This window comes from Leptodactylus fuscus, chromosome 5 (genome assembly GCF_031893055.1).
Source record: "Leptodactylus fuscus isolate aLepFus1 chromosome 5, aLepFus1.hap2, whole genome shotgun sequence".
NCBI lineage: Eukaryota > Metazoa > Chordata > Amphibia > Anura > Leptodactylidae > Leptodactylus > Leptodactylus fuscus.
The window spans coordinates 146,930,022-147,051,924 of record NC_134269.1 but is presented as its reverse complement, the minus strand read 5'-3'; the positions used below and the strand labels follow the sequence as shown (position 1 = coordinate 147,051,924).

Below are 121,903 nucleotides of genomic sequence, written 5' to 3'. Positions count from 1 at the left end.
GCTGAACATTTTTGATAGTGGTGATCTATCCACAGGCCGGAAGCAGCCCAGCTCCTATTGAAGTAAATGGGAATGGAGCTACAGTATGGATCTAGTGGATAGGTCATCAGTATCCCAAACTTTATATATATTTTTTTATTTTTTTGAATAGCTTACCAATCCATTCTCTCTTTTCTTGCCAGAGTTCTGCAATGACATGTGAACACAACAGCTAAACAATGGCGAGGACACTGCTGCAGCCAGGCAATTGGTGAAATGGGTTTTGATTTATATTATTCTAAATGTTTCGTAAAAATGTCAAGAAGCGATCGGGTCATTCTGTTCTGTAAATAGGATTCCTAATCCCCCAGGCAAAGCTTTATTATTATTATTGAAAGTGGCGACCACATATTGTTCTTTGTAGCTAAGAAAGTGGAGTCAAGTTTCTTGAGTACAGCATGTAAACTAAATTGCTTGTGATTCTTTGCTTGCCAAGAAGTCATTGGGAGGGGGACGACATAAACCTCGCAGAGTTTGTAACCCCAATCAGAGTCCAAGAAATAAGGGCACCGTCAGGTAACAGCCTAAACCCCAAGGTTGCTCCTAAGCGCTCATATGATATTCCGACAGTGTTAGGGTCAATTTTCACCTGACAAAGGTTGCAAGAACAGTGCGGCTCTTACTGGACACAAAGAAAAAACAAAAAAAAAACATGGCCATTGTTTGTGTGATCAGAGTCTCATCAGCCATCACATGGCTGCATTAAAATCAGTTAATTTCAATTGGGCTATTCAAATGACGGATTTTTTTTTTTTAATTTTTTTAACAGGCCATGAAAAGGTTGGACATGTCCCACATTTGCCCATTTTCACAGATCCCTCAACAGACTATGAGGGATCCATGAAAATGGGTGCAAAACAGTTGTCTGTCATGGTCATCTGAATGGAGCCTTACTATGGGTAACCGGACCACCCCAGTTGATTGATTCATGCCATTCCCCAACCCCCTTTCTTCCAGGCTCTGCACAGAGCAATGTTAGGGAGCCTTCACATGGAGTAAACGCTCGCTCATTTTGGCATGCAAAAAATACATGTGCAAAATGTCATTGAAGTCAATGGGAGTCTTATTTTTACATGTGTATTTTGCCAAAATGAGCGATGGTTTACTCCGTGTGAAGGCTCCCTTACTGCAACTTGTGGAGAAACAGCTACAGAGCGCGCAGCAGTATGCCAAGCCAAGATACAAGGCAGCAAGTGATTTATGCTTTCTGAGCATAAATTAGCCTAATGAAGAAAAATTCAAAAATGGCAGCACGGACCTGCAAAACAAAGGGCGAGAGATGAATAGCTTTTCTAAAGGCCATTCCTAGGTACTTTTAGTTTAATTTTTGTTTTAATGATAGAATCCCTTTGAAAAGGTTATCTGTTTTTTGGATCCATGCAGATAACACAGCTCTTGGTAATATTTACATACTGCAGAGTTGTGCAGCTTCCAAACAGTGCACACTGTAGTGCCGAGTGTAGGTATAACAGCATTATCCTATGGAACTCTATGCAACACTGGATTTTACCCACAGATCAGAACAGGGGGCATTTCTGAATGGAGCAGTGGTTGGGTAGCATGTGCTGCACTCTATTTATTGCAATGAGAGTGCCAGAGATAGAGCGTTGTACCTCAGACATCACTGTTGTTCCTATTGAAATCAATAGATGCCCGACCACCCGTCCATTCTCTTGATGAGTAAGGGTCTCAGCAGTTGGATTCCCACCAATATGCAAGTTATCAAATTTGCTTTCGTGGGAAAACCAATTTAACTAAAGAGAAATGTAGCTTAGCAAGAATTATAGCAGATGATTTAAAGGGTCCATACAAGGATTAAAAAAATGATATATAACACCTTTTTTTCCCCCAGAAACAGCACCACACTTGGAGATGCGTTGCAATACCAGAGACAGCCCATGTTCATTTAAGGAAATGTGTGGGGTTTGCGAATACTGAGCAACCCCCTATAACAGACTAGTCTGACATCTATTACACGCTTCATTTACTGTTTTAGAAGAAGAAATAGATTCCAATGGTCTATATTCCACATAATATTATATACCCAAGGCAATTTTCTGGTCAGCAAATATAACCATAATGAATAAACCTGCGGATGTCAAGACTTTATTTACTGGACATTCATGACATTTCAGAAAAACCTGCTGTAGCTGTAAAAACCAGATGGCGGTCAGTGTTGCTACAGGCATGTAAATGTACAGTACTCCAATATAATAGAAGAGCAAAAGTATTAAAACATTTTTATGACAAAAAAATAAACAATTATCTTAATTCATAAATAGGCGAACTTTATTATAATATTATGAACCCCATTTCATTCTGTAATTGTAACTTTCTGGTACCATCAAACATAGGATAAAAGCAGTGTCTGCATTGCAGCACTCATTTCAGTTTGGCTGAAGTACTTAAGACCTCTGTTCTAGTCCATAGTTCCGATATCCACAAATAGGTGTGTTCAATTCAAGAACAAATAATAATAAATTCCAGTGCCAAGTCCTGTAAAAGATCTCACACAGTGAAGACACGTCATGGTCATAAAAGAGCTATGGGTAAGACATGCAAATAAGCACATAGTATAATGAATCTTATTCCCCTTCAAAGGGTTTTTTTTTTTTATAAATTCTTTGCTTAAATAATCTTAAAGAGGCAAAACAAATCTGTATATAGACACATTAATACAGTAATCTGTTGTTGATCAAAGACCATGTGTAGTGCATAAGACTTTGTATCATTTAGGTCTAAAGTACTGGATATGCCCATTAAAATACATTTCAAGTAAAAAAACAAACAAAAACAAACATTCACAGTTGACCATTTCATGAAATAAAGCAATAAAGCTTTAAACAGCTTAAAAATAAAATTATTAAAAATAAACAGGCAAGGGTTCATACTAAACCTGTCCTTCCAAAGGGGTCAATTTCATACTTTTATACTGTGATAACAGTGTAGTGTAAAACTAGGGGGGCGATACTGCTAGGCCTACAATCCCACCCCTCAAAATCAGGTCTTCTACACCAAAATAAGATGGCCAAGGTCATAGTCTCCTAGCCAATTGTAAAAGTGTCCTGTAAATTATAAAGCTGTGATTGACCAGCAAATTAAAGATAAAAAAAAGTTCTACATTCCAGATGTGACAACAAAAAACAAATATAACCCCGACATTTTGTAAGCCCGAGTTTCTATACTATGAGATGAAGTGGTAGTAAGTAAAAACTAAAGTCCGGCCACTAGGAGTCGCTCTTTATCCACAAGTCTTCAGTAGCTTTCGCTTTATGCACCAAGTAACATGCTGAGTCGGTAAACAAGAAACCCAAACTTAGTGACTTTGTAAACGCAAAAAAAAAAATTAATATTGTAGAACAATACTTTTTAAAATGACAAAACTAAGTTGATGCCAAGTAACGCCATCTGTCCTCAGTTTGTTCTTTGGTTTTTTAGAACATGCGATTTTCATACAACTTGTAGGAGAGCTGAATTTCTAAGCCCTCTACACAACCTCACCATCACTTCCACCTTTTCTACTCACAATCTTACTCTCTGTAGCTGTGCGACTGCCCTCACGGCATACACTACATAGTTCAGCCTCTATTGCATATACCTAACCCTACTTACAGTAAACCACTGTATAGATCAATTCATCTGTCAATAAACCTACTTTTCCCATCATAAGTCACTAGACATCTGAAATGTGGATTTTTACCTCCAACCATTACAGAAAGACTGAGCGTCTTAACATTTTAGCAGCTTAAAAATAACATAGCCAACAGGGCAACAAAGCCTAACTGTTCAACACAGTTGTTCTGCATAGCTGTTCCTCTTCACACTTTCCATAGACCATCACCATCAGTACAACTTTAGCTTTTCTTCTGGGGAAAAAAATAAAAAAAACACCAACAAAACCCCCTCTATAAGCACTATAAAAGCATCAGAGGGCCCCCTCTTATCTGTGCCTCCAAGATCATCACTTGCTACTCTGCCGTCTGGACTGAACCATCTTACAACCTTCATAAATTCTTCTGAATCTTCAGGTGCTGACATGAATCAGCCCAACATTTTGTTGCAAAGAACATTCTTGTAAAATAAAAAGTAGACAAAACCTTAAATAAAATTCCTGATGTCTTAAAACAATATCTTGTCAGACTGAAAGCATGAATAATTTATACGAAATAAAAAAAAAAAAAAAAAAAAAAAAATCTAAAAAGGATTTTGATTTTTGGATTGTCTGCAGCAAACACCACATGTTCAGTGGCAGCTAAAATAGTCCCAGTAATAGTCAATCCATCATATATCCACGTGGCCAGTTTATGACAAGCCAGACAAGTATCTCGGACATGTTCCCTTGCAACCAAGTCTCCTTTGGACAGAGCTGCCAATGTGCAATTTGCTCTGCCATACTGTAGCACACAGGTCCTCTTGGCCATGACCCTAGCCAGGCTTGCGTACTCCACTCAGTGCTTCCTCTAGTTTCTCCTTATAACTTGAGTAACGCCGCTTTAAACTCTGCAACTGTTCATCTTCTTCCTTGTCCAAAATGCGAAGGAAATTCTGCAATTCTGGTATCGTGAAGGCTTCCCACTGCAATAAGGAATATTAAATCCTTAAATGAGCCGTCAAAAAAAAAAAAAAAAAAAACCCATTGCTGGCTGATGTGATTACTATCAAAAGGGAGTCTATGAATGCCTTTAGCTACTTTAATCTGCTCCCATAGTGCTGTAGATGCTGTTAGCAGAATAAAAAACATACCTTTCTTATGTTTCAGAGCCCCAGGGATGCGGAGAAAAAGCACCTTTATTCAAATGAGAATCTTGGAGCACAGGGGGAAATTTTCTTCTATTTCTGAGCACTGCTGAATCATCACTAAACACCCCCACCCTGCCTTTAGCTTGTCCCCCTGGGCAGTGTGATTTGATCCTAACAGTGTCAGTTGATCCTCCCACTGCCCAGGGGAGGATGACAAATGCAGGACGGGGGTATTTAATGACAATGCAGCAATGCTTAGTGCCTTAAGAAACCTCCCACTGTACTCTAAGATCCTCATTTGAATAAAGAATAAATGTGCTTTTTCTATGCATCCTTGGTGCTCTGAAACTTAAGAAAGGAATGGTTTTTATTCTGCTAACAGCATCTACAGCACTATAGGTTTAAAGTAGCTGGGGGAAGGGATTGACTCCCTTTAAGAAATGCAAATATCCTGAAAGACTACTAAAGGGGGGGAAATCCCAAACCTTTTTTTAACTGTGAAAATACAGCAGTTTTTAATGGGCAAACGCTTAGTGGGTGTAGATGCACCCCCAACTCCCATTCATTTCAATGGAAATGGTTGAAGTGCAACACTCATTGAAGTAAATGGGAGTAAGGCTGCATCTGAGTCCACCAATGGTTTGGCTGCTTTTCCCACAGCTCTGGATCGGTGGGAAGTCTCATCAGTCAGACCTCCACCAATCAGCAAGTTATCCACAATCCTATCCTATAGCGCTAAGGCTGCTTTCACATGATCAGTGACTTTCATCAGTGATTGTGTGCCAAAACCAGGAATGGGTTAAAAACCCAGAACAGCTGAAAATTTTTCTATAATACATGATCTTTGTGTTGACACCGCTCCCGATTTTGGCTCACAATCACCGATGAAAATCAGTGACAAAACACTGACCATGTGAAAGAAGCCCAAGATAAATATTATTCATGACACAACCCCTTTAAAGTGAACCTATAATTTGTTATAGGTACAACATTACAAGACCCACAATCTGCATTTCTGAATTACCATTTACTCACCATGACATCGCCAGTTTCATGTTCTCGTAAAACAAAACTTAGGGTTTCAAGATTGGGTCCAGCTACCAGTCGAAGATAGAGCGGGTGCTCTCTGTCAGACAACTTACACATGTACACTGTGAAGGAGAGACATGCAATTTATTATGTCTTATATATTTCAAGGTGTAGGTTTCCCAATTTTTCAGTTGTTTCACTCATGGGGTGGAAAACCCAATAGCATGCAGGTCTATGATCTTACATCACTGCCAAATTTAGGGCTGGTTGCACTATATTCAGATTAATGTACATTAATATGGAACATACTGCCCATTTCTCCAGCCCTAGACAACCTTGTTCAGAATGGCCTTGCTCTTACGGCTACCTGGGCTCCACACCAAAGAGAACTGGGGAAGTTAAGCGTGGGCTACTAGGCTTCATTTTCTTCAGGCTTTATGTACAAGAGACTATGGTTGTTCATACAGAAAATTACTTTTAAAAATGGAGATGATGTAATGCAAGAACAAACATTACAGGAGTCGTGCAACAATGGACATTTATCATCCATCGTCACAAACCTGACAAATGTCTGATCGCTTTAGGCCACATCACTGGGATACCCTTTACTCCTACTTGCTGCATAGTTGCAATGAGGCAGTGGTCAAGCCCACGGGCATCTATTCCATTCAATGTTTATGGGCCTGGCCACGGCAGTTCAATACAGCGCTCAACTGATTCAGTCAGCCACACACATTGAATGGTGAAACACAAGACATCCTTGACCACACAAGTCCTTGTCACTCTGGCTGGGACTGGTGATGGGTGGGGTCATTTATCACCTATACTTTTGATAGATCATAAATGTCCTTTGTGGGATAACCCCTTTAAAAATGATTGCTTGACCCTCATACATGATATAATGAAACAAGATAATTTTACACATGACAATTCTATTACAATACTTTTACTTCACAACAATTGCCCTTCAATGTATAGTATGACAGTGGTGAAAACTTGACATTCCACTTTGTGTACTGCTAGATTGTATATGGTGCAGCATCAGGCATGGCCTGTGTCTCCTGAGGGGCCATGGCTGTGCTTTTTTTATCAGATCACACCTACTTCTACATGGAAGTCTGTTCTCTCTCAAATTGCTTCAATCTGATAAAAAGTGTGATAAGAAATATCTACAGCTACAATAGGTAGGAGTACTGTGCCACTGCTGGTCTGAAATCTAGAGCTAGGAATGCACACGCTGTAATATAGGTCCAAAATCCCTCCAAGACCAATAATAATGCAGTGTAGGGGCTTTTAACAGGGGCAGAAACATAACTCTGTGGTCAAAACCCAATAAAGCAATGCAGTGATAAAACTCGCTCTATGGATGTACAAATGCACTAGGGGAAGGGTCTAACTCGCCAGGAGCAGGACAGATTCCAAAGGTGAACCAGAGTGTTTGAGTGCTTTTCACCAAGTTTCTTGTGTTAGGCAGAATATCTTCTTACCTTGATCTTCCTTCTGACAGCGCTTATAAAGTGCAAACTTGGCAGGATTGTCTGCAACCAAGAATTTTTTCAACAAGGCCTCAATGACTTCTCGAACAGTATTGGTGCTGCTAATGTGTAAAATATTTATGCTTCCCTTGGGCAGGTAAAAGGCAGTGTCATTTCCATTGCCGTTGGCGTGGCTTTGTGCATTTGTTCGTGTCCGTACAGTGATCGGTCGTCTGAGTTCCATCTGTACTTTGATGAAGCCTGTGTATATTCCATTGGAATTCTGCCGAAAGAAACCAACCACATATACAAAGTCATATTACTGACATAAGTATTTTTAGCTCAGTTACCAGTGACTTCCTCCCTAACCCTCCCGAATCTCCATACACACAAAGGTTCAACTTACCCGAGTGTGCAGGTGTTTGAATGGTGAGAGGGAACTGAGTCACTAACCGAGACTTCTAGCAGCAGTTTATTTTCTGATAAAGGACTGGGCATGTTAAAATTCATCATGGCCTATCCTTCTTTCCTCTCCGACATCATATACATACAAGATCCTGACAAAATTAGGTACTGCTGACTTCACTCCTCTGTATATAGTTTTTTTTTTGTAAAGATTTTATGTATAAGTATCTTATACAACAAGATTTTCTTTCTTAGTCCGATCATCCCTCAAAAGGGTTACTAATGCTTAAAACCCTACACATTACCTATAACTAGTTAGTAGTGCCATTACCAGTAATGCACCATTATTACAAAAATCTAAAATCAGAATACAGCTATACAGTGTAACACAGATACGTATATACTTTTCCAATTCTAAAATAAAACAAGGACATATAAAATCCAATAGACTAGAATAGGGTCCACCGAATTTCCAGTAAAAAGGTGCAGAGAAAAGTCCTCAAGGGATATTTCTTTCTACCAATTTTTTTTTTTTTTTTTTTTTAAATGTAGATTGTGAGCCCCATATAGGCTTCACAATGTACATTTTTCTTTCCTATCAGTATGTCCTTTGTAGTATGGGAGGAAATCCACACAAACATGGAAGAACATACAAACTCTTTGCAGATGTTCCTGGCAGGATTCGAACCCAGGACTCCAGCGCTGCAAGACTGCAGTGCTAATCATTGAGCCACTGTGTAGCCCCTCTTTCCACCGATTTTAAGCATAATCTGGAATGGAGAGGCTTGAGCATTCGTATGAACCTATCATCAAGCATACTCAGCCTGCCTCTCCAACAGGATGGGAGCACTGGTCTCCCATTCCTGGGATTGGTGGGGGTCCCAGCAGTCAGATCCCCGCTCATAGTGACGTTCTCTCCGGTCCTATCAATAGGGTATAATTTCACATCTTGGTACATCCCCTTTAATACAATTCAATCACATTATTAACCAGCATTTAAAAGTTAATGAACAGATCTTATATCGGTAAGCCAGTAAGACGAAAATACTGTAAGAGCGGTTAAGAACTAAATCCATATAATCAGTTTAGTGTTAGAAACAGAAGGTTATTTCTATGTGTCATCTATAGTGTATGACACACTATTCTACTTACAAGGGTCATCTTTAACTTGTCGGTGACTGCTGCATTATAAAGCTGGATCTTCTCTTTGGTTTCTTCTTTACTGAGGTACGACAAAGGATCTCTTTCCTTCTCCACATCCTACACAAAAGAAAAAAGCTGAATGAGCAAAGAGGTAAACCCAAGGGCTACTGTCCACATTCACCCAACAGACACCCAGAAATCTTAGAATGGAGAAGTCTGAACTGGAATATGACCTGTCAGTAAGAGACTGAGAAACTCCATGGAACAGATAGAGAATCGGGCTTCTCATGATCATGGCGACCCTGCTGTAACTTGTATAATGTATCTCAGTCACATTTTATACATGTTGTGTAGGGATGTGTTTAGGAAATATATATGTGCAGTCCATGAGCTCCTGGTGGAATCATTTTGGAGGATCTATTTTCAGCTGTGTTGTTCCCCTGTTATCCCTCCTGTTGACACTGACATCTAGGTGTTACCCGCTGATGGACGGTTCTTACACAAACTCACATTGGCCAGTCAGTGACTGACATATCCATTACCAGTAGACACAGAGTGTCTGAAACTTATTCATACATTTCTAGGAGGAATAACAGAAGAGCAACACAAGTTATAAGAAAAGACACTGCAGAAAGGATGTACAATTGGAAATACAAGTATTTACTGAAAAGATATATCAGGCGAGCTTATAAATCCTCCTTTAAACCATGTTTTTACCTTCTTCTAGATCCACTATATACAATATCAGGACTTCCCTTCTAGATCATTAACCTATTGACTTCCTTAGGTGTAGAGACTGAAGTAATGGTGTATGCTGAGCAGAGGTTAGGAATGTGACTTCCCTGCTGTTGCCTCTATTGTCAGCAGCTCATAGACACCATTTATGGTAGACTGTTTTCGCTCAATGACCAAGCAGCAAAGGCACCATGAAGAGATTCTTTATTGTTAGTGCACTTTGGGGGCAGTCACTATAGGAGCATATACAGTTCTCCATGATGCAAATGTGATCTACACCGCCTCATATAGACAGACACACTTCACTGCCCGACTGCCTCTTCTCCGAGAGTCGCTGTGAAATGTTCTGCTTAATAGGATGGAACTGTAAAAATCTGCCTTCAGGGCTGGACAGCTTCCAAAACAACATTTGTTCTGACTCTGCAACTCCTGGAGCAGCCTAGCGATATAAATAAAGCTCAGGCACTTACTCAAGGCCCATATATAGTCTGAGGCTGTGATCTTCTCCGCATTGTGCCCCACACAGCAGTCACTGCATTGGTAGAGTACCAGCTCATGTGAACGGACTGGAAAATATTCTCTCTCCACTTAACCCATCTGTTCTGGAAGTTCTCACAATTCTGTATTCTAAAGTTATAGGCGATACCACCTTTATACATGCACAAGTAACAGCATTCAGTGCTGACCATATACTAAAGATGGCGGACAGCTGTGAAAGGATGATAGAAACCATATTCCGTGGACTGCTGGTTCCTTTATGGGACATGAAAGAGCTTGATAAATGCAGGTATTTGGGGGAAAAAAAGTTGATGTGCCCATTCTCAAAGACTAAATGTGAATGACAAGCAAGTCAGGAGGTGGCCATCTAAAATCTATAGTGATTCAACTGGGGCTGTGGAATCAGTAGGACAAACCACAAACTCCTTCATAAGGCCCTGTTCACATGGCCAAATCTGCCGCTGATTTTGATGCCAATTCTGCCCCAATTCCATGGAAAATTCTGCCTCCATTTTTTTTCAATGAGAGGCAGAGAGCGAAGTAAGATGCTGCAAAAATAAGTGTATTGCAGGATCTTGCCGTGGAATGTGTCCTTAATGTCTTGAACCCAAGTAATGAAAGGATCAGAAAAGATTCTCTAAATTAAAATGCCACCAACTGAATTCCTATCAAAGTAAATATGCAATAGTGTAATAATCGTATACTATAATTAATAGTGATTAATCATTTTACCCTAGGTTCACACTAGCATCACCTTTCCACTGTTCAGGTGACAAGCAGACCGCTAAAACAGTGGCAACGCAGAGTCAATATGGTGCTGAGCACGTCACAGGTCTCTACAGCAGATCATCTGCCTCTCCTTATTGATATTTGGCTAATATTAGAAATATGTGGCAGCTGAGAGCCAACAACCATGTCTTATATACTAAGAAACAGATCAGCAAGTGAAGGCAAGGAATGATGAGCGGGAATAACATAAGGTAGGACCAATGCAAAGGGCTGCAGAGTGCATAAAAGTTATTATTTCTTCTCTCATTACCTCACCCCTACAAACATCTCTTCCAGTCTTGTTCTACCCTACAAGGCTGTGCTGTAAAAATGACTGATATGCCAATATTAAGACAGACAAGCAGTTGTCTGGAGCAAAAACGATCACTTGGATATACATGCCTGAGGCGGTCTCTGCTAGAAGAGGAAACCTATTGTATTCTGACACAAGATGCCCTGACCTATATACACAGATCCAGACACGGCTACATATGTAGTACAAAGACATGCTCCATTATCATGTAGAATACTAGATGCCACACCAAGTCCCATCAGGTTTCTTTGTACTGACCACTTTCTTCAGACATTACATGTAGCAATGGAATTCTGATCCTGTCCAAAGGATAAAACTAGAAATATCGCATCGAACAAATGAGGAAATCAACAAGTCTCTCTTAGTTATATTATGACTGGGTATTACAGGAGAGCCAGTCTACCTTATAAACACAGGTAAAACTAATAGACTGGACAATCTCTTAAACCAGACATCCACCAAAAATGGAAGTAGAGCAAACACAATTCATCAATTCCATCTAGAAATGTAAGGAACGTGGGACCATAGACCTATAGGCTACAGGACTGTGGACGGTGACCATACAACCCGGGTTTCTTTCTTGAGATCTGCTATTACATCAGACCAGAGTGGAACCAAGAAAAAGGATTTAAGCAGAAAGCATCGAGTCACAAGTGTACACATTGTATTCCTCTAGGCTATGCGTCTCATACAAAGTAATGACATCTAAATATGCAAGTATCCTTATTCTCTGCAGTCACCCTCACAAAGATAAAGATTTGCCAAACTCAAAGAAATAGTAGCGCTCGCATGAAAAGCATGACTGTATCACATGCTTACTCATAACACTTCCTCTTTTGTCAATTCATTGGAAAACGTGCGCACCAATCTGGTAGCTTTATCTAGAGCGCACGCTAAAGCTAAACTAATGGGGCCGACACTGCAAAGAAACCGCTCTGCAGATGTAAGGGGAAACGTATGTGACTATTGTATACTGACTTACCAAAACATACAGTTCTGCAGCTAACTGTATTGCCCCTACAAACCAGAAGTAAATTTAAAAAAATATAAAAAATTTGTTTCTACAGCCCTTTAATGCAGAGTCATGAATCTCTTTGAGAATCCCCGTGTGCGGTCTGATCTTGCAGCATTAGGTTTCATCTGCCATTTTTATTATGTCCAGGTTATCAGAGGGGACAGACTACACAATCTGTTATCACACACCGAATCTTATATAAGGAAAAAACAATAAATCCACAAAACTGTGTGCAAAAAGTCAAAGCACCAAACAGTTCAAAGATCAGGCTTTTACACTTAAGTCTACAAAGTTTGTGGAATAATAACCATCATCGGTTAAAAGGTGGCTATCCTGGATGGGAAAGCATGGATACTTTTTAATTCTTCTCAGGAAGTGACATCACATTCATTGGTCAAACGGTGAATGATTTGAATGGGACAAAGCTGTAGAATTGGGATCTAACCATTGAACGTGGTCATGCCATATTTCGAGTCTCTTTATCCACTCATTAGACGCCTTTCTTTTGCTGCAGCTTCTAGTGAGGGGTATACCTCACCCCAGTGCTGCCATGTTCTCCATGCTCCTGATGCTTCTCAAGGGTGAGATTCAAGTAGATAGTGGAGCAAGACCCCCTTCCCTTTATGTACAAGGCCTCCGGGTCTTCCATCAATGGAAGGCAATTTCTCCAAACTAAAAGTCTAGCTCTAATAGGTTGGCTGTCTTCACATAGTTCCACTGAATTGGAATAGAAAAATTTTGGCTCTCAGTATATGGAATTTTTTAATTTTTATTTATTTTATGTACTTTCATGTGAAGGTGGTCAACAAAATAAAAAAAAAAATAGATTATAAATTATTACATGTAAACCTGATTGGGATGGAGCTAACCCCGTATACACATTACCGTATGGTAATGTGATGGTAAGCAGTGAAGAGAAAAGGCCTCGGCTGTTTTCTGTTACCTTTTTAAGGCTGAGACCCCAAGTTGCGGAAACACAGCTTTTTTTGTTGAAGATTCTGTTGCAGTTTTTTGAGCCAAAGCCAGGACTAGATTGAGCAAAAGTTAGAAGTATAGGAGCTTTCTATATATTTCCCATTCCATTTGTAGCCACTCCTGGCTTTGGCTCAAGAAAAAAGAAAATAATGCAACAAAATCTGCAACAAAAAAAAGCTGCGTTTCTGCAACGTGGGGCCTAAGCCAGGTTCACACAGGGTTTTTTGGTCCAACTTTTGTCGCAGAATCTGCATAAAAAACCAGCTAAAAAAACTGCCTCCCATTGATTTCAATGGATTCCTTTTTCCACGAGTGGTTTGTTCCCGCTCGCGGAAAAAATAAGCGACCTGCCCTTTCTTGATGCGGATTTGTGGTGGGAGACTAACTCCCGACAAGGCCTAATCCGGAGCGGTATGCATGACTGGAAGCACTGTACCGGCATCCATTCGCGGCTAGCTGCAGGAGAGGTTTTTGGAGTGGATTTTGCAGGTCAAAATTTGCACCAAAAAAACTCTGTGTGAACCCAGCTTTAGACAGCTGATCAAGAGGGTGCAGCAGACCTTTAGCAGGTGATTACTCTGGGCCAGATTCTCACTTTTTGTATTTGGTCTCTTGAGAAGTGTACTGTATGTTCTATGCGAAATTACAATTGACACCGCACAATGTGATGACATTTATTTCCAGATATGAGAATTACAGCAGTTTGACAGACTTTTCTGGAATGCAGTGACCTGCAACTTATGAAAAGGCACAAGATGTTTTTACCCCTGGAGAGAGGACTTGGTCCCACTGCTCAGATTCACCATAGAACAATGCATTTAACATCAAAACATTCTTTGGGCTTTTCCCTTCAATGAATGTTCAGGAAGCTCTGCAGCTGAACCGCCTTTCCTTCGCCTAGAAAAAAAGCTCAGGAGGGAAATGCTGGCTTTTATGGCACCAATATTTCTCTGAAGGAAACCAAGGTACACAGAAACATCTCCTAGGATTAAAAGAGCCCTCCGCAAGAGAGGATGTTTGGAGGCCTCTACACAGTTGGAATTAACCTGCAAAAATTATTCCCATGGCCTATTGAAATAAATAAATAAAAATTTATATATGTCTATATCTATCTATTTACAGTACCCGCAACATCGCCCGCGGCAGCGTTGTGCGACCCACCTGCAGCGCGGGCCGTCTCTCATTGCCCGGCGTTCCCTTGCCGTCCGCGGCAGCGTCCCCGCGTTGCGTGACCCACCTGCAGCGCTAGCCCGGGCCCCCCCTCATTGTATCAGAGGGACCCACGTTGACAACAACAAAAAGTTGAGTCCAAGTGGTTGGATCCTCACCAGTCAACAATAGGGAATAACTTACAAAGTTGGTACAAACCCTTTAATCTTTCATGTACAAATTTAAGTCGGATCAAGTACGTGAAAACCCCATTGTGGTCTGTCACTAAACTAAAACTATATACTTCATTGTTATTGTTATTAATTTTGCCTTAAAATAAAAGTAGAAGGATCAATTGACAAACCCCAACGTAAACTTAGCATAAGATGGGGCTATTTTACACAGCTTTATTTTTAACATACTGCTTGGATAAACAACCACCACATCCAATGAGGTTGATAAGACGTCCAGAATATTTTATCTCTTTTCTGTTTCACATGCAGCAAAGCATTCACTAGCCGTGGGAACCTGATATCAAACAACAGCTTCCTGTCAGCATCAGAAATCTCATACCCAAGCAGGTTTGTAGTTCCAGTGCTAAACATAAGCCCTCATATGCAACCAACTGGAAATGTAGAGTGAATGTCATCTCTAATAAAAGCAGACTGGGGGCAGTTCAATCCTTATCCCAAACCGTAGCGAACGCACAAAGCCAGACAATGTAGTTCACCTCTATGAACCGCTTCTGGCTGCCTGAGAAATCCAGCTGTTAGAGACGACTTCACACAGCTGCTCAGGTCCATAGAAGTAGTAGTGTGAGCAATGCTAGGATGGACAAATGCAGGCCGAACATCTACACAGATACTATAGGGGCTATATACAGCTGGTCTGGTCATAGGTCTACATCCCTACTAGGACCCAGCGGCCACTCTGCATTCTGATCAGTGCTCGCCCACCATCTTGCATCATTATTTATAGAGCGGAACAAAAAGCTCAAAAAACTACAATGAAAATACCTGTACCTCTTCATGTTCCTGGTTTTGGTTTATAAATACTGATACAAATTAAGAACAAAAAACACTCACAATACTGATGTCTGAATGAGGCTGTGTCTGACACGACAGTGATAGACAGGTGCTGGCAAGTCGCTATTCCTGCACAAATGCAATGTGAAGACAGCATGTTATAGAGCAGAATAATGTATGGGTTATGAGAAAACATTCAGTAGAACGTGTCACTTAACGCTGCTCTTTCTATGCTTAGAAGCAGTGACTGACCTGGAGGGCAGTCCCATCAGGGATTGACAGGTACCTCTATATGCACACACATAGATGGAGGACTGTCAATCACTATTAGGACCACTTATGGACTCAATCACTGGTCCTAAGCAAGGTTGCGTTCACATCGCTAGTGTGTACCTAGACCAAGCGATAAACACCAAAGCAGCAAAGTTGTAATAAAAAAAAATTAAAAAAAAAAAAAAATTGTTAGTCGCTATAATATGTTACAGTCCTGGGCTATAAACCATTTCAGAACTGCCAGAATGCCTGGACTAGCAAATGGAACGGTTAATGCCGGAAACACATATTAAGACTAATGTTCCATACCGCAGAAATAAAAGGGCCCCACAGGCATGTAGCAATAGCTCTTAATAAACCAGACGCATACGCCAGAATGGAAATCTATGCCAGTCAGGGATGGGCATAGATTTCCTGTATAACGCAAAAACTGGCATGACTTATTATAAATAGGATAGCCTGGCTCACCCCTCTCACATTCACGCAAGGTGTTGAGGCACAGAATAAGGGAAGTGTTACATCTTTGGCATAGGGCCCTCTCTTGCGACAAACATGCACCACATCAGACAGTTCTGCCCAAAAATTGGCACAGAGCATAGTAAACTGGCATAGATGTGCTGATTAATTCTCCCCATTGAATTTATGAAGCAAGACGTAAAGTCTCATGAAATGGGGAAGATAGAAGAATCATTTCTACTTCTTTCTTGCTACAGCAACTTCTGCTTTTGATTCAAAAAGTTCACCAAAAACTGCATGTGTGATTCCAGCCTAAATGAAGTTCACAGTAATTCAGTAAGCTACACTGCCATCGGTTAATAAATTGATAGGTTGAAGAAGTTGAGCCATTTGAGAAAGGTCTGTTCTACCTGCATTACAAGTTAGAAAGCTTAGAAAAATCAGGTCTGGTGACAATGGAAGCCATGAAGGGGATATTTCCAGAAGAAACCAAATCCTGGCAACATAAAACAAGACAATGGCAGTAATCTCTAACAAGAGGAATTACAACGATGTACTATGTAAGGCATGCTGCATTGTAACTAGTTCTGCAGCCGATATCCACGACCTTCACTAAAGCTTGTACAAATGTTATCATATAGAAAAGACACCCACATTTTATCTCTGTATCTAGATTCTGCAAACAGATCTTCCGGCCAATAGCTCTGTACAGAAGTAACAGTTCAGAAACCCACAGGTTATAACTTGGCCTCACAGGTCTTTCGGTTCAGCATGGCGCTGGTCAGGTTACAGGGATGAATGAACGTCTACAATGGAGCACACACTATGTAGCAACCCTGTGCAATAAGCTTCTACTAAGCTATTGCCTCATTCTCCAGGATTTCTATAGGTGCTCGCTTACACAACCTATCTTACGTTACAGATGCCGTCATACACCATTTAGTCCTTACTGGCCTACGCAGCCATTCACACTAAGCATACAAGTTCAGTGACACCAGGCAAAGGACAATCTTTCTGGGAAATAAAGTTCCATTCGTGGATGAAAGAAGCTTCATAAGAATGAAATCTCTTATCAGTCTTTCGTATTTCAAGTACAGCTGATGTCTTGGTTGACTAAAATAATTATAAATTGATACCGGGGTGTTCCTATCTCACCATTTATGGCTATAGCCATAGTGTATGCAAGTCCACCTCTGGGACACACATCTATGTCAAGAACAACAGGCCCAGACAGTTCCCAAAAGTGAATGGAGAGGGGCCGAGACTGCGAGTGCAGCCATTTCCAGAACTCCTATACAACTGAAAGTGCAAGCACAGTTTTTCTCCATTGACTTTTGGGAACAGACAATGCCCAAGATTCATATGGGCTCCAGTGCTGAGAGACCCGTCTATCAGGTATTTCTAGCATAGCCTATGGATATAGTAGAATAGTGAGATAGGAATACCACTATATCTATAACCTGATGAATGTTCACTATGAATAAAATCTGCCATCTTTATTACCATGTTGATGTCTTTTTTTTTTCTACAATCCTGACGTATTTAGGAGTATGAGCCTTATGTCAACCTCTGAATATGGGCGCACCCGGTAGCATCATTTGTCAGGATTGCACCCGCTGTTCCTCATGGAGCTTGAGCCCATTATAAAGAGACCTTGGAATGAAAGTCAAGTAGTCCAGGAAACAGAGGAAGAAACCTACGACAAGCCTTGAAACTGCCAATAGATCAAATGTTATGAAAAGGATAGATATTACTTGCTAAAGTTACTTTACACTCAGTTTGAGATCATACATTTCTAAAGCATGACTAATCTGCTCCTTTTATCAATAAGGAACGTGGAGGACAACGTTTTCTTAAGAAGTACATGAAGAAGGCCATTTAACCTCCAATTACGCCTAGCAGAGAACTCTTCAGGCACAGATATTTCTGCTCTGACACAATCTCAGGTGTGCACTTAGTCCTGGCTCTAGATACATAAAAGGAGCTTTCATCTTTAGGTCTTTAGACCAATTTATTTGGTCAATAAAGCGTTTTACGGCCATTTTTCAGGTTCACTCTGCACGCCGGCAGACAGGAAAGCCAGAAGGAAATGTTAATTTTGGGGCTTCAGTTTAGAGATGCAATATAGGTTCATCTGTTATGGGATCACTATAGGTGCCCTCTGATCACTGAAAACATTGGGCACAGAACCAGCAGATGTTTATTTACAGCAAAGCCTATGACCTTCAGTATATTCTCAGATGGGAATGGTGACGACCATCTTCCTTACTATCAATTTAACAGAGTGGTTCCCATATTTGCCACTTGTTACTGCACAATACTTTCTACCCCAAAAATAGACATTTGCTTTACTTTGCCCTGCTTACATTAGTAAAGCGAACCCCTGACCAGGTTTATGCTATCCTAGCTTAGGGCAGAATAGAGCGGTGACCGACACCCTGGTAGTAGTGGTGTGTTAGGTTTGTCGATATGTTGCAATTAAGTCATAGTTTACCAGGTTCATCCTGAGCCCTGTGCTGGGAGCCAGCAGTTCTTATATTATATATATATATATATATATATATATATATATATATATATATATATATATATATATATGAGCAACATGCTGTCTTGCCTTACAGCTTTCTCCCTACTACGGGGTACAGGGACCAAGCAGTCAGTATTGGGCGAGTATGTTGCCTAATAATCACAGAGGGCTCCAGAGTATGTGCTCACTCAGGACTCCTGCTACACCTGATAAACTGGGATTTCAATCTAGCTACAACACACCGCTATAATGAGGGGGGGGGGGGGGGTGTCTGTATAACCTATAATGATCCCCACCCTGGTTGCATTAAAACTTCTTGTGGCCGCACTGTGCTATGAAAGCTTTGTCTACAAGTTTGTTAAGGCAGTCCATTTGCAACTACGGTGCGAGAAAAAGGGGGAAGAAAAAACGAAAAAAAAAAAGTGCAGTGTGCATCGATTTGTTTTTCTTATCTGATGCCAATATTTATTAAAGAGTTTATGTACAGTACAAAGACAGTGATTCATCACGAAGACATGGGTAGGGAAGATATACAAGTGTCAGCCATGAAGAAGGAGCTGGATGTCCATTCAGGACTGCCGATAACATTTAGCGTGCACGTGAACGGATTCTGTTGGCCAGAGAACGGACAGCGAATTATGTGGCAAATCATAAAGATTCACGTCTAATGAAAAGGTGAACACCGTGTTGCAATGGGGGATCGCAGCTCAGCCTAAAACATTTTTTTTAGTAGGGGAATATAAAAGTGTGTTGACAGATGGAAAACGTGAGAGCAGCAAGATAATGACAACATATACACTCACCGGCCACTTTATTAGGTACACCTGTCCAACTGCTCATTAACACTTAATTTCTAATCAGCCAATCACATGGCGGCAACTCAGTGCATTTAGGCATGTAGACATGGTCAAGACAATCTCCTGCAGTTCAAACGGAGCATCAGTATGGGGAAGAAAGGTGATTTGAGTGCCTTTGAACGTGGCATGGTTGTTGGTGCCAGAAGGGCTGGTCTGAGTATTTCAGAAACTGCTGATCTACTGGGATTTTCACGCACAACCATCTCTAGGGTTTACAGAGAATGGTCCGAAAAAGAAAAAACATCCAGTGAGCGGCAGTTCTGTGGGCGGAAATGCGTTGTTGATGCCAGAGGAGAATGGCCAGACTGGTTCGAGCTGATAGAAAGGCAACAGTGACTCAAATAGCCACCCGTTACAACCAAGGTAGCCAGAAGAGCATCTCTGAACGCACAGTACGTCGAACTTTGAGGCAGATGGGCTACAGCAGCAGAAGACCACACCGGGTGCCACTCCTTTCAGCTAAGAACAGGAAACTGAGGCTACAATTTGCACAAGCTCATCGAAATTGGACAATTGAAGATTGGAAAAACGTTGCCTGGTCTGATGAGTCTCGATTTCTGCTGCGACATTCGGATGGTAGGGTCAGAATTTGGCGTCAACAACATGAAAGCATGGATCCATCCTGCCTTGTATCAACGGTTCAGGCTGGTGGTGGTGGTGTCATGGTGTGGGGAATATTTTCTTGGCACTCTTTGGGCCCCTTGGTACCAATTGAGCATCGTTGCAACGCCAAAGCCTACCTGAGTATTGTTGCTGACCATGTCCATCCCTTTATGACCACAATGTACCCAACATCTGATGGCTACTTTCAGCAGGATAATGCGCCATGTCATAAAGCTGGAATCATCTCAGACTGGTTTCTTGAACATGACAATGAGTTCACTGTACTCCAATGGCCTCCACAGTCACCAGATCTCAATCCAATAGAGCATCTTTGGGATGTGGTGGAACGGGAGATTCGCATCATGGATGTGCAGCCGACAAATCTGCGGCAACTGTGTGATGCCATCATGTCAATATGGACCAAAATCTCTGAGGAATGCTTCCAGCACCTTGTTGAATCTGTGCCACGAAGAATTGAGGCAGTTCTGAAGGCAAAAGGGGGTCCAACCCGTTACTAGCATGGTGTACCTAATAAAGTGGCCGGTGAGTGTATATGTGGTTTCTGAAAGTTCATTACAATAAATTCTACAGCCAGAGGAGATAATTTTTTTACTTGCCCTTGAATTATAAATGAATACATTATAAATCAATTAAAACGACTCAAAATGTAAAGAATCCCATCAAATAGTCAGCACAATGCTATACAAAGTGATAAGAAGTGCAGAAGGAAGGACAAAGGTTCAAAAGGTTAAGGGTTAAGCATGGATATCCCATGTTAACATTATTTGCATCCTATAATTAAGATAAATGGAAACTTTAGATAGAATTACTCTTGCTCACATGGCCATCAAAATAGTTAATAAAAAAAAAATAAATGTATGCAATAAAATGAGAAATCCCTTAAACAATACCATAATAAAACATTCTTTTGCTTCCTTGCTTTTTGTATTCAGTCTGACTGCCAAAAGATAATCCCCTCGGTATGTAAATCATCCATAGGTCACAGGACACAATTAGAGTGCTGGTCCCCGCAGCGCTATATTTTAGGAGTTTGTGAGCCCCAGGTATTCTGCCAAACCCCAGCCCTTAATGATTTCTTCCAAGTTCTTTGAATACCTTGCATGCTTGGCATGTCAGATCTGTAAAAGCATCAATCACAAAGAGAGAGAGAGAGAAGGAAAGAAGACAAAGGAGGAGAGAAAAAATAATAAAGAACTCCACCATCTGCACTTTACAGACACTGCATAGTGAAGTTATGCTGCACTTGTTGCTCAGGAATTCACAAGTATTTCTGGCCAAGAACAGACACATACTTCCCCTGGGAAAGCTAGACCAAGCACTCATGTTGTGGGAGAGAATACATTTACACACACACAGCCCTGATCTATCCAGAGCAACCAAAAATACACACACAATAGAAACCCTAGCGTCAACCTGGTACCACAGAAGGAGTAAAGTTAGGCATATATGTTGTGATATAGGAGGTGGAATACGGGTGAGCAAATATTAACATGCCAAACCAAGGCATTTATTAGGGATGTCCTGAACATCTTTGTATTCTAGATCAAAAGGTGGACTGAATTACAGCACAAAGGGAGATCCCATTATACTTTTGATCCATGACATACAGAAGATGGGAGCTACCATATATGATGAGGTGTCAGTCGTATCATCAGTCCGACTGTAGGGAAAAACATCAGGTCTTTGTGCAAAGGACGTTTGTTACCTCAAAACATGTAAAACATACAGGTCATCCTATTCCACTAATTATTGTTTTGTTTCTATTATGAACAAAAATATATACACACACACTTCTAGCTAACCAGTATAGTGTAGCCATGGTATAATAGACCGAAGGTGCCAAATGGACCTGGAAACAGTGCTGCAATGTAAATCATGCCGTCATTGTGTGCATAGGTGAAGTGTTTACCTGGGGCACTAGAGGCGGCTACGCGCTCCTAGAACAAATAGTGACACCTGTTCCATGCCGCAGGTCAGCATATGGCTTGTTACATTGTCACTGGTGCACTCACAACTCATAAGACTTTCTTTCAGAGATATTTAGACATGGAATACTTGAAAACCCCAAACAAAGATTAAAGAGGACCTGCCAGCAAGACAGTTTTAGTTAAAGTGATATTCCATATTAGCAGTTTATTCCCCCCCTTCATCCAAAGGATAGGGGAACCTTTATGAATGAGTGATGGTCCATCTGCTGGGGGCTCCATTCTCGAGGCAGACGTATACTCCCTGTTCTGAACGGAGCATTCATTTCAATGGGACTTCTCAACATGGCCAGACTACTGCACTGTACATTACTGCCATCTTCGGGCACCCCACTGAAAGAGTATGGGTGTGAATATCAGAAGACTTCTCCATCCAGAGCAAAGAGAAAAACTCACCTGTTCTCATGACTGGTGGGTTCCCAGCAGACAGACTCCCTATCCTGTCAATAGGGGATAAGTTGCTAAGGTGCCATAACCCATTTAAGACTTGTAGTCTGCATGAAATAATACTGGAACCCGTTTTCTTAGAAGTTTATTGTGTGGTTATAAATAATACAACAATTGGGTGTTACCATGTTCTGATCTTGTCCATTGTGTGTGTATAGCGCTACAGACTTACGCTCACTTAAAGGGATTGTCTGGCCACTAAACGTAATTTTGCTTGAAGTGGTTACGCTAGTTGTACTGCCAATTGTTTAAAATGATCCCTTCTTGCACTGTCACAGATTTGGGGTTTATTTGTCTGCTGTTCCATCATCAAACTCAACGCCGCTAATATAGTGTCACTGTATGTTGCTGAAAATACTGTGCACACCCAGTGTTGGTAAGGAGAGCACAACCATTGGCCGAGCTGCCCCAACTGCTGTACCCTATGCAAGAACATAACCGTGCATGTCTACATACATTCATGGCAATTCATATAGGGTGTGTGCAGGGGACAGCAGGGGGCTACTGCGCTTTATCAACCTGAATAAGCCTTATGCCTACAGGTTGTTAACAATGGAAAGGATCCATTAAAAAAAGCCATAGGCAAAAGAGTTATTTGGACGGATGTCCAAAACCTTCAGTCGCATCAAATTACGCTGGACAACCCCTTTAAGGGGAATGTGAATCAGCCACAGAATCCGCCTGAAGAAAGGGCAGCTCGCTTCTTTTTTCCGTGAGCGGCAACATGCCCCCTGTGAATGAGCCCGAACAGCACAACACAGTGGTTGATGTTTCATGAGGAATACTCTTTATAGGAGAGCGGGTATGAAATATGTTCAGCATTGATAACAATAGGTTCATACCTGCATTCGGCTTTCCGTTCCTCAGGTTCGCTTGGGGACCTGAGAAACGAAAACCTAATCGGCTTAAAAAGCTATAATTACTATAATGGAGTCTGCCAGCCTTTCCACCTGTGCTTGCAGGACTTTTCTCTCTGCATTTCTAAATCAGAATGGGGAACGGAGTCCCCAAGCATAGATATGAACATACCCCAATAGAGCTGACATTCACACAACACGCTGAATGTAGGTAAATTTGTGCACAGTCAGCAATACCAGGGCAGCCACAGGCAGGAAACATCAGGAGAACACACAACTGCTGAGGTCTAAGCTTTATTGTTATTTCAGAGAAGTGAAAGTAACATACAGGAAATCCAGAGTCCTGGCAGAGCCCACACCGGCCAATGAATCCTTAGTCCAGGACAAGTCCCCCAGCTCTAAAGTCGCCTCATGCCTTCAGGCAGGAAAAGACAAAGCCTAGACCTATCATCCATACACTGAGCATTGCTGGAGGGTTTTCAGGGGCGCTGTTTGTGCCTTAGTTAGGCATTTAGATGCTTTTTTGACTGCTTCATTGAAAGAATGAATGAATGAATAATAAAATAATTTTATGGGTACCTGCAGCCCTGCATAGACAGGAACTACAATTAAAGAGGCTTGCAGGCTATACTAATGGAGGGTGGGCATGATCTCCACTTAAAGGGACTTGGTCACTAGTTTAAGTTGCCCAATATAAATGTGAATCCAATTTCGTCTACGTATAATTTACTGATACTGGTATTCATGGCCTGCCAGCTCCCGCTCTCCCCCCACTCATTTAATATCTTTCTCGCTATAATGTGCATAAAGACATGGGAAGCCCTCATCTCATGACTACTAGGACAGCCGCAGGTGATAAGGTAGGAGTTATACAACCACCTACTGCAAGAACACCAGACAGAGATATATGGAAGGAATCTGGGTCACAATCACTACTACTACTGCTATCCTTTACCCAAGCAAACATAAAACTGGTGAAAAATACTCATTACCAATGATCTAATAGGAACATAGATGCTGAAGTCTGGCTTAGAAACAGCAAGAAAACAAAGATCAATAAACACTAAAATACTAATAGTTATAACGGGTACATATGGCACCAGAGACCTGATGATTATGCAAATGAGCTGCTCAGTGCACTTGGGGCGTGGCCAGGACTCCAGCTGCACCTCTTTTCTTCATAGCTGCACCCCTAAATAAGAATTGGCATGCACACCCCGGTACTATTAAGCTAAACAATTTGTTCTGACATTAAAATGGTTGTTCTTTTTTCTGTGAAGGGTTAAATGTTAGACAAGTAGCAGACTGGCCATCAATATTGGGCACCAAGAATGCAGCGAGGAATCTTATCTGCATATAAAATTACAACCAGATCAGCCCCTTGCTAATATGATGTCTATCCTGGTACTGTCGGCCAAATATATATATAGATGAACTATTTCTATGTATGTTGCATACCATGTAGTAGTCAAGTGACAACTTCTTCTATGGGTCTGGGGTGCAAACCATTGTCTACAACTACACAAGACCACACATGGGGCCAAATGTATAAACACACAAAGTGTACATCGCTCTCCCACAACTGCTTCATCCATTTTGTCCTGAAGGTAAACGATAGCATCAAAAATCGGAGGTCACGCTCAGCCTCTAATGCTTTGCTGGGCTCAAGGCCACATAGCCACAAGCAGAAAAGCCAATATTTCAGGCTCGTCCTTTGATCTGTGGCAGCTAATGGACTAAAATGCTGGGAAGACAGCTTGATCAGGTTGTAAGATTCAGCGTATACTTCCACCTACACAAGGGGGTATAGTAGCTTATGTACACAGCGTCACTATGGAGCCGCTGTACATTGTAAATATTTAATGTATATCAACATATGCTTGTAGAGGGACGACAAGTTTTAGAAAAGCAGCCAGACGTCAGTAGTGTATAACATATCCCACGATAACACAATCAGGAACAACAGACACACATACTTGGTAAGAAGCCGCAGAACAGGTTGGAGCAGCCTTAGTGACGTCCTATAGACAAGTCTGGTACTGCATTCACAAAGGTCATGTATAGAAAAAGGATGATGAGAAATCACACACTTCCCCTGGAACAGAGGGAACATCCTATAACACTCCACAGACTCCAAGTATGTGATGTGAGTCAGCCTGAGATGGGTGTGAGACACAATGACGTGCCACACTGTATCAGATGAGCTCATAAGAAGAGGGACACACCTTCAATGTGGACGCACAATGGCTGACCTTTCCTCATTGCTTCACCAACTAAAGAGCAATTTATCATGTCTGTCATTCCGACCAACCAAGATAACACACACAAACATTCCAGTATGTGTATATACACATGGATCTACAACTACTTACACTACTCTATAGCAACTACTATATACACAAGGATCTACAACTACTAATGTAAAAGATTTCCAGCAATATCAGAAATTGTACCAATCCATTTTAAAGGGCAACATTTCAGGAAGATCAAAAAATCTAATATTGATAAAGCATTCCTAGTTTGTGGGTGTATTAGGGGCTTATATGGATACCACCACCTCATGAAATCATACTGGAACCCGATAAACCAAGAGCTCATCTGACCTGGCACAGATAGGTAAACAGTAAAGAAAAACACACTTATAATATACGTCCATGTCCTTGACTAGTCCTAAGCCTTTAATAACCACAAGGGTAATAACTGTTTACATGCAGACAGCTAAAGACACCTCATACTAAACTTGCCTTTGTGATATTATCAAAGGCTTTGTGCCCATGTGATTTCACAAAGCTGTCAGAAGTGAGGGCACAGAACTCTTCAACCCTGAATATTTCCAAAATACAGGAGACCATGCTTCAGAACAGCTGCCAGGCCTTTAATGGCTTTCAATCCAAGAACATATGGCATGTGGAACGTATCAGGCCGGCTATGTATACACAGTGTAAATGGCACCGTAAACTGATCTGTAAACAATATATATGCATTTAGTATAGAAACAAGCTACGAGATAAAGAATGTTCTTTATAGAAAACGGTCATACAATACAGGAAGAGTAATGGATCAATGGAGGGGCGAACATGGGACCCATGCACACCGATCCTGAGAAGCTGTACTTCGGCCCTCTCGGGCACGCCTATTGAAGTAAATGGGAGCGCGGATGTGTCCTCTTCAGCGCGGGCACACCTACACTCAGGGTGGCAACAGTAAGGCTCAAGTCACAAAGGGCACAAAAGCACTGCCCCATTCTCAGGTTTGTGGGAGGTCTCAGTGGTCAGACCCCACCAGTCATCTATATATCCTGTATCCAAAAGATAGAGGATAAATACCCTTTGTGGCATAACCACAAACCATAACCACAGTTTCCTTTATCTTGTGTGTCAGATGCCTTTACAAAGTTTATCCTGGTGGAGGGATCCAAAATCTTCATACCGCCTAGGGCCCATGGTAGCTATAATCGGCCCCTGGGAGAGATACAACAGCTCAGGTGGCTTACAGCTATCAATTGGGTATGGTCAACTTTACTGCAGCATGGCAATCATTGAAATGAGAACATTTAATGGTGGGTGCGTTGGGTGTCTGCACCACTGATCACATATTAATGACCCATCCCAAGCATAGGTTATCAATACTCAAGTGAAAGCACCCCAGTCCTAAAGACAAGCTAAGCACTACACAGCACATCATGTGGTAGGATCCTAAACGTGCAAAGGATTACTTGGTGATCAATCAAATGCATAAAAGAAGCGGTCGGCCCATGAAAAGGGGCTTTCAACCTACAGACTAACGTTCTGCCAACTGAAAGATCTAATCCATCAAACATCCTCAGGCAAGGAACAATTAAAAGCCGAAAGGACCTGTGTGTAGAAACAGAGCCTCAACAATTAGAACATGAAAGGGGCTGCCAGCAGTGTGTAGAAGAGGCATTAGCTAAAATAATAACCCCTTACCACAAAGCCACTGGAAAAGATAAGTCAGCTGCAGTTTCCCTCTTCTATGGAATGCAGAACCGTAGAATTTGTTATATTATACAAGGCTGTAGACATTGAAAGGGAAGATATTCAGACTTTTTAATGAATTATTGTTGCAGGTTCTGCAGCAGCTGACACAGGATCTCTCTGGCATGCTGGAGTTAACAGCTGTGCACAGAATGGAACAAGGAAAGTGATGATGACCCTGCCAAGTTGCCCCCAAATCCCAGCCCCTTCTTCAAGTGGTGATAAATGCGTCTCTGCTGCTTGTGAGAAAGACAAAGACTACCTGCAATGCACCGGTCAGAAAGCTCAGACCTGTCTATACTGTAAGGTGTGGCTGTGAAGAAGCAAAGTGATCATGCGTGAAGATACTGGCTTCCTCCTACACACTCCCTGCACAGGCAAAGTAACCCCCTGTATGGGAGATATAAGTCAGGAGTTGTCCTCCTGGCTCTTCATGTGGACAAAGCCCAGGACTAGTGTTCTGTATAGCTTCTCCTATTCAGTAGTTACTCTGATCCCAAGTGTGCTGCTCTGATACGATACAGGGTAGTGACCTCTACACTTACGAGATTATGTTCAATGAGGACAGGGATCCATGTGATTTAAGGATTGTAATGATGTAATAAGTAAGCTGAGGGCAAAAACAAAGCCACAGACTGACAGATGACACTATCAAGGTCAAGGGAGGCCATGTCTAGAGGGTTTAATTGGTCAAGGACTATGGCACAGGACAGACTGCTGCTCTATCAAAGCTGTGTCTTGTGATGGGCAAACAGATATACGGCTAATTACATGATCTGTATCAAGTTATTCCTACTGAATGACAGCAAGCAGAGATCTTGATAACTGCGGGTTACTAATACTACAGGTAGACTAGAAAATTGTAGAATGTTTAATTCTTCAGACACGTAGACTCAGCCATTACACTGCCTTTCTACAGCTGCAGTCATATTTGCACTGGAGTACTCTGACACAACATTCACCTAAAAATCGGCAGAGGAAAGAATACTGAGCAGAGAACCTTTTTCCTCTTTCAGTTTTAAAAGGACAGACCCCCTGTTAGACCCCATTACAGTCAACGGGGTCTGTCAGGCTGTGTGTAACTGATATTTCAGTGGTCCGCTTCTCTGTTGTTCTGGTCTTCCTAGAGTAACCAGTATTAGTCCAAACTGTCTGGAAGGAATTTATAAAATAAAATCATCACTGTCAATGTGCACCTGACATGGTAAATAAGCACAACTGATGGCCAAGTAAATGCAAGATCTCCTAGAAGCCACAATGCAAATAAATGAGAATTTCAGATTCCATAATAGTTGACTAGTGGCATGTCAAACTGCAACATAAACATTGCGTAGCGCTGGCCATGGTGTATAGGCGACACATGCAGATCAGCGGTGATGCAGATAATCTAATAAAATGCACCAAAGAGCTTGTGTACATGCATTGCACCTATTTTTCTGTTTTTAGACAATTTAACAGTTTCTGTGCTTTGTCCAACAGGTTGATGAGGCTTGTTGGAAAGGGACAGAGAATAATATGCCACAAGTAATACATTATGCAGTTAGCCTGTTAAGAACATCAGGTGCAGTTTTAGAAGGTCTAGTCTTGCTTTTACACCGACCAATTCTTAGGATTCATTTATATATCCACAGGATAGGTCATCAGTATGTGATTTTTTTGGTGTCCAACACATACCACAGGCGGTAATGAAGTAATAGGAGCAGCGCTGCAGCCCTGTCCATTGCATAGTGGTTCTCCTATTACTTGAGAGGTGCTGCTTGCAGACCCCAACAGATCCCCTACTAATGATTAATACTGTGGATAGGTTATCCGTGTGAAAATTTGATTTGCGCCCGAAAAACCTTTGATAAATCCCCTTACTGGAGCAAAGTGCGTCACCTTAATAATTCAGATGCACTCGTATGTGACAAGGTCTACTCCAGGCAGGAACTGGCGTAGATTACCTAACTCGCACCAGAAAGCTAATAATACATTTGTAGTGCTGAGCAGTCCCTGCCCAAGTTTGCAAAATGTAGCGCAGAATGAGTGATGTTGTGTCTCTGGCACCAAACATGGAAGATTTGCTTTTCCTTCTACAGCAGTTTTTTTTTTTCTTTTGATCATTCTTGCAGAAACCAAACTATGCAGATCTATGGAAATTATTTTTCAGTTTCAGAAGTTTCCACAACAAAACTGCTACATGTGAATACCCGCTAAGGTTTCATACAAGCCAATAGGGCAGGTGGCTTTACAGCAATACACAGTCTTCTACAGCTCTGAACTCCAAAAGTTCCCCTGTATGCCGCCATACTGTCCTCCACTAGATACCTCTTAAGATAAGCAATCCTATCCTATTCCTATCACAGGCATACAGAAGCATAGAAAGGCATATATGGCAGCCCTATAACAACTCCAAGCCATAAGCGGACCATGTGCGTGATGTCTTAAGACTAGGGGAACAGAGGTGTGTAATGGAGGCCATATCTCCTCAGAAGATAGGATGACAGCTTGTGAACTAGCTCAGGGAAGGGGGAGACTTGTCCTGGAGACTTGATCATGACAGAAGACACAGCCACCATACCCGGCACACTGCAGGAGGTGTGGAGGGAGAAGGGGCTGCCCGGGTGACAACCTCCACACTAGTGCGCCCCACACGGGAGCAGGCAGGGGCTCGGTACTCACATGCTGGCCCCGGACTGCCCTCCACGGGCTTTTCTTGAAGGAAGTCTTAGCTGTGAAGTAAAACTCCTCGGAGTCCTCCTCCAAACTGCTATATCCGCTGCTCATGCTGCTACTCCACGTCATCTGCCTGACCCTCGGGTGGATGAAAGCGCCCACGTCCACTACATGCTCAGCCACCCGGCCGGGCTCTTCTCTGCCGGTGACTCCCTCTACTGTGCGGCTCTCACATAGCAAACTAAAGTCCACAGACGCTGGCAGACTGACGGGCGGTGCCCAGGATAGTGGCAGCTGTGCCCGGCCGGGTGAAGCGGTGAAGTCAGTACACGTCCTCCAAGTAATCCCTATCTCCCTGCTGGGGTGACTGATTTCCTGCACTGCTCAATTACACCACACAGGCCACGCCCCCTACAACTTAGTGCCCCGCCCCCGGCCCCGCACACCAGGTGATGCACACCCCTCACACGCTATGCCCGAGATGTATACAACACATGGCGCATACTGAAACACACGGCTATCTTCTGTGTACAGCCCTCATTGTCACACATGTTCTGTTTGCACACACCTCTCATACATACACACTAATGTTCTGTATGTACAGCCCTCACACTGACACTAATGTTCTATATATGCACACCTCACCCTGACAATGTTCTGTATATGCACACCTCACCCTGACAATATTCTGTATAGACACACCTCACACTGACACACTAAATATATACACCCCCTTACACTGACACGAATATTCTGTATATATACACACCTCACACTGACACAAATATTCTGTATATATACACACACCTCACCCTGACACTAATATTTATTTTGCTTACTTATATAATAAGTATGTAACTAATATTGCGCCATCATATTCCACAGCGTTTTACAGACATTGTCAGTCACTATTCTGTATATACACCACTTATCCTGACACACTAAAATTCTGTATATACAGCCCTCCCACTGACTCGCGGATTCTCTGTATATACACCCCTTACACTGGCTGACACACTAGTCTTCAGTATATATACCCCTCGCACTGAGACTCCCTAATATTTTGTATATATACCCCTCACACTAACGCTAATACTCTGTATATACATCCCTCACAGTGATTCTCTGTATATATACCTCTCACACTGACACTAGTCTTCAGTATATATACCCCTCGCACTGAGACTCCCTAATATTTGTATATATACCCCTCACACTAACGCTAATACTCTGTATATACATCCCTCACAGTGATTCTCTGTATATATACCTCTCACACTGACACTAGTCTTCTGTATATATACCTCTCACACTGACACACTAATGTTTCTTATATACCCATCACACTGACATAGTAATATTCGGCATGCACACTTTTCATAGACACACACTGCAGTTACCAGTCCTCTGAACAATCACCAACAGACAGAGTTGTATGTAGGATTTAGCAAAAAGAATGGATATGGAAAATCTTGTATGGTACCACAAAATACCACAAGTATACAGTGAAACCTCTTTGAGGCGACCACCCAAAATTACATAAAAAGGGGTCTTCTAGAGGTTGGTCTTCTCAAAGAAAATGGTTAATATGGAAAACTGTGGAAAATGTGGTCTGGGGTCTGCTCAATTTCAAAGTTGAGTTAACTCTTGCAATATGAGTTACCATGTGAAAATACACCTTTCATTATAACCTGAGCAATGGTGAGGATGTACTGGGAATTGTGGTTTCACAAACAGGATTGGTGTCACCCACATCATGCTGTAGATGAGTGTCTATAGTGCTGATCAGACACTTTTACATCCAGAAACACACAGGTAACATCATCTCAGATTAATCGTTCTTCTGTTTATTCTCTCTATGGCCCAGACTCCATAATGACTACTGACATCCACAACTCATCTAAGTTTGCAACCTTCAGTAGGTGTCTTGAGCGTCTTACTCTTGCATACTTCTACATATTAGGAATCATCTTATAATGGCCCATACACGTGTCTACTAAATATAACAATGCCATACACTATGCTTCCTGTATATAACACTTTCACACAGTGCCCCTAAATATAATACTTTCACCCACAGTGCCCCCCCAAAAAATTAGTACCACACACAGAGCAGTCAGACTCCCACCAATAAGCAATTTATCCTCTATCCTATGGATGTGGCATAACCCCTTTAATTCTAGATTAGAAACATGACTTTACACTGTGACACATATCCTACAAAGCTCTTTTATGTGGATCACTGGAGGTATACTTTTATGTCATGCATGTGTTAGCAATTGGTAAGGGCTGTCCAAGTACTTCTTGAAAAAGTTATGCAGTAAAAAAAAAAAAAAAAAGTTTTAAGCAAATGTAAGCCTATGCAAGGACATGCCAATGATAAGTTCTGTAAAAGTAGGTAATTCTCCTACCAAAACCCCCTCCCCTCCCCCATGGTAGTTAATAATTCAATAAACTATCCAGAAGGTCCTGTAATCTTATCAGAAGCAGCATTGCTCGCACACTCATTAAATGGAGAGGTCAGTAACCGTGTATTTCATCATAGCAGGAGTCATTCTGCTCAAGGTAACTAACACCAACCCAATGAAATCATACTCATTGTTCTCTATTTGGTTTTTCTGCATGTTGTCAACAGCACAGTGTAGAGAATGCCATCCTTCACATTCAACTGGCCATGCAGTTGCACTTTAGACAGCAGTTAGTTGTCCGGCTTTCCCCCACCTCATGGCCCCCTTTCTCCTACAATCATGTAAGCTCAATTTGGCTGGGAATAAATATGTTCTGAATCTGGAGAAGGGAGAAAGCTGCTGTCAGACACCGCTTGATATCCAGCTACCTGAATCTTGCCTCATGCTAAGTTCACATTCGCGTTAGGACGTCCGTTGTAGGACCAGGACAATGGACTATCAGACTGCTAAAATAATGGACACCAACAGAGCTCGATGGGTCCCATTGGCAAGAATTAGGTCCATTGGGTATCTGTTCTGTTTAACTGATAGTACTGGGTAAAAAAGCCAGGTTTGCAGGATTGTTTATCCATCGATTTTAGTGTCAAAAAATATTAAAAGATAACAAAAAGGTAGAACAGAAGTCAAACAATAAGACAAGCACATTTGTTCGTCCGTCGATTTTAAACAGACACTGCAACAGAGTCTCTGAATGGCCATTGGGGACAGTGGAGAGGCCCCATACAGATTAAATGGTTGGTCAGTCCTTCCAAAACAAAAAGGTTCAGCCACCATTACTCTAATGTGTATGATCAGCTTTAGTCCTTGTCCCCAGTGCTATACTGGGATACAATGGGACCACTAGAAGTGATGAATCTGCGAACCAAGCCTCCATCCAAATGGGACAAAAACATGCACCATATCAAAAACTTGTACCAAGGGCAGATTAGAAAAGCTTTGGATGACCCTGTAAAAAACATGGTTCACAACCGACTTGGAATAAACTAATGTCAGCTTGCACCACTCATAACTTTTAAGTGTGACCAAGACATGGAGAATGATAAATTACAATTAGAACCAGAGCTGTGGAGTCAGAGTGGTATTTAGGACCCATATTGGGTGGAATTGGAAAAAAAAAAGTTAAATGAATAAAATTAAAAAACAGCTGCTTGAGGTTACTAGTGACGCAGACAAATAGATGACCCCAGGGCTGTATATGGGAACGAGCAGCGGCACCTGACACAGACCTCATGAAATGTGTATGATCTCTGCACCCAGCACTGTCAAACTGTGACAAGGTTTTTGTTATTATTCTTTCCATCTGGCTTAAACAACATAATATCATTAGGTAAACAAGTAGGTAATCTATGGATGCAATGACCTCATCGCTGGGACCATAACAGGATTAACCAGTTATCTTACAATAGTCAGTGTACTACAGTTGTTGCCTTGCAGTCAGAAACTCATGTAAAGCTGTTTCCAAAACAAGTGCTATTACACAATGATGGGTGTGCGGCCAAGAGACCTGCTCCCGTCCATTTCCTTTTACCAGTCATTATAGTTATAAAAATATACCATCCTTTCTTCTACGTATGGATGGCTTCATTACAGGCATCTAAACCTACCTGACAGTCCTGTTCCCTTTATCCTGTTTACTATTACATGGCATGTTTTTTCTGGAACTTCCTGCGGTGTCCTGAATTATTAGTTGGCGTCCTGTTATAATAAATCCTTGGTGCATCGTGTGATATTCATAATGGCTTAAGGCTCAAAAGTGTTTGAAGTCTTTTCAAGCACAAATAGCATAGATTTGTACAAGATGAACAATACCATATGTACATGGCAACACTGGATGCAATGTTCCTACAAGATTATCCACACTTGTGTGATAAGCTAGGAACACATGGAGACATTGGCTTTGTGACATGTCACATGGGTATAGACTGCTGACTGCATCGCAACTGGAAGTGAATGTGGGTCTGCAGGTTTGGATTTCTTGCAACGGTTGTGTTGCAGGTGGAGAACCGCCATGTTTACACTATTAATTGTGATGCAGGCAGCACAACACTGCCATTTTTGCCTGTGCTATATATTGAGCATCCAAGGTCACCATGTAGCCCTAGCCTTACAGACAGGTAAGGTGAATTTGTTATTATATGCCACTTAAGTTTTTTTACTCAATTGGCTTAAAATGTGTATTCATTTTCCTTATGAATTGAATAATATATCATTCAACCGTTAAAAAAACAGAGCCTAACTGTGTCATATCCGTTTGCAAACAAGGGAGGTGTGCCATGGCTCTAACACAATGAGACACTGTTGCCTTTAACCACTGATCCATGGTACTATAGGGGAGAGGGAGATAATAACAGGTGGGCTGTCAAACTGCTCTGACAGCATTGCATGCAAGTGACAGATATCATTGTGTAGTAAAAAGGTCACTGTACATGTTACACTTTTTTCTCATTTCTGCATTAGAAATAAATAGTACAAATCAGACAGTGGAAACTGTGACAGATAATCCTGCTGGAGGCTGCGCAGTAAGGAATTGTATGTGTGAACAATACAACTTATTTGCTATATAGAATACATCACAACACAGTAAAAATGCTTTATTACTTATTCTTTGTATTAAGAAGCAATTAAAAATACCAAGAAATAAAGTTGCATGAAGTTATTAAGTGCAAATACTGAATCCAATCTCATGCAAATGAAGATTACTCAGGCAACTGCCCTCATTCTCCACCATATAAATGAGAAATACGAGATGGCACCATTTTCCTTTCCACTAGTTTAGATAAATCGGTTCTACTCTGTATTATTTGGATAATTTCAAGTAGCCAAAGTAAAGTGCTGAGAATTAGATCGCTGTTGACCCGTTTCGTTGTTAGCTTTTTTGCCTTGAAGCAATGCAGGTCATGCTAAACACACACACTAGATCTTACATGTATGTCAGAGTATTAAAGGGGCTCTATCATTTGGAAATCATGTTTTACATAGTGATATGCCTGAATAGCCTTTAAAAAGGCTATTCAGGTGCTGCTAGTAGATTTTGAAAAGACACCCCCATTTTTTTTACATAACGGTAAAACCGATATGTAAATGAGCCTCTCTGTGCATCCTGGGCATTCCCCAAGCCATCGTGCACCCCCTGTGTCATACCTTGGCAATGCCCCTTCCTTTGCTTGTGCTCCTGTGATGCCCTCCTCCTCTCTGTAGGTGTAACCGCCTCCATTCTCTGTAGCCTCGATTCCTGTGCTTTGAAATCTTGAGCATGCGCAGTAACGCTCCCTTCTGAGCACCACTGCACATGCCTGAGCACCATTTTCTTGTGGACAATGGAAGAAAGCACAGATTATAATATAGTCCCTGGTGCCTCACAGAGGAAAACCGGCTGTGAAAAACAGATTGTTCAACTTGTTTTTCACAGGTTTTGTTTTTTTTTGTCTTTTTACAACAGTTGCGTTAATATAGCCTAAGACAAAGGCGAGCGTAGGGATAGACTTTGTTTACAGATATGTAATATATATGTATGTGCCTTATAAATGATGGCTGAATAAACTAATCTTTCATAAAGTACAATCCTAACACAGTCAGATCTACAATAACAGCTTACATCAGTGTTGTGCTTACATTTATGCCATAATGAAAGGAAGGAAACCTGTAAAAGATCTGAAAGTCTTCATTGTTCTTAAAAGCACACAGTTTTCAACACCATTGTGAAGTGCCAAGGTCAAAGACAACTGCAGTATCTTTCTTAAAGATTTTGCTTAGTCCCTGTAACTGTCCAAATTACTATAAAAATATGTTTTTTTTTACCATTTTCAACAACTCAAAGGTGCCCTAATATCTAGGTAAACATAAGTGCATACCACTTTCTTGGGCTCTATTCACATATAGTTGTTTTTTTATATCTGGTGTATGAACTCCATGCACCCAGCCTATGTCAAAAGAGAGACCTTTCAGCATATACTGGGTTGCTATGTGTCAGCATACCTAGTCAGTAATATACGGACTAGAATTCTACCTTTGAACGAAATCCAATGGCTAAAATATGCCACCCTATGTCTAAGCAGTAGTACGCGCATATCACATTGACAGGAATAGGGAAAAAAAGCCTCCCATTGATTTCAATGGGGAGCGCACGTATGCTGGCACCCGTTCAAGTCAATGGGAGCTGGTTTTTACACGTTCAGAATGAGCGGAGCGTATACTCTGTTTGAAGGCTCCCTGAAAAAGCCTTTTTAAAGGCTATGCAAATATATGCTTAGATAAAAATCACTAGAGCTAATGGTAGATTCCCTTTAAAAGGAACCTGGCAAAGGAGTAGCTATAGGGGATACAGAGGTAGCAATTAGGCCCCTGGAGCCTGAGGGGGACGAAATGCCCCTCTACAAAATGACAATACCAGTATTGTAAATAGCACATGGTAAGTGAGGGCCGCATTACAAATTTTGCATTGGGGCCCAGGAGCTTCAGTTTTGTTGACCTTAACTGGTTACCTGTAAATCTGCATGTAATGAGTTAACTTGTAAGTGAAGACACGAGTAGCCTGGCATGTGGTTGGCGCAGCACCAGGTCTTCACCCAAAGAGGGGATTCTGGCAATCCATATAATTATTGTTACATGCCTTAAAAAGCATAATAAAACCTATGTATATTTTAGTAGAAAGCAGCTCAAAAGATAAGGCAATGTACAATTTTTTTTTTTAGCACATTTCCCACCTGTCTATCCATGAACTACAAGAAACAAACTGATAAAAACAGCGTGAGTGATATCATCTGAGCAGTAACTTACTTCTGCCTACTACTTACTCGCTGGGGTGTTTCCAGCGCACAGAGGGTGGCAATGCACGTAGTTATTCCCTGCTTTGACCTCAGAGGCACACAAGTGCAAACATGCCCATTGTACTCTGTGCAAAGGTTACCTTCCATAACTGAGATTCCGTGTGTTAAAATCCAGATTAATTTTCTAAACAGTATAAACCATGTGCGCATGTTCTGCCTGGAACTGTAAGGTACACCGCCTCGAAAGTGATATTCATAACCTGTGCCATTTCATTTGTAGGGAGGGGTCGATCCATACTGAACACATTCCGATGTACAGTATATGAACAATGGCATGTTACCAATGCTGAGTAACAGGGTATGTCGATGTCAGATAAAGGGCAATCGCTGGAGTTCGCATAGTACTTTGCTGTACCCGCATAGGGAATAGTACAGTTCAGAGCTTTATTTAGATGCTGATCGGTGTTAAAAATCATACATACTCCATGTACACATGTCCTTTGTAGGCACTTTCACAAGCGTACATGGATAAGCATGATCATTGCAGTTACACAGCCCCATATCCAGCAAGCTGTGAAGCACTGTGTATTTTGACACCTTACTATCACAGCTAGCATTAACTTGACTAATGTGTAATACAGTAGCTCCAGTGGTGGGCACAGACCGCTAAGGACCCCTGTGCAAGAATAATAATATTTCAATACCTCTTTATACAGCACCCCGTTATGTCTCTCTAACAATCCACCAATTATTACCAGTCCTCTATTAGATAGTAGAAAGTTGATGTTCAGATAAAAAGGCCCCTTGACCTATTGGGCCTCTGAGCAGCTCTTTGTGATTGGACCCGTATCGGGTTATGCTGTGATCGGATCATTCCAGGGTATGCTGGGCAAACCAAGATACGATGGAAAAATCCAGAATTGTTTCAGGAGGACTCTTCACTACTCATTTGCTGATGGTCCTTTGGTGGAAGGAACATTAATATATTCTAGCTGTCTACAAGGTCAGATAAGGGCATTCGCTGTCTTGGCATTAATCAATGAATTAATAATCCAAATAAAATACCTTTGCAGTAGATTTCACTATTAAGATTTGCAGACTAAGCCAAGCAGCTCATAAATCTCCTTACACCTCACTAATCCCCGACACTTCTGTTGTGGCACTTTATTCTAATGAGATTTCTAATGGCCTACCAAGTGTTACAGAAAAATGGTCCTTTAGTTGTCTCAGCAATTCTTATGTAGAGGCCCTGATACTAAATCAGTTACACAAGGTTAGACATGTCCAACAACAACAACAGTGCCATCAACTGGTTAATACATATCGGGAAATGTACAAAGACAAAGAGGCCAGGCTGCTCATCCAAAATACACTGCCCAAGAACTCCAGTAACCATGGGGTTAAAGTTGAAATCAAGGTAATAAGAGAATTGCTGGCTCAATAAACACCCCTTTTGAATAATATATTCAATATCATCTATTATAACTTGTACAAAATAAACTAATGTACAGAAACAGAAATATAATGTGTGTGTAGACACAAAGACTAAAATCAAATATATACCACAATACCCAAGATAAAATTGGTACCAAATCAGCCAATTATAATACACCCCAAAAACTCTAATATATAAATACCTACAAATTACACGAGCTGTGAGAAGGCTAAGACTTGCTTGCCGGTGACACTGCCAGTGGGCCCCTGAGCCATGTGGGTCCCCAGCATACCCTGGCATGGCAGGTGCTGTACATCATACTGATACTCATTGTATAACATCTTTACTAGCTAATGTGTTGGTAGAATATAGTAGGGAAATTATTTAAAGGGCTTACACACTTTCTGATGGCATTTCTTTAAGATATGCCATTAATATTAGATCTGTGAGAGTCCAACACCTAGGCGAGAGCCTCGCTTCCTCAGTACCAGTAAGGAGAGGCCATCAATTGTAGAAAGTGGATAACCCCTTTAAGAAACTACCCAGTTCATTTTTCTATACTGTAGACACAACGAGCAGGTGAGATGATATCTAGGTGCGGAATCAGGCCATCAGCATCCTTACTCCATGGGCCTCAACTTCTAAATCCCTACAGGACCACTCATGTTGCAGCAGCTGCGTGGGCCCATATTCCCAGTTGACAGAGCTAAAAAGGCCCCTAGTTTAAAGCAGGATCCAGAGAGCAGGAAACTGACAGGACCCCAGACAGAAACAATCAGAGGCAAGGGGTTTGGCAGCAGGATACTACTGAAAACCCCCCAACATTTTAGAAATTTGCAAACAAGTGTCTGGTAATATTTACATGTAGGTGTACAGTGGACCTTCAAAATGAATTTTACTGGTGAGCCCAAGGCATCCAAGTCTAACACTAACTGTAAGCCGATCCAGGGATAGGAGGATCTCCACTTGTATCAAGGGGGCCCTGCATTAAACAAGATATATAGAAAATATTATGTAGTATCTGTATAATAAAGCTAAGCCTGCTGTATAAAATGATGTTCATAAATGATGCCCATATTCACAGTTATTAGTGTCTATGGTCATTCAATAGTCCCAAACTTAGTGGATCATCAATGCTAGCAATGAAATCCAATCCCGATATGTTAGAAAATAAAAAGAGTTAATAGGCATACATAGTGGTCTCTGTTCAGACACTGGCATGTGCACTGTTCTTAGCACCAGGGTTTGGGGTGGGCATTGTAGACCCACATCAGTTTTTAATGTGCCTGGATTGGATTTCATTGATAGCATTTGCAGCCCCCTATGTGTAGGACATCAAATAACAATATAAACCAAGAATTGTGAAAATGGAGTGTGCGGCTTCCCTTAATGCTTTTACTCTGGGGAGGACAGTTTGGGCCAAGGGTGAGGGGAGTCATGGCCAAGAGTTCCAGTATGAACGGTCTTTTTGGCTTTGAGGTGCTAGGAAGTGGGTCTAAACTCAGATAGCAAGGGACACTATAAACTATGTAGTTAGTGATCAGACTACCAGAATTTTAATGTTGAAGATGTTTGCCAAACCTATATTGTATCCCTGTATGATGTGGATGGAGAAATACAGTTGCTTGAGGTCAGTTTTATACCTGAAGTGCAGGAATGAAATTCTTAATGTGAAAACCATCTTATGATGGAGATGGCAATCCTATGAGTCAATTAACCCCTAATTTGTCTCAATGGACATCATTTGTAGCTATCATGTTTTGTGGCAGACTTCATTTATTTAACTGACACTACATAATATTTGCTACATACATAGTTGAGTTATTATGACCAGCTTCTATTTTTGATGTCAGCAGCATATAGCCAATGAAGAAGGCTTAGGGAGTATATAAGGTTTGTTGATTAAACATTTTACGTCGATTACAATTAAGAAACTATTATTTTAGGATACATCCATTTCCATCATGCTGGTTTACTTTTGTAATGGAAGGAAACGTTCTACATGCACGTTCTACATGCCCCTCGTTCACATCTGCGTTGGTATTCCGTCCGGGGGGATCCGCATGGGGACCATCCCCCCCCAAACGTAATACCAAGCGCAACTGCTGTGCAGTAAAAGAACACTGACCCCATAGACTATAATAGGATCCGTGTGCTTGCTGCCAGATCTCCGCAGGGAACATGAAGAAAGGAAAGTAGTTCACTATCTACTTTCCTGTCCACATGACTCGTGCGGAGATCTGGCGGCAAGCACACGGACCCCATTCTAGTCTATGGGGTCCGTGTGCTTTTACTGCACAGCGCTTGCAATTGCATTTGGTATTCCGTTCGGGGGGTCCCCATGCGGACTTCCCCAGATGGAATACCAACACAGATTTGAACGAGGGGTTATTCTGACTGAAAAGTAAAAAACACGATGGAATAAAGCTTCCATCATGCTTTTCACTAGGCTGAATGCAAATGGACACCAGATGGAGGGTACACAGTCTTCATCAGTCTATTAATGTCCATTGCTCTCATCCTATGAAGGATGAGAGCAATGGACATTGATAATGCTAGTGTGAACCTACCCTAACACTGACACATGCACTTAAAAGTAAAAATACATACATCTACAATGTCCATGGGTGCAAACCAGAGCCAATACAATGTTTATTATTATGTTTTTTAGGACACCATGACATTCTGCAAGCTGGACAGTTGACAGAAAAATAATTGCTGGAAGTGTATACAAATCTGGGGACAGGTCCAAATAGAAATTCTCGCCAAGAGTTTGATTTTTTTTTTCTTGCCTCTTCAAAGATCAGCCAAACTCTACAGGTGTTTCAACAGAAAATAAAATTCAAGTGGCAGAAAGATTTCATTTTGTTATCCTGTGAAGATAATATCTGGCAGGTAAATAAGAATTAGCCAAAGGTTTGGTATCTTTATCTAAGTATGATTTCTTATAATTTCTAAATTACTAATTGTAATGAATATTGGAAGCCTTTCAGGACAGTTTGAACAAAAAGCATTGGAATTTGCTTCCTTCTGAGAATCAGTTTCCGTGCTTAACTCTATTGGCAGTTGCACTGTCAGTTATGCCAACTTCCATCCAGGCACATACACATGGGCCCCATAAAGGGTTTGACAACAGAACAGTCCCATTCCTTAGCTCTATCAGAGCATACTAACATAAAGAGAGAGTCCACAGCTCTCTTAACCAGATTCAGAGATCTGTAATAAAAGGGAACTCTATGTAATAGATTACATACGAGTCCATTCATTTCAATGGCATCAGTAAGCCAGGTCTGCAGCAAGAAGTTGACTGCCTTCTGAGCAGCGAATGACAAACCTCATTTCTGAGCTTGTCTTTTGACATCATAGACTAGACTGACTTTCATTGTAGATACTAGTACTCTGACCAAGTATGCCTTTGTCTAAAAACAGGATACCTTCTTCTGGACTTATACCTTTTAAGTGAAGTTTGTGACCTGGGCAACCAGGAAAGTCTATACTCTGTGCAGGTGTTAAAGGAAAGTCAAAGGAAGTTACTTTACACTATCAGCTGTGAGCATGAGATCTCAATACCTACCAAAGGAACTACCTGTTATCATGATAGCTGATATGTCCCCCCACCTCTGTAAAAAAACGTTTCTGCCTGTTATGTCTACATGCTGTGACCCCTCCTCCTCGTGTCATCCAACCACGGTTGGGCTGTATTATTAACATCACTTCACACAGAGAACTAAATGATCCTGCAGTGTGTCTGTGTTTCTTTCTTTATAGTTGCTATTATTCCTAGTATTTCTCTATCTGCCATGAACTTGTATGTGTTTTCTCTCTTGTTATATACTACTGTATCATCCATGAAACTGTATCACTGAAATTTCCCCATTGTGGGACTATTAAAGGATTATCTTATGACTAAATTTTGGCATGAGATAAGTTGTTGTAAGACAATGTGGTCCGCCCTGCCATGGTGGCCCATGACTCTCAAACATATGCGGCTGTGCATGGAAGCCAGATCCTAAAAATTGTATGGAGATTAGTACATGGGTTCTTACACACCTCCATTTGGGTAGAATCTGGCAGAGATCGATGATTAGCCTTTGCTATTCCATAGAGTTGCAGCCCATTAATAAAAGTATATTGCACATTATACATTTTTCTAACACTATTTAGCATCAGCTCTGCAGATTTACAATATCACTGTGTACGGACTTTCCCTCAGCTAGAGGTTTGCTAAGGAGAATATTACAGCTTGTTTTATAATAAATAGGAATTTAGATAGGGTAATAAAGTATATTACAAAAATGGTCACCAAACCATATGACACAATAGCAAAAAAAAAAAAAAACAAAAAAAAAACAAAAAACAGTGGGAGTTACACTTTAAAAGGAACGTTCAGTTTCTATTAAAATGTCACTAAATGTAAGAATCTTATTAAACTAAATACATATTGCTTACGCCTGGTTCACACCTGCGTTCACGGTCTCCGTTCTATGGTTTCCGTCTTCTGCATGCCAGAAGACGGAAACCACAGACCAGGTCCGGCCGTGCGCGGCGGTGAGCGTTTTAGGCTCTCCGCCGTGAAACCGGATTTTTTTATCCGGACACAGAGTACTGCATGTCCGACTCTGTGTCCGGATTATAAAACCCGGTTTCGCGGCGGAGAGCGCAAAACGCTCACCGCTGCGCACGGCCGGACATCTCTCTCACCCATTCAAATGAATGGGTGAGAGAGACTCCTGCAGGTTTCCGTCTCCTGCCTCTGTTTTAGGCAGGAAACGGAAACCTGCAGTACGGAGAGCACAACGCAGATGTGAACGAGCCCTTACATAACCACAAAATTGTACCCCTTTCAGAAGGGTAAGAGTCAAAACAACATACTAATGAAATCAATGAGCCCAATTACACATATATTAGTGTATAAGGCACGGTTCAGCAACCTTCAGCACTTCAGCTGCTGTGAAATTACAACTCCCAACATGCTCCATTCACTTCTATGGGAGTTCCAAGAACAGCAGAGCAAGTATGCATACTGGGAGTTGTAGTTTTACAACAGCTGGAGTGCCAAAGGTTGCCTACCCCTGGTATAAGGTGTTGGGTTTCTGCTTGGAGGGTTTCGGGCACAGATCACAATAGTGTACTTTGCATGCAGAATCTTTGTTACATTTAGGAGGAATTCTGTCTTTTACCCATATGCATATAACTGAAGTGTGCATCAGGGGTGTGTTTATAATAGAGGTGTATCGCAGTTTGGCTTCATCTTGCTTAGGCTGATACAAAGCCTGCGTCTTCTACAAAGCCTGCGCAATTGTATCCAACCTAAGCAAGATAACATCAAACTGCTTCTTTTCCAGGTGTCTGATGACGTGAGGCGCACATGTGCAGTACAGCGCACTTCACAGCTTCAGGGCCAGGTGGGGCAGAAAAAGGCAGATATCATAGTGGATGGGAGGGGGAGTGAGCCACTGACTGATGTAGCAGTGATGTTCCGCAATTATAAATACAACCATATATTTGTTTTTTCCTGTTGACTGACTCCCTTGAAATACACCCCTGCTTTCGACTGTTTTGGAAAACGCAGAGTGTATTTTTTCGCAAGGTGTGGATGGGATTCACTATAATCCCATTCACCTTGCAGTGACTGTTGCGTTTTTTTCTGCAGCGTTTCCACTGCGGCATTTACATGGCCTACAGCAGAGGCCTCACGTTGTGAGAAACACTGCTTTTTTTTGTTGGAGATTTTGCTGGGTTTTTTTGAGCCAAAACAAAGAGTGGCTACAAATGGAATGGCAAATATATAGGAAAGTCTCATACTTTTCCCTTCTGCTCAATCCACTCCTGGCTTTGGCTCAAAAAACCACAGCAAAAAGTTTGCAACATAAAAAGCTGCACAGAAAAACGTAGGATTCAAGTTCAGGTCTGTTTATTGTGAAATATTATAATTAATTGGAAAATAGAGTTAATATACAAAACTTTATCCCTAAACAATAACAATAACCTTTACAAATACCCAGAGTAAAAAAAAACTCTTTAAAGCAGAATGTAAGATACAGTGCAGACAAAGCAGAACTTGGCTTTTTTATTACTCCTGTAATAATTACACTGCTAAGCTTATAGGAAAGGAAGTAGATCGTGGCTAATGGAAATCATGTGACGTCTGTAAAGCAATTACCTGTTTATTTTTGTGGCTATTGATCGTTTAGAAGGAAGAATCACTAATCGCACGTTGATGCATTGGTCTCGTCTCTTCTCTGATATTACCAAGGTCCTCTACCACTACTGATTTACCAGAAATAATGTCATGGAATGTAAAGCTTATTCTGATGTATACTTGCAGAGGTTACTTGCAAAAAGCAAAGTATCAGAGCCCCAACTAGTAATAGCATTACTACAAGATGTGTCTGCTGGTGTCTAAGGCTGAGTTTGCATGGTGCTTGTTTACTTATTTCACTAAGGCTAGGTTCACATTTGTGTTGGAGTCTCCCTAGGAGACTCTGTCACAGATACCACCTAAAATCGACGGCGAGAAAAGTCCTACAAGGTATTATATTCTATGGCAGACCTGGACAATATACGGCCCTCGGGCCACATCCGACCCTCTGACTGCTTCTATCCGGCCCGCATAGCTAGTTGAAGTTTTTTCAAGGACCTGTGATGATGTCATCACAGCCTATCACCAGGATAGGCTATGACTCGTTAGTGGGCGGAGCCACACAGGACTGTGTGCTTTCTGCAAGCTGCCGGCAATGGGGGCTGCTGGATGATAAAGAGAGAAGAGACAGCATGTGTGAGCAAGAGGGGGGAACTAGGGGCAGATGTAGGGGGGCAGTTACACTGAATGCACATGGAGAGGGGACATTAAACTAGGGGGAAGATGGAGGGTGACATTAAACTGGGGCAGCTGGAGGAGGATATTAAACCATGGGGGGTAGCTGGAGGACGTGTCTGCCTCTAGTTACCACCAGTTTAATGTCCCCCTCCAGCTGCCCCAGTTTAATGTCCGCTCTAGTTTCTGCTAGTTTATACTGGGGCACCAGAAGAGGGACTTAATACTGTGGGACATTTGGAGGGAAACGTTATAATGTGGGGGTGTATAATGTTAGGGTGACTGTAGGAGGATTTTACTTTTTGGGGCACATTGAAAAATGATTGAGAATGGGCGCCGTCAGCAGATAAGTGGGTGGAGCTAAATGTGCCGCTGTTTGTATGGCCCTCTAGAAACGTTACAATTTCTCATGTGGCCCCATGAGAAAATTAATTGCCCACCCCTGGTCTATGGGGACCACATGTTTCATTGGGTAACCGCTTTTTAAGCAAACTGTCTCTCCATCTTTCCGGTCCACATGAAAGATGGAGAGTTGAATGCTAATGTGAATCTAGCATAACCGATATAGAACCAACATATTCTGTGACATCACTCACTTTCCCAAGTAGAGCTTAGAATCTATTGGAGTGTGGGATGAAATCTTAATGCCCAGAGGAAGACCACACAAACCCAGGGAGAACATACAAGTAATCGTAATACATATACATGTTTCATGGAATAAAAAGGTTACCTTCTCATTGTTATTGGAGTGGTCCAATGTGTCGTACGCAGGTAAACATTCCATTAATTTTCCATTCGGTTCACAGTTTAATTGCACCTGTCCTTGGCAATGAGAATGGCATGTATATTTACAATCTGAAAAAATATAAGATAAAAATATCTCAGTTGCATTTTATGTACACAAAACACAGCAATAGCGCATGGCTGCTACAGAATAAACCTCATTTCCCTGCGACGTGGCTAAAACTAATTCTTTAAACTCCATTTTGCATAATAGCAATAAGTTAAGTTGGTAATACAGTATGACTTAAGGCTTAGGCCCCACGTTGCGGAACGCAGGCCCCACGTTGCGGAACGCAGCGGAAACAAATGCAGTGGAAATGCATCACTTTTTTCTCTGCAGTATTATTCATTGTGTTTTTCTTTGCGGTTCTTCTTCCCTTATTATACCTTATAGGGAAAATGTGAGTGTTTCTGTAGGTGAAATTGACATACTGCGTTTTTGAAAACTCCTGCATATGTCTGCCTGTCATAACTGTTCTGTTTGGTCACACCCTGAGACATCTGTTCATTTACGATATCAATGATAACCAGTAGACAAGATTACCCCAGCTTTCTATGAGAAACAAAAGAAATGGGCTTATTGTGCATAGATTTGCATCACGTTGGAAAATCTGTGTGTTATAACAAAAGCTTCCCATTGCCACAAGTGTTCATTATTTCACTCTCAGGGTTAAATTCCTGGCCAACCAGGTTATGAAATAGAGCCATGTACAGTCAGCAAAATTCACCCGCCATCTAATGAGACACAACACAAAAGACATTGATAAATAGTAGAATAATAGCAAACAGTTCCTGGAACCATCATTAGAGCATCTCTCCATCTAAGGGCTCTTGAACACAGCAGAGGCTTACTGAGCAAGAAACCTGTATTGTTCCTTAGCAGGAGCCATATAAGCTTTGTCGGACTTTATGTGCAATGCTTCTAGAGAATATCTCAGTACATAAAGAGGCCCGATGGGGCAAAACACTTTCTTTCTGTCAGATTTGTAAGGAATTGAGCTTCTTTCAAGTGGTATAAGGTACAAGTGTGACTCTTGGACCAAATATAGATTTTGCATCCAAGAGTTACACCGAGGCTACTTTCCATATCGTTATATACTACTGTATACTATAAAATTTCTGTTAATTATGCAAACCGAAGTGAATGTGTAACAGAAGCCAATGTGTAAATGTTGCTATAGTAAATAACACAGGTCTAAGCATGGACATTCAATGTGTATCAACCGAACCTTCTGATTTTGACGGGTTTGGACAACCATCTAATGTGAATGGGGCCTCCCAACTCCCCTCTCATGGGGCACTTGGATTTCTACTGTATCTTTCTTTCCTCTCCCTGTTTAGTGCACATGTAGTCTAAGTATTAAAGTAGTCATATACTGACAAAGGTCAGCTCAACTCTAGTGCCCACGTGTCAGATCTTACATACACAGAACAGTCTTAGCAGAACTCCTTATGACGCAATCTGTATCTCATATTCCAGTACAACATCTAGCAGTGCAGTCAAAATCCACTTTTATTATGACATATTGAATTGCACCGTCTTCCTGGAGGAAATATTAACCTACATATGCCTATTGGTATAAAACCTTACCTATAGCTATGAACTTACTATGAGAAGTTTTTATGCTGAAACAGGTTAGTGGGTTAACATTCCCTCTGGGGAGAAGGTGCTGTTTTAATATGTCATAAGAAAAGTTGGATTTCACTGTACTGCTGGATCTTGTGTTGGAGTATGGTATACAGACTGGTCTATACATGAAAGTGTATTTTATTCATGAACATCATTCAGAAGTTTAGCCAAAGCTGCAGATCCAGTAATAACAGAGGTGAATCCACCTTGCCTAGAGGTTGTAAGTGACCCTGGCCTTACCATGACCTGCCCTACACTACACTTAATAGATGAGCTGCCAGAAACTCTTTGCATAATATTCACATGATCTGCATAGTCTTCAGGGATATATGTCACTATTATTATCTTCGCTTTACACCATAGCCTCTATAATCCCATCTGTTAAGAGCCTAAAGTTATGTCTGGTATGATCTCTGTTCTAGAACTGGGTCATTGACAGGTTAGTCAAAATTTGAGTGGAATTTATTTAGCTTTTCTCCTCCTACCATTACTAGTTTCTAGCCATTATTTTATCAATACTTTATACTTCATGTATTCTACATTTGATTTCATTGTCAATGTAAGGCCTTAGTCACATATCTCTGTATGATTTTTTAACCGTGGAAGAAAAGACTGTTTTCGCCTGAGATACTATTCATTTCTTGTCTGTGATTTTCCATCCATATGTCATCTGTTTTTCAGTAGTAAATGAGACTACCATTGTAAAATGCGATATAGCTTGGTTTACAGCGGTCAGATAACTACACCCTTTACTTACTTTCAGAAACAAAGCCAAATCTATCTTGGTACACAATTATACATTGACAAAAATAGGCTAAATATGTGCTACAATAGCGCAAACAAATCCACCATCATGTTATTATGTCATCTACCAAGCCTATTTAGAAGGCTGTATGCAAAGGATTGTTTTTGTTTCTATAGGCAAATCATTGTTATTCACACTATTGGTTCTTTACTATGCCCATGTGCTCATTGTGAATGTCATGTAACATATTGTTTTGTAAGGGTCTACTCAATTGAAGGGGATGTGACCGGACACAAGAGGGTAAAAAGAACCAAAAGGTGAGAACCAAAGGATTTGCCTTGAGAAGTCCAACATGCATGACCTTTCATTCCCCACCACACGGGGTGATCCAGGACACCACCAGCCACCCATTCATGTAATGGATACTGCCACCTTTAGGATAGTTTTGCTATTCCAAAAACATACCGTAAGTGTTTTTGTAAATTGTATCATGTCATTTACACCTCTGGAAACACTGGTATCCATATAGATATAATAGAGACAGGAAGTCTGCAGAGGAAAAACCGTGACGTGTTTCCACCATGGTCTTTTCCACATCCTTTTTCAGCTGCATCTCGCTATGCGGGGCCTTAGCCTAAAGGGGTCTTCTGATACTTTATTACTGATGACCTATCCTTTGGATGGATCATCTACATCAGATCAGTTGGAGTCTAACCCTTGGTACCTCTGCAGTCAGATGACTGTAGGGACATTGGAACAGGAATGACTACATCTCCGTCTCACTGTCTGATGGATGAATGTGTCATCACAGTCATAAAAGAGGCCACAGTACTTGCTGAAGCACCATAGTCCTTTAAACCAGCTTATCAGCGGGGAAGCTGAGAGTCAGACCCCACCAATCCAAAATGACCTATCCTAAGGATGTGATCTTGTGCACTTAGGGACTGTACATGAGTATCTACAGGAAATGCCTACCTACTATATAGATATTTAATATTTAACTAGCAACTACATAGATACAGGTGGGACAACTCAGTTCTAACACGATTCTTCATGACCACAAGAGACAAGAAGTTTCTTGTAAGGAACATACATGTCCAGACCAGTTGTGAATCACCTAGCATACAGCTGCTTCCTAGATCTGGAATGTCTCTGTTTAATCTTTGCATGCAAAATTTTTCTCCTTCACACAATTTTTAAATGATGTTTATACAAAGCCAATGCATGTATTTATTACAATTCTAGTAGCGGAAAGTGCAGACATTGAAGTCAGTTCAATGCTTTATCCCAAGTACTGGCATAAACACAGACATTGCTATAGATACAAGCAGTCCGTCATGCAAGGCATGTGTGGTGTAAGCTGAAAAATTCTAAATCTACAATAAAAGACTTATCTGTTGTCTTGTAATTCTTGCCTGCTATATATTTTGACTTTGTAAGTCACTGTACAACATATTCCCTGTAACATTACGCATTCTACATGTGTTTTTTCTTGACTGTTGCATGTTTTAAAGACCATTTATATTATCCAGAGATAGAGCAGACTTTTGCATCCTTCATACTTCTGTTTATCCTTATAAGACCTGATGCACACAGCCATATGCAGCTCTCTTTTCTGCATGGAGGTATATGGGGCCTCTACTGTAGTACTCTAGGCCCACAATACTCACTTTTTTTTTGCACAGATTCTGTACTTGTCTTTGGTAGAGTTGGAAGGGACCTCAAGGGCCATCGGGTCCAACCCCTTGCGAGTGCAGGTTTTCCTAAATCATCCCAGCTATATGTTTATCCAGATTCCGCTTGAAGATTTCCATTGATGGAGCGCCCACCACCTCCCGTGGCAGCCTATTCCACTCTCTCACTACCCTCACTGTCAGAAAGTTTTTCCTAATGTCTAATCTGTATCTCTTTCCCTTTAGTTTCATCCCATTGCTTCTTGTACTTCCTTGTGCTAATGAGAATAGGGTAGATCCCTCTGCACTGTGACTACCTTTCAGATATTTGTAGACTGCTATTAAATCTCCCCTCAGCCTTCTCTTCTGCAAACTAAACAATCCCAGTTCTTTTAGCCGCTCCTCATAGGACATGGTTTGCAGACCTTCCACCATTTTGGTTGCTCTTCTCTGGACTTGCTCCAATATATCGATGTCTTTCTTGAATTGAGGCGCCCAGAACTGTACACAGTATTCCAGGTGTGGTCTGACCAGGGAAGAGTACAGCGGAATAATGACCTCTCTTGATCTAGATTCAATGCTTGTCTTAATACATCCCAGAATTTTATTAGCCTTTTTTGCAGCAGCACCGCACTGTTGGCTCATGTTGAATTTGTGATCTACTATTATGCCCAAGTCCTTTTCCCCTATGCTATCACTTAGTTCTATTCCTCCCATACTATATATGTTTTTTACATTTCTGTTACCCAGATGTAGAACTTTGCATTTGTCCCTGTTAAATACCATTTTGTTCGCCTCAGCCCATTGTTCCAGTGTGTCTAAGTCCTTTTGAATACACTCTCTCTCCTCTCTAGTGTTGGCTATTCCTCCTATCTTCGTATCATCTGCAAATTTTATGAGTTCCCCAATAATTCCATCGTCCAGATCATTTATAAAGATATTAAAAATACTTATCCCCCCCCAAAAAAAAAAAAAAAAAAAAAATTCCACATTCAATCAGAAGCCATATGCTTCTAACTTTCTCTATTAGAAGCATTGCCTCAGCACATACAGAGCATGATTCAAACTAGGTTCACACTAGCGTTCTTCTCTCTGTCGTTTGGATCCACATCGACACATGACCCGAAAGACAGAGAGCCCCTCTCCGCCAATTTTAGACAGAATCTGTGGCCAAGTCTCCTATGGAAAGTGTAATACAGCTGTGAACCTAGCCTTAGCCAGTACAACAAAACTCACTCAGAACACCACCACATCCTTAACCTTCATAAACTGCCATACAGATGCAGTGATCCCTGTAATGCGCTGTAATGTGCATCGTGGCCTTCAATTATGGAGACTATCTGCATTTTGAAGATACTTATGTGAGTTTTGGTAAAAAATAAATAAATAAAATCAACTCTTTGAAAAGGGAATGTGTCATGAGAAAATGGCCTACTGCTTAAGTCATGTTTTATGTTAAACATCTTTTTAAGAAATTTTGCTAATTTCATGCTATAATCTACATAAAAAAAATATTGAAAAATCCTGCTGTGCCAACTGTGCTCACTATACTTAAAAAAGTCCTGGAGATGGACCATAGTACCAAAGACACAAAAGTCTGAAGCCGACCCTTTGACATTTTAGGAGAGTTTTCTTGGCATGCTTTATGGCTCTGTGATCTCTTCAGAAGTCTTTGTGTAGGTAGGTTAGTGTATAAGCTGTGAATTGGTGGCTTCTGTGTCTTAGTCACATAAATATGATCGATATGGTCATTTGTGTGCTGATAAGTGAGGTGGCTGCTGCAGAAATCACTTGTGAAACAGGAAGTATAAGCACAGAATTTGGCTTAGTGGCTAACGTGAGTACTGCAGCAAAACACTTTACCATATTTAACATACAAACTTGATATATATGGGCCATTTTTTGCAACATACTGCCTTTAAAACTGCATGTGGGATCTATCTATGGAGCAGATTTATGAAAGTCTAAACGAAAACCTGACTTTGCTATACATATAAGCCAATCACAAGGCCGCTTTCATATTGCAAGGAGCACTAAGAAATAAAAGCTGTGCTGTGATTGGTTGCTTTGGGCAACAACATTATATTAGACACTTTGATAAATTTCTCCCTTTGTTCTCTTAGCAAAACAGATGCAGACTGAAGACAGTTACAAACCACACATTGTATTCCCCTTATGTGATAGCAAATGCTTCTAGCGACAACTCCCCTTTGTGTTCAGCTGCTGATAGTGGAATGTACATTCCAGGTAAGAGGTAGAGCAAACAAATACAGATGGAGAATATGGCAACAGAACTCAAAAGACAGAGGCCCGCTTATACTAAGGTGACTGCACCAGAATTCTGACATGAAGGTTTCTGCTTATGGGACAAGTATTATGTTATGTATATTTACTTCACCATTTTAACATATACAACGTGTTGTATATCCATTTCATGTTTCATATTCTCGGCATGGGACTGGATGCTTCCCCTTCTATATATGTATCTTTTACTTTCATTCTTTTTACCATGGCTAAGGGCCACAGTGACTGAAACTCAGAGAATTTTTCTATTTTGTACATTATGGATTTTTACAAAACTTTAATAAGAACGGATTTCATTGGAGTGTAGATAGGGAATACAGAGATGGCAATCACTACTAGGCCCTGGAGCCCAGAAGAATATAGAAAGATAGCATATAGCAAGTGGGTGCCCCATTATGGGCAGGATCTAAGAGCTTCAGGTTACACCTCTGCTTGAGTATTTTCTGCATATCCAGGTATCTGCTGGGCCAATGTCTGGTGAGCAAGATACAGGTTTTATTCTATTAAAGAGCATTACCTATTGTGGGCCACAATTTCTACTTGTCTGTGTATGGACCCATAGCTATGTGCATGCTGCCCTACAGGGTGCTTGCACAAAGCAATGCCACTTACAATAACTAATATGTGCAAAACAGAAACTACCCAAAGAAAGTTTTGGATGCTATTGTGTTTCCCTCCGCCTTGCCCTCTGGAACTGACTGAAGGGTTTGTAACAGCTTGTACAAGGCCTAGAACCCCAGATTCGCTTCCTGAAATTGGGTTGAAGAGTAAGAGAACTAGATTTGCACCAAGCATGCATGCTTGAGAGATACAGCGCACTAAATAGTTAAATTGAGTTTATGGTATTTTTTTCCTCTGAATGGCTAGATCTTTACATTCAATAAATGTAAATACACAGCTGTACAGAAGAAAACAGCATACTTGGTAGATATCATGCAGATTCCGCCATAACACATAATGAAACAAGGAATGCATTTACTACACAGTATCGTGGTTTCTCATACATAATTCATTCTGTCTATGCATTGCTATATTGAATACAACAAATATGAAAGTCTATGGGATCCATAGAAATATGGCTGGGATGATTCTGCATATTCCTTCTATGTCCTCGCAATCCATATTCTTTAAAAGTTTACTCCAGCCTTTACTATTCAGGCATGCAAACATACAGCTATTCATGGCAGGGTATATGGCACACCACTGCGTTACACATATAGCCTGCGGCAGAAGTTAATATTAGCAGTAACGTGCAGAGTTGGTCTTTGTATCCTTGGTTTGTTTGTGTTGTTTTGGATGGAACCCAATATAATATCCTCCTTACACATACAGAACATAGAAAATGAGACAATCTTCCTATATACTTTATCAGATCAGTCACTATTAGTAGAATACATGATAAGATCATCCGTGGCTATTGAAGGAGACAACAACTCAGACATCAGCTATGAGCAGAACACACATTAGCTGTGATCTCATTTACACATATTCTAGTATATTGTTATTGTATGACTACATTTCATCTGGACACCTACCTGAGGTTTTGCTCTTTTTGACCTGGACTTTGATTTTGCTGGATAGCTTATATATTGCAGTTCCCATCCCAGACAGCGTTTGTGACTGTGAAGCCAGGAAGCTGTGCTGCTCATATAACAAGCAAGCCTTGGTAAATGTACTGCACTGACTCAGACAGATCAGGCAGAGTGCTGCTGCTGCTGCTGCTGATGCTGAAGAGGAAAGGTCTCCGGCAGCATTGTGTCTGACCTAGTCTACAGCACAGGGAAGTCTATGGCTCCCAACACTTAGCTCAGGGGTATTTGCCTTTCAAATATGCTGCAGGATGAAGCAGGAAGTATTTGTGCCTAGACATTGTGGATGTTCTGGGTACTTCCTACATTAAATTGGGCTGTAATGAGACACCTTCATCTGCACTTCCCAGAGATCAGATACTCAGATGGCTTCACTTGTGCTTGCTAGAATATTCACATGCCATTTTAATGAAACATGAGTTCTGCGCACACATGTTCTATAACAACTGCAACCTGATCCCAGCATCCGAAGTAATGACACAGCAGGTACTAGGCTCGCTTCAGCAGGAATCCTGTAATATATATGGCATTAAAGGGGTACTCCTGCACATAACAAACATTTCTGTATATTAAAGACCTGTCACACTCAATATGCAAACCGATTTGTAGAAAGTAGAACACAGAGCAGGAGGAGCTAAGCAGATTGTTAAATAATGTGTAGGTAAAGATTGAGTATGTTCCATTGTAATTCCTGCTCATTCTATGCTTAATGGGGTATTCCAATCGCAAGGATCCCATCTATACTGGTAGCTTATGTACACTGAAAACTTTTCTTAAATGTATTGCTTTAGAAATGCTGCTTTGTTTGCCTGCTATGTGAACTTAGTCCTCCCATTGTTTACACAGTGTTTCCATAACACCGGACCTGTGTGATACAACAAGTGACATCACTCATTGCTCTGCCTGCAAGACAATCAGTTCAGCTAATTGCAGTTTGCTAATAAAGCCCTGTCTGTTATCTCTCTATTTAAACACACAGATAACACTGAGTCTGTTTCCTACAAGCATTTCCATATTATCTGATCTGCATAAATATTGTGATACCTCATAGTGTCCTGTTCAGCAAGTTGAGAGTGGGAAGAGGGATACAGGAAGTGAGGAGAAGAAGAGACAGCAAGTAAACTGCTGAAACATGGAGATGGGAAAACCCCTTTAAGTCTCCATTGGGCAGTTCTACCCACTAACCAATGGCTATACCTGTGTGCACACTTGTACAAGGAAAACCGCCAATCACACAATTGGGGATAAGTTGCAATATAACCAAGGAACCCCCCCCACCAATCACAAGAATGAGGGTGTTTTATTTCTCGTCTGAATGAAGCAGTGGTCAGACATACTCCTGCTCCACTGATTTCACTTGGACCACAGGAGATAGCCAATCGCTGTTCTTCAGAGATCTCCAGTGGTCCCATTGAAATGAATGGACTAGGGACACTGTCTTGGCGCATTGTCTGTGCCATTAGTCCATATAGTATGTTCTTTTACACAGAATTGAATATTGCATTGTGGGGGGAAAAAAGAATATCTTTCTTCATATCCTTCTTCTAGGAACTGAAATAGCAGCGTAGAAACTGTGGTGTGTAGCCACAAGCTGGTTAGTTATATTGAATGCAATGAATACCACTGCAAAATACAAGTAAACTTTTATTACTATGCATTTTGAATCATGTGAACATGCCCTGACCAGGTAGTGACAACTTTTGCATACAGATACAATTTTGAGGCGGATGGACTTTTAACTTTTTTGTCTGTAGTCTCACTATAAAAGGATTTTGTTGCGATATGCTTGCGTCCGGAATTCCCCGTTTTGATTGAAATCTTTGCGGCCGCACAAATTACACATTAATTAAACAACACAACAATGGTCTAAACAGTAAGCAAAATTAAGGCTAAATTAGAAAGAAAGCCATTGTACATAGAATAAGAACTTCCATGTTGAAGGTCTTGCTCAGTAGAGCCCCTGTTGAAAGCTCCAGAGTATCTTGCAAAACCATGAGCGACTTGGAAGACCACACAACACACTTAAAGAGGACCTTTCAACTCCTCGGGCACATGTGGTTTTAGAATTCAGCACACTAATCGGCTTTCCCGTTATGTGCCCCAGGGCAAGAAATATTGGTGCAGTTACTAGTACTACAGACGAGTACTGTCAGGAGGGAGGGGGGGCATTCCTCACCATTCAACATCATCGCTGGGTGGTAAGGAAGACCCCCAGGACATTACAGGGCTACGGACAGTACTGTCAGGAGGGACGTTCCTCACAGCCCGCTAGACTGTCAGGAATGCCCTTCTTAGGGCCCGTTCACACAGGCACAGAGGGGGTGGGTTATGGCGCCTAATCCACGTCATAATCCGCCCCCTCATAATTGTGGTCTATGGAGACCAGAAGCAAGCTGCCCTATCTTCAGGCGGATTCCGCGGCTAAAGCTCCAAGCAACGAACTGCTGCTGCAAAAAAAAAAAAAAAAACACAACGGAAAAGACCACAGCAGAAAAATCTCAGTTTTTTTTCCCCCACAGTGTTTTTCAAAGAAAGTCTATAGCGCTTTCATGTGAAGATTTTCTGCCTCTATTATACCTACGTCAGCATTTTTGTAAGTATAAGTGACATGCAAGTTTTTGAAATCACACCATTTCCGCTGTGGATTTTTTTTTCCTGCAATGTGTGAATGGGATTAGCCAGAATCCGATCCACTTGTAGGCAATATAAAGCACAGCAGCGTTTTTTGTCGCAACGTTTCTGCCGCAGCCAAAACGCTGCGTTTTCGAAACATGGGACCCTGGCCTTAATTTTACTTCAAATGTTACATAATAAAAGGATCAAAATCTATTCTTGAAACCATTTTGATATTTAGTACCCATGCAATTTCAGAAATAAAGTATTTCTTCCACCTTATACAATTAGTTCTAAGACCATCTGAACATGTAGCAATGGCAGGACTAATAAAACAAATTTATATACACCTAGAAGTGTCTTAGTCCTTCATTTTTCTTTGGATCAGTCACCAATGGCAATATTGGGTATTTGCACAATACCTTATTTTGTGTGTAACAGTTGCTGAAGTCGGACTATGCTAATAGTATGGCCTTCACGGTAATGATAGAGAGACTGGATTAGTGGACTTTGCTTTCAACGTCTTTTATTCCAGGTCACCAAATAACACAACGACCTGAATAGATGTCTAAGGAAGGTCATATGTGCACACATGATTTCTCTGAAGTGCTGTCACATTGAATAGGCATTTGCCGAGATGCTTCTGGACAAAACCACTGAGCCCCGTAGCCCCTAATTCATCTAGTTAATGCATGTGATACCTATAAGAAGTAGGGCATAGCTTCTTAACAAAAGATAGGTCAGTAGTCCTTGTCACATACATTGCACTTCAATGGAATAACATCACTTTGCATTCAAAGCAGCATTTTACTTCTGGCTGGTAATACTAAATATAAAACCCAATGTAAGGCTATAGCTCCCCGCTGCGGAAACACAGCTTTTTTTGTTGCAGATTTTATTACATTTTTTTGAACCAAAGCCAGGAGCGGATTCAGATCCAAGAAAAGCTATAACTCACACTATGGTGACATCTATATGTTTCATCCAGTGAATACCTACTAAGAACAACTCTCTGTAATAAGCTGAAACTATATAAAGGATATAGTAAACACTGACAGTAATTTTGAGATAGGCAATGAATTAGATATTACTCACCTATGAACCTCATTTAAATAAGTTACAGGAAATAGTTTACTATTTTAAAAGAGAATTCACTCTCGTCTTTAGTCCTTTCTTTCTTCCCTCCCTTTTGTCTCCATCCTGCATGTGTGGTCTTGTTTGTTCATCTTTGCTTTGATTTTTGTTGGGGGCTGTGCCCCTATATTTCCCTGCAAGTTTCTGTTTCAGTTCTTGTCTAACCCCTCTTTTGCCAGGGGTTCCCCTCCGATTCTGGCACGATAACTCGCATAAGAATCAGCGCTGCAAAAAAGAATCCCTTTGAGTCCAATGAGTTCCATTTAACGCGCATAACACATTGAAATCAATGGGAGGCTTTTTAATCCATTGCTTTCAATGTGTTACGCGCACTAAACGGAATGGGGTTCTGTTTTGCAGCGCTGTTTCTTACGCGAGTTATGGTGCAGAATCAGCGCCGTGTTACTCTATGTGAATGCCCCCTTAATAAGGTTATGGGAACTCTATATATATATATATATATATAGAGAGAGAGAGAGAGAGAGAGAGAGAGAGAGAGAGAGAGAGAGAGAGAGAGAGAGAGAGAGAGAGAGAGAGAGAGAGAGAGGAACTATTAATATGGAGGGATTATTATTAGTAATAATATTATATTGTTATTACTGAAGCTTATTAAATTATTATTTATGGGGGGGGGGCTATTTGTAAGAAGGAGCTATTACTTATAATGGGAAGCTATTCCTGATAGAGGAGGGGGGTATTATTTATACGAACAAACTATTATTTCTAAGGGGGTACTATTACTCATAAGCAGGGACTATTATTTATAAGGGCGCGTTATAATAACTCATAAGGTGATACAAAAGGTGGTGATTTCTATTGCATACGGGCCAAATGGGTTTCATTAATTTACTATTGTAAAAGGAGTTTTCTAGCCGCAAACTGATTTTTGATACTGATGATCTATCCACAAAGCAGGACCTCAGTATGTGATCTGTCGGGTCTGTCTGTTCTAGCGGCCCCATGTGCTGACAGCTTATAGTGGACAGGATGCAGCATCGCTACTATTCAAGTAATAGGACTGGCACAGTAGCTCCATCCTCTGTATAGCGGTGTTTCTGGGTTTTTCAGCACCGCTCCTATTACTTGAATAGTAGCGTTGAGGCATCCTGTCCACAAACAGCGTCTGGCACCCGGATGCTGTGTGGGGTTTGGGTGTTGAACCCTGTAAGGTTATATAATGACATTCTGATGAGCCGCCCTGTGGATAAATTATATACTGACAAACCAATGAGTTGTCCTGTTGATCGGTTATCAGTATATCAGCAAAAATTTGGGGCAAGAAAACCCTTTAATTGATGTGATGTTTATTAGGTTAGAAGTCTATGTAGTGCTTGGCTATGGTCTTTGATTCACTATGCAATGTAATGGATGTCGTCACAGTGTGGAGGTCGTGTACTATCTGGTCCCTGTATAGAGGTTGTGTTGGTCTATTCATGATGTGTTTTGTTTGGTGATTGTCTTTATAGTGGTAATAATTTTCCACAGTATAGCAGTACACACGGCAGTTTCACAACTATATACAGTCCTATGAAAAAGTTTGGGCACCCCTATTAATCTTAATCATTTTTAGTTCTAAATATTTTGGTGTTTATAACAGCCATTTCAGTTTGATATATCTAATAACTGATGGACAGTAATATTTCAGGATTGAAATGAGGTTTATTGTACTAACAGAAAATGCGCAATATGCATTAAACCAAAATTTGACCAGTGCAAAAATATGGGCACCTCAACAGAAAAGTGACATTAATATTTAGTAGATCCTCCTTTTGCAAAGATAACAGCCTCTAATCGCTTCCTGTAGCTTTTAATCAGTTCCTGGATGAAGGGATTTTGGACCAATTCTTTCTACAAAACAATTCGCGTTCAGTTCAGTTTAATGGTCGCCGAACATGGACAGCCCGCTCTCAAATGATCTGAAAACAAAGATTGTTCAACATAGTTGTTCATGGGCAGAATACAAAAAGTTGTCTCAGAGATTTAACCTGTCAGTTTCCACTGTGAGGAACATAGTAAGGAAATGGAAGAGCACAGGGACAGTTCTTGTTAAGCCCAGAAGTGGCAGGCCAAGAAAAATATCAGAAAGGCAGAGAAGAAGAATGGTGAGAACAGTCAAGGACAATCCACAGACCACCTCCAAAGAGCTGCAGCATCATCTTGCTGCAGATGGTGTCACTGTGCATCGGTAACAATACAGCGCACTTTGCACAAGAAGAAGCTGTATGGGAGAGTGATGAGAAAGAAGCCGTTTCTGCACGTACGCCACAAATAGAGTTGCCTGAGGTATGAAAAAGCACATTTGGAGAAGCCAACTTCATTTTGGAAACAAAGATTGAGTTGTTTGGTTATAAAAAAAAAGGCGTTATGCATGGCGTCCAAAAAGAAACAGCATTCCAAGAAAAACACTTGCTACCCACTGTAAAATTTGGTGGAGGTTCCATCATGCTTTGGGGCTGTGTAGCCAATGCCGGCACCGGGAATCTTGTTAAAGTTGAGGGTCGCATGGATTCCACTCAGTATCAGCTGATTCTTGAGAATAATGTTCAAGAATCAGTGACGAAGTTGAAGTTACGCTGGGGATGGATATTTCAGCAAGACAATGATCCAAAACACTGCTCCAAATCAACTCAGGCATTCATGCAGAGGAACAATTACAATGTTCTGGAATGGCCATCCCAGTCCCCAGACCTGAATATCATTGAACATCTGTGGGATGATTTGAAGCAGGCTGTCCACGCTCGGCGACCATCAAACTGAACTGAACTTGAATTGTTTTGTAAAGAGGAATGGTCCAAAATCCCTTCATCCAGGATCCAGGAACTGATTAACAGCTACAGGAAGCGACTAGAGGCAAAAGGAGGATCTACTAAATATTACTGGCACTTTTCTGTTGAGGTGCCCATACTTTTGCACAGGTCAAATTTTGGTTTAATGCATATTGCACATTTTCTGTTAGTACAATAAACCTCATTTCAATCCTGAAATATTACTGTGTCCATCAGTTATTAGATATATCAAACTGAAATGGCTGCTGCAAACACCAAAATATTTAGAACTAAAAATGATTAAAGATTAATAGGGGTGCCCAAACTTTTTCATAGGACTGTATGTATATATATATATATATATATATATATATATATATATATATATATCTTTACAATTATTTTGTATTCCTGATCTTTTGAGCCTATATCAATGCTGCTTGAAGTGCAGCACTGATTTCTGAAATGACTGACTAAGATGGTGTTGGTATGTCAGGTTATAGGGGCCCCACTTTGTATAAAACCGGCCCTAACTAAATGTAAACCTAGACCCTGTCCATTGGTTTGTCCTTACAGCCAGGAGTTGTATGTATTCATACCCACTTTAGGCCAGGGAGATTCCAATCCACACACTGTAGAAAAATACCGTATATACTCAAGTATAAGCCGAATTTTTCAGCACACTGGAAATTATTTTTGTTGTAAGGAAAGAAAACTCTTTATTTCAGTTGCGTTTCTCACTAATTGGTGCATCCATGCTACCTCCTACTTGGTCAACAAAGATGTATTTACCCGATGACATTTCTTTTAATGTAGAATTTCAGTATAATAATAATAATAAATATATATACACACACTGTATATATATATATATATATATATATATATATATATATATATTAAGCTAGTGATAAGTCACTTATTCATTTCTCTTTTTAATGTTCTCTTAAGTTTTTTTTTTTTTTTTTTTTTTGGGGGGGGGGGGGTCTATGACCAGCCGCAATAGTAAAGTATAGAATCTCCCATAAAATAGTGAAAAGAAGGAATATTTAAAAAAAAAATATATGATTAAAAAAATAAAGTAAATAAAAGTTCTAAATCACTCCTTTCCCTAGAATACATATAAAAGTAGAAAATGACTGTGAAACACACACACATTAGGTATCCCTGTGTCTGAAGGTGCCCGGTCTACCGAATATAGGGTAACTGCAGTGCTCCTGTTCCATCGGGAAGGGGTTAATAGGAGCACTGCAGATACCCTATATTCAGCCAGACTGAATTCCAAGTGGGGGAAAAAAAACTCAGTCTTCAAGCTCAGGGAAGGGGCAGACAGACAACCAAAACACCCTCTCCCCTTCCCCAGCAACTACTGCACCCAAAAACTCCGACCATTTTAATTTTTGACATTTTCCAGTATCTGCTGCATTTTCCCCCTCGGCTTATACTCGAGTCAATAACCTTTCACAGTTTTTGTCGTAAAATTAGGGGCCTTGGCTTATATTCGGGTCAGCTTATGCTCAAGTATATACGGGTATGCACAACAGGTACGCTGTGATTTCCAAAACCATTGGGGTTTCGGAAATCGCAGCATGTAAATTATATCTATGGTTTCCCTATAGGTATAATGGAAGCAGAAAGTCTGCAGCGGAAACCTCTGCTGACTTTCTATGAAAAGCACTGCGGGAAAAACAGTGATGTGTTAGCGCCACGGTTTATTCCCACAGCGCTTTTTTTTTTCCACGGCCCGCTATGTGGAAACTTAGCCTTACAAGTGGAAATGGTAACACCCAGTTGTCTATTTATACATTTCCTGGAAGAATAACAGATACATGACACAATGCAGGGCTGGAAGATTCCATAATTGTTATTTTTATGAGGCCGCTTTAAATCTGTGCTGACCAGATGAAACTGCATTTTTTCTGCTGATGCCTACTGTGTAAGAATAGCCAGGCTCACTAACCCATCACTTTTCTATGAGCAATCCTATTTCTGTTTATCTCTAGGCAGTGACAAAGAAATTAATCTGCAAAAAAAATGACTAGAAGAATTTATATAATTGTCACCTCACCTTTTACAAAGAAATACATTATATTTTGCTAGCCCTATAGTAGAAAGAATCTGGGGAAAGTCTAAGATCACCCTGTACTGTATTTCTCAGCTGTGTTGCCAAGGCCTAGTGACGTCCTATATTGACTGTAACTAGATTTGCCAGTTTCTGAACTGACATCATTAGCTGCAGGAAGATTAGAGCCCGGGCAAGGCATAAATTAATAATTAGCTGATGCCACTATTTTTATAGATGAGATGTCTGCAGAGGAAGCCAGCGGTACATTAAAAGACCATTCTGTTAATAAGGACAAAGTTCCTTCTGCCATCTCATCTTATATTAGATTGCTGGGCAGTAGCGACTCTCGTAAGGGACCTGCAATACTTACTGTAAATATAATGTAAAGGATAATTGTTATGGTGGCACAATCAATATATAATGGTACAATACATGTGAATATGCTTTTTAAAGCCCCAGTCACATGTACAGCAGTAGATATTTCTGATGCATATTTTCAAATTCATTGCATTCAGATGGAGAGAACCGGAAGATGGTTGCAGTACTGGCAGTAGCTGTGCCACCGGATAGGCTAAGTGTCCTCAATCACCCCAGTGCTCCTCCTAGGTTGGACACCAACCTGCTGTGCAACCAGATGGTGCTGATAACAGTTCTCCAGGGGAGCTTCCAGTTGGAGAGGAGTCCTCTCTTACCCTGAGCCAGTATGATGACGTTCGGAAGGGCCGTTATGGTAATGCAGGAATGACTCAGGAGGTAACAGTCCCAGTTGAAACAAGTTGAACTTTACTCAGCAAACTGTAGACCTTGCAGCTTCCCAATGGGGGTAGTAGTTTCCCACTGTATTGTATTCCCAGCATTGAGCTTGAGGGATGCCCAGATATAATAAGGCTCTAGTGCTATACTCCATTCCAACAACTCTCTCTGAAAACTCAGCCACCTCCTGCAGAGGATACTGTGGGCTGTACTCTATGGTAGTCCTTCCAGGGTCTGGTTACCTTTTTGTCACCACAAACTGCTAGACTGAGGCTCTAAACGTTTTCTGGAGATTTTAATTTCCCAGACCCCACCCAGTGGTCTGTGATTGACCAGGGCTACACCAAGTGTGGGGGAACTAGACAGTGGGAAACCAACAGGGAAATACAATGGGGAGAGATACTAAACAATACATACATTTAACATGGAACATATAGACAGGACACACAAACACCCCCAGAGGCTCAAAGACAATAGAAGGAGCAGCACTCTGGGATGCTGCAGACGCAGATAGTCATCTGCAACATTTGGAAGTCTGAAGTCACCTTAAGAAGACTTACAACTTGGAAATGATTCTTTCCTTTTTAGTTCCATTAGATGTTTGATCACTGGAGGCTTTATGAATGAGAAATATATGAAGATCCCCCCTAATATGGCTATAATAGCCTTAACGCTTTGGGAAGGGTTTCCATAAGGTTTTGGAGCATGAATGTGGGCATTTGTACCCCTTCTGCCCATTCAATGAAAACAGTGGTGTCAGACATTGACACTCAGTGAGAAACCACTGGCTGCAGTGAGCATTACCATTCATCCTAAAGGTGTTCCGTGTTGTACAGTATATAACAGGATCCTGTCACTATGCGTGATGTGGCAGTCGCCAGTAGTGGGCACTGAGCTGTCTAGGACAAGATGACTCTTAACACTTTTCCAGATTGTAGATTTTACATTTATTATCATCTTGCACTGAAATAAAGAATCATAAGGGCGGTCCTAGGTGTACGGCCAGCTCTCACCTCACCTACTAACCTTAGTACACCTTCACATGTAGCTGGATAGGTATCATCACTCGCAGATTTAGGCCTCACACAGTGAAACACAGCTAAAACACAATAAAAACACACTGCATTTTTTTTTCAGTTTTTGCTGGTTTTTCTCTTCTTTTTTCCTTCCCATATTAAATATATGGGAAAAATGCTCACAAATCCTGACCAAAGCTTAACATGCTGCATTTTTGAAATTTCAGCTTTTCTGCAGTGTGTGGATGAGATTATCCAAAATCTTATTTACTTTCCTGGACCTGTAAAACGTAGCACTTTCTTCCACAGCAGCCATAAATGCAGTGTTTCCGCAATATGAGGCCTCAGTTGATGCACCCATCCAGCATGGACTCCAGTTGCAGCTTGCAAGGATGATGGGAAGACGTAATCAATATGACAATTTAGGCTAAACACTTTCTCTCCATATTATACCTATGCAGAAAACACTAGTGTTTCCATAGGTATAGATGACATGGCTTACTAAGGATATGTTCACGCGGAAAAATTTGGCACTGCATTTGATGCTGAATTTGCCAAGCAGAAAATTTCAAAACAAAAACCGACAAGGATTTTGACACAGAATTTGACACAACAAAGGAAAAGTATATTTTACGCCTCCCGTTCATTTCAATGGAATCTCTCAGGTAGAATCCGCCTGAAGAAAAAGCAGGATGATTATTTTTCTGCTAGCTGACAAAATTTTCCACGGTCTCCCATTGAAATGAATAGGAAGCAGATTCTGTGTCAAATTCTGCATCAAATTATATTCTGCATATAATACTATAAATTGAGGACTTCCAGTCTTGTGAGTCTAGGACAGTTCCTTCACTCTGAAGTACAGCATAGAAATCTTCAGTAGTACTTCTACTCAAAAAAACTGCAGCAAAAAAAAGCTTTGTTTCCGCAATGTGGGGCCTTCACCTAAGGCCCCGTTCCCACGGACTAACGCGCCGCTCATTTAAACACAAACACATGTCAGAGCGAGGCGCTTCAAAACAGATCCAATTGACGTCAATGGGTTCTGGCTTACGCGCGCTACACATTGAAATCAATGGGAGGCTTTATAACCCATTGATTTCAATGTGTAGCGTGCATAAGCCGGCACCCATTGAAGTCAATGGGATCTGTTTTGAAGCGCCTCGCTCTGACACGTGTATACGTGTCTAAATGAGCGGCACGTTACTCCGTGGGAACGGGGCCTTACATTCAACTTCTGCTGCTTCAAACGTGCCCCAAGAAAACATCTTCGTAGGCTTATCACACTTTTCTGCATTTTTTCCATAGTGAATTCACGTTTCTTACCGTAAGCTATCCTTTCTTCTTCAGTCCTCAGAACCTGACCCCTACATTTAAAAGTTACCTCGCAGTCCATCATGGACTGTCCATGCTACTGGTAACTGTACATTCACAAGTACCGCTGTTGTGTCAGCCCTATTTCCTCATAGATTGTAAACTCCTACTGTTGGATAGGTTACTGTGTTACATTGCAATGTCTAATATTGTCTGTACATCTACCCTATAATTTATATAAAACTGTTGAATATGTTGATGCTATATAAACAAAAGATTATTGTTATCATGCATGGAGCATTATTATTTCACTTTTACATTTTTTAGGCATCAATCGAATATAGTTGAGCGTTGTATTCATGAGCGCAACACTTAGTGTGTTACTAGTAAGTTAGAAATGCTGATACTTCCCTCTGCTGGTGGAAACAGGTAATAACCATTCATTAATTCAATCATAAAGATTAAGGGTGCATCCACACTACTGATACACTGCCTGATTCTGAACGTTAAAACACGTTCAAAATCAGCACGTATAAAGCAGTTCCCATTCATTTCAATGGGAGCCGGCATACGAGCGCTCCCCATTGTAATGAATGGGATGTGCTCGCATGTACGGCTCGGCATGAGCAGAGCTAGCCGTACACGCGAGAACATCCCATTCACTTCAATGGGATAACCCTTGTTCTGCAGCCTGCAGGGCTCTGTGCTCTCTTCACTTCCTGGATTTCTCCACACATTGGTGGGCGGGGTTTCACTTGCTCTGCTACGTTTGCAATCTGTAATGAGGCATTGGTTGTACATGCATTATGACAGTATAAAGCTGATGTGGAAACTGATGTAGCAGAGCTGGTTTTGAGTCAGCTTGCATTACATACAGGGGTAACAGACTCCTTATCTCAGCCCTTATCAGCTAAATTCATTAAACTGGCTGAGAAGTGGAAAAGCTGAAGATAGACAGCACAGTAATCCTGGAGCTCTCGCCTCCCCCTCCCCTATATGAGGAGCTCAGTTGCTTGTCAGCCCCTCTCTCCCCCCCTGAGAGCAGGCAGTTACATCACTTGGGAAATGAGCAGATAAGCCCCGTGGCCATAGAAACGGAAGTGTCAACAATGAAGTGAATACATTAAGAAAGCAGCCAAACAAAGCAGTTTTGATAAAGAAATGTATTTAGGAAAAGTCTTAAATCCACATAAACAGATAGGATGCTTTTCATGGGACAACCCCTTTAAATTAGGTAAACTGTGAAATGTATTTTTATTACAATGTGAAAATAATTTCAAAATAACTTCATTTAACTCAGCAAAAAAAACAAAAAAAACAACAACATATAACCCAATGTTATAAATGGCTAATAAAATAGAATACAGCAGAAAAGGAAACCATATTGTTTATTGTAAATATGTATTTCCGTGGATTATGGCTTATCTACTGTACTTGGTCATTACCAATAATATGCATGACATTTAGCTACAGTAGATGGTGTATACATGTAAAGGAGACTTCAGCTGGACTTCTAGGTTTTCAGTTATTAAAAAGATTCCGGACTTTGTGGATATTGTACTCACTTATATGATCTTAAAGTCAAAATGAAAGTTACTTTATTTTAGGTAAAAAAAAAAAAAAAAAAAAAAAATTACTGGAAATTCCCTTTTGTTACGTCATGCTGCTTGCATTTCCGCTGTGCCTCTAAAGACCACTAGATGTCACATGAAGCTCAGCTGGAAGCATCATTGCATTACTTTGACCGGGTTTACACAGTGCTTTCTCTTACTGAAGAACTGCATCGGTTTATAATTGCAGTTATATACATGTCACCAGTATGGTAACAACCCGTACGCTCACAATCTCTTATATACTGGCATGGTATTAATGTGTTGCTCATAACTGCTAGATAAAAGCCGTTCCCCAAGTGGCATAAACACCACAGTCTGACTTCAGCGGAAACACCATGGCAAAAACTGCAGCATGTTATAGTGCCTGCAAAGACTAGTGAATCCAATTCACACATTTCAAAAAGTTTACTGCAGCAGAAATTCAACGATTTCCAAAACTGTTGCGCTTTTGTAAATTGCAGCATGTCAATTATACCTACAGAAATGCTGGCGGTTTCCCTATAGATATAGATGAAGCAGAAAGTCTGCAGAGGAAAACTCTATGAACTTTCTGTGAAATGCGCTTCGGGGAAAAAAACGTGATGTTTCTGCCACGATTTATCCTGTAGCACTTTTTCGCTGTGGCCCACTACATGGGTCCTTAGCCCAAAGGGTTTTTCCAGGACTTATTACTTGATGACATATCCTTATGAGAAGTCATCAATTAAAGATCAACAGGGGTCTGACACCCAGACTCCATGCTGATCAGTTCCTCAGTACTTAGCAAGCACAGTACCGTACATTTGTATAGCAGCTGAACTTGGTATTGCAGCTCAGCCCATTATCTTGCACAGGACTGACTGATCCAAGCCACGTGACTGATGGACCTGATTACATGAGCTGTGAAGCGGCGCTCAATGAACTATCACTTCCAACATCCCGATCTTGCAGCGCTGGAGTCCTAGGTTCAAATCCACTTAAGGCCAACATCTGCAAGGAGTCTGTGTGTCGTCCCTGTGTTTGCGTGGGTTTTGTCCGACACGGCAAAGACATAATGATAGGGAACTTAGATTGCGAGCCCTTCTGCGGACAGTGTAGACAATATGTGTAAAAAGTGTTATTTATATGGTGGAAAATGATGGTGCTATATAAATAAGCTAAATAAATAGGTCATTCACTTAAGTCCTGGAAAACCCCTTTACGTAAAAAAAAAAAAAAGCACCATGGAAACCCAACATTCAAGCATCTCATTTCACAAGTAGAAGTTCTCTTTTCTCACTACAGTAGCAACCACAAAGTAATCTTTCTAAAATTTTGTTAGTCACATGTATATGCTATTATTGAGCTACTATAAACTGTTATGTTACATTATGCAGGTTTTGTTGAGAATATTGTGAGAATTCAGCCTATGTACTGTACAGGGTGAAACCCGTGGTGGAAATGTTCAGCAGTTTCTGGGCAGCATTTGGATGGGATTTGTTTAAGCCCTCTTGCACATGACTGTATGAATGGTCAGTGTGCTATCTGAGTTTTTCCCAGATAGCACACTGACCCATTCAATTCTATGGGCCCATACACATGACTGTGAATTACACAATCACGTGTGTGGGCCGACACAATATGAACAGGTCCTATTCCTGTCCGATTTTGCGGCCCTGCTTCCGCAGTTCTTATCCATTGAATGAAAGAGCCCGCGGAAGCACGGCCCATGCACGGGTGGTACACGGATGACATTCATGTGTCCCCCATACGCTGCGCATGCCATTCATTCACGGCACATGGTTTGCAACTGGCTTAATGCTGAGGCCACACATACCAAGGCACATCTAAAAAAACACTGCAGAAAAAAATGCAGCAAAACACTTGCATATCTCACTGGTTTTCCACTGCAATTTTCATTTCTTTATTTCCCATACAAGTCTATAGGGAAAACAGCGTTTCTGCAGGTAAAATTAACATTTGAGTTTTCAAAAATTCATGCATTTTTTACTGCACCATTTTTCTTCATTGTTTGGATGAGAGTAAATGAAATCCCACTCTCTTTACTAGGACTTTAAAGGGGTTTTCTGAGGAGATTTTTTTTTTTTTTTTTTTTTTTTTTTATAAAGGTGTGTTAGTGCTAGCAATGGGCAATAATATTTACCTTTAGCAGTGTTTGGAGTGATTTCTGGGTGTCTGTGGTGGAGGCTGCATTCTCTGCCTTTGTTTACTTGGTGTCACCTTCCTGCTGTGCAGCTTCCTGTGTAGCTGCTACACTAGTTCCCTCTCACTACTACACTCCCTCTCCTCATTTCATTGACCTATCAATCTCGCCCATTACTAGCCTCTCTCACCCACCCCTGTCTGTCTTTAGCTTTGCAATCCCGCCTATTACTAGCCCCTCCAACATCTCCCTAGCTAACCTATTCTGCCCCCCCAATACTACAAGACAGGAAGAGGGGAGGAGCCGTGTTCGGACACAGGAACGCTTGGTAAGAATTGATGGGGAGGGGGAAGAGTGATGGTATTGTTCCGTTTCAGAAGCGGTGAAACGGAACATCACTGGATTATCAGAAAGTGTCCTTGATATGGGTAATTATAGATTTAAAAAATTTTTTTAAGTAAATTAGAAGTTAGGCGGGAGGAAGGGTTTAGAGGTTAATTTTTAGTTTATCCTGGACAACCAAATAAATCTCTATTTATTTTATGATATGTCATAGTTGTGTTTCCTGTTACAGAACTCCAAATTCCCCACTTCGTGTCACAGTTTGTGAGCTTCTATGAACTAAATAAATGATTTATCTTTGACATAAATAGAAAGTATGTACAGTGAAACCTCAATGAGAAGCCCACCCAAAATTGCATTGAAGAGTTGTCTTGTCCAAGCAAATGGCTAGTATACATAATACATGGCGAAACCGAGAATCTGTCACAGTAAATCTGGTCTCAAAGAGGTGGTCCTTGTATATCCATATGCAAACGAATGTCTCTAGTGGTGAATACGGATAGCCTGAAAAACAGACTGTTTTTTAGGAAAGTTTTCAACACTCTATTTAAATCATTATAGCTATTACAAAGTGTATCCATGGGGCAGATTTATCAACATGGGTGTATTATACACCAGCCTTTAGTATGCCTATGACAGTGGTGGAATCATCGGATTCATGACAAGGCACAGGTCTTCCCATCATGAACCAGGCACACTCTCCATTGGGCAGTGCGCCCCAACATCTACGCATAGATGGCACAGATTTCTATTGTCATAAAATAGTGGCGCAGTGAGTCTGCCCCATTCTGTCCGAAATACTGCACATATTGCTCCTTGCAGGATTTGCATTGCACGCACATCGGAGTATGGTTAAATCCGCTTAGGAGACATGAAGCCATGCTAGCAGAAAATGTGCTGTTTACAGTACTAGGACACCGACTCAAAAGGTGGGATTAAAGGTGAAGAACATCATTGAGGAACTGACTTAATGACAATCTCCTTCATGTTGAGGAGTGTCAAAACATCATTAAAGAAAATATCACAGGGATTTACAGAATAGAGATCATAGGAAATAGTATCAAGGCTAATAATTCATGGATATTTTGCAGGTTTAGACACGATTTGTGTAGCATAGTTCAGCTACATCAAGGAACAATTCACAACACCTTCAATAATCTGAGGTCTATGTCTGTTCATGAATTTCCATTACTCAGCAACTGCTTCAGAACTAGATTACCTCTATAAAACTGTCATATCTAAAGCATTATCCAACAAATAGGTCTGGTCTTTCTGTGTAGACTAATAACGAGTTTTATGCAGTTTATTCAGATATTTACTGAATATTTTCCATTCATTCTCCACACACAAAAGTGGCCGATGTCTCCAAAGAGACACAGGAGGAAATGTATCAAGTATTGTACTTCATGGACTTATTTGCACACGTATCTTGTAATATTACATTCTTAGGCCAGGTTCACATGGGGTTTTTAGGTCTGGAACCTGAGGTGGAGGTCGCCTCAGGTTCTAGTCCAAAATACGGGTAGCTGTGACTGGATGCTGATGCACTGCACCGGCATCTAGTCGCGCACTCCACTCCAGATTAGGCCCAATGAATGGACCTAGTCGGGAGGAGGGAGTGTCTTTAGGTGGATTCTTGAGGAGCCTCTGCCTGAAGAATGAGCATGTCCGTTCTTTTTTGATTTCAATGGGAGCTGTCTTTTTGGTCAGGATTTTGAGGCGGATCTGGCTTCAAAATCCTGACCAAAATACCCTGTGTGAACTCAGCCTTATACCACTCACTTCAATTTAGAAAAGTGGTTTGCTTATAGAGCTATTATACACCAATTGCCCCCCATTTTAGATGCATTCAAAATTTCCTAAAAAAATGGCAAGGGAATAGATAGAGCTGAAAAATAACCAAAACAACAACAACAACAACAAAAAAACTCACTTTCCAACAGTCTGTCCATACTAGCACTGCAGGTCCAGTCCCAGTCAGTCCCAGTTTTTATTTATATGCTAATTAGCCTCTCGGTGCACCCCGGAAGTCTCATGGTGCACCCTCTGGCTATTGTTTCCTATGTATGTGTAGAGCAGAGGCTGCTGCTTCTGATGACTTCCTGCTTCCTGTTTGCACACACAGATAGGAGAATAGTAGAGACTAGTGCTGCTGGGAACTTCCTGTGCTGGCTGGAAGCTAATTAGCATATGAATAAAAACAGACTCATTCAAAAACCACTGAGGCAATTTACATATAAAATGTATGTGTGAAATAGCCTTTCTAAAGGTATGTGCTTAGTTAGAAATGACTTTTCCCAATGATAGAGCCCCTTTAAGTTCAGGTGACTACTCAGACCAGCACGGTCTTCAGCTGTTATGTAGAAAAGCCATGTAAAAGTGCAGCATGGTGGCCTTGGAGTCCTAGGTTTGAATCTGACCAAGGGCAACATCCTCAAGGAGTATATGTTTTTATGTTTTCCTCTGGGTAAAAGCTGAAGACTTGGTGTTAGGGAATTTAGAATGTCAGCCCTATATAGGGCAGTGACTGACAATGTCTGTAAAGTACTTAAAGCACTATGTTGTGCTATACAAGAAAGTGAAATAAATAAATAAATACAATACAATACTGTGGCCAATGACTGGACCATGTGAATGGATGTGATGTCAACAGATACAAAAGCCGCAGGGGATTGGATCTGTAGTGCTTGAAGCAGAAAAGCCTTTACATTGTCGGCTTACCTAGTTTGTCCCCCAGTGCTGGAGATAGGTGTTGTTAATTTCAGAACAATATCTCCCCGCTGTCAGAAGGGCAGACCCTACAGCCTAGTGTCATCTTTGGGCTGTGAGGAGCACCCACCCACAAGCAGTACTTTTTCTCTGCATGATTTGTGAACAAACCACACGGGTTCCTTTATAGTCTATGGGGTCCATGTGGTTTCCTTAGGTAACCGCTTTTTAATGCATATAGGTTTCCATCTGGGGGTCCCCAAGCAGACTTCCCGAATGGAATCCCGAATGCAGATGTGAATGGGGCCTTAATACATCTGCAATGCAGTTCAGATTTGTGCGCTGAGAATGGCTACAAAATGAAAGGGCGGAGCAGGTACGGAAGCTATAAACTTGTTCTAGGTATTGCTTGCAAGGACAAGACATACAGTAGAACTGATGCAGAACAAAACAGGTTCATTCTTGCAGGTATATGAGAGCATGAGTCTACATGTTCAGTAGATGCTCTCCTTGTCCTCCAGCAAAGACTTAGTAATGGCATTAGCACTGCCATGAGACAAAAGCATTTTAAGTAAGACCATCCATAAGATTTCTATAGAAGATGTAACTAATGTGTGCTACCATACAGGTCCACAGTATTATGCTGTATACAGTGCCTGGTATCTAGCAGAAAAAAAATTATATTTCAAAATATGGAAAATGGACTGACATTGGCAATATCATTTTCTGATAATACAGCCCCTTTAACCTTCAGCATCAACATGTTTATTTTTCTTGAACCAAATCCTGCCAAAACTGATCTTCAGAGACATGTCATAGGATCACAGCACATAATTCTTTGTGCTGGGACCATTGAAGTCCAGAATGCAAAGTTAGCAGAGCTCTAATGTGCCCAAACCCTATGGATAAGTTCACATCCACATTAAAAGGGGTATATTTAGTCAAGTACTGTTATGATTAGAGGTGAGCGAACACTATTCCAAACAGCCGTTTCGAATGGCACGCTCCCATAGAAATGAATGGAAGCACGCAGACTTTGCCGGCGGACGGCCGCTTAACCCCCCCGCGTGCCGGCTATGTCCATTCATTTCTATGGGAGCGTGCTATTCAAAACGGCTGTTTCGAATAGTGTTCGCTCATCTCTAGTTATGATATATCACAGATACTTGGCGAAAGTAATCATTGGTGAAGTCTATGAACTCAGACCACTACTCCTCAATTACATTGAAACTTTGTAGAGATTTAGGTTTCTGGAAATTTGACAACATCTAAAATAACAATGCCCAAAGCAAAGTTTTTTTTCAATTTGTTTAGAATATTGTGTCAGATTTTCAGTGACAGAAATTACAGAACCTACACCATTGTAATCTATGGCATATTTGATAGCTTGACTTAAAGGGGTTTTCTGAGCAAAATATGTTGTTGTTTTTTTTTTTTTTTAAGTGTGTGTTAGTGCTATTAATGGCTTAATAAATGCACCCATATACCTTTTAGCTTGTTTTGAACGTTTTCTGGGTGTCTCTGGGAGCCCCTGGTGTCTCCTGCATTTGTTTACCTGCTTCTGCTTCCTGCTATGTCACTTCCTCACTAACCCCTCTCACCTCTCTTCCCCCCTCCTTCCTCGCTCCCTCCCATACACCCCATCCCACTCTCTCTAACTATCCCGCCCTTCCCTACCTACTCAGTCCAACCCCGACCAATATTATATACTTTACCCTCTATGCTTTTTCCTGTGAGAGGTCCCCGCCTCTTGCTGTATTGATTCCATCTTCTCCAGTGATGATCCACCTCTACTGCAGATTTGTGGACGTGCAGTAGAGGTGAATTACTAGTAGCAGTGCAAACACACTGCTGGAGCACCCTGACGAATCATTACAGAGGGTGGAGCCGCCTCGCCAGGAGGGTAAGTATAATAGAGGTATAATAGAGTGAATTATCACCAGATAATCAGAAAATGTCCCTGGGGCGGTCATGTCATATTAGTAAATATACATTTTTGATTACTAATGTTATGGGAAAGGTGCTTAAACTAGTGTAGGGATTTTAAGTTATCCCCTTTAACAGAGGAATCAGATTGTAGTACAATAATTTTCTATTGGTGGGGTGGGAGGGAGTGCGGAATATTCTTACACACCAAACAAATTTTCCTCCACAGTTACACAAGTAGAACAAATGTCAGACAAACCACAGAAAAATTACAAAAAGGAATGGAAACCAGAAATTTTTTTCTTTCACTTTGGGTGTTACTGCTGAATAAAGCCAAGCCACATACTGTATAGCACAAAACAAAACAAGATATGTAAGGCTGACCATGCACTTTAGATAGCTCTTGGCCGATCGAGAGTTTGACAGAGAGCCATCTTATCCAGCTCCTCCATATACATGCATGTTTGGCTTCTTCAGAGCAGTACATGTGTAGTATACTAGGAGAGGGAAGAAATCCTCTGAAAGATATCTGCGCACAGCCAGATCATTGCAGCAATTGGAACTCCTAGTCTGGGTGACTGCTGTACTCTGGGCCCCTTTACGGTCTACCAAGACCTCTGCTTCACATCACTGCAGGTTTCAATGACTACAAGAAATGGCTGACTGTAGTATGCTTTGTAGACTGTGCCAGACTGACACAGAGTGAAGACTAACGGGGCGTTCACACTACCGTCGGTGTCCGACATGTAGTGTCCGCTCCTAGTGTCCGCTCAAAATCTGTCACGGACACTAGGAGCGGACACTAGATGTGTCCGTGACACCTGTCATTCACTTTAATGGGCATCGGGTGCGTTCTTTTGCACTCCGTGCCCGTCCTTTCCTGTCCGCAAGAGAAGATGTCCGACTTCTCAAGCGGACAGAAAAACCCTGCATGCAGGGTTTTTCTGTCCGCTTGAGAAATCGGACATCTTCTCTTGTGGACGGGAAAGGACGGGCACGGAGTGCAAAAGAACGCACCCGATGCCCATTGAAATAAATGACAGGTGTCACGGACACAGCTAGTGTCCGCTCCTAGTGTCCGTGACAGATTTTGAGCGGACACTAGGAGCGGACACTACATGTCGGACACCGACGGTAGTGTGAACGCTCCCTAAGCTCTCTGAGGCTGCCTTCACACGATGTAAACACAAGCTGATTTTGTCAAAATACACGTGTAAAAAAATAAACATGTAAAAATCAGACTCCCATTGACTTCAATGCCATTTTTTACGTGTAAAAAACGTGTTTTTGCGCGTGTAAAAAATGGCATTGAAGTCAATGGGAGTCTGATTTTTACACGTGTATTTTTTACACGTGTATTTTGACAAAATCAGCTCGCATTCACATTGTGTGAAGGCAGCCTAAGGCTGAGGCCACACATTGCAGAAATGCCGCTTTTTTTTTTTTGCAGATTTTGCTGCATTTTTTTGAGCCAAAGTCATGAGTGGATTGAGCAGAAGATACAAGTAAAAATGCAGCAAAATCTGCAACAAAAAAGCAGCATTTCCGCAAAGTGGAGCCTCAGCCTAAAAAAGTAAACTATGGAGAGAGGAGACAATATGCTGCTATGACAATAAGGGAGATGATCCGCTGTGGGGGAAATTGAGGTTGGAATGTAGTAATGTCGCAGATGATGATGTCACGGAAGCAATGATCTCATAATGAGTTTTAACTCTATGGGGTAGATTTATGAAACCATCACAAGGAGAATGTTTGTTGCACATAGCAACCAATCACAGCACAGCTTTCACTTCGTCTTCTGCTCTTGAAATGAAAGCTAATGTGTTGCTACGGGCTACTCAGTTACTACAAGACAGTTTCCTAAACCTGCCCAAATACTGTGAGCCAAAAATGTCCTAGAATCGCCACTGCTGATTCTAGGGGAGTCATGGGGCAAGATTTTTAAGGCATATGAGTAATGATGTCCTACTTCTGGCTGGCCTACACGACTACCTATTTGTCGATTTCATTGAGGGAGTTATAAACTTGCATTGGAGGCTCTTCCAGGATAATAGTGTATGTGGTAACACAATAGGGTGGTGACTTAAAGAGGACCTTTCATGTCCTCAGGCACCTGCGGTTTTATATACCGCTAGAAAGGCGACAGTGCGCTGAATATTACTTGAATATTGAAATAAAAATGGACATTTCTCCCTTTTTTACATGTCAATTGCAATGTGTATATTACGCATACAAAAGTTGACAACTCTTGATGTTAAGAGAAGGAGAAAAGTGAAACAATATCATATATAACAACATCATAAATAAAGAAGAACATAGTTTAATAAATCTCATACCATATATTTTTTCCTCCCACCCCAATGTCTAAAAGCGGAACATCCAACCAGAGTTCCCAGAAGCACTGAGATTTTTTGGGTCCTGACCAGGGGTTTCCCCAGGATATAGAAAAAAGCAAGACGTATCACTATTGCATTACAAATTGCATTAGTTCCCCTTTAAGGCTAAGGCACCATGGGATGATCCACAGTGCTAAAGTGCTGCAGGGAAAACCATTGTGGCATCGCTTCGTGGTTCTTCCCGCAGCGCTTGAAACAAAGTTCATGGAGTTTTCCTCTGCGGACTTCCTGCTACGGGGAAGCTGCCGGCGTTTCTGTAGATATAATTGACATGCTGCGATTTCCAAAACCGCGCAAAAACGCAAAGTGGGCATGTGATTCGTATTTACTATAAAACACCGTGATTTTTCCTGTGGCGTTTCCAGGCCATAGGGCCCCGACCTAAAGAGCCTCCTTAAATTATAGGATTCCCCAGGAGTCAAAAATTTTACTGGCATTCCCCCAGAGTAACAAAGTTGTGAATTTCTGGTGTAGACTACACCCACAGTTGGCTCTAAAAATACCCTACTATTTCAGTTTAAGTCATTCTCCACTTCGAACAAACCCATTTTAATCTCATGAACATACTGATCCCAGGTTATCCTGTTGCTTAGATCACCAGTGATCACATTTGGGGATACCTAGCTGCAAGTGTTCATTTCCAATGTAGCGGCTATGTCCATAGTTCATGGCTATGTGATGCACAGATGTTCTGGGCCCCGGGGGCAGAGAGACATGATCTATGTGGTCAAGCTTCAATGTTGCCAGTCCAGAATGAAGAGGTCCCCTTTATTTAGTTAATGGTTTTCTACCCTTTAGATTTGAAGTCAAAATGTCAGTAATTTAAAGGGGTATTCCCATAACTCTTGTTCTTCAGCCTGAAGGCTCTGTGCTCTCTTCACTTCCTGGATTTCTCGGCACATTGGTGGGCGGAGTTTCACTTGCTCTGCTATCTGCTATGCAGTACCACAGTATGAAGCTGATGTGGAAACTGATGTAGCAGAGCTGGATTTGAGTCAGCTTGCAATACATACAGAGGTAACGGACTCCTTATCACAGCCCTTATCAGCCAAATTCAATTAAACCGGCTGATAAGTGGAAAAGCTGAATATAGACAGCACAGTAATCCCAGAGCTCTCACCTCCCCCTCCCCTATCTGAGGAGCTCTGTTGCTTGTCAGCGCCTCCCTCCCCCCCTGAGAGCAGGCAGCTAAGTCACTTTGGAAATGATAAGCCCAGTGGCCATAGAAACACAGTGTCAACAATGAAGTGAATAAATTAAAATAGCGGCCAAAGCAGTTTTGATAAAGCAATGTATTTAGGAAAAGTCTTAAATCCACAAAAACTAGTAGTATAGATAGGATGCTTTTCATGGGACAACCCCGTTAAGAAAAAAAAAAACAAAAAAAAAAAAAACAACAAGGTCAAGTTTAGATACACCCTCTGGCACTCAGAAATACTGCACCACAGATATTTGTATATATGCAAGCTCAGCTAAAAGCAAAAAAAATGTCATTGGCTGCAATTCTTTATAACAAATCTACACTTTCAAGTCTACTTATAAACATACATATAAAACACATTCTGAAAAATACAAATCAACCAATACTTCATGTACCACATACGAATAGCAACACAGGCAAGATGCCCCTGTGTAGCAATGTCTGTAGACATACAATAGATAGATATGTACTATATATATATATATATATATATTTGCACAGAAGTTAATATGGGCTTTGTGGCTACACCCAAGTCATTCATCATGTAACTTAGTTGAACCGATAAGCCATACCTTGCCATCCTGAAGGTTAAGGAGCAATGGAGTGGGCACGGTTCAACAGCTGAAGGAGTGTCAGACATTTTTCACACCAGATAAATTCACTTTCTAACATTTAACATTGCCTACAGACTGTTTAAATATGGCAGCAACACAAGAGCAAGATTTACGATAAAACCAGCTACCAAGAGAGAGAAATCATAGATGAGAATAGGTGAGAATATAATCTCACATTACAGAAATACTACAAGATTTCAAGGTAGAAAAAAGGCCAAATCCAAAAGAATAGTTATTTTAGAAAAGAGTCAATGAGAAGAACCAATTGTTGGGACAAATGTTACAAATCATAGCATATGATATCCCGATCTGTGACATGAATCCATCGGATTGCTATGGTTAATACCACTGCAATAGCCCTGGACTGATGACCATACAATGTAGTATGTGGAGTCTCAGTTGCTCCTTCTGCAGCTTGAGCCTATGCAAAAGGATATATGAATATAAAAAGCCACCATCTGTATCTATAATGCAGTAATATCCATTGCAGAACATGATGTATCGCTTTCAAGCCACCACAAAGCAAAAATAGCTGTTAATCTGCAGAGCTAGATCTATCCAGAGGGATAACCATGTAGTAGGAACAAGCATTCACCTGTCATTCTGGAGGTGCTGCATAGCATGTGCTAGACAGGATCTGAATTAGCAGCAGCAGTCGTGATCCATTAATCCATTCTATCTATAGCAGACACAGAGCCGATGCAGAAATGTCATTTCCATTGTGTGCATGTCTCTGCAATGCACTGTTCTGCAGGCCCACATCACACCAGCAACAGCCTAACCCTTTCCTTGCCTATAGTGTACAACACACAAGCATGAGGGCAGCTTCACTAAAAACTCAATGACAATGAGAAAAAAATGGGAGAAAAGCAATAAGGCTAACATCTGTGTATATGTGATACATGCATTAGAAATACAGAATGATCAGTTCATCTTACCAGCAGTTCTCCATAGAAGCTTTAGCTTCCTACCCCTTGTGATTCTCAGTGATTTTGGGAACCAGAAAAAGAGACGTGCTATCCTCCTGATTGTTTTGCCAAGCTCATGTCTGACAGCCATGACTGGTTGTCGCTATGGGCACGCTGAGCTGGTGTCAAGGATCAGCTGAATAGGCAGACAGCACAAGAGAGAAAAGCCCTGCACGGTAATGGGTGACATGTTTGCTCTGAGCAGTGCCTCAGACAGCATGTCTAAGACCACCTGTTGTCCAGCATCCTCCTCCTTCTCCTCTGCCAGTCAGCTGGTTCCTCCCAAACCACCCCTCTTTTGTAGCAGTACAATGTATTAATAGAAGACTCAATAACCCCAGACCCACAAACTAGCTACTGAAAATCTGACACTTTTTCAAGTGTCACATATAAATAATGCTGTTCAATGCCTACAGAATTACTTAGACTACTAAATATTGCTTGTTCCACATTATATGCATAACATAGACCGAGAGCAGCATATACATTTAACACATTAATGACAGATAACAAAATAATTTCCATCTAGGTTAGTAAGTCACCCACCACCTCTGCACACAGCTGTAGCTCCCAGCAGACCCTTTTACATAGAGATATTCTACATCCATGTATCTGAGCTTTGTCATCCATTAAGTTAGTCTGCAGATTGGAAATCCAGAAGCATCACTGAACGTGAAGCTCTCACTTTTTGAAGAGCCACATCAATAAGAAATGTTTTCTTTTATTATGTAATGTGAGCCATATAGTAGCGCAAACACTAATAAACACTGGTGTATATATTTGTGGGGAAAAGAACTCCGTATAACTTGTACTTCATTGATTTACTGTTTGTTATCTATGCTTATATACAGTTATGAAGTCTATGGGGTTGTCCTATCAGTGATAGACAGCAATCTCTGTAGGCAGTTGTGAGAAAATCCTTTGAATTCTATGGGTTTACATGTCAAAACATAAAAAAAATATGTTAAAAAAACTTGACATATCTGAAAGATGCTATCAAACTGAGCATTTTGGTGCATTGGCTATCCAAATCCATACATAGTCATGGCTGCAAGTGTTGGCACCCATGACATTTTTCCAGAAAATGAAGTATTTCTCCCAGAAATGCGTTGCAACCTTCCATCAATTTTTCTCTTCTGCCCACTTCTAGGGAGATTAGCTACAGTGTCATAGGTTATAAACTTTTTGATTATGTTGCGCACCGAGGACAAAGGAACATCAATATCTCTGGAGATGGACTTGTAATCTTGAGATTGTTGATATTTTTCCACAATTTTGGTTCTCAAGTCCTCAGACAGTTCGCTTCTCCTCCTTCTGTACTCCATGCTTAATGTGGCACATACAGACTCACGATGCAAAGATTGAGTCAACTTTTCTCCCTTTTATCTGGTTACAGGTGTGATTTTTTTTTTTTAATATTGCCCACACCTGTTACTTGCCAAAAGCAAGTTTGAACGAGCATCACATGAAGCCCATTTTTGTAGTTTTGTGTGAAATTATGTCCAATTTGCCTTTTTCTGGTAAAACTACTTAATTTTCCTCACTTACGGCCTTGACTGTATAAGCTTTTTCAGTGTTTATGCAAATTAGGGTATACTAGCCAAGTGGGTGGTAACCCTGTGGTCTCTCTAAGGGCAGGGTTTCTTTGTGCTGTATGTCATGCAGTGTTACTCCCCACTTGACTACTGGATCCTAATTTGCATCAACACTAAAAAGGCTTATATTGTGGAATAAACAAAACACCAAAATGCACAGGGTGACAGCACCTATCAAATGATGTACTAGAAGTCTTGGGTTTTTCAGACTATTCGGGAGGTCCTCTAAGTGAATACAACCTTAGAAAAACTACAAACACATGACAAATATTTAATAAAAACTAGTCCAAAATGCATAAGCTTTTTGTGAAAAAGTAACTACACCCCTACTGCTTTAATAGGAATTAAGAGGGTAAGTGGCAGCCAGGAAAGACATCAGCAATGGCCACAGTGAAGCAAATGTTGCTGCCCATCAATCTGGGAATCATTTGAAGCCCATTATTCTACAGTGAGAAGTTATTCAGAAACATTAAAGATAGCTGATAATCTTTCCCCAAACAAATTCAACCCAGACAGTTGGGTTTTTGGCAGAGAGACTTGCCACTACTGCGGCTTCTTGCTGCATCTTGTAGACCTTTTCAGGCCTGCAGCCTATAAAGCATGGTCACCACAGGATGTCTGCAGGGACATATTGTCAGGAGGCAATATGTAGTGATGCTGTGCAAGGACTCTGACATCTTAGTTGTTCCCAGGGCACCTGTAGACCACAAGCCACTATAGGCCAGCCACCTACAGGTTACAGAAAAGTAGTGCTGCAAGCCAACAGCTTTCTACTCTACCATGTATTTCAACTGCATCGGTCTCCTGTTGACAGCTCTGACTTCAAGTTCTTGCTGGTACAAGTGGCTTCGCAAGCTACTGATTCTTAGTTTTAGTGTACTTAGTTTTATCAGACATGACATTTTTAGTTTAGCTTCATTTTTGTAAAAAAAAAAAAAAAAAAAAAAAAAGACATTCACCACATTTGGAATTCTTTCTCTAGCCCCCATGTTTCCTGAGCAATAAGTGCTGTTGGTTTTGCTGCCTGATATGCTCTAAAGACTTTCTAGTGTTGGGTGGAGCTCTGAATCACACTCTTTGTCTACTCCTGCCTGACAGTGCCCTCCTGACAGAGGAGCCTAAGCAGCATACCAGGCACCAAAACTAACTGCACTGATCGCTCAGGAATGCCGGGGGGGGGGGGGGATAAAAAGAGAGAATTCCAAATGTGCAGGAATCAGTGACGTGGCATGTATTAACAAGAACTGAACTGTGGAGGTTTTAAATAGGTAATAAGATGGAGGAAAGGGTGTATTGTTGTTAATCTAAGATTGTATTTATCCTTGTCGAAAATTTGAAGTCAGCTCACCTTCTTGTTCCAATATCCAACACTGGGTGTATAAATTCTTACGTGTATTGAAGAACTTCACCTGAAAGCTTGAGTTGGATGCACGGAGATTTTGTTGCCCTTCAGCCCAGGGTGTGGTTCAACTAGTAGAAGTAAACATCCAGCACGCATCTCCTTAGTTTGAATAAAACTTAGCTTTTATTTATCCATATTCAAAAATTGGAAAACATTCAATTTTAGATATAAAAAACGCTCAGTGTGGCCAGCATGGAGGGAAAGCGGGCAGCGTCCGGCTGACGCGTTTCGGAGCCTCTAGGTCAGCTCCTTACTCATAGCCTGACTCTGTGTGAATGAATGTCTCCATAAATAATGGAGACCTACACATGCACACCTGCGCTAATTAAAACACATACCTAACCGCTTGGAAAAAAGGAAGTAAATAGCATAAAAAATGCATGTACATATATAAAATTCTCAATTGTAAATACCTATTTACATGGCAGGATATTCTGCAAACACTGATAGATATAAATATAAATATAGACATATGTATATAGTCCTGGTGAAACCTACAAAGTCTGGTCAAATACTGCCCTCAACAAAGATGGACAATATGGTTTCTAGATCCCTCCCGTATCACCTGACATAATGAACCTATCAGGTGCTTGATACAACTGTATGGGAAAAAGAACCAAAGGACAAAGGACACAAAAGAAGACACAAACAACCTATGTGACCGAACATAACTTGACAGAGGAGAAGCCGTACATAACAGTAACACACATACAATCCCACTGAGACATGTGTGAATACACACCAAAGAGACCGGATCCAACCACGTGACATTCTATCTTAAAGGTAAGTAACGTGTTGGTATTTCACATACTTCTATAATATTAGCGTGCCTTCACCACTGCAACATTATCAATACCACAGAAGATGAAAGGACATGATGTACAGTATTAGATTAAACAAGAGACAAAAGGACACATAATCAGGGCCCTGCCTATTATTAGTATTTATAAATGTAAGATAGGTCACTTCTGTGATTCATACCTGTAGGTATCCTTGTTCCCAGTTTAAGAATCCAAAAGGCTTCTCTTTCCCGTACCAAAAGGTCCCAATTGCCACCTCTTTTGGGCTTTATAACCTTCTCTATTGCTTTAAATGTGAATGATTCTACATCTCCTTTATGAGTGTCTCTAAAATGTCTTGTTACCCCTGTGATTTTTGTCGAATTCTCATTCAGAATGGAATGTACATGTTCTGATATTCTCAGTTTAAGCGGTCTTATTGTGCTACCAATATAATGCAAGTTGCAAGTGGTACAGGATATCATATATACCACATGATCTGTGGTACAATTCATGTACCTATCAATTTTATAATTCTTAGTTCCCGCAGAGTTAGTAAAATTAGAATCTTTATGTACATATTTACAGACCTGGCATCTGTTGGTACCACATCTGTAAAAACCTTTTATATGCAACCAAGTATCAGAAATGGGGTTTTTGTTACTTAGAACCAGGCTTGGAGAAAGATAATTGCCCAAAGTTTTGCCTTTTTTGGGTATAAAATTAATCCCCTCCGAGACTATGTTCTTAAAAGTTTCATCCTGGTTAAGAATTCCTAGATTATTTTTGATCACTTTCACAACTTGTTTGTAATCTGCACTATACCTGGTAGAAAAATGTAACCTGTTTTTATTTAAATTTCTATTTTTATGTTTATTTTTATTGGTTGTTAATAAAGATTTTCTGTCCATTTTATTAACTATCTGTTTGGCTCTATTAATGGACCACTGTGAATAATTCCTCTCCTTAAATCGCTCACACATGGTCTCCATCTGAGAGATATAAATTCCGTGATCACTACAAGCTCTTTTCAATCGAATTAACTCTCCGACTGGTAGGGAACGTTTTGTATGTTCCGGATGAGAACTTTTAAAATGTAGCAATGCGTTACCTGAGGTTTCCTTGCGATATAGACGTGTTTTTACACTTTTTGTTTCATCATCTCCTGTTAAAGTAATGTCTAAAAAATTTGTGGTATTCAAACTGACATTGTGTGTAAACCTTAAATTAAGATGGTTACTGTTGATGTAATTGACGAAATCCTGTATTTGATCTAGACCACCTTCCCATACAATCAGCAAATCATCAATATATCTTCCATACCAGTGTATGTGATTACGAAAGGGGTTACTGGCATGGAAGATACTATTACTTTCCCACCACGACATCACCAGGTTGGCCAAAGAGGGCGAGAACCTCGCCCCCATTGGTACCCCCCGAACCTGCAGATAGAAACTGTCATCAAACATAAAGAAATTGTGATGGAGAAGATACTCCACCACATCTATAACATATTGACAAATTTCTGCTGAAAAAGTAGAATGTTTTTTAAGGTGATATCCCAATGCAAGCAATGCCACATCATGTGGTATAGAAGGATACAAGGCCGACACATCACATGTCAACCATTGGTATTCCCCCCTCCACTCAAACCCATCAAAAATTCTCAGTATCTCCTTTGAGTCACGAATATAGCCAGGTGTACGTACCACTAAAGGCTGGAGAATTCGATCAACCCAGTCACACAATCTCTCATTTAGAGACCCTATACCTGACACTATGGGTCTGAGTGGAGGGGGGAAAACCCCTTTGTGAATTTTAGGTAAACCATGCATAATTGACATTACTGGATTTTCATTCATGAGATACTTCGCCTCTTTACCAGAGAAAACTCCTAATTGTTCACCATAGATGACAAGTTTGTGGAGGGACATAGCAAATTGATTAGTGGGATCATTTGACAATTTTTTGTATGTGGATGTGTCCTCCAAAATATTGAGGATTGATTTTAGATAGTCATCCTTATTAAGGACAACTATTTTTCCTCCCTTATCCGCCATACGAATGGTTAATCTGTCATTTTTCTCTAAAAGATCAAGTGCTGCTCTCTCTTTTTTGCTCAAATTATCTCTATACATGGTAGGGGTCTCCTGCAATTTTGTTAAGTCCCTTTCCACAGTCAAACGAAACTGTTCAAGAATAGGGGCTCTGGAAGATGAGGGATAAAATTGTGGATTTTTCACCCTCATTTTCATGTCCACCACATCACATGTTTTCGAAAAGTTTCCATCTAATTCTTGTAGTTCAAGGAGACAACATTGTTCCCTAAACTGTAAATTCTCATACTCATTAATGTGAGACCTATTAATTAGAAAGGAATAATCATCTGATGCTTCAATAAAATGTTTTCTTATTGCTAATAGTCTGATAAATTTGTTTAAATCCATCAAAGTAGTAAAAAGATTAAACCTGTTATTAGGCACAAAATTCAGACCATGCGATAACAGACTAATATCTTCAGTTGAAAGCATTACATCAGATAAATTTAATACATTATGTTCATTTGACACATCTAAACTTGAGGGTATGACTTTCCTATCCTCTTTTTCCTCAAGAAAGGACATCCCCTGTCCCCGATCAAGGGACACATCCTCTAATTCCGATATTTCCGCGTGAAATAACGCGGATTTCCGCTTGTGCTTGCGACCTCCTCTGTGCGATTTGCGTTTCCCTTCTTCCTTTTTGTGTCCATTGTCCTGTCCATTGATTTCTCTGAGATCATGTCTCTGTGTCTGTGTTTGTTGACATCCTCCGCTTGTAAAAAACTGTGAGAATCATGAGAGATATTGTCATTATCCGAGAAATCCGTGTCCTTGTCTGTAGAACTAAAGGATACTCTCCTTTTTGTTTGTTGAAATTTACGTTTCTTGTTTCTGTGATTGTGATGGAATTTAAGAATCGATTTCGGTGTGGAGGAAGTATGTTTATTCCATCTGTAAATTTCCCCCGACTCAAAGTCCTCCTTATCTCTTTGAAACTTATTTTTCTTTATTTTGATGATGTCTTCTTCTAAAGATTTTATTTTATCCTGAATTTTAGTGTAACCAGTATCAAACTCCGGTTTATCTTTATATTTACAGAGATCCTGTTTGATGTTTTTTATTTCTTCCTTCAGTATAATCAGTTTCTCTTCCTCATATTTGATTATAATTTTCATTAAATTTAAGGAGCACTCTGTGAGAGCATTCTCCCATTCACTTTTAAATTTTTCATTGTAGATGGTTGTCGGGAATTTATTTAACCGTAAGCCTCTTGGTACCATGTTTTTATCTGTGTACGATTTCAAAGACTCACAGTCCCACCACACCTTAGTCTCTTGTTGTAAAGAGTTAAACAATTTAGAAAGGAGACCTCGGCAATCCTGTGTAATAGTTCCAGATTCTCCAGTTCGAGGATCATTAAAAACTTCCTTTAATCTCTCATTGCGTGCATTTTCAGAATTTCCCTCCAGCAAAGCCATGCTGAGACTCATAAGAATAATGTATGGTTTCCGATTTAAATAATATAATTCTTATGGCAAAGTTACTAGATCGTAAAAAGAAAGATCCCGTAATCAATTAATTCATCCAGGTGCACTACAGATTCAAAAATGTGCAAAAGAACAGTTTGAAGTAAGCAAAACAACAGCTGAAATACATGGTTATATATCCTTGTCGAAAATTTGAAGTCAGCTCACCTTCTTGTTCTAATATCCAACACTGGGTGTATAAATTCTTACGTGTATTGAAGAACTTCACCTGAAAGCTTGAGTTGGATGCACGGAGATTTTGTTGCCCTTCAGCCCAGGGTGTGGTTCAACTAGTAGAAGTAAACATCCAGCACGCATCTCCTTAGTTTGAATAAAACTTAGCTTTTATTTATCCATATTCAAAAATTGGAAAACATTCAATTTTAGATATAAAAAACGCTCAGTGTGGCCAGCATGGAGGGAAAGCGGGCAGCGTCCGGCTGACGCGTTTCGGAGCCTCTAGGTCAGCTCCTTACTCATAGCCTGACTCTGTGTGAATGAATGTCTCCATAAATAATGGAGACCTACACATGCACACCTGCGCTAATTAAAACACATACCTAACCGCTTGGAAAAAAGGAAGTAAATAGCATAAAAAATGCATGTACATATATAAAATTCTCAATTGTAAATACCTATTTACATGGCAGGATATTCTGCAAACACTGATAGATATAAATATAAATATAGACATATGTATATAGTCCTGGTGAAACCTACAAAGTCTGGTCAAATACTGCCCTCAACAAAGATGGACAATATGGTTTCTAGATCCCTCCCGTATCACCTGACATAATGAACCTATCAGGTGCTTGATACAACTGTATGGGAAAAAGAACCAAAGGACAAAGGACACAAAAGAAGACACAAACAACCTATGTGACCGAACATAACTTGACAGAGGAGAAGCCGTACATAACAGTAACACACATACAATCCCACTGAGACATGTGTGAATACACACCAAAGAGACCGGATCCAACCACGTGACATTCTATCTTAAAGGTAAGTAACGTGTTGGTATTTCACATACTTCTATAATATTAGCGTGCCTTCACCACTGCAACATTATCAATACCACAGAAGATGAAAGGACATGATGTACAGTATTAGATTAAACAAGAGACAAAAGGACACATAATCAGGGCCCTGCCTATTATTAGTATTTATAAATGTAAGATAGGTCACTTCTGTGATTCATACCTGTAGGTATCCTTGTTCCCAGTTTAAGAATCCAAAAGGCTTCTCTTTCCCGTACCAAAAGGTCCCAATTGCCACCTCTTTTGGGCTTTATAACCTTCTCTATTGCTTTAAATGTGAATGATTCTACATCTCCTTTATGAGTGTCTCTAAAATGTCTTGTTACCCCTGTGATTTTTGTCGAATTCTCATTCAGAATGGAATGTACATGTTCTGATATTCTCAGTTTAAGCGGTCTTATTGTGCTACCAATATAATGCAAGTTGCAAGTGGTACAGGATATCATATATACCACATGATCTGTGGTACAATTCATGTACCTATCAATTTTATAATTCTTAGTTCCCGCAGAGTTAGTAAAATTAGAATCTTTATGTACATATTTACAGACCTGGCATCTGTTGGTACCACATCTGTAAAAACAGACACTGTAGAGACACTCATAAAGGAGATGTAGAATCATTCACATTTAAAGCAATAGAGAAGGTTATAAAGCCCAAAAGAGGTGGCAATTGGGACCTTTTGGTACGGGAAAGAGAAGCCTTTTGGATTCTTAAACTGGGAACAAGGATACCTACAGGTATGAATCACAGAAGTGACCTATCTTACATTTATAAATACTAATAATAGGCAGGGCCCTGATTATGTGTCCTTTTGTCTCTTGTTTAATCTAATACTGTACATCATGTCCTTTCATCTTCTGTGGTATTGATAATGTTGCAGTGGTGAAGGCACGCTAATATTATAGAAGTATGTGAAATACCAACACGTTACTTACCTTTAAGATAGAATGTCACGTGGTTGGATCCGGTCTCTTTGGTGTGTATTCACACATGCCTCAGTGGGATTGTATGTGTGTTACTGTTATGTACGGCTTCTCCTCTGTCAAGTTATGTTCGGTCACATAGGTTGTTTGTGTCTTCTTTTGTGTCCTTTGTCCTTTGGTTCTTTTTCCCATACAGTTGTATCAAGCACCTGATAGGTTCATTATGTCAGGTGATACGGGAGGGATCTAGAAACCATATTGTCCATCTTTGTTGAGGGCAGTATTTGACCAGACTTTGTAGGTTTCACCAGGACTATATACATATGTCTATATTTATATTTATATCTATCAGTGTTTGCAGAATATCCTGCCATGTAAATAGGTATTTACAATTGAGAATTTTATATATGTACATGCATTTTTTATGCTATTTACTTCCTTTTTTCCAAGCGGTTAGGTATGTGTTTTAATTAGCGCAGGTGTGCATGTGTAGGTCTCCATTATTTATGGAGACATTCATTCACACAGAGTCAGGCTATGAGTAAGGAGCTGACCTAGAGGCTCCGAAACGCGTCAGCCGGACGCTGCCCGCTTTCCCTCCATGCTGGCCACACTGAGCGTTTTTTATATCTAAAATTGAATGTTTTCCAATTTTTGAATATGGATAAATAAAAGCTAAGTTTTATTCAAACTAAGGAGATGCGTGCTGGATGTTTACTTCTACTAGTTTAAGATTGTATTTACCTAATTTTAAGACCTTCCAAGGGCCCGATGTTTTTTGTTTCCTTTTTGTTTTGATTTTATTATTACATCCGGATATGTAGAACCATAGAATTCAAAGACTGTGTATTTTTCTCATGATTACATGGAGGGCTGTCAACTCTGATAGCACCATCCCCATGAATACATGGTAGTTGGTAAGCATAGAATGAGCAAAACAGAAATTAATAAACTACAATATATATTGAATCTTTTTCCTCAAAACGTTATATCAATCTGCTCACATCCCCCTGCTCTATAACAGGCTGCAAATTAGAGTTTCACTTTAAGCAATGTATAAGTAATTTTGATGTAGATACTCCTAATATCAATGATTATTGAGGAGAAACGTTTACTGAATACTTACTATTAAAGGAAATCATACCAAATGTGACAAAATATTTGCTCACAGGATATTGGGCAACCTAAACCAATTACACTGACAAGTTTTATTAAAAGGGTTTTCCAGGACGAATACATACAATTTATTAAGCCTAAAGTGGGAAAACAAAACACATTGCTGACATTGTCGATTCTGTGCTCTTCCATTGATCCCTGTCAGTCTTTGGTGGGTTTTTTTCTCTCTATATATATATTAGTAACCCTTATATGGGGCACACAGGGGTTAGTGTAAGAGACATGATAGAGTCAACTGCTATTAATGTGAGGCACATGGAGTTACTGAAACTAAATTAATAACCCCAAATGCCTGACATTACTAGGAATTGTAATCCCAGTATGTACCCGTGTGTTTTACTTTCACTTTATTGTAGCTTCTCCTCCTCCATGCAGACACAGCAGCAGGGGTCTCCCAGGCTTTCATCTCTCTTGCTAGTGAAGGGGGAGTGTCCTATAGCATTACTGTAGCAACCACTGAAGGACACTCCCCCTTCACTTATATATACAGGTCCTTGCGGTCCTGTGCTGCCTGACTCGAGTATAAGCCGAGGGGGGCTTTTTCAGCATAAAAACTGTGCTGAAAAAGTTGGCTTATACTCGAGTATATACGGTATATTAGTATTTTCTTCCCTGGCAGAGACAGGAAAATCATCTTATTACTTACTGTGTATCTTTAAAAAAAATACTCTATATTTTATTCTTGGCTGGCAAAGAATGTAAGGGTATGCAAGGATAGGCTCACATTGTAATAATTCAAGTTCACTGTCCTGATCCATTGTAGGGTCAGAACAATGGCCATACAAATGGTGACAGAATGATTGATACAGATGAAGAACCTTCTGTTTGTATTCCTCTCCATTCACTGTAATGTTGAAAATAAGATGAAATGTCCTACACAGAGTCGTGCATTATAGTTTATGGGCTACATAGTAACCGCTTTTCTAGTGGACAGGCTCTCCATCTTTCGGGTAAATGCAGGCCAGAACAACGGAGAGATGAATGCTAGTGTGAATTTAGCATCAAACAATAAACAGTAAAGAAAGAAGAAAGCTTCAGTCTTGTTTTGTAGCATTACAGTGAATAAAAACAGATGTTGACAAAGGGTACTCCATCTGCCTCAGTCATTCGGTCAGCTTTTCAGTCTGTTGTACTGATTCTATAATGAATGATGGCAGCATGAACTTAGAATAGTCTTAGTGGTTATTCATAATCTACCCCCCCCCCCCCAAAAAAAAAAAAAAAAACAACAACTTTAGGCTAAGTTCACATGTAAATACCGTGTGGCGTAATTTGGTCCGGAAAAAAAAAAGTTTCCTAATTAGGAAGCGGTTTTTGGACCTTGAGGCCTTTTTTGGAGTGTTTTCTGGAGCAGTTTTTGGTAAAAGCCGCTATAGAAAATGCCAGGCGGTGTTTCCCTCCCTGACAGTGAATGGACTGTAAAAAATCCTCCTCAAGAAAGGTCATGTCACTTCTTTTTTCCGCTAGCGGCAAAAAAACGCTAGCGGAAAAACGAACGCTAGTGGTCTCCATAGACCACCATTGTGAGGTTGTGGATTATGACGTGGATTCCGCACCATAATCCGCCCCTTCTGTGCCCGTGTGAACAGACCCTTAAGGTCCCCTGTATGCAGCTGTATTTTTCATCAAAGTGGTATTTTTTTTATTTTTATTTTTTTTTAATCAAATAGCAGACTTGCCCATTTATTTTTATGGAGCCTTGCAAATGACCGTTATTTATACAGCTCTGTGTGGAAGGTTGATGGCAATCAGATACCATCCAGTGCCGTATGCAACGCATGGTCATGAGCATGTAGCCTAAACCCCAATATAATAAGATGACTAAAACACAACAAATTACATATCTACCTGTATTTGCAGCTGCATGCGCAGCATCCGATATAAGAACCACATAATCTTTTTTATGAATATTAATGTAAACAGTTAAAGAGGACCTTTCACCACTTTTGGGCACAGGCAGTTCTATATACTGCCAGAAAGCTGACAGTGCGCTGAATTCAGCACACTGTCGGCTTTCCCGATCTGTGCCCGGTGTGAAGAGCTTACGGCCCGGTACCGTAGCTCTTCTATGGTCAGAAGGGCGTTTCTGACCATTAGCCAGGAACGTCCTTCTGCCTCGCGGCGCCAATCGCGCTGTGCTGTGGAGCGGGGAGGAACTCCCCCCTCCCTCTGCTCACACAGCTTGTCCGTAGACGAGCATTATCAGGAGCGGGAGGGGGCGTTCCTCCCGGCTCCACAGCACAGCGCGATTGGCGCCGCGAGGCAGAAGGACATTCCTGGCTAATGGTCAGAAACGCCCTTCTGACTGTAAAGCGCTACGGTACCGGGACCGATAGCGCTTTACACCGGGCACAGATCGGGAAAGCCGACAGTGCGCTGAATTCAGCGCACTGTCAGCTTTCTGGCAATATATAACACTGCCTGTGCCCAGATATGGTGAAAGGCCCTCTTTAATTCTTTAGAATCCAGCTAGCAATTACATTCAAGCAAGCATATGGAAATCATCCAAGCTCTAGGGTCCTTTCCATGTGCAGATGCTTAAAAATTCTGAAAATGGTGTCAAGAAGACTGTAGATGGAGATTCTTAAAAAAAAGGCTGGAGGTAAAATGCGTCAAGTACATTAGAGGGATTTTCTGGGCTGTCAAGTGATGACCTATCCCCACTGATCAATTGCTATTCTAAGGGCTAGTTCACACGGGCACAGAGGGGTCAGATTATGGCGCAGAATCCACGTCATAATCCGTCCCCTCACAATGGTGGCCTATAGAGACCGCTAGCATTGTTTTTTCAAAAAGAAGCGAGCTGCCCTTTCTTCAGGCGAATTCCGTGGCTCATTGATGTCACAATGCCCCATTTTGTTGTCATGGATTTCCATCATGATGTCACAATACCCCATTGTGATTTTATAGAGTTCCATTTTGAGGTGTCATATGAGGTGATCAGAATAATAAAGGTAAGAGAAGAATTGCCTTTCTTAAGCTATTCTGACATGTACTTAGTTAAAAAGGGATTCTAATGATAGAATCCCTTTAACCCTTTCATGAAAAATGTCATTCAATTTCACATTAATTGTTGTAGTCAATGGAAGCCAATGCATGCTGTTTACATGGCTGCATTCACACAGCAGAAACTTTGCCTAATGGACATTATATGGTTTATATTCTCAAGTACCTGTTTATTTCAAGACTAAACATTTACAGTATTAGAATTCATTTACATGTTATGTATCCAGCACATTTCGGCTTTGAGCATCACATTCCAAACACATTATATCAACTATTAAGGATAATATTATTTCATGCTTACGATATGAATTTATTTTTATCACGTTTTCAACTATAGACTTTTGTGTCAGTCTAATATTTCCTTAACAACTGGTGGCGGTCAGGAGGCAACCAATCCATATAATGATAGAGTCCTGTTCTTAGTGGAACTAGAATGTGCTTGTGGGAAAGATCTTAGAAAGCTGAAGTATCCGCAGCTAGAGATCCAGCAGCGAGCAGTAGCATCTTCTCATATTACTTGCAGACAGATGAACAGGCCTCTGGAGGTACAGCGAGAGCACTACCACATTGACTTCATACCCAGGGAAGACAAACAATACCGTGTCACTTTCAGCTCATTCCTTCCACCCTTAGGCAGAAGCTACTTCTCTTCATTTCATTTTAAAAATAAATAATTGTGAATAATAACAGCTGTCAACCTAAGGGAACCATTTTGGGATTTAGGGAATGTTTGATCACAGCTTAGATCTAAGACACTGAAAAATGCTCCTATTCCAGATGCCCGTCGGCAAATTCAGTATGAGCCGTATCCACCGTCTTAAAACTACTTCGGAGAGCAAAGAAATCCTGATCTATGGATAAGACTTGATTCACACCGGCATTAATCAAAGGGTTCTATATTCCTATAGCATTTTCTTTAACAAACGGAAAGCATAGATTTGTGGAGAGGGGAGAAGGGTCTACATTTCTAATTATTTCTTGGACTGTTCATATTAGCACCATAGGATAAAATCAACAGACATTAATGGTAGTAGGGTAACAGATGCAAACAAATCCCTCCCCATCTGTCTCTGTTACTATTGACTCTAATGTAAAAAACATGATGGAAACTTTCTTCTTTCATGTCTCCTTACTTTTGTAATAGAAGAAAAGATAAGCAAGCATTACTTTTTTTACCTTAAAAAAAAGGGAAAAAAAGATGACGGAAGAAAGCTTCCATTTTTTTTTTACCTGAGGATCAATGCAGACAGATACAGACAGAAGAAGTTCCGTCTCCATCCACCACTTAATGTCTGTTGCTCTCATCTGTCATAAGACATTAATAACAGTAGTGTGAGCCTACCTTAAGCCAGATCTGTATAATGTAGACAGATAAAACCTGGGAGACAATGGACAGGAAGGGTAACATACAGCCAAATACAAAGGTGCTAGAGATCATAATGGAATGAAATGTATAAGAGAAGGGCTTCTGTTTGGGATCCACTGCTATATTTGGAGCAAGGAAAAATAAATGCATCAAAAACTGCATAAATGAAACCAGCCTTAAGAAGATAATTTCAGCAATATTAAGGGGGAGTTTCCATTTGAAACATGTATGGTGGATTACCAGAATTTGCCATAAATGTCTTATAGTTGGAGGTCCTACCTGTGGGACCTGTACCTAAATGGCAAATGAGGGTTGGAAATTCCCAACCTGAAGGTAATGTGAATAAAGAGACAATTAAACATACACAGCTCTATCCATTTACTTTTATGGAAGTTCCAAAAACATCCAAGCATGCTTACTGTTACTATACTATACTCCTATATAACTGAATAAAGAGAGACATGCATACGTGGTCATTTCTCGATTCACAGGGGCTGTAGGAAGAAGGTTCCTGACCCCTGTTATTGAGATCAGTGTTATGATCAGCCAAATGTGGGAACTACATCAATAACCATTTGCATTGTATCCTGTGGATATGCTATAAATGTCTGGGATTGGTAAAAATCTTAAAGTCAACTTCACACAGGTGTATTCAATCCCTAGAAATATGGCATCTGGTCCATATTCGAAGACCAAACACTGATCCGGAACACATACTCCATCCATCATAGTCATTTATCATTCTAAGAGTACCTGCCCTCCTGGGGGACTACTTCCCCATGCAGAAAACACTATCACAAAACAGTAGAGCCACTGGGAGCCAGGGACCTCCAGGCATTATAGAGGACTAGCGTTTAGTATGGGAAACATAGCTGACATGCTTTTCATACTTCATGGACTGAATATGCACGTGTGACACAGGCCGTAGATTTTTTTTTTTCATTCAACAATAAGACTGTTCAAGCCTTCCACACAGTAGGTGACTACGCTTCTATATATTATTATCAAGCATGTTGATAAGTTTTTATTGAAAGTGATATTTCATCTACAATAAACAGTTATTCAGGTTATAATGAAAAGTTATTCCAATTTTCTAACATACTTTCTTCATCACTTTCTCAAACTTTTCACATTCTAACAGAAATCCTAACAGTTTACATCCTGGATATTGGAAAGATTGACACATGAAAGCACATGGTTAACTACAGGCTGGAGAGTGGCCCAGACTTACTAATAGGTTGCATTCACACTACCATTATTAATGTCCGTTGCTGTCATCTGTCATAGGATGACAGCTACAGACATTAACTGTAGCAGAGTAATGGACAGAGATGGAGCCCCCTCCGTGTGTCACTGTTCCTATTGACTCTAATTTAAACAATATTATGGACTTTGTCTTTCCTTGTGTTTGTTTACTTCTTTAGTGGAAGAAATAGTCCTGCATGCAAAGCTTTTTCTTTAGGGCTAGTTCACACATTGGGGGCCGCGCGGGTTTTGACACAGAGAGAGCCGCGGCGAGCCGCGTCTCTCTCTGGTCAAAACCCGCCTGCCACGACCATCGCGGTCGCGGCTTTCCCCTCTGTAGCCGGCTCAAATGAATGAGCCGACACAGGAGGGTGCTGCCGCTAGGCGGAAGCCGCGGACCAGCGCGCCACGGCTTCCGCCTGAAGAAAGGACATGTCGCTTCTTTTCTCCGCTAGCAGCAGCCCGCCACTAGCGGAAAAAAGAAGCCCGGCGGTCTGCATAGACCACCATTGTAAAGGGGCAGTTTTTGAAGCGAAATCTGCTGTCCTGGGGTTGGAGGTTGGTTCCTATCACGTGACTTTGGGTTGGAACCAGGCCAGAACCACCATCATGCAGTGTCGCCTGGATCAGTTAAGGTAATCTTAACTTCCTGTACAACCCCTTTAAATTGAAAATATATGCTTCTCTGAAATAGTAAAAACGTACTTCAGCTGAAATGCAAAGTAAAATGTGCTACTCTTTAAAACAATTATTAAAAACACTGAGACGTGTGAACCCAGACATGTAAGCAGAGATATATTGTAGTTTCCCCCTTCATTGGCCACTTGTCAAGGAACATGGCAACCAAGCCAGATGTGTTTTTGCTAGAAACTGGATATCCCTTTTATATTTTACTGCCTTACTAGTATAGACAGATAAGAGATTACAAGACCTCTCATGCAAGTCACTAATACAGTAACACATAATGTATAGGCACTGCCAATGGCAGCTAATAAACTATGGCTGCAAGCAGAGGTGAAGATGTCCTCTAAAACACATTTACTCACTGGCAAAAATGCACATTTGAGGACTTGCCAAGAGCAGTTAATGCTTCATATAATGCCCTTCAGATCTTAAAAGAAATCTTAAAAATTCATTTACAGGATTGAGTGGCCTACAAATCCACTCCATTCACGCACTGCTGCATACAGGGGTATAGTACATGGTAAAGGCCCTGTTACAAATTTCACATAGTCCAAGAGCATCTAGTTACTCTTCTGGCTGTATAGGTTACCCCATGCCCTAAATCTTCTATTTGATCCCTGTAGTTAAAAAGGACCTTTCATCAGATTGGGCACAGGTAGTTCTATATACTGCTGGAAAGCTGACAGTGCGCTGAATTCATCGATCTGTGCCCCGGGTAAAGCACTCTCGGTCCCAGTACCGTAGCTCTTTACAGTCAGAAGGGCCTTTCCTGACAGTCAGTGAGGAACGTCCATCTCCACAGCAGCACCTATCGCGCTGTAGAGTTTGAGCGGGGAGGAATGCCCCCCTCCCTCTGCTCACAGTACTGGTCCATAGACGAGTTTTATCAGGAGGGGAGTGGGCGTTCCTCCCCACTCACACTGTACAGCGCTATAGGCGCTGCTGTGGAAAAGTACATTCTTAACAGACTGTCAAACGCCCTTCTGACTGTGAAGAGCTACGGTACTGGGACCAATTTTACCCGAGGCACAGAACGGGAAAGCCGATAGTGCACTGAATTCAGTGCACTGTCAGCTTTCCAGCAGTATATAGAACTGCCTGTGCCCAATCTGATGAAAGGTGCTCTTTAAATATGTACCTAACTAATCCCAGCCACAGGTCATAATGTGTTAATGGTTGGAGCTCACTGAAAATCGTAGCTGAATAGACATTACTTGGTGAAGAATCTCTTTAAGAACACCCGATAAAGTGTTTTTATGTTCATCCAATGACACCTTTCATTTATGAATTGGTAGTATGTAGTTGTATATATCTACCTCTTTATTGCTGCCTTACTTGCTATATACAGGAAGAAGCAGCATGAAAGTATATACAACATGCTGCCACATGGTGAGTGTAGGTTATAATGTACGTATACTACAGACAGGTCAGATGATGTCATCTGTATAGCCTAGTATTACTGGTAACCTGCAATTGGCAGCTGGATGGTGATCAAATTATTGTTTTTCCCTTTACCGCTGCATTTTCTTGGAACAGTCAGTATATAATTATGATACTTGTGACATAACTGGCACTCACCAGTTCCATCCCAAATTATTTCAGCACTGGGCTGAAGTTACGGCTATATTTTAACTGTATACAGGTTTTTTTTCCCTCCTAATTGTAGTTTTGCATGTGCATAGATTTCTACTGTATATTACATTCATATCATTGTATATTATGACCCACTTTGCCTAATCTTGCACAATCACAAGCAGCTAGGGGCAACACAGTGGCTCAGTGGTTAGCACTGCAGCCTTGCAGTACTTGAGTCCTGAGTTCGAATCCCACCAGGAACCACATCTGCAAGGAGTTTGTATGTTCTCCCTGAGTTTGCGTGGATTTCCTACGATTCTACAAAGACATACTGATAGGAAGAAAAAAAATGTACGTTGTGATCCCTATATGGGGGCTCACAATGTACATAAAATAAAATTAAAAAAAAAGTCACAAGCAGCAGCTGCGGGGCCTCTGGAGAACCCAAATGAGCTCAATCTCTGAAGGGGCTACCTTAGTAAATAATGTGCTGGCAATAAAATTTTTGTCAAGTCTGTATTGACTGATTTTGTGCCAAATTTATCAATGTTGGAAATTTGTTAACATCTTTGCATTTTGATCTATCAGATTTAATAAAAGGCTACAGCCCCTTAATTTTTAAGAAGCCCAAAAAGTAGCAGTACCTAATTTTGAGACTTTTTGACAAAACAATTCTGGAATTCAGGTCGGGATAAACTCCCTCCAATACCTTTTAGAATAGAAGCCACTTTGACAATCAGATATTGGAAGAGTGTGAATCTGGCTATGAAGGTAGCCCCACTGTTATCTTTGTGGGGGGTCCACGTACCTGTTATATGCCCCTGCACATTAGGTATGTCTATTCTCATGTTAGTGACCCTTCAGGGACTTAGACATTCCTCATCCTCTAATGTGGCACTACTTTATGTCAGAGGAACATGCATACTAGAAATGTAACAGAACAGGCCAGACCTGTTATATGCAAATTGTAAGTGCTATCAGCGGGATGTTCTTGAAATCTTTGCGGAAATATTACCTACAATTAGACGCATTTTTCACATACCGGTACAGTAAGAGCATATACTTCAAAGTTACTCTAACTTTTTGACATGCGTGTCCATTCTTTTCAAGAATAGATATTTTTATTATGCATTATCACTTAAAGTGGCATTCTCATCTCAAATTTTACATTCTAATTTGCAGAACATGGCAAATAAAGGGTCTTTGCAAATACAAGTCGTTACCAAAAACGGGAATCCCATCTATCACACATTTTGGGAAATGACCTCCATATGTCAAACACTATAAAATAATAAAAAAGAGAAGTATATCACTATTTTCATCACTAACCATTATTTTACTTTTAAAGTATGACCTTCTTTAATAACTAGATATTTATTAAATATTTTAGGTGACAAACAAGGTGTTAGAAATACCATTTAAAAAAAAAAATTAATAAAAAATGGATCATTTCCTCTTATTAATTTTTTTGATACAATATACAAAAGAAAGCTAAAAATGCAAGAACAAGGAAGGAGAAAGGACAGACAGACTCCCTTTGCTGAATGTGAACGCACTGCAGAAAAGTTTAGGGCACAATGTTTGAGCCATATGAGCCAGTGTAAAGCTCCTGAAAGTAGAATATTTTTGCATTTTATCTTAATTTCATTTGGGATTAGGATTAGTGAGCAGAATAGTAATTATACAGAAGAAGGAAAGCTTTGGTCTTAACTCCAGCCGATAATACGCCTTATAAGAAATCTATAAAACCCATTTAATGAAATCTTTATTACGGCCAGACATCATGATTTTCTTCTTATTTTTATCATTGTAATTGAGTATATGGCACGAGGCGGCCTCTGTGCTGTGCACTACTTAGCATAGATAGGGTTCCCATAGTAACACACAACTGGCACACGCCAACAAGGACAATTTATGTTTAGACTATAAATATTTCCCTTGAAACACAAGACAAAAATAATAAGTGTGAATACTAAGAATAGCGATTCCATTAAGACTAAAGGGACAGAACATTTGGCCAATCTAGGAGTGGTAGAATTCAGGAACAGAAAATTCAACATATCCCAACAAGCTAGTAAGCGAAAATATGGCAGGTCCAGTCTGAAATGAGGGGATTCAGGTACTTCAGCTCCAAAAAACTGGCCAAACCAGGAATTTTGATAACTTCCTTTAATTCATATAAAATTTGTTTCTGCAACAATATTCTAAACATAAAACTAACACCATATACACAGTGATGCCAACTTAGTTTTATTATGAGTCTATTGGATTTTCTGCCCAGTCATCCGATCATTATTGTCACTGGCCAATGGCCGTGGCTGCTGAGATGTCTTAAATCATATTTTTATCATTTATTGGCTACTTCTTATTAATAGTGAATTTCTACGAGTGCAGAACTAGAGTCTGAATACTGTACTCTGAAGCACCTTCTGGCAACCTTCTCAAGTAATATGACTAAATAGCATTGGTATTGGTGGCCCGAAGGCCCTTCCACCCAATTACAAGTTGTTGCCTGTGAGGAGGTACATGGAGAATTTGTAGGGAATCTTTGAAGAAAACCTGGGCAGCTGAGAAAGGATGTTAAACTAATAATTTAGAGGAGCTGAGGGTGTATGTTATCTGTGTATGAATGAGTAGCTGTGGGGGCGTTGGGACTTATGTGGGTGGTAAGCAATGGTGGGATGATGAGATCTGGAGGATGTTAAACTTGGGGTGAAGAAATTGGAAGGTGACCTGGGCAATGGTAAATTTGGAGGTCAAAATGTAGTGGTGTGGGGGGAGGGGAGAGATGTTCAACAGTGAATCTCGGGGAAGGAGATGGAGAGCAGTAGGTGGAATGGAAATCTGAAAAACTGGGGGATGCTGAGATGTGGTGCTGTAGGCATGAGATGGTTAGCCTCAGGGGAGGGGATGATGGCAAACAGTAGGCGGAATTGTGAGGGGTAGCGCTGTGAGACAAAGGATGGAGAGCTGTGGGGAGATCTGGCAAGCGTGTGTCACAGTGGGTGGGATGGAGGGGGTTAGCAGCAGGAACGGGGGGGGGGGGGGGCTGTCGTGATATAGAAAGCTGTGGGAGAGGAATGGCAGGCCATGAGGGAAGGTATGGTACGCTATCTGCATATAGTGACTACTATTTTATCTCAATATAGAAGCTGTTCCACTCCCTGTATATACTTTACCACATGCTGTTTTGTACGCCTGAACCAAAAGGCCACTTTTTACTGCAACCAGCCCCTAGAGCAGGGGTAGGGAACCTTGGCTCTGCAGCTGCTGTGAAACTACAACTCCCAACATGCTCCATTCTCTTCCATGGAAGTTCTAAGAACAGCAGAGCAAGTATGCATGCTGGGAGTTGTAGTTTTGTAGTTTTGTAACAGCTGGAGAGCCAAGGTTCCCAATTCCCTAGAGTGAAGGGCTCTGCCAGGCTGGCATCTCTATATATATGAAAACATTCTATGATCCAGCATGCCAAGTAAATGTCACTCCGCTTTCTTTTCTGCTGTTTTTGTGGCCTACATGGCATTAACACTATGATAAAGTTGTGATGACAGTCAGCGCCGTCATAGCCAGAAATACTGTACATTAATAGTTATAGTCCTGTCGCAGCAGTATACACACAGCCAAAGCCCCATGTAATGTCCATGCCTGGAAGGCCAGTACTATAATATCATTATGTGATGTAATGACGTATCTTTTACATTCCATCAGGCTTGTATTCTAGCAATATGCCAATACTAACTGTCTATTTACATACACCGACCTTCACTCTTTCAGGCTAGTGAATATATTATTCAGGAATTTTACAGATCTACTACAGATGACTTTGGCAACAAAGGTTAAACATAGCATTTATATGATAAAGACTACCCATTACATAACAGCACTGGCATTTACACATAACGCTAATAGTACTGTTATAACTAGAAGGATTTAGGAAAAGGTCAACAATATTTATTTATCACAGTTATGATTACACAGGAGCTACAAAGCTAAAAAGTTCAACTAAAACACTGGATAAAGAATACAGATGTCTTATGGTTTCTATGACAGATCTAATAAAATAGTCATATAGGCATTGCATTCTACAAAATATGGACCATAAGTTATTATAGAGATGGGTATGAAAAGGATTCTAAACTTTGATGAATGTAATATGAAGTTTATCCATTGTGAGAAGGTGACAGACAGAGTTGTGGAGTCCCGGTATATTTCCCCCAGATTCCTGACTTATGTGTGGTCCAGTGCGGTTCTTGAGTAGGCCTCAGTCCCAGGTGTAGGTCCTGGGCTCATTACTGGGCCATAGAAGACTGCAGAGCCTGCACTTCAGGGCAGGTCCTGGGAGTGAGAGGAGGTGCCTGGGCCTGTCCTACTATACTGTAAGACTGCTGAGATTTAACTGCATTATTCATTTATGTAGCTGGTAGTAAGCCACCCGTACAGTTAGTACTTATTGTTCAGTTAGTGCTCAGACTAGCAGAGTTTTGTTCCCCATTCTTTTGCCTGAAGTTCAGACTGTATTTAATTTTGCTCATTTTTGTGCCTGACTTAAAGGTTTATTTCTTTTGCTGTTTTTTTCTAAATAAACCCATTTGCTACAGATTTTGCGTCCCTGTCTCTGACTAGTTGGGTTCGCATTATTGCTGCTGCTGAGCTACCTTCCCCACAAGCTACCTTCCCCACACCACGTATGAACATTTTACTATTTAGGCTACAGCTACACAGCTATTTTGGCTTGGACTCCTGTTGTGGGACCACCTTGCGACGCCTTCACCACATTGCAACCCCAACAATTCCGCGACTTCCAAGTCGCAAAAGAGTCAATGTCGCAGAACTCTTGCGGTCACAATGTGACTCTATTCAGTAATGTGAGTAAAGGAGTCACAAGGTGACCTGGCACTCTTTACTGACGCAACTGGTTACTGGTTTGTCTCATTTTATTCTTATGGTAAATCTTTTAATAAAAGAGTATTGCAGTAAAAAGTTTAGAACTCTTTAATTCCTAAATCAGCTTGCCAACAAAATGTAACTTTTTATTCGGCATAAAATGATGTCACCTGGAGCACATTTCATGAAGTATTGTGTGTCCACATCCAATACCTAGGGGGCCAGGAAAAAAAATCATAATATAAAATAAGCAAATAGAACAGCCATGGATGGCTGCAGTGTACTTAACGGAGCTGGCTCCTTAGAACTTCACTAGCAGCCAAAATTGAGAGCCTCGAACAAGCAGGTGCACTGGTAGACTCATGACATCCATGTATGTACTGTTCATCTGAATGTAATATTTCATTCTACCTGTAGCAGTCACTCTAGGAGGTGAACAGCCAACAGAAAACATCTGATTTTGCTGGAAAATGTGGGGGTCAAACTGTCCCCCAACAGCAAATGCAGATGGGAAAAGAAGAGTCTAGTAAGCTACTGCCATAGTATGACATGTTTTCAGAAAAGTTGAGTGGAGAAGAAAGGCACACTTTCCTAGCATAACAAAGGTGTGTCGTTCTTTTGAACATGTTTTTGTATAAAGCAGGTGGAAAGCCAAAGCATCAAGTCTTTAAGATCTACTGCAATGTGACCATGGGGTTTATCTGTAAACATACATAAAGAGCAGTCACTTCCAATTTTACGAAATCCATAAGAGCTGAACTTAGGCCTATATGGACATTCCATGTTAATGAGGGAATAAAGAATCCACATACATTAGGTGAATGTTCTTAAGGCTATTCCAACGTGTATTTATTGTAAAAAGGGTTTCTAATGATAGAATCTCTTTAATACTTCTGCATAGCAAGACATGTGTATGCCTTGTGGGAACTGTTTTGGGAAGGAACTCTACTGTTCCAGCATGAGCATGCCACAAAGTAAGGTCCATAGTACCACAGTAGGGTAAGTTTGGTGTGGAAAAACTTGACCGACCCCTGAACTCAACTCAATGAAATACCATTGAGGTGAACTAGAGTGGAGAATGTGAGCCAGGCCCTCTGGTCCAACATCAGTGTCTGACCTCACAAATGTTCTTATGAATGAATGGGCAAACATTCCGTTAGACACATATACATATAACTCTAATGTATATTGACATGTAGACAGATAGACATAAATGCATCCTGTAGTTAAAATGAAATTGTCAGTTTTCTGTTGCCATATCTAACAGCATATAATAGAGGGAGAGAAGCTGAGCACAGTGATATATAGCTTTATAGGAGTCCTTTCAGGATTTTGTCTTCCCATCTATGTCATTGGGCTCCATTAGAAGCCTGCTTTATAGAGTCTGTAAAAAAAAAACTGGACAAAATAGTTCAACACAGATCTGCTTTGTCCTGTATAATGATGGAAACCACATTAAAGGGGCTCTATCAGCAAAATCATGCTGATAGAGCCCCACATATGCATGAATAGCCTTTAAAAAGGCTATTCAGGCACCGTAAATGTTATATTAAACTATCCCCCCCCCCCAGTTTAAAAAAAAAAAACCCTAAAAAAGAATATGATCTACTTACGGATCGTGCACGCTGGGCGGGCATTCAGGGTCCGCCGTCTTCTTCATCCACGCCTCCTCTTCCTCCGATGTCCTCCAGTCGGCGCTCGCGAACTGACACTGATATAAAAAAATGGCCTGAGCGCATGCGCAGTAGCATGCGGCTTCTACTACGGCTACTGCGCAGGCGCCCAGGCCATTTTTTTTTTATCAGTGTCAGTTCGCGAGCACCGGAGGAAGACGGGACCGGAGGAAGAAGAGGCGTGGATGAAGAAGACGGCGCACCCTGAATGCCCGCCCAGCGTGCACGATCCGTAAGTAGATCATATTCTTCTTTAGGGTTTTATTTTAAAACTGGGGGGGGGGGGGTCTAGTTTAATATAACATTTACGGTGCCTGAATAGCCTTTTTAAAGGCTATTCACGCATATGTGGGGCTCTATCAGCATGATTTTGCTGATAGAGCCCCTTTAAAGTCATTGGGATATATCAGGCCCCATTGGAGACCATCATGTGAGACCATCATGTGACAGATTCAGCAGCACCCTCATTTTTGCTGTTCTATTCCTATAAAGGAACAGAAGTATAGAAGCATTTACTCTGAGCCTCCGATTCACATTACAGGCGATATCTGGTTTCTAACATTGATTGTGTATCCTTAAGACAGGGCATCAATATTAGAATCTGTGGGTGTCCAACCCTTGGGACCACTGCAGATGCCTAGGCTCTCATGTTTACACTGAAATCTATGGGGCAGTGGTATGAAAACAATACTGAAAGCCGCACTGACTGGGTACCAGTGATCTATGGGGATCCTGGGTGTTGGATTCCAGAAGATCTAACACTGATGGCCTATCCTAGGATAGGCCATCAGTGTTAGAAACTGGATAACCCCTTTAACATATCACAGAGTTCATAGTCTCTCCCGCTATCATACCCTGCTCTCAGATAGGGCAAAAAATATCACGTCAGGATTACTGTAAGGAAAGAAATGCAGCATTTTTCTAGCAGTAGCACATCTTCCCAAGTAACTAGACCGGTTTTAAGCAAACATGCACTTAAATACTTTACATGCCAGAGACAATAACAGCTGAACAATAGTAGTTCAGTCTAATTCATGTGTGTATATTATTGATTTCCAGTCCATCACATATATAAAATGCAAAGTATACATTACAGAGCAATATTCCCCCCGATATAAAAAATAACATTTCCTGAGAACATAAGTACAAGTATTATCTTCCCTTGCTGCTCAATGAGCACAGCTAATACAGAAAAAACACCATTGTGTAATCTTCGCCTGTACGGCGTGGTAAAGGACCTTCAGGATAACCCAGTTGAGCTGATGCTGCATCTTGCTGATCTACTTATCTTTCTGCCGCAGTCACTGCGCTCATTGTGGTCAAGATCACCAAGGTTTCTCATTAATCAGCAGAAGGAGCCTCAGAAAGCACTGACTACTGCATCAGCATACCAAGGAACTGGATGGAGTGACCCACCATAACTCATCCTCACCCACTGATTCTGCCTAGGAACGAATAATGAGTCTTAACTGAGCTACATCCTGACTGGAGGCTCCTCACAAAAAGCTAGATGTGTAAACGTCGTAACTATACAGTGAAGGTAAAACGTGCTGTTTATTCAATGCAGGAAAGTCTGTGTAAGCCACAAGACACAATGGGTCATTTATTCTTAAATACAATATGTCTGTGTACATAACATCAGATCTGCTTCTGCAATGAAAACCAATGGAAATATTGGATGTTTTATTTTTACAATCTGCAATCTAGAAAAGATAAAGTTACTATTTGCTGATAGGTATGTCAAAGAGTATCTTAGATCTAAAAGTGCCCATAAACCTTCACAAGCAGTCAGCTGAATGCCCGATTATTTGACAACTATTCCTCCTGACTCCCCATACACATGAACAGTCAGACTGGCTAAGTATGTGTTTGTTATCAATGAAGAGGATAAAGTAAACCACTGCCATTCATCTCTAGTGGTGGCTTACGTTTGGAGGGAACAAAAGGGTCAGGCATTGAATTCAACATGCCGAATCCTTTCATCCAACATCATCTGTTAGATTTGCTGAGGAAGAGTCGGGAGACTCCCATATCCATTAGATAGTTGGGTAACCATCAGAAAGTCAGCAGGTTTGACCAAGCAGAATGAAGTGAGCATTAGGGCTAGTTCACATGGAGTTCCGCGTGAACACATTCCGGAGCGGAAAGCCACGACAGATTAGGCCCAAATGAATGGACCTAGTCCAGAGGGTGGTGTTGCGAGGCGGACACCGCGACTGAATCAGCCACAGAATCCACCTGAAGAAAGGGCAGCTCGCTTCTTTTTTCCGTGAGTGGGAACAAACCGCTCACAGAAAAAGAAAATGACTGGCTCCCATTGATTTCAATGGGAGGTGGCAGGATTTTGACATGGACTCCGTGTCAAAATGCTGACCATTTTGCCCCGTGTGAACTAGCCCCCTTACTCACCCCCCAAAAATCCCCTGCCATTGCCACTTACCATGCAAGTACTGCACTTTACGTGCTGGTATCTCTCAAAAAATAACTACTGAGCCAGTGGTGCAACTAACGTCTTGTGGGCCCCGATGCAATCTTTTCTCCGGGGGCCCCTACCTCATCCCTACAGCAAATTCTTGATAGTGATGATTAATTATTCGTTTAATCTACCTTAGTGTGGTTAGTGTGGATCTCTTTGGATTATGGGCCAGATGGAACCTGCCAGTTCTTATGGGCCCTGATGTGACTGCATCCTCTGCACCCCCTCAAGTTACGCCCCTGCTCTCAACCACTAGATTACAGTGAGGGAACAGGGAAGCATCAAAATGAGGTTCTTTTAGCCTACTTAGCCCCCCAAAAAAACAAACAAAAAAAAAACAAAAAAAACTTTCTTCCCCTTTTACAGGAGTCTATCACCAGGAAACTCAAGATCAAACCAGCCACAAAGCATTGTACGGGACAATATGCTGAGCGCCATCATACCTTCGGATAGTCCAGTAGATACATGTTGTCTAAATATAAGAGCTGGTTTTATGAATATGCTAATGAGGCTCCAAAAGCTCTATGCTCAGGTATAAACACATTGCACCCAAAGAAAAAAAAAAAAAAGGCTTTTTTAAGCAAATGGTGCATCTGGCCTTTGTAAAGATATGATGGAGATCAGTATATTGTCTCCTACAATGCACTGAGGCTGGTTTGATATTGAGTTTCCTGGTGACAGACAAGATTCTGTAAACTGGGGTTATGGCATTTCATGTGCAGTGAACAATATCTAAGGAATTTCCAATGAAAGATTGTGAAAAATGTGTAATAATTATGGATGTGATTGCCCACTCTTTACACCAATATTCTTCAGTGGGAGATTCTTCCTGAGATAGCAAATAATCATGGCAAAAAAGCTAGTTATAATATGTAGGCATTCAACCCGTAGAGGTACCGGTATCAGTCATCAAAGCTATAAAAGCAAGCAATAAAGAATTCCCTATGTCGGGTGTTTCCTGGTATGATAACACAGATCATCAGCGGCTGCCACACTACTCACAGGTTTGCCAACACTTCTAACTTTACCGTCAATAGGAAAAATCATCTTACTAGGTGACAGTCACAAAGAATATTCTTCTGCATATCATTATAGGGGTATTTAATAGTGTAGGAGTGGTTTCTAAGTACCTACAAGGGCTAGAGGTATGTAGAATTACCATCCATGTGCATGTGTCATGAGACAGACACACTTGTAAATGTGTTTTTGTAACAAATAGTACAGGACAACAGCAAAGATGAAACAACATATCACACAAGACAAAATAGTCCAGCAAAAAGACCTTGATAGTGCTCAGAAGAGGCTGTTCTGCTCCAGAGAAGAAATAACTAAAATAATCAGGTAACCAACTAATGGCGTAAGTGGAGGTGAAGGAAGGAAGAAAACAGAACGCCCATCTTTTCAACCTAAGAGTCATTGTAATGTACGACAAATACAAGATTACTCGTTTGAACTTTATACAATAGGACAGAACTGCATTGCTGGGACAAACACCCAAGTAAATGGGTAAGAGATTTTAGGAATAACAAAAATATCTCCACTAGATCATGAAGCCATAAACCACATTACATCATGACACCAGTAAATCACAGCAGTTTTCCTTAAAAAAAAAAAAAAAAAAAAAAAAATTATACTGATATTCTAGAATACACTTTGTGCATCATAATTATAATGTCAATGTAACATAGATCTTCTACATTTCAGGATCAAAACACTGTGATATATGTATATTTCAAAGAAAAATAATTGCAGCAGCACCAGTAAATCTGGGGATTATCCCACAAATTGCACGGCAGAATCCCCTCTCCAGGCAAACGGGTTTGCAATAGAAAAAACAATCCGGCCTGGCAGCAACTTGTATGGATGGAAAATGTCCATACAGTCCTATGAAAAAGTTTGGGCACCCCTATTAATCTTAATCATTTTTAGTTCTAAATATTTTGGTATTTGCAACAGCCATTTCAGTTTGATATATCTAATAACTGATGGACACAGTAATATTTCAGGATTGAAATGAGGTTTATTGTACTAACAGAAAATGTGCAATATGCATTAAACCAAAATTTGACCGGTGCAAAAGTATGGGCACCTCAACAGAAAAGTGACATTAATATTTAGTAGATCCTCCTTTTGCAAAGATATCAGCCTCTAGTCGCTTCCTGTAGCTTTTAATCAGTTCCTGGATCCTGGATAAAGGTATTTTGGACAAACAATTCAAGTTCAGTTAAGTTAGATGGTCGCCGAGCATGGACAGCCAGCTTCAAATCATCCCACAGATGTTCAATGATATTCAGGTCTGGGGACTGGGATGGCCATTCCAGAACATTGTAATTGTTCCTCTGCATGAATGCCTGAGGATTTGGAGCGGTGTTTTGGATCATTGTCTTGCTGAAATATCCATCCCCGGCGTAACTTCAACTTCGTCACTGATTCTTGAACATTATTCTCAAGAATCTGCTGATACTGAGTGGAATCCATGCGACTCTCAACTTTACCAAGATTCCCGATGCCGGCATTGGCTACACAGCCCCAAAGCATGATGGAACCTCCACCAAATTTTACAGTGGGTAGCATGTGTTTTTCTTGGAATGCTGTTTCTTTTTGGACGCCATGCATAACGCCTTTTTTTATAACCAAACAACTCAATTTTTGTTTCCAAAATGAAGCTGCCTTGTCCAAATGTGCTTTTTCATACCTCAGGCAACTCTATTTGTGGCGTACGTGCAGAAACGGCTTCTTTCTCATCACTCTCCCATACAGCTTCTATTTGTGCAAAGTGCGCTGTATAGTTGACCGATGCACAGTGACACCATCTGCAGCAAGATGATGCTGCAGCTCTTTGGAGGTGGTCTGTGGATTGTCCTTGACTGTTCTCACCATTCTTCTTCTCTGCCTTTCTGATATTTTTCTTAGCTTGCCACTTCTGGGCTTAACAAGAACTGTCCCTGTGGTCTTCCATTTCCTTACTATGTTCCTCACAGTGGAAACTGACAGGTTAAATCTCTGAGACAACTTTTTGTATGCTTCCCCTGAACAACTATGTTGAACAATCTTTGTTTTCAGATCATTTGAGAGTTGTTTTGAGTAGCCCATGATGCCACTCTTCAGAGGAGATTCAAATAGGAGAACAACTTGTAATTGGCCACCTTAAATACCTTTTCTTATGATTGGATACATCTGGTTATGAAGGTCAAAGCTCACTGAGGTTACAAAACCAATTTTGTGCTTCAGTAAGTCAGTAAAAAGTAGTTAGGGGAATTCAAATCAATAAAATGATAAGGGTGCCCATACTTTTGCACCGGTCAAATTTTGGTTTAATGCATATTGCACATTTTCTGTTAGTACAATAAACCTCATTTCAATCCTGAAATATTACTGTGTCCATCAGTTATTAGATATATCAAACTGAAATGGCTGTTGCAAACACCAAAATATTTAGAACAAAAAATGATTAAGATTAATAGGGGTGCCCAAACTTTTTCATAGGACTGTATATATATATATATACATATATATGTGTGTGTGTATCTGTAGAACACAAAAGCATCCTAACACCACTAACAGCGCAATGTACTATGATAATGAATTTCATGCTATAGTCATACATCCAAGGATGTGCATCAAAGAAACATCAAAGGAAATTACAGATGAAACGTGCCAATAAATGACATACATGTGAAAATTCCAGTCAATGGCCTGACCTACTGGTATTGGTTTTTCCCCTTATTTCTTCATCTATTGTCACTTAGTATTACTTATTTCTTCACCTTATCCTACACTGTTATTTCCATCAAGATTTTGGGAAGTTTTAAAGGGGTTTTCCACCACAAAAAGTTAGTATATGCAGTTATCTTCTGATATGTAGGGTTCTGATAAGAGGAACTCTGCATTAAATGTGTGCTTTCCTTTGACTATAGGGTACTTGTGAATGCTACATATAGAATATCAGAACTGTAGGCTGATCATAGAGGGTCTAGACTTATGTACCCCTGATATTGCAGGGGTGAAGCTTCATCTGGCCATAAATGACATGACTGTCATTTAAATGAATGACCACCTGTGTACTCATGAAGCTAGTAGTGCAAGTCACATAAACTCCTTTAAAACTTCCCCAAATCTTGATGGAATTAACAGTGTAGGGTAAGGTGAAGATATAAGTAATAAAAAGTGAAGATAAATGAAGAAATAAGGGGAAAAACCAATACCAGTATGTCAGGCCATTGACTGGAATTTGCACATGAATGTCATTTATTGGCACGTTTTACCTGTCCGCTCTGCAGATCTATCTGTTGTAGTATATACTTGTATATAGATGCATGTTTATAAGTACTAGTGAGCCAAGTAGTAGAGCGCTACAAACTGTACTAAACATATGTGGCAGCCTGCTGGAAAGTCTTTAGCCATATAAAAGTACTTACATTGCAGGAAAAGACACATGTGGGTGCTATAAACTGCTCCCCAGCAAGTCCAGGGGAAATCCACCACTAAAAGTCATGGAAATCCTGACAAGGTCTGTGTAATGCTGATGTATCAATATGGGACATATACATTGGGGTAGTCTACTACAAGTCCTGGAGTGAGATGGGGGCAACGCTGCGAGAACAGAAAACCATGACGGGGTCTCCATGTCGTGGTCAGTGCACTTACAGAGCTTGATCACACTTTTTGCTTTTCAGTAATAGATAACTATAGAAACTGCATGTGTGTTTATGTAACAGAAGGTGATGGCTGAGAGTAAGACCCTGCATTACAGTCAGTGAATTGTGGCCTCTAACACTGAATGTTATACTCACACTCAATGGGTGTAGGGTCACTTATCTGATAGCCATGAACAGGGGCACCTAAACTATTCCTCAGAGGGGCTACAGGGCAAAGGCATAACTGGAGGAGGCAAATGTCACCCCCCATCACCCCAAAATAAACACTGCGCCCCCTACTGTGCCTCTGCAGTACTACAGGTGCCATCATGTCAGGATGGCACATACTGAGCCCTTCAGCACACACCTGTCAGCAGGGCACTAAGCTTCTCCTGAGCAGCCCCCGGCACATGTCTCCAGGATTATTGGATTACTTCTTATGTACTGCACACAGTTCACACTGCCGGTTACCTACCTGCACAGCGCCGGGCCCCCGAGAAGATGAAGCCGCAACACAAGTCGCACCAAGCAGTCAGAGCGGCCTCGGCCTGAAACTTGTGACCGACTCCCGGCTTCTGGGGCTGGAAGATGAAGCGGACATCTGGAGGGGGTCTGTGCGCCTTCACCCTCCGTCTTACCCCGGGGAGCACCCCCGGTACCGCCGCCGTCCGGCCCGGGCCATTACTGGAGGAATCCCTCCTGACACCCAGAGGGGAGAAGAGGGCTCGGGCAGCCGGAGCTCGGGCAATGGCAGACATGAGGGGACGCTGCCAACTCCGAAAAGCAGCTCGTGTAGTGACAGCACCTGGACACAAGGCAGCATAGACAGCTAGACGTGAGGGACAGCGAGTCACCGCCCTGGGCCCGCCCACAAACATAATGCCCTGTGCTGTGCCGCCTGTCAGCAGCACTCAGCACCGCCCCGGCAGCACACAGGACAGGGCTGCAGCTCATCGCACACCTCTGCAGACTGTCCCTGCTGCCATACATAGGAGCACTTCTACTGTTATGTTCAGGACTCTATTAACTCCAAAACTTTTACAGTTTTTTTATTTTTCCATTCACAGAGTTAGATGGAACCTCCTATACTTCATAATGGTATAATGGTACAGCCAAAATGGCATTATATCCACAGATTGTTCAAATTACGGCAATACCAAATATAGTGATCATTATGTATTAACACAATTCCAAAACTTTAAAAAACAAAAACTTTTTCACCAGTCACCATATTCTGACACCCATAACTTTTCATATAGTCCCATATGTATAAGGGAGGGAGAAGCTGAACCTTGGTGGAGTGGTCCATCACCTGTCCAACTGGATCCTAGACTACCTGACAACCCGCCCTCAGTATGTGAGAGCCCAAGACGGTGTGTCTGACACTGTGATCTGTAGTACGGGGGCACCACGAGCAATGTTCCCTCTAAGCCCTGGAAGCTGCTGAGCGGAACAGCTAGTGAGCTAGGCAAGGCTCCGTCAATGATGGGCGACCTGATGGCCAAACAGTACCACCAGTAGTAAACAAGAAAACGCTAATCTAATGTATAGATAGTATAATGATCCTTCCTTAGTCACCCCCTCCCCCACACACAGATTGGTGCTGAGGAAAGTGACGGGCAGACCCAGCACTCAGGAGGACAGACAGCAATATGGCGGGTGCCATATTAAACAACCGTTGGTTGCTGCCTGTCCTCCTGAGTGCATACCTCCCAACTTTTGAAAAGTTGAAAGAGGGACAAAATGTGCAACGCGCTGCGGCAAATTTACCTCTGCCTACTTTTATGTTGACGCCACCCATTCTCATTCATTTTTCACGTGCTCCCACACAGTATAATCCTCCTACAGTCACCCGTAAATTATATGTCCCCCCTCTATCTCTCCCCCAGCTTCATATACACCCTTCATCTGCCCCAATTTCATGTCCCCCCTCCATCTCTGCCCCCAGTTTCATGTCCCCTCCATCTCTGCCCCCCAGATTCATGCCCCCTCCATCTCTGCTCCCAGATTCATGTCCACTCCATCTCTGCCCCAGATTCATGTCCCTCCATCTCTGCCCCCATATTCATGTCCTCTCCATCTCTGCCCCCATATTCATGTCCTCTCCATCTCTGCCCCCATATTCATGTCCTCTCCATCTCTGCCCCCAGATTCATGTTCCTCCATCTCTGCCCCCAGTGTCATGCCGTCCCCTCCTTCATCTGCCCCCAGTTTGACGTTCCACCTCAGTGTACACTTTAAACTTACCTTCTCCTCACTCCCCCGCCACTCTCTCCACGCCTCTCTCTCTCGCACACAGTTGTAGGCGCAATGTGACGTCATCACATCGCGTCTACACAGCGACTAGCCGGAATGCAGCGGCAAAGCAAGGAGCTGAGCTGTGACAGCTCCTTGCTTTAGTCGCGTCTGTATGCAACTCAGATCTGCGTCCTCTGGACGCAGATTCTGGCTGAGCGGGGCGGCTGCAATAGGTGAGCGGCCGCGCACGCGCGCACACTATTGGGAACAGTGACCACAAGGTACAGTTCTTGCCAGGGTCGGACTGGGGTGTCTAGGGCCCACCAGTGGAATTGTTTCTAGGGGCCCACCGCCAGGACCCTACAGATCAGCGGTACCGAGACAGGGCGGTTAAAGGTAATAACATGTTGGGAGCCATGCTGCTCACGCACTATACCATGTGCAGTACATATACCTACTGCTACAGCCTGTATGGCAAGTGAACAGCATGGCTCCTAGAAATGTTACCATTACCCGTAGCTGAAGTGTCCTGGAAAAAGCTGATCTGCAGAGGTCCTGGCTGTTGTATCATCGCAGTTGTAATATTGATGGCCTATCCTAAGGACAGACCATCAATATTATAAAGATGGATAAATCCTTTAAAGGGGTTGTCCAGGAATTGGAGCGACCCATGTGCTGGGAGGGAGGTGTAAAATAAAAAACTAATAAACAAAAAAAAGAATACTCACCTGTCCCCCTTGCTCCGTTGTCCGCTGGTAGTGTCTATTCAGTTTCGTGCCGGAGCCTCCATGCTGGGAGTCCTGCACCTCATGTGATCGCTGAGACCAATTAGGTACAGGATTTCCAGAAATGAAGCCATGAGACCAAACAGACACAGGTGGGCACAACGGGGTGCGGGGGACAGGTGAGTAGGCTTTTAAAAAAAAAAAAAATTATTTTACACCTCCCTGGTGGCCACCACAGCGATCACTCCAGTTTATAGACAACCTGTTTTAAGGGGTTGTCTGGGATAAATATTTTATGGCCACTTCACTGGTCCCCCGTAATGTTTTCCGGAAGCCGTTTTGTTCCAGCTCCTGGAAAAAGAAGTGAGGTGCTCATTCTTCAGGTCATTTCGCCTCACGATTCGGCCTGAAGACACTCCCTCCTCCCATCTAGGCCCATTTATTGGGCCTAATCTGGAGCAGAGTGCGTGACTGGATGCCGGTGCAGTGCACCGGCATTCAGTCAAGGCTACCTGTTTTTTGGTCCGGAACCTGAGGCAGCCTCCGCCTCAGGTTCCGGAGCATAAAACCCTGTGTGAACTTAGACTTATGCCTATAGGGAAACTGCAGGTGTTTCTGCAGATATGTGACATGCTGCGATTTCCAAAACCGCAACAGTTTTGGAAATTGCAGTGTGTCTGCCATGTGTGTTTTTCTGCAATGTGTGGATGGGATTGCACTCACTATATACCTACACACTCAGGCCTGGTTCACATCTGCGTTCAGTAATCCATTCGGGGAGTCCGCATGGTGACCCTCCCAAACAGACTACCGAACGCATTAGCAAGTGGTATGCAGTGAATGCACACATAGACTATAATGGGGTCCATGTGCTTTCTGTGCAGTGTCCGCAAAGAACATACGGACAGAAAAGTACTTCACAATCTACTTTCCTGTCCACATGACTCATGCGGACACCGTGTGGAAAGCACACGGACCCCATTATAGTCTATGGGGTCCGCATACTTCCACTGCACACCGCTTGCTAATGTGTTTGATAATCCGTTTGGGGGGGGGGGGTTCCCATGCAGACTCCCCAAACTCACCGAACGCAGATGTGAACCAGGCCTTATACATATACAATATATATACACACACACATATACAATACAATATACATATACAATACTATAGCACATATACATTTATATACCATATATAAGTCATATATACTTGTATGAATACTATATATACACACACATATATACATACACATTATAGCATACTGTATATACTCACACATACCTGTATACAAACATACAGTACTCACACAGTATACAGGACACATACTTTACACAAATGTACACATGCATACATATTAAACATACAGATTTTACAAAAAGAGTTTACTCACCTATTCCAGCAGTAGCAAACTCAGCAGACGACTCCTGTCCTCCCCACACGCTGCGATGTAAGAGGACTCCGTGTGAGGAGGAGGGGGGAGGGGGAGGAAGTGCGTGCCGGCAGCAGGGGAGATCTCACAGGAGAGAAGCAAAGCAGCTGCAGGTAAGTGAAGGGAGAGGCCGTTAGCTGAGGCTGAAACTGCACATGCTATACAGCTTCAGCCTCAGCTAATAGGGGCCCCTGTGTGTGGAGACAGATGCATTGGCCAGGTACCCGGTTGGGGGCCCCTGGCCATCCCGATCAGGCCCCGACCAATGCATCTGCATTGTTAAAATGAAAACTTTAAGTCGGGGCCCACCGGGGGATTCCCCGGTGCTCCGGCAGGCCAGTCCGACCCTGGTTCTTGCCCCATTTCTCTTCACACTGTACACTGCTGACTTTAGGCACAACTCATCCAGCTGTTACTTACAGAAGTACTCAGATGACTCTGCTATAGTAGGCCTCATCACTGATGGTGACGATAGGGAATACAGAGACTTAAACCGGGATTATAATTTTTTTTTTAAACTGTAATTTTTATTGAATGGATTTTTGTAAAATACAATACAACACAAGAGTTGAAAACATAAAAAACATGAACGTGGAGCATTGCATATAACGTCAAATAGACTGGGAATGTATACACATCACAAAAACCTGAGAGTAGAAATGAGGGGGTGGGGGAGGAAGGGAAGGGGAAGGAGTCAGAGACCATTCAAAATGGTCAGAGACCATTCAAAGTGTGGCTGTCAAGTTCTCCATGCTACGGACATCCTTAACTCGGGCTACAAGATCAGAGCCAGAGGGAGGAGAGGAACTCTTCCATCAGAGAGTGATGAGACTTTTCGCTGCGGTACAGAGATAAAGAAACAATTTAGAGGTGTGCTTACCCAGATGAGCAGGGGGGAGATTGAGGAGATAGATGAGGGGGTCTAAAGGGACACCTTGAATAAAAAGAGCGTCTGTAAGGGACTTGACCTCTAGCCAGAAAGGACGGATCCCTGGACAGTCCCAAAAAATATGATACAGGGTACCCACTCCTGCCCGGCAACGCCAACACTGGGAAGAAATGTTAGGATTAAGGGAGTGGAGCAAGGCTGGGGTATGGCACCAGTGCATAAGTAGCTTGTACTGAGTCTCCCAGAACGTAACACAGGTGGAGGATTTAGCTGCACGGGAACAGATAATTTGCCATTGGTTCGGGGAGATCTGCCTGTTCAAGGCCCCAGACCACCTCTCCATATATTTATGGGGCCCTGCCGTCCAGAGGAGGAGAGGATACCATAAATACCAGAGATAAGGCCTGCAGTAGAGGTGCCCGCACGACATAGTTTTTCAAAGACAGTCGGTGGGGACTTAAACCGGGATTTTGTTGAATGGTGCCAGCAGAACCAGCTCAGGATTAATGCTGGGAAGACCAAGGAGATGGTGGTGGACTTTAGTAAACGGAGAAGTGCTCCGATCCTGGTGGAGATCAAAGGAACATGTATTGAGATAGTCAGGACCTATAAGTATCTGGGTGTGCTCCTCAATAATAAACTAGACTGGGCTGATCACCTGGAGGTGCTGCACAGAAAGGGCCACAGCAGACTCTACCTGCTCAGAAAGCTGAGGGCCTTCGGAGTCCAGGGGACACTTCTTAGGGCCTTCTTCAACTCTGTGGTTGCTTCAGCCATCTTTTTCGGTGTGGCCTGCTGGGGGAGCAGTATGTCAACCAGGGACAGAAATAGACTTGACAGGCTGATCAGAAGGGCCAGCTCTGTCCTGGGGAGCCCCTTGGACCCAGTACAGGTGGTGGGTGACAGAAGGATACTGTCTGTGGTGACCTCCATGAGGGAGAACGAATCCCACCCCATGTATGGGACCGACCTTGATGGCACTTGGTAGCACTAAGTAACCGTCTGCTTCACACCAAGTGTGAGAAGGAGCGCTATCGCAGGTCCTTCCTTCCAACTGCGACCAGGCTGTATAATCTACATCAAACCAAGCGAAGATCACTCCGAACAGAAAACTAAATGATTATGATTATGAAGTCTTCCTTCTTTCTCTTCTGTCCCTTAGCTGCTATGGACTCCTAGTATATCTACTCTTCTCAGCTTATGTGTGTCTACTTCCATAATATTACTGTGTATTATCCTGTATCTGTATTACTATGCTGCTGTAACATACTGAAATTTCCCCACTGTGGGACTATTAAAGGATTATTTTATAAGCTATCTAAGACTAGGCTCACATCTGTCTTGGAGTCTCCACTGCAGATTGCGCCCTCCTGCACAGAGGACGGAGTTTCGGTATAAAACCAGCAGAAATCCAAAGGACACTCAGCTGACCCCATCATAGTCTATGGATTCATGTGTAATCCCTTCTTTTTTTTCTTTTTTTTTAAATCGGACGGGCTCTTTGTTTTTTGGGTCCCCATGCAGACCCGAACAATGAAGAGCCAAACATTAGTGTGAACCTAGTATAAAGCACAGAGGCATAGCTAGTGGGGGTAGGGCAGCCTCGGGACCACTAACTTTGAGGAGCCCACTACGAAGCTGCCACAAACAGACACAGAAATATCATCTGTAGCGGCATCTCCAGGATACCAATACAGTTGAAATACATTATAGAGCAGGAAAAACAGCTTTACTGTTCTGTCTTGGCAACCACTGAAGAGGTCAGCATCCTGACCCCCCAGTGCGATGACGTCACTGTATTGCTTTCGAAAAAATATTATAAAGAGAAACAGGGCACTCACCAACCAAAAATAAAATATTCAAGCTTTAATTCATCATCGTAAAAAAAGGGCACTTTGACAGCTTACACAGTCGGAGATGGATAAAGAGGAAGCCTGATGAAGTGCGTCTAGAACGAAACGGTCGTTGCTTCAGTCTCTCTGCATTCCATTTATCCATCTCCGACTGTGTAAGCTGTCAAAGTGCCCTTTTTTTACGATGATGAATTAAAGCTTGAATATTTTATTTTTGGTTGCTGAGTGCCCTGTTTCTCTTTATAATATTTTTTCAAGACTTCTTTGATATTTCTTTGAACAATGAGCACCACCTAGATACCACATCACCTTACCTGCGATTCATGTTTTGTTGCCATATACACATTGAGGTGTTGCATTTTAACACAGAACGGTGCCACTACCGTCATATATCTTTTTAAGTTGACTATATTGTTTTCTCCGACCACTATCATGGTGGTCCAGGGCCCGAGCCATTTCTAGCAGGTCATTAGCCCTGTACCCCTACAAGCCAGGTCGCACCCCCTGAGACCACAATTGTTATGCCACTGCACAAAGCTGGTAGAAACATACCCCAAAAGACTTGCAGCTGTAATTTCAGTGAAAGGTGGCTCTACAAAGTATTTATACATGGAAGCTAAAGACACAAAAGTACATTTTTTTTTTTTACTCTTTAACCTTACTAAGCATCCTCTATAATTCCAGTATATCCTTTAAGGGAATACACAGGAATGTTATTAATTAGGGGGAACACAGCATTATTAATTGATGAGCAATTTAAAGGGGTTTTCCCAGATCATAACTTTTAATGCAGACAGCAGGGAAGTTTATAATGTATCCTCCCCTCCTTAGGGTTGCTTCACATCTGCGTTTGGTAATCCGTTTGGGGAGTCCGCATGGCAACCCCCTGAACAGACTACCGAACGCTTTGGCAAGTGCTGTGCAATAAAGAACATGGACCCCATAGACTATAATGTGGTCCGTATGCTTTTCTGCGAGATGTCCGCACAAGTCATGCGGATAGAAAAGTAGATTGTGAAGTACTTTTCTGTCCACATGTTCCGTTCGGAGGTCACGCAGAAAGCACACGGACTCCATTATAGTCTACGGGGATCCGTGTGCTTTCACTGCACACCGCTTGCCAGTGCATTCAGTAGTCTGTTCGGGGGTCCCCATGCAGACTCCCTGAATGGAATACCAAATGCAGATGTGAACCAACCCTTACCTCCATTGACTCGGATGTCATGTTATATGTATACAAAGCAGCGGTGCAGTGGTGATGTCCACAAGACCATGGGCAACCAAACACTGTATACTGCTGACCATAGGGATTGGCTGTAGTGGTAATTTTTACTTGACGTCACTGCTGCAGCTGCACAGTGTACAGAGCAGTGAAGGTGATGGGCTGCTCAGCACAGAAACAGAGGGGAGGATGCAGGTAAATGTCAGTACATTTTTATTTCATAACCCTCCCCTGCTGTATACATTAAAATGTCTGATCCTGGACAACTTCTAAGGTATACAGAAGGTATTATTAACTGAGGGGGCACACAGGGGTATTATATTATTCATTTACAGGGGATTTTTATAGTATATATTTTATAATTGGGGGTAGTAGCAGAATGGGGACTTGTGTGTAGGTGAGGACAATGTAGGTTATATGCCTGTAAAATTAAAGACCCAAAGATGTCTGTGCTGCAAATTTACAGAGACAAGTCACAGCTGGAAGAAATGGTCATGTCGGTCCGGAGGGAAGAGATGATAAGACGTCAGAAACATCATCTGTAAGTCCTTAAATGTTACTGCACTGTATTCACCTAAATGGTTTGCAGAGAGGATATATACCACTATATTTTCATTGTATAGTGATAATATTGGTAGTATTTGGTTGGGGGTCCACTTACACATGTGTTTGTTTGTTTGGACATCTCATTACTTATTACTTGTTTGGACATCTCATGTTTGAACAAGGCATCAGAAGGGTTAATGCAGAGCAGAGTCCTGACCGCTATGGCGCCCACTCAGTCAACAGGCAGGGTTCTGTTGTGCTTCCCAAAACACAACCTACACAAGTTGGGGACTCTTGTTTTTCTGTCATAGTGCTGTGAAAATCGGAGTCTTCCTGTACTAGGGTTTCATGAATGTGCAGTGTTCATGGTAGCTCTGGAGTCAGATCTAGGCTGAGCCGAAATCCATCCATCCAAAAATTAGCTGAGTGAAGCGACAGTCGTGAAGAGAGGGGTTTCAGCTTGGCATGCAGTCCTTGTGCAAACAGGAACGCTTCTGTGTCTCTGCAGGCCTGAAGGTCACTGCCAGCATTTCATGAAGCTGATGGAGAACCGCTGTGAAGTCTATCTGTACCTTAAACTGCCATAAGGAAAGTGTCTGAAGATATCATGTCCTGTGAGCATTTACATGCTTATTTTGGCCACAACTCAGTCAGAAGCACAGAATGAGAGGGGATACTAGTTACCCTGATCCTTGGGTAGTCAAACCTACGGGAAATCCAGTGGCTGCAAAAGCTGAGTGCCCACTACACTGCTGCATCTGCATAAGAGGCAGTGATTGGAAATAAAAAGCACTTGTGTCTAAATTCTGCTCCTCATAAACCATTTTACATTCCATTAGACAAGAAGTTGGGGCTAACTAGCTTTCTTTAATAGGATTGGTGTGGCTTTAAGACTACTCTAAATGTCCCCACAATGACAATTTGGTGTGACAGTATGACTTTCCTGTATAAACCCTAGCACACAGTAAACAGAACCATACAGACATATTTATCAGGGGGGCCTCCCATCCCTGCAATATATATATATCTGCTGTCCCAAATTTACTAATAGACAGTGCAAACATAGGTAAGCAGTCGCACTGTCAGATGCTGAACGATAAAGATGATGAAACTTTAGACTAAGTCTATAGCACCTATTCATTGGCTTCCTTTGTGCCAGAATTTTTAGTGCAATTGGGGGTGACCAGTGTTTTAGATTAAGTCATGCTCCATTGTCTATC

General features: G+C 41.3%; 1 protein-coding gene across 4 annotated transcripts; it reads right to left on the bottom strand.

Annotated features, from left to right (window-relative positions):
• Positions 1-2,132: 2,132 nt before the first annotated feature.
• On the bottom strand, positions 2,133-112,551 carry RASSF3 (Ras association domain family member 3). Of its 4 annotated transcripts, none has more exons than XM_075274433.1 (6): positions 112,254-112,551; positions 46,205-46,329; positions 8,841-8,948; positions 7,296-7,566; positions 5,815-5,930; positions 2,133-4,614 (listed from the first exon to the last, which is right to left on the bottom strand). In XM_075274433.1, exons 1-6 carry the CDS (start codon positions 112,534-112,536, stop codon positions 4,465-4,467), a joined length of 1,053 nt encoding a protein of 350 aa, XP_075130534.1. In that variant the 5' UTR covers positions 112,537-112,551; the 3' UTR covers positions 2,133-4,464. The 4 variants fall into 4 exon arrangements, with proteins under 4 accessions (XP_075130534.1, XP_075130535.1, XP_075130536.1 ...); XM_075274434.1 differs by lacking the exon at positions 112,254-112,551 and adding an exon at positions 79,717-80,023; XM_075274435.1 differs by lacking the exon at positions 112,254-112,551 and adding an exon at positions 79,374-79,578.
• Positions 112,552-121,903: the final 9,352 nt, after the last annotated feature.

Coding starts and splice junctions, on each gene's coding strand:
- RASSF3 (XM_075274433.1), bottom strand. CDS start 112,536: ATGTCTGCCATTGCCCGAGCTCCGGCTGCCCGAGCCCTCTTCTCCCCT. Junction 8,949..46,204: donor ACTCCAATAACAATGAGAAG/GTAACCTTTTTA, acceptor TCTTTTGTGTAG/GATGTGGAGAAGGAAAGAGA. Junction 4,615..5,814: donor ATGAAACTGGCGATGTCATG/GTGAGTAAATGG, acceptor TCCTTATTGCAG/TGGGAAGCCTTCACGATACC.